General features: G+C 38.5%; 1 protein-coding gene across 3 annotated transcripts; it reads right to left on the bottom strand.

Moving 5' to 3' along the window:
- Positions 1-37,269: 37,269 nt before the first annotated feature.
- Positions 37,270-133,618, bottom strand: LOC124158508 (proton-coupled amino acid transporter 1). 3 transcript variants are annotated; one of them, XM_046533630.1, is made up of 9 exons: positions 131,840-133,618; positions 76,762-77,028; positions 66,763-66,913; positions 58,805-58,929; positions 56,705-56,789; positions 55,653-55,928; positions 45,753-45,928; positions 41,412-41,584; positions 37,270-37,801 (listed from the first exon to the last, which is right to left on the bottom strand). In XM_046533630.1, exons 2-9 carry the CDS (start codon positions 76,941-76,943, stop codon positions 37,407-37,409), a joined length of 1,563 nt encoding a protein of 520 aa, XP_046389586.1. In that variant the 5' UTR covers positions 76,944-77,028; positions 131,840-133,618; the 3' UTR covers positions 37,270-37,406. The 3 variants fall into 3 exon arrangements, with proteins under 3 accessions (XP_046389586.1, XP_046389587.1, XP_046389585.1); XM_046533631.1 differs by lacking the exon at positions 131,840-133,618 and adding an exon at positions 104,021-104,039; XM_046533629.1 differs by lacking the exon at positions 131,840-133,618 and adding an exon at positions 90,743-90,925.
- Between the last annotated feature and the right edge of the window lie 10,561 nt (positions 133,619-144,179).

Here is a 144,179-nt window from a genome sequence, read left to right as displayed (position 1 = left end):
CGCAATAAATATTGTATTCTTTGTATGTATTCTTCCGTACGATGTATTCGTAGTTGATTAGATGTATTCTCTGTCTTTTTCTACGATGATTTCTTAGTTGAAATAGTTTTGATAATCCTAGAGCAGAAGATATAGTATATATCTATAATTACAACGCAAAGTATATAGTAGTAGTTATACATAAACGGTGAGTACAAATACTATCTAACGAAAGGAAAATCTAAAGAGAGGAAATTATTCGCCACGGAGCCCGAAAGAAAAAAAACGCTCCCAAGGCCCTTCCTCAGTGCATTCCTTTTGAAGACATCAATTCCGATTTTTCACCGACCCGGCTCTATCAGTAAAATGGGGCCCCAACACAAAAATCGACCGGATCAACTTTGCCGAAGAAAGGCGGAAACTAGAGGCCTTTCTGTGGGGAAATGAATTCGACGAAAGAATTATCTCACGAGCACTGAATAAGGTCATGAAAAAGAATGATGAGGACAAAGGAGACACCGCAGAAGCAGCGAACTCCTCAACAAATAACCTCAGCGACCGAAAGAAAGTCAACTGCACATAAAGGGGACGACGGACAGATTTGGAAATGTTCTAAGGACATGTCAGATGAGGACAATCTTCTCTCCTCACCTGCAGATAAAAAATCTCTTTAAACCCTCAAGAACATTCTCCACTACAAGTCGAAGGGGTCTACCGGATCCTATCTCAAACATGTGGGAAGAACTACATTGACCGATCAGTTAGAACACGAGAGAGCAATTCAACTGGGGTAGTCAACGAAGTCCACGGCTTCCGAACACGCAGCGCTGGGCCACGCAATCGACCTTAAAGGAACAGAAATTGTCGCCTACGTGAAAGGCTTTAAGTGAAGACTCATCAGAGAAGCCATTGAAATAAGAAATGAGGAGAAGAACAGTCTTAACAGAGACATCGGCCTTAAAATAATTCGTACTTGTCAAACCGTAATTCGGAAAAAAAACACTCAACAACCTACTCCTACAACCTCCAACTACCATTCCCCCCTGAAACGAATACCAATAAATATATATGAATAAAAATTCCTACGTCATCTGATTTACTGGAAAAGGCGACAATCATTCGTCGGGAAACGTTAGGGCCACACGAAAATTGACGCAGCGGCATAGCCTTGAAAGTTTTTTCATTGGCCTAGTGATTACCGCTATCACTTTTTTAGTGGGGCTGTAAAGTATTATTTGGTTGAACTTCGCTACACTCTAACGGAAGAAATGATAGAAAGCATTTTTAACGAGAGCATTATAAAAAGATCAATACTTTTCTCACTACAGGCGCCGTAATATCAATTAACAGGCTAAAATACTGTGACGTAGAAGGCTAGGGTCGACCATCACAACTATCCCCTTATGTCATAGCTACGAATCGGCGAAGTACAGTTTCCCGAAGTGGGAGACTTGTGGAATGTAAGCTACAGACTAATACATGAAGGATCGCTAAATATTAATGTTGGAATAGGTATAATGCTTATCAAAAGCGCCAATTAAAAAGCCACCAAATGTATGATGAAAGGTACGTAATGGTTAAGGTATAAAGAAAAACCCATAACTACTGCATCTCCGAATGATTGTAAACATTTTGATTAAAGTTGATTAAATTCTGCAAAGATAAAACGAATCAGCGACCATAAAATGGATGGTAAAAGTTACCCTAAGACTTAAAACGACCAAAACTATATCTCAATAGAGATGTTACGTCATCTAAAATAATAAAATAAAAACTTAAGAAATCTTCGAAAAGAATTTGGTAAGCAGAAAGTTAAGAAAAATCGGTATCAAGTGTAATTTCAGGAGGTAGAGGAGAAAAAATAACATCGGATATGACCGAGAAATCAGAGGAAGAGAGTCAGAAACATTATCAACATAAAATATTACAGTGTACTAAAAACATGGAGTCAAGAATAGCATACAACCAGGGAAACAAACATTGGAATAGGTTGACCAGCTTATACATTACGGAGGCAGAATAACCAGGTGTAGAAACAAGAGAGAAACAATCAGTAGAACAGCCCAGACGAAGCGATTATAAGAAATAAAAACGATTCAAGGATGATACGATAGCGAAAATAAAACAATTGAAGAACTAGAAAATTGACGGTAAAAGTTACTCTAAGGCTCTCATCAGCGACAATGCTATTTCACTCAAAGTAAAAAAATAAAACCTGAAGAAAGAGGTGAAAAGCATTTGGCAAGCAGAAAATTAAGAAAATTCGGTATCAAGTGTAATTTCAAGACGCAGAGTAGACCAAAGTAGCATCGGATGTGACCGAGAAATCAGAAGAAGAGTGTCGGAAACACTTGAGCAGTGGGCAGAAGCAGATGAAGAAGATCTTGGGAGAAGGAAAAACATCTGAATATGACCACGCAAAAAGTCTCGTATCTAGTATAAGGAGAATAAGGAACGATATTTGACATAAAGGCAGGGAGGCCAGAGAAACGCGGACAAGGAATATGCAAACATCGTGCGCAAGGAAAGTAGAGGCTCGCTACGAGAACCTCTTCAAATTAATTAGCGTATAATGTATACGGTAAGTGACAAACCGGAGAACCTTTGACTGATGAATAATAAAAAAGAGATGGATTGAATATCTGAATGAGACGTGTATAGGAGTGCGACTAGGGACGAAATCAATGTAAATAGGTATCGATAATTAGATATTAGAGTGTAGAAAAAGAATAGCATTAAACTAGGGAAACAAACATTGGAAGAGGTCGACCAGTTTCTCGCCAAATTCCTTTATTCTTTTTCTTCCTTGAATAATTTGATGAAGCAGTATTGTGGATTGGCAATCCATGCTTAGAATTTTGAATGAAGTTAATTAACAATGCTGAACAGTGATATGTGAATGATCCACAATTCATTTAAAAAAACAAGTAGGTGTGATACTTTATAGGGCCCAGCTATGAGGAATCAAGAATTAGGAACAAAGTCTAGTGATCTGAGGCTGTGTTATTTCTCCCGTAATTCTCATAGTTTACAACTATAAAGGCTCCGATTACATCAAAGAAAAAACTGGGAGTTTACATGGATGAATATCCACGAGGAGAAATCAGCACACCCTTATAATATTTTTAAAACAGCAAAACATTCTAGTAAAGATGGGCAGAACAACGATCAATGCCATCTGAGCATCACCATCAAATACTAGAATGTAGCAAACGACAGGAAGTTAAGAATAGTATAAAACTTGGGAAGCAAACAATGGAAGAGGTCGACCAGTTTAAATATTTCGGAGGCAGAATAAGCAAGTGTAGAAACAAAAGAGAAATAATCAGTAGAACAGCCCAGGGCAAAAATACTATTCAGAAAAAATAAATCATCCATTGGCTTATAAAAGCAGGAAATTTTATAATGAAGTTTGGAAATATTTTATCAGAACTTCCAATTCGAGTATGCTTCTATATATGGCAATGAATCATGGGCAATGACAGCAGTGAAGAAACTGATGGGTATTCGGCTGTATGAAAATTAAATTGATCGTTCGAGTGAGGACTGCGGGATTCCTCATAAGAGTGGGAGAGAATAGAAAGCATAATCAATACTCATAGTAAAATACACACCATTGCAATCGAACATATCTTGAAAAACTGATCTTGATGGTCTAATGAAGACAATCCTCGAATGACAAGTGGTTGTTAAGAGCGGAAAAGTAAGACGTCTGATTTCGTATTTAAGAAACCGAAAATGTAGGATATGAAAGAGCATTTGAGAGACCGTGACATGATTAAATCCTAAAATGAAACTCTCAAAATTCACCTGAACTACAAAAGTTATAACAGCTTTAAATCCTCTTCGCTTTCATATTCATACCAGTAGAAAGCTAGAAGTCGTAGCATAAAACGGTATATAATAGCAAATGATGAAATATCGCCATAAACATTATCACAGAATTAGTTAATTTCTTCGCACCGCACAGGATTCAGTTCTTATTAACCTACTAATAGATACAAAGACAAGCAGGAGATCTGTGTATGGGAATATTCAAATGAAGTGATTGATGTTGACTCACCATATTTCTTCAGTCTTCCTCTTCCTTGAAACCTCATCGGAATGTCCCATTCAACCCCAACCGTTTCACGGAACTAATCCGCAACCCCTAATTCAATCGAGGACCTGAAAAGAAAAAGTTCGCGTTAAAGGCTGGCAATATTCACGCAATAAAAATATACACTTTACATGGAGCATAACTTAAAGATTATGTTGATATTAAAGGCTACAACAATTTATAATTCTAACGACCACAAAGTAAGTGGAAAAAATAAATTGCCGAGTGGAGTGCTGTAAATCCAATTATCTATCACTTTCTATTTCTATCTATTACTCCAATATTCTATTACTTTTCCTCATCATCAAAACTATATGACCAATTATTGCGGAGCGGTTTCGGAGTAGCAGGTGCGTGTATTAACGAAATAAGTTAATTGCAATTTCCTAGGTTCAAATATCAAGGACTTTTTAAAATGCCTCGTTAAAACTTTAATTATGTGGAATAACTCACTATTCACGTACCAATTATGGTAAAAAGATTAAAGGATGAATAAGGGATCCTAATGGCTAACAACTAAAGAAATCGCGGATAGAAACTTTATTTTGAAATTCAATGTTCTCCCAAAATCAACAACGAAGCAGCGTGGCTGGATAAAAAACACTGTTCCACGTCTAATGTTAATACTTTATACCTACAGTCACTGCGATAAAATTCATCATCCTGACTTTCGTCAAAATAGTAACTAACCTGCTGAAGTACTAGAAGTAAGCTATCGGACTGCCATACGGATCATAATTGCTGCAATCAAATCGATATATTTGATGTTCTAAAAACCTCGATAAATGTAAAGATAAAACTAATCTCACGTTACTTACTCATTTCAAAAGCCGGCACTTCATAATGGAATGCAATTTTCACAATTTACACTTATTACACCAGGAAACAATTATTACGTACTCAGTCAAGAGTGAAACGAGTTGATTGATCGAATATTCGCACTGGCAAAAAGCTAAGTACGGGATTTAGTCCATTGCCGATATACTTTTCACAAAATTTCGAAAAATTTAATTTCTTAGATCACAAGATAAAGAGATCAACGGGACGGTTTTAATCGGTGAGGATATTTCCCCATCACTATCGTTCTTTTAAAAAACTACTCCGACACTAACATTAACTTCGAGGCACATTTCACACGTAAGTTAATAAAAGTTGGAATGTGAACACAGTCGGCGTAATAGTAACACTCTAAATATATGCCACTCTGAATTCGATTACTGAATGAAGTTGAACAAAGCGTATTTGCGAAGTATCCTACAATTCAGAGAATAAATTGAAAGTGCATTCAATATAATATGAAAAGGATTCACGAAAGAAGTAGTTATGGTACTCACCTCTTAACCCCAAGAGAACTTGCCGCGAACTGAAGTCCAGAAAGAGGGGGAGGGGATGTTCCGAAACTCCGTCAGCCATGTCACGTGTGCCCGTGACGTCACGATAATTTGGAACCGATTTATATTTTTAAGGAATGAAAAGCCGAAAAAAAAACGCTGAATATCTTAGATTTTAGGTGATTTAAATTTTACTCAATAAAATACATCAATAAATACGGTCATATTCTATGTTGTAAATAAAAAATATATCGCGCGGAAAATCAATAAAACGATGAGCCAATAAGATTCTTTCTTATGATGCCGCTCTTATACAAAAATAGCGCCAATTTCTCAAGCGGCCAACGGTCGAAACACACGTGATCAATGTTCCAGAATGTTCTAGTTATCTGCGAAGGTCATTAGGTACGTTTGCAAAACACGTCATCGCATTACGAAAAACAGTACATCAACGGTCTGCATTCAACTGTGGTCCCAAATCCAGTACCTCCCCTTTCCACTACTTACGAAGAAAGCACACCCCATTCCCTCGCCAACTGTCCTTTCGACATATTCACACTTCTGAATGTTTTAAATTTGTTAAATTAATTTCCTGGACTGTTTTAGCCTTATCTTCGTTCGTTGAAATCACCGTCTCATTATGCAGAAACGAGGATGGAGAGCGATTACTACAAGCTACATATCAACGGATATAATGAGACTAAATACTAAATATTGACTAAGGTAAGTGAGCACAAGTAATTTTCATTAAATGGCGAACAGAGAAAGTAATTCTAATCACGAATGTCCTCAAGCATTAACATGTCACTAATGTAGCTCATCATGTAAACTTATTGCATACGACAGTTAATAGCGGAGATATGTAGTGCGTTCGCGCGATAAGAACATTGCTAATCACGCTATGCGGTTAGTACATGAGGGATAAGTATATAGTGCATAAACACTCTCTCCTTTACGATCCATTTTTTGTCATAGATGTATCCAATTTATCGAATATATAAATATGAAAATCACGATGAGCATTAGTAGCTTCAATTCAATCAAGGTCGCATGCATTGCTTAAATTAATAATCCTTCGAATGTACGTATTATTTCGGTGGTAAAGATTCTATGAAAAGGAAATATTCTACTTATTCGCCAGCTGTACGCCAGCTTCGAATGTGTTATTCGATATACTCATAATTGGTGCTTTGTGTTTAATCGCAGAAAAACTTTCAAATGACCTCCAAAAATTATTTCTCATCTTGTTAATTAAACGTAATCGAGCGTAAACAATGAACCCTACACAGTGCCAAATAAAGAGCTTTCAATTACTTCGAATATCATCAATCTTCGATATGAACTATGGTATTCAATTAAGTCCGCAATGTGATCAAGTTCTTTCACTATGCCACAGATATCGATAAAGCATGCTAATTTATCATGATCGCTTTAACATTTGTTCACTTATAATGGCGTTAGTTAGTAGCTAACACACATTTCTTGGCCTAAAAATATTGTCGTTAAGCCTGAATAATTGTTTCATGATTTTTTCATGTTTACTCAGATGAAATTAATTGCTCTTGATTGAAATATAAAAATAACATAGTAGTATTTATTTTTTCAGGTCATTCGCAGATTCGTTTCCCTGATAGCCAAGCTCAACTTGAGCCATGTCCGGGTGGAGTAACCAGATGCCGTCATCTTTATACAAAGAGATTGCTAAATGGTTCATTACGAACCAACTGAAGATATAATTCACTTCGAAAGTTTCTACTTCAAGGAAAGAATAAGGACGGACAGATGAAATTGATTTCTTTCCGTGAAGACAGACCACATTCTTGGTCTTCATCGTGGAATCTTACTCGAGGTAAGTCTTATCGTTAGCCTTTCATCAAATGAATTAATCAGTTTCTAATGACTCGAATCAATATTATTAAATATTCGAAACGGTAATTTTATTCTTCATTGGAGCTATAAAACTGGCATCTTGAGTAGGTATAAACATAATTAAATCAATACAAATTTTGGTTTGATTTCCCCGAAATAAAACCGTTTTCACTAAGAAGTAATTGTGGAATTCAGGCGCCACTAATAGTAAGCTCATGAGAGGTTATGTGTTCAGATAGATTAAGTGAAGGAAATTTCAAAACAGATCAATGAAACCTCGTATTCGATAACAACATTCTTGTAAATTTCAAGAAAAAGATTCAGGTCTTAAACGGTTTCGATTTTTCCGCAGACAAGGTGACGAAGAATAATATGGGGAGGGGTTTATCTTGGATAAACAAACGAACGAAGTATATGGGGCAGAAATAATGAGTACGCTTGTGTCGCGTTAGAGATTTAGACAGTATGCAAGGGATCAATTGATGGTATATACCCTGAAAAACGTCAAAGAATAGCTTTAGGATATAGCAAGTTATATGTCGATAAAAAGATAGAGCAAGGAATATGACCATAATTTAGAAGATGTATTCGGTCTAGCGATAGTGGTGCGTCCTTTTAAGTCATGCCATAATGGTTAGAGATGGAAAAAAACAATCTTAAAACTGATACAAGTATCCAGATACCACCATTAAGGGTGACATTGGATAAAGATGCGGTCAAATCCACATTCCTTGCCTTTCGCGGTAACTGCTTCAGGCAGGTTTCCACGGTCCTGCGTTAACAGCGCAGTGGGAAGTGGAAAAGAAGCTTATCTACTTCTTCCACCCAAACACCTATTTCACTTTAACATGCTTGACCATGTTTAAACTGAGCAAATACTTTTTTGAGAACTTTGTGTACACGACATTGCTTGAGCTTTCAGACACTTAAATAGATATAAAAATTTTAGGAATGGCATATCAGCGACTACGATTATAGGGTGCAAAATTAAAGCATACGAGCATTACGAAGTAATTATTCATTCCAGGGTATCCTACATTAACCTGTTCACGCCGGTGAAAACTGGTGGCCAAGTCACGCGATGGCGAAATAGCAATAATAGCAATTCATACTTTGATTGAACTAAATTGAAAATCCTTTTTTTTTTTAATACCGCTATACTACAAAAAACGAATGCTCCGACATTCAAAGAGTATTTTTTATTTACAAAGAGACTCCACGAATTGTTCCAAAGAATTTTCCATCCCAGCAGAAGAAAATGGAACTAAATCAATTTTGTTTTAAAGAATTTTCTGCAAACACTATTTAACCTCCATGTTGAATAAAAGTGCAAGAGGAGAAGACTCCCTACCTTTTACTTGCTGCCGGGTCCATTAGCGACAGAGCTCAGCTTAGCAACAGCGACTCCTCAAAATACTTATATTCACCTGCACTACACAGTGAACACAACACCGACAATGAATTATTTGGTGAACCCTAGACACATTCACTTCACTCTTTAGCTGAGTGAACACTCGCTCAATGGGATGAGTAACACATTCAAGTAATTTCACATAATTCCATGAGACATGCACACTGCTTCCATAATAATGAAAAACCAATGATAATTATCCAAGCGTTGAGGCAAAGGCTTGAAGAGATCGCTGACACCATGATGTAAGGATTGAGGTGTCATTCAATGAATTAATGGAATCGTTCACTCCAGCTCTTGTAAACTGTAAAAAACAAAAAGTGGATTTAGGCTATAACACTAAAAATTCGGTACTGATTAAGGGAGGAGTTCTTAATCATTATACTCGAAAGTAATATGAAGTCTAAGCCAAGAATGTGGGTACAACAACTCCAATAATTGTTACCGAATCATATTGCCAAAGAATATTACCTTCTTGAACAAAATTATCAACTAGTACGATTTAATTAGTAGATTATCATGTATTAATAGGTTTTATACTAGAATAGGCCTTACTTTAACACTTCAGCGACGGAGGCTTCACCTCCTTACCCTAACCAAACTGCTAAAAGACTGAAACATACCGAGGTATGATGGAATGAGGAATACAGGGAAAACCCAAAATGACGCAGAGCTTATTACTAGCAGTCCTGAGAGGTAATGGAGGGTATGTAATCACTAAGGATGTGAGGTGATATTGCCGTGAACAAAAAGCTCAAGTCAGAGTCAAAATTGTTGGCCCAATTTTGTGCCGCAGTGCATCGCGAAGGCGTTCGTGAGAGGTTCGGTTGGCGCGTCGTAGGGTGGAGAGCTGGTTGTTAAGGGGAGGTATTTAAGGAGAAGAAGAGGGGATGGGGGAAGGGTAGTCAGGGCACAGCAAAAGAGACCCTCTACATTCCTCTCGTGACATCACATACTTTGGTCACAAGGTTCGCTTTACGGCGAATTGTCGCAGAGTGAGCTAATATGTTCATTTTACTGTGTTAAACCAATGAATTTACAAGTAGGAGTTAAAACGTGAATTTGTCTTTCAAATCACATGAATATGGACGTATATTTTGCTATTATGCATAGGACTACTATAACCGTGCGTTGTGCACGTGGTGGTCCTCTTGCATGCTGCAAGTTGGTGATTAATCACTCCCTGCCTAACACCATAAGGGTTGATGTAGAAGAATTACAAAATGCTCTTTTTTCTATTTCTATTCTTTCAATCGCCTGCGCAATTGGGTTGGTTAAACGGTGCATCCTTAAGTTAATGCATTTACACATTTTCTTTCACGTTTATATGCATCCTATTACCAAACATTAGCACCAAGAAGTTCTTAATCATTATGCACAAAGGAAACATGTGTTAAATGTTTTTCATGGTAAGTACTAATCGATTATAATAGTAAGCTTTATAGGTTCAACTAAACCATAAGTTATCACGGGATTAACTTAATTCCGAATGTCAATTCATTTTCGTAGCAGGAACTGCGGGATCAAGTACTGCAATAAATTACTTACTCATTTTTATCACCGCTGAATATTTAATATTATAGCATAATTTTTATACCTGGGGGAGGTCGTGGCGTTGGCGGTAGGTGACGAGGTTTGTAGTCTTCTTAACTATCGGGAAATCTCCAATGGGTCATGAATAAAAGACGACGTGATTGATTAAAAATCCTTTGATTGCTAAATATAATACTAAGTACACTGTCGCTTAATTTACGACGCAATCGCCTCGGCGATTGACTATCTTCATAGATCGTTGCTGCGAATGCATTTCTATGAATTTTACCGGTATCCTGAATCTAATCGTCCTCTTTTAAATGCTTTTCCTGGCCATATTTTCTCTCCGGCGAAATAAGCAAGTATAAAATCGCAAGTTCATTATTGCACGGAGGGTAATCGTACACGAGAACAGTTGGGTTGCACAGGCACTTAGAGGACGGGCGTTGTCATGTATCAAAACACTTCCAGAATTCAGAACGTCTCTTATATGGCTCCGCGCTTGATTATGCTTGTTTTTGCAATTTGCAATGAGCTTGTTTTTTTTACACGATGCAATTAAATTTATTGTTAAACCCGGCAGAATCAAATCTAAAAGTAACACGCTTTATTGGCCCCAAAACAGAGTAGCATAATATTTCGATTGTTTAAGAATCACTTGAATTTTCTTGTTGACTTTTAATGCCTCCATTGCTTTGACTGTAACTTTGTTTCAGGTATGTATTATGGAATCCGTCTCATCTTTAGTCACAGTTGATATTTTAAAACGTTCTATTTAGCAGCATAAAGGACAAGACATGTCAATGCTTAACCCATTCGTCAAGTTTCGTCGTTGTCACTCCACGGTTCTCACTAAGCGATAGAATTAATGGCTGTTATATTACATCTACATAATACCCCGCGAGCCCCCTCTAGGGTGTTTGGCAGGGGGTGACAAATCACCAACATGCAGCATGCAAGAGGACCGCCACATGCACACCGCACGGTCATAGGAATATTACGCATACTAGCAAAATATACATGCTTATTCATAAAAATCTTGCTAATGGTTAGTAATTCCTTGGGCAAATACATGCAAGGTTAGAAATATGAAAAAGAACATGCAATAAGTGATCATAGCAAGCGACATCATTAATCCTATCCATTGAGACAACGTTGCTATCCCTAATGTACTATCACTTTCAAAAGTCGGTCCACATGACGGGCGCAGCCGTCACCGGGCTTTCCCAAAATCGACCTTCGCGTATTGCTTTTGTGTTTCATGCCTGCTGCGAGTCAATTTAACTTAATCGCTTATGTGCCTGGTGAAACTTAACTTTTTTACTCTCGCCAACCGACCCAAGCAATATTTACTGACTAGGAAGTCTTCGAGAACCGACATACCCCCCCCCCCAATCCCATAACTCCAGAACTCGAGAACACCTGAACCTCCCGTACCCAAAAATGTTCACCCTCTAAGGAAGCCGAGAGGGAATTACGGTTTAGTTGGACTTTTGCATTATGACATATTAGAGAAAATCTTTCGGAGTTCCCTTCGGGTCGCCGCAAGGCTGAGTCCAACGAAAATGTGAGAAAACCATTTTTGATGCATTATGAAAATAGTATTTCTACTTCTTGAACTCAATACACCTTGATGTGATTTGATTACCTTCTGTATCCGGCTTCACCCGTTTCGGTGACCAAAACTTGTTCTTATTTTCCAATTATAGTGCTTGAAATTTAAGCTATCCCGTCATTAATACTTTCGTCAAGCTACAAGTTGCCCCTATACCTTGAAAATCCCCTCTTACTACCGTCGTGGGTATTGTACGACAAGATGAATTGCTGAAGGGACATAAGTTTGATTTTAATCATATGGCAAACAATTCAGTTAGGTATGGCTATTATCCTATTAAGGACACGCCTCTTCTAAAATTCTATTGGAAAAATTGTCTTTCAGATTGTTGTAATTCTTCAGAAAAAAATGCACATTAGTAGCAGTTTTGTGATAGCCAAGACCAGCTTAAGAGGAAAGGTTTCTGAGTTACATAAAACGGCTGAGTGGAATTTGGCATAGGACCAGATACGAGAGCAAAAATTGCGTCTAGCGTGTCCTTTAGAGGCATTTCTTTTCTTAGGAGTAGATTGAATGCCTAGTATTTTTATTCTCGTGAAATAGAAACACCAGTTTATTTTTACTCCATCCGATGGTATTTACCGCATTCTATGCTGGCAGATAATCACTTCAAATTGTTGAGATAATATAATATCGTATTTACCGAGAAAAATTCTTGCGTTGGATGTGCCCCTCAATATTCTTAGATGTATTAGATTATTTTGAAATTTTAACCCTCGACAACTCAAGGTGTTTGCTGTTAACAGACTTTTGAAAATATTTTATATACGTTATATACTGGAACACTTAAAAATACATACATTATACTCCAAGAAATACATCAGATGAATTTGTTCACAGGCTACTGCGGTACTTCGTGTTACGAAAAGGCAAATTGCGGACCTGTTATTGAAGCTGAGTACTATTTGAGCGTCACAGAGGGTGAGAAATACCAAGATCTTCAGGGAAGAATGGGTAAAGTAGAAAATAGCGGCATATGAAATATCCCCGGCAACCACCTGCTATGAGAAAGTATGGCCAACGGAATGTCAACCAAGCTGGTTTATAAATTACGAATTAGACCAACAGATAAGTATTAACCATTAAAATGGATACAGATTTTTAATGTAACTTTGCTTGAAATAAGTATTTACATAAATATACGGCTATTTTAGCAAAGAGGCAAAGATTATTGCAATATGAATTTGTAAAAATGTAGTATTGACATTATCTTGTCAATAATTTTTTAAACTTAGGAACCCTTTGCCAGCTAAATTTTCCAGTGAGTGTTGAATATTTTTATGTCGCAGGAAAGGTTGAGAATATGATTAGGAGTTGTTTAGTTTGAATGAAATATAATGATGTTATGCCGGTGACGTTTGTTCTCCAACTATGTGATTTAGTATTATCATTTTCACAGATTCATCAAAATTCAGTTTGGATCATGCATAAATTTTTGGCAATATAAAGTTGAATGAAAATGTGGACACTCGGTCATTGACTCAGTGTTTCAACCCAGAGGTTGGTTTGGCTAGGTAAGGTTAAAGCTCCCCCTAGACAAAGTTACATGCGTACAAAATTCACATGTTCAGGGTAGTGGGCCAGTTCCTTTCCCTAGGCCACCTCGCAATCCGAGGATTTTTTTAGGGGTGTCCAAAGGCCTCACCCAGGACTTTGTAAAGTTTTAAAATTTGTAATTATGTGAACAAATGAAAAATATCCCGGTTCAATTCTACAGACTAATCATACAAAATTATACCCTTACAATGTTTAAATAGCACCTAATGTAATGAAAATATTTTCAGACAGTAAAAATTTCCCCCTGCAAATCGCGAATGGAAAATTACCATATTTTTCGAAATTTTTATAAAAACTGTATACTTTACACTAAATTTGTCAACTGACTGAAAGTAGAATAAGCTGATTCTTTTCAAAAATATGGTTTATGTGTGTAACATGTGAAAAGTTGCAGGTTAAGAAAATTTATAATTACCGATATTCAAAAGATCGAACTTCACTGTAAAAAAATATATCTCGCTCTTTGATGCGGTGAAACTTCGCCATTATCATGTGTGACGTTGATGATGATGTGTCGTTTTTTCACTTGGATATCAATATTCCACAAATGTTTCTTAGCTTTATGTTATTATTTGAATAATATAGTGGATAACTTAAAGAAGGCAGCGCTGGAAGGAAAGGTAGACTATCAGATCACTTCTTGAATACTCCATGGAAACCGACCTCAATCGGTAAAATACTATAATAATAATAACAGTGGATAACACAGGTCCTCTTTTTCTAAAGTCTTGGTATTCAAAATTACATGACTGTGGAAAATAGATTTAGAATTCATTACTATTAAAATGCAAAATGGCCACTTCATGTATTTATCACGTATTGTGATTTTTTCTGGCTGCAAATTTTTTTGCCATATTGATCCTAAATTTCTACGAGTAAATATTAAGAGGAGATCAAGAGGAGATTTTACTAATAGCTTAAGGATAAGTTAAAGTGGATGATATGCTTTAATCTAAATTCTTCCAGATGTAACGCCTCTGGAAGAATCATAGTCATGTCGATGAAGGCTGTCAGAAAAATCTCATTTGTTAGCTAAACCTTCTTTTTGGAAAATGAAAATTCACCAGTAAAAGCAGACACTTATGATTGCTGAAAAGGAATCAAGATTTCATGATGTGAGGAATGAACAAAACATTTCGTTTTGCGTTGATATATTAGAAATAAAATGCGCATACTTCAAGAAACATCTTTAATATTATCACCAGGTAATATTACCATTTTTTCTATTACAATCCGTAACCGTGATTGCATGGAATGAATTATATTTTCTAATAATCTGGGACGTCTGCCTATAGAATTCCATGTATCCTGTAAAGGGGCCTGTAACGCCTCTGAGCTCTTCTCTCCGTGGTAATCCCATTCCTTCGTAATTATTCCCCAGACGTTTTCGATGGGGTTAAGATCCGGTGAGTTAAAAGGCCAAGGTAAAACATTGAGACGTGGATTTTCTTATAAAAAAATGCTTGGTTAAAATAGCTTTATGAATCGGACAATTGTCTTACACAAAAACCACCTCCTCATCCTCAGGAACGACTTCTTCTATGTAGGGCAATAAGTAAGTTCTTAAAATCTCGACATAATCCTCGGCGTTCATTCTGGCTGGGGTTTTAACTAGCGGTCCTGGTTCAGCCGCAGATAATGAATGCTCCCCAGAAACTTAGACGACGGTCTCAATGTCCTATTCAATCATGTCCCACTATATTCCATTGTTGACCTTCACTCCCACTAACTTTCGCGGTATATTTCCTCCCCCACCCTATATTAACGATCTTTTTTAGCCTTCGACAGACTATGACTCATTCTCACGTGCCATTTCAAACTATTTCCGCACTCTTATCGAAACAGTGTCCACTCCGACAGACCACCGTCAGTTACTCCATTTACATCGATGTGACGCCATACGGATACACGTATGCAGCGACGTGACTGTTTATTGCATACATACCACGCTGGAGAAATTAAAAAGGAGTGGAAAATGTGTGCAAGTGAAACTTCAGTTAGAAGATATGACGACGCAAAGAGCGGCTTATTTGGACGTAATTCACGTAATCAATCGTGATTAAGCGAGTGAGAACAATATTGTTGTGCAGTTTTATTGCCATTATAATTTTCATTCCATCACTTAGTGCGCCGGTTTTCGACAAATTACCACCAAAATACAAAGATAAGGTCGATTTTCGGAATTAAATGATACTATTACAATATTAAGCAAACCTCTAAATAGCTGAACGATTTAAGTTTTTCCTGGTGAATACTTCTGACAAATATTTCTCGGGTTTGCATCCAGGCTTACATAAAAGCTTTAACCTGGATGCAAACCCGAGAAATATTTGTCTCTAAATAGCTCCTTAAGAGGTGATAGAGGATAAGAACTGATATTCCTTCGAACTTTGGTATTCTCCGATACATTCTCAGGAACTCAATAAAAACTTCTTTGTGTCTGTATTTTACGTGCGTTTTTCAGCAACCTTCTTCATTAGCGTGTGTTTTGACATTGATCCTATGGTCTAGCATTGTATCTGCTATACTATTTACAGGGAATGTGATTTACTGATTGTTACGGAGTGAAGGGGAAGATTTGGTACGGACGTGCGCACGGAGTCAAAGTCCAATGGAGTGATCGTGATTATTACGTGAGTGCTGAAGTACAAGTCCTATCTATTAAGTGCCGTCATCATTGATCGGAAATTCGGAAAACCGTTTCACGCAGCTCTCAATACTGCTCTCCTTTCAGCTATCATTACCATATTTGCGTCTATACAAACCATCACTTGGATTGAGGAATTGAGTGAGCGATGACATTGGTTATATTTTTTGTGAGCCCACTCAATTAAACTTCTACGCCCCAACCCAAATTTTCAGTCGTGCACTTAGTACCGTCACTTCAATTGGCACCCATGATTAATATTCCTTGAACTTATCGCGTGGATTTTAATGTATTATCGGCACTGTTTTTCAATTTTCAGTCCAATTAAAGTTAAATGTTTTCAATTCCTCAAGTTACATTCCTGTTTCTCAGCATTATTTAATTAGCGTAAAAAACTGTGGTTAATTATTTACATTTTCTGGCGCCATTTTTTCATTTAATCATTTTATCTCTTCATTCCCAAGAAGTGCTGCAGATAAAGATAATACTTAGCATTTATTTAAAGCATTCATTTATGATGATTATCAACTGTCCCGACTTCCAGTAATATTTCTAGCGTCGTTCTCTTTTGAGCAATTTTGCAGTTCCTAAACTACGAGTTGACCTACCAATTGATCCTGGTGTTCGTCGGGACTGCTGTCACGCCTATGACCATGAACTGAGAAGAAAATCTGGTGTGGGCACCTGTTACGTGCATGTTAGCGGAGCAGAAATACACCGGAATAATCGTAAGTGAAAAAATCAATTTTCATGTACATTCAAGTGATATTGCAATCTATACAGGGGTGCCAACTCCCTCCACGGCTCACCATCACAAACCTGACGATTAAATATTCCAAAACAGATGACTCGCCTCCTACCCCCGTAACCTTTAATTTGTATTTCAATAAGCCTACTTTTTATCACAAGCGCCCCTCATCGCCATCCTAAGTGATATATCCTCATAGTAGGGTGATAATCCTAAAATTAGTCTGGACCGATGGATAGATCAGTGGATGTAAGGACGGGGTAAAAGAGTAATTTTATACGAACATGCATTCAGAGAGTTCCCTCTTGGGGAGGGATTTATCTTCGAAAAAATTCTACTTGTGACTACGAGTATTTTCCTTGCTAACCTTCGCCATTTATCATATTAATACTAAGGTTGGGATCTCAATATTGGTCTCAGATTATGACAATTGCGCGTCTCTTGTTTACAATGGCAGAAATAGACCGAAATTTAAATTAAATTCAGTGGAGGCAACAAGCGACTATCGGACCGATTTGCTTCCTCCCACGAACTTCAGTTTTACGCACATGTTGAGCCCCCACCTCCAAACTCCTTCCTCAAACTTACCCTACCCACTTCGAATAGTACCTAATTTATTATTTCTTGGAGTGCGGGTCTGACCTTTACTTAGGTTACTGTAAGGGTGTTTACGGATGTCAGCTACTCTATACACGAAATGTCCTTGCGCGCGTACAAAATAGGCATCAATTTCCATAAATTTATCACGAAGGGTTTCAAACAGACATAACATAATGTTGATGTAAGTAAATTATATTCACCTCGACTTGTTTTGCGCTAAATATGAATCCGAATTTTCGACGCCCGTAACTGTACAGTAATGCGAAAGCCTTGTTCACAAATAAATTTTCATCACTTGATTAATGGTGGATCAGAACAATAAACTACTTAATCTTTCAATCATAGAAAAAATCGCGCATCAATCCTGAAATTAATATCGGAAGATTTAAGTTCATTACGATTGTTTTTCTTTGGTAGATACAACTATCTGACTTGATACCGGATAATATCTAGAGAAATTTTAGCCAGTATCAACTAATGATCATCCTTGGCAGAGTTATAGAAATTTTGAGTGGTGTGATCCAAAACACCCTCTTGAAGAATTTCATTCAATAGTTTGTTCAATTTGGGAAGGGGAATACGCCGGGATGATACACAAAATATTCCATGTGAAACTATTTTAGCCGGTAGAGTAGCTCTACGCATAATGTATCTGGGAAAAGAGTTTTTTAACTTCCGGACGTCTTATGAACACTTTATATGCGTGGATGTCGTAGTGATGACTGCTTATTCCATGTATTAATTAGAAAAATTCCGATACATACCAATAGAGCTCATAGTAATGATTAGTTGAGGGTGGGTGACGTCACTACTTTGGTCCCAACATGCCTCAGAGCGTCAATGGTAATGTGGTATTGCATCACGTGACATATGTACGTACGATTAGCGAATTGGTGCGCGTTTGGGTGACAAGAAAAATCATTCGAGGGAAGCCTAGTGTCCTTATATTGGTTATTCAGTTTTAAAGTATTTTAATATATTGTATTTCATTTTGATATGTGCCTAATTTTCCTCAATCCCCGGGTTCATTAATGTCTGAATTTCCCACGTCACGTGATACATATGATGGACATACGTGTTCACCGAATAGGACGTTAGGCAGTTTATTTAAATCGGCATTGCACCAATAACAAAACTCCAGAATTGTAGGATCTATGAAACAGACTCGAGTTAGTAATTGAAAAACTCTTTCCTCACACTTACCCTAACCACTTCGAATATTACCCAATTTATTATTTCTTGGAGGCATTGGAATTGGGGCATGGATCAACATCAAGAAGTTGCGTCAATAGATTTTACATTAATTGTGTAGATATTTGTCGCTATAAATTAAAATGTTATTATATGTTTATTATAATGCGATTTAATTTGTACAATTATCCTTCATAAGTACCAACTTATATTACTCAGATACCTACATTTTAATAAGAACGATATTTAGGAATATTTTCCCAAAGGAAAAGATTAGACTCCTGCTTTAAAAGTTGAAAATTCTCAGCTGAGTCTTTAACACGCATTCATTACCTCACAATAAGTCGTATCTGCCAAAATTTAATGCTGTGAAAGGCGGCACGTAGCAGTCAGACATCCCACATAACCACGATCAAGTTGGCATTTCCATTTATTAAATGCCACATATTTAATGGATAAGACATGTTGCATTTTCAATTGTATTCTCACACATCCCTCCCAGCAAAGCGCACTAAAATTATTGAAATTATAGCCGCGGAGGAAATGAGAGCTTCTGTCTACTTCGTAAGTCAACGCGGCGAGGAATTCACACTAGGTGGGAGACCATGAGATGAACAACGCCTCCTCGTGGGAGCACAACAAACCCTCTTGAGTTGGGAGGGAGTGACTTTTCTTCGGCGAGGTCGAAATGGAGTGATTAGTTATCGAGTAATGGATTTTGACCAACGGAGTGATTTTTGTGATTGGGTACGCTCGAGTCGGAACAATTGACCCTCCCTTCAAACTCACGAGGGTTTGTTGTTCTGCGATATGGGAAGGTTGGTTTAGCGTCATCGCCAATTCGGCGTTCATTCTCGAGAAAAATTTCGGCTCCTGGGTGGTAAGGTTTTTGTCTCAGAGACTATACTAATGCTGCGCCTTTAAGGTAAAGAATTCTAACTATACTAAGAGTGATAAATCATTTCAAATTTAATAACTAATAAATTTCCGACGTAATAATTTGCTCACATACGTGGAGTTGAATTTACGTGGAAATTTTGGAGACGGTATAGTTTTATCGAATCTCCAATTTTCGTCGGATCTTCACCAAAATTAGTATACATAACTTATTTCACATTCTAAACAATCCTAGGGGTGGGCGAATGCGGTTCAAGTACAAATAAAAATTTACTTATTCATTACTTATCTTGGTGTCGGATGGGTAACTTATGCATTGCAGGAGCCATCATAGATTAAACTGTTGCTCAGGTGAACAAATTATTTTGTATCAGAGAGTTTTGATGTAATTTTGAGGGACGAATTAATGTTTTTCATTCAAAAACCATGCCTCGACCCACCCTGGCATAATCGGACCTGCCCATATAATCTCGCTTATGCCGTCATAAGTCGGTCTGTCGAAGTCAGTCGACACATAAATGAGAAAGAAGCCGCCTTAAGGCCTGTTTATACGGTACATCAACACGTACGGGTTAATGTCTAAATGTATGAACGCGAGAATGAACGCCAAAATGCACCGTGTAACCACCAAACTTGTGTGAATGCATGCACAGAAAATAGAACCTGTTCTAATTTGGTTCATGCATTCGTACATGTTCCGTTCCGGTCCACAAAAATCATTCCGGTCACAAAAATCAAACAGGCCTTTGGGCACAGCTTCCGCCGTGAGCTACTCAACCCACCCCTCCGGTCCTACGACCGTACACTAGGAATAAGCCGTTCATTCGCTAGGATTTTACAAAATGTAGAGAGGAAAACTTGCATCCTTTACAAGACACCTCATGCCCCGTCTTTTCCCAAAGCTTAGCAACAGTTTGTTTTCGATCGTCTTTTTTCATCTATGATGGCTCCTGCAACGTATAAGTTACCCATCCGACACGAAGATAAGTAATGAATTAGTAAATTTTTATTTTTACTCGAAGCACTTTCGCCCACCCCTAGGATTGTTTAGAATGTGAAATAAGTTGTGTATACTAATTTTGGTGAAGATCCGATGATTGATTGTAGATTCGATAAAACTATACCGTAGCCGAAATTTTACGTGTCATTGGAAAATTTGGAATAATTACTTCACAAGGCGGAATAGGCACACCACTGAGAAATAAAATCAACACTCATCACACGGTCACCCTACAATTTAACCATATTCTGAGTGACAATTTCAAATGAAGGAGACAATAATATTATCAAATATAGGATTCTCCATTCAGCAGCAACTCACCACGCATTTTAACTGGTTTACAAAAGAGAGCGATCAGAATTTCATGGGGATATTATTAGATAAAATTAATAATTAGTTTAAAAAAGTTAAAATCATTGTTACTTGTTTGTTTTTTGGATTTGTAGCTTCGACTCTTTCAACAGGAATGAAGTTTAATCCAATGGTCCGAGTACCGTTTGATGTGTTATTCCTCCTCTGTAACCCTCATTGTATCACAAAATGCTAATCACAATGTAATACCATCACCACATGTGATTCCACACACACACACACCACCCAACACAATTATCACTATGCCATGGGCTGACCCAGTGATTTCCAAATTCTGACTTTTTCCCACTTCACATAGTCCGATGCACTTCATCTACATCTACATAATACCCCGCAAGCCGCCTAAAAGGCGAGTGGCAGGGGGTGTTAGGATACCAGCCGTTTACAGCTAAAAAAAAAAATTAAGTGCTCAAACGAAGTTGGGACTAGCGTTTATTAAAGTCCTTTATGGTTCGGGGGAAAAACGAATTCGCATATCTATCCGTTCGGCAAAACATCTCTCTTAATTTATCACTGCTATCGGACCTGGAAATATAGTGTGGCTCTAATATTATGTTCTCTGTGTCGCTCTTAAAGATATCCATTCTCAATTGTTCAAGCAATCTAAGCCTAGCGCGCAGCCTCCGAGACTCCAACGGCTCCCAGCCTAACTCGCTTAACATCTGGGTAACACTGTCTGTACGCCCGTAGCAGTTTTTGACGAAACGCGCAGCCTTCCTTTGAATTTTATTCAGTTCGCGGATTAAGTCTTTCTGCACCGGATCCCATATGCACGCTGCATATTCAAGGTGCGGTCGGACGAGAGCGAAATAGCACCTTTCCTTTACTTTCTCATCCGAAAATCTTCCCACAATACACTTGACGAATCCTAATGTCTTCAGGGCTGTGCCGCAAATATTCTTTATATGAGTTCCCCACGTGAGGTTCGAGGTTATCGTAACTCCCAGGTACTTCACTTCGTCTGTTGCCTTTACATTAATGCCATCCACTGCATAAACATGGTTAGAGTTGGACGAATTCCGCAAGAAATGTACCGCCATGTATTTGCTCAGATTAAGTTTGAGGCCCCACTCTTGGCTCCACAAATGAACGTTGTTTAAGTCAGATGATAGAATTTCATAGTCAGAGTGATCACTAATTTCGCGATAGATGACAGCGTCGTCAGCAAATAAACGTATTTTACTGCTAATGCGGGAGCAGAGATCATTAATGTATATAATAAACAACAGGGGGCCGATTACGCTTCCTTGTGGAACACCTGATGTAACGTTTACAACATCGGAGCTAATTCCGTCAAGAACAACTTTTTGTTTACGATCTCTGAGAAAGTCGCGTATCCTGTTTAAAACTGTCTCGTTTAATCCGCATGACTGTAATTTGTATAAAAGTTTGTTGTGAGGTACAGTGTCGAAAGCTTTCTTAAAATCTAGAAATAGTGCGTCAACTTGTCTTTTCGATTCACCAGATTTTATAATGTCGTGAAGAAAGAGCGCGAGCTGTGTTTCGCATGATCTACCTTTTCGGAATACGTGCTGACAGTCATGGAGGAAGTTACGTCTGTCCAAGAAAGTCATGATATTGCTAACGACGATATGCTCAAGTATCTTGCCTATAATCGATGTTAATGAAGTCGGACGGTAGTTGCCTGGGTCATGTCTGTTTCCCTTTTTGAATATGGGTGTAACGCTTGCAATTTTCCAGTCTGGCGGTAACTTCCCTTCGGAGAGTGACTTCTTGAATATGATCTCTAAATAAGGTGCGATCTGTGGAGCTAACTCCCTGAGGACACGCGCGGGTATTCCCTCCGGACCCGGAGATTTACTATTCTTAATCGATTGTAGTTGTTTAGTTATCCCATCACGTTGTATAGATATTTCTTCCATCGATTCCTCAGTATATGGGATATCTAAATTGAACTGAGTATCGTCAGTAGTGTATACACTTTCGAAGTGGGAATTTAAAGTGTTAGCTTTGTCAATATTTTCGGTGACAAGTTTACCATCTGTATCAAATAAAGAATCTACGGTTGAATGTTTTCCCTGAAGCTCTCTCGCGTACGACCAAAAGGATTTCGGATTTTCTTCGATTAATTCACCGAGTACTTTTTTCTTAAACTTTCGCATTGCCGTTCGCATTGATTTCTTGGTCATTGAGCGTTGTGCAGCGTAAGGCAATGCGCAACGAACAGTGAACGTTTTTTTAGATGCATAAATCACTTCCTTCAATTTATTTAAAAATGCAATAATTACTTCACAAGACGTAAAAGGCACGCCATTCGGAAAAAATTCGACATTCTCATCACACGGCTATCCAGAAACTGAACTATGGTCTGAGTGGCTTCGCACCGACCGGAAATTTTCTCCACCCTCAAATCAAAATTGAGTCATGCCGAATGCCTAAAGCCACGATCACCTCAACCAGTCAGTACATGACCCCACAAATTTTAGTCCCTAAAAAAATTGCAAAAGTACGACCGGTTTAACGGTAGTGATGCTTTTTGTCTACCGCACGTGCAAATTCTAGTTATTACTCACGGTGGATTCGTATGGGCATTCTTCGCTTCGAGGGAAATGCCTGACTCATTATGAAGCGAGGGATAAAAGACCAACTCTCACCGTGCCATAAGATAGATTCGACTGAATATTAAAATCGTAAGGTGAGGTGGGGAATCATAAATCCATAAGTATAAAATTATAACGATCGCCATATTTCTCCATCAGCTGGAGCATAGTGTCCCCCACGAGACGTATCACGGGGACTCTGCACTACACTTGGGCAGGACCTCGGCACATTTATTTTAAACAGGAAAGATTCGGCAAATGCTAATTCAAGAGACAGAAATGTTACAAAATAGAGAATTTTACAATCAGCGAATTTTACTCACCGCGAATTTAAACGGCTTTGCAAAAGAGCCATCCGAATACGGTGGTTCCCTTTTATTTTTTTTTGCCTAAATCGAAAGATTATTACTCCTGGAGTACGTATTTCACGCCTTTAGATTTTTAAATGGCGATATCTATTTTTCGCGATTTAAGTAAAAGTGAAAAATTTCAAGCGCGCGAAAACGCGACGGCTAAGTATGAATGCTGGGTAAACTCCGTGTGACGTCGCTCTGGTTCCCGCTGCCGCAAGTGAGGTGACCTTGGGGCGAGACTTTGAGCGCTGATACGATAAAAATTATCTCCATAACTTTGAATTATTTTGCATATTTAATTGAAGTGCGCATTATAACTATATATCAAGCTGTACACACCTCCATCTGCTGAAAAATTAAGAATATGAATTAATTCACGCATCAAAAACCTCACCATACTGTAATTATGTACTAATAATCACGCACTTAAGTTAATTAGCTCAGATGGTGGACTCAGTAAATTATATTTATTAATCTGTTACCTCTATGAACTGTAAATATTTAAAAAAGTTGTATTATTATGAAATTTTTAAATGAAAAATATTATTATTTTCAATTTTATTCTTCTCTTGACCTCTACTTTTAATGCCGATTCAGTGTCTTGGAGTATCTAATAGGTCTTCAAGTATTATTCAATACCTCCAAAACACTGAATCAACATAACAATTTTCCACATTTCATTGGTGAGCGTGCAGTACCTCTGATGTTATTCACACATTAATCTCTTGCAAATTTAACATATTTTTGCTCACGCACCACAAATGCTACAACTCATGTGTCAAAAAATTGTTTCACAACTGATACTCTGGATATTATATCCGGAGCTAAAACTCTATGAGTTACATTAATTTTCCACAAAGATTCTTTCAGAAAGAGACTTTCTTTCCTGGAAAACGATTCGGATGAATGCTTCCCGCAAAATTCAAAAAAATCTGTTCACAATGCCTCCCGCAAAGTGATCAACAAGCGATCTGAATAGGGCGGTTTCCTTTTATTTTTTAATTAACTAAATCGAAAGGTTATTACTCCTGGAGTTCGTATTTCACACGCTTTTAGATTTTTAAATGGCGATATCTATTTTTCGCGATTAAATGTAAAGTGAAAATAATAATCGCGCGAAAACTCTTGTAAAAGATCCAACGTAGATATAAATTCTCTTTCGTATGATTTCTGTTGCACTGAAATTAATTGATTATTTGAGACGATAGAGCTCCTCGAAGTCGGGTGTCTTGCTTTTCTTTGCAGACCGTAGATATGATGCTTGACGGCAAACACTTGGTATGAAAACTATCCAGAAATGTTTTGCAATACATCAGTGCAACGATCAAAAATGCATTTTGTTCCCACAAGCTGTTTCCATGCGTTTCGCCCTCCAGTTGCCCCAGCTAGACTGACCTTGCGTTTGACGCAGGACGCTTAACTATGGTCGGACGACTGATTCCATAGGCTAGCGTTCCGCGTAGACGAACGCCATTCAACTCCTGGATGCGATACTATACCCAGATATAAGTAGTGGAATCTTTGAGCCCCGCGTTTGAACGATTGTTATCGCAGCACAGTCCCTGAGAAAGTTCACCTGCACCTCGATTATGTAAATGTGACAGCGACGACGGCGATAGATGACCATCACGTTCTCCCATCACGTTACGCTTTATCGTGCGATCATGTAAGCCACCGTCATCACGCGTATCATAAAGGTACGAGCGCGCGATGTTGGTATCATTGAGAAATATGAAGAGCCAATGAAATCCTTCGACACACATTCGTCCGAGAATGCGTCGTTCGCGGAGTCTTTGAAATAACAATAGCAAACAACGAAAACATAAAATGGAGGCAGATCAAGGCAAAATACTTCGCTTCGCCAATAGGTAATATTATGATAAAGTACTCGTATTATGGTGAAGTTATGGGGAAAGTTTATCATTACTTTTCGATGTGTGATAACGTAATCTATTATGCTAATGCTCGCCGGGAGATGCTGCAGTCATTATATTTGCTATATCGTAGATAATGGTCGAAAAGTGGTGACCTTGGATTTAAACTAATTAATGTTGAAATCATAATGGAAGTGCAATCGCGCAAGCGATTTGAATGTAAGTAGTTAATAGTTGATTTATGATGATTGAAAAATCGCAAATGGAGAACACAGATAATAATTTAATTAAATCAAAAATTAAATTAAAATTTAATTTTAATTTAAAACTTAATTTAAATAAAAAGTAATAACATTAAATAATTTATTTAAATATTTCAATTAATTAAATGCTCTCTAATATCTTCAACGACTATAGTTATAGACAGAAAGATCGCGTGCATAGCCTTGCCTTGTATTTATTCAACAACGGGAGGAGGGGATGGTGAAGCCGGATTAAGAGAAAGGTCAAAGGGAGGTGAAGGGGAGGGGGGGGGGGGCAAAGCATAAAAGTGTAAGAGGGAGTAGGGGAGCAGAGGGAAGGGAAGGCAGTGAGGAGGTTACGGTGGGAGAGGGAGGATTAGCCAGGAAAAAGACAGATTTAAACACAGTCGACAAGAATTAGGAATATTTAAATTCAGTCATGCCATTTAAAAATGCAAAGATAAGTGAATAAATAAGAAAGTAAAAATAAGAAAGCAGTCAGTAATTTCAAAAATTTCTAAAACAACAAGAGTCTCACTTTTGTCAAATTTATGTAAAAATTTAATGTTAAAATTATATTTCGATGAAAAGTACAGAAAAATGTGATTTGAAGTCTCAATATTGCCACTAAATATTCAAATGCACCTACCATTAATATTTCAATTGGCTTCTTTAAAAGTTTCCGATTCTTGTTCACTGTTTAAAATCTGACTTTTCCTTGCTAATCCTCTCTGCTCCCCCCCTTAGCCTCATCACTACCTGACCGTATCTCTGTTCCCCTTTACCCGTTGTCACTAATATAGTGCCCTGTAATGTATGTGATCTGTCTGTTTATCTTGACAATGACGCTAAGCCGTTGAAACTAGTGGACAGCGTTAAATTATTTGTGGAACAGGGTTTTTTTTTGCTTTGCTGTACCATGAACATAACTATGTTCCACCAGGTAAGGCGGAAATCAGTTGATTTGATTCGTATGGTATGGTATTTGGAGGAGGCGACCGACGGCTGAGGTCATTTGCGCCATGAGGGAAGGATATGGAAGGAAGGGTGGAGAGAAACCCGGCGTCGGCGTTAGCCTGCTCTTAACGAAAGGCGCCAAGGAGACAACGGCTTAACGTCCCATCCGACGGACGGAGTGTTGCGCTTGAAATGTCTTCCACACAACACTCAAGCAGGAATCGGGCAGTCTCTGAAAATTCTCTGCCACTGCCGGGATTTGAACCTGAGCCCGCCGGGTGGGAAGCCAACAGTCTAGCCACCTCACCAACCCGATCCCCCATTTGATTCGTATCGTCGTGTCATGGAGAGGAATCAGCTGATTAGGCTGCCGCTCCGTCACAATGCGGGGCTTGAGGGAAAGAGGTTCCCACAGTCCGTTTTAAAAGGTGTTCCACATACACGTAAAAAGCGGCTTCTGCCGTGGCTCCAATTCGGCCTTAAGGAATGTCTGTGCAGAAGTGGAAGCAGGGGGGGGCAATGGAATGATTAACTCCTGACGTCATGTGCTCCTTCTAAAAGTCTGCAGTCCTTATATTGTGCCTCTCTATCGGTTTCGGTGAATAAGAATAAGCAATTCTGTCAATAGAAAAGTCGAATGTCACGGATTGTTACCACTCGCTTCTCCAACTTTCAAATTCCTATAGCTAGAGGTAAAAATTAGAGACTCCATGTTTAGCCTAACAATAAATTTAACATGAATATTTAATCAACACTAAAAACTTTTCCCTACACGAAGGATTAAGGATTATTATTTTTAAAGGGAGAAGAAAATGATATTTTAATGTGACATAATTATCGGAGGCGAAAGGGGAAATTACGCCACAGCACATGCGGTACAAGATTGCTTCGACTCAGCTTCTGCTCCGCATTTGGAGGCTCGGGGCTGCACCTGCTCCGTGGTACACAGGAAGCTTCCTAGAACTTGGGCAAACTCTTCTCGGGATTCCCACCGGGTTAAATTCTCCTTATTAGCAAACGTTTCGAGTCCCGAGTCGGAGCTCTAAACTTTGTCTCATATGGATTAATCAACCCGGTGGGAATCCCGAGAAGATTTTACCCATATTATTCGCCGGGAACGAATCAAATCTTATTCCCATAAGTTGATGATTCTGTATAACTTTTGTTTTATTTCTTCCGGTTTTTTAAATTAGAGGTAAAAATTAGAGATTCCATGTATAGCATTACTATAACTTTAACATGAATATTTAATCAGCATTAAACACGTGTATAACTCTCTGTACACGAAGTATTAAGGATTATTATTATTATTATTATGTAAGGGGCGAATAAAATGATATTTTTAATTGACATAATTATCGGAGGCGAAAGGGGAAATTACGGCACAGCACATGCGGTACAAGATTGCTTCGACTCGGCTTCTGCTCCGCATTTGGAGGCTCGGAGCTGCACTGGCTCCGTGGTACACAGGAACCTTCTTATAACTTGGGTGAATTCTTATCGGGATTCCCACCGGGTTAAATTCTCCATGTCCCGAGTCGGAGCTCTAGACGTTGTCTCATATGGATTAATCAACCCGGTGGGAATCCCGAGAAGAGTTAACCCACATTATCCGCAGGGGAAAACATCAAATCATATTCCCATAACTTGATGATTCTGTATCACTTTTGTTTTTTTTTCTCCCGAGTTTTTTCTTACTGAAGAAAACTTACTTTAGAGAGTATTCTTTGTTCTTCAACACTTTCAGTGCGGGTGTAAATTTTGAGCTCATATTCAACGGCGTATCTAATATTTCGCTAATTTCATTTTAAAAAGACTGATTATCGTACCATTATGTCATATAATCATGTTTCTGTGAAAAAAAAAACATTAAAATTTTTTTACAGTCATGCGCCATAGCTTTTATTATATTATTTATATTTTTTATCGCCAAAAACGACTGCTAACTTAGCGACGCTAGTGAATTCAATGATGAGGACGGGCCGAAAAGAGAACCCTACTCAGCGGTGACAGGCACGACTGCTTAAGAAACCATCCGCATGGAGAGTGTTAATAAAATTGATGTTCGATATGATTCCACATACTGGAGACCCCAGTGTGGCTCTTAGACGTTACGTTCATAGTGTTACTTGGGTTGCATGGAAAACAGATTTCAAAAATTGTATCCTAGAGATGAGGTCAGAGTGATCAATTTATTCCCATTATATGTATGTATTTGCAATAGACAATCTTTCATCACGAGGAATAGCGCGGAAATGGAATGATTTTGATAGATCATTCGAACAGAATCGTTTTTCAGATCATCTCGAATATGAATTTCGGTTAACACCATTAATACTATCTTACCTATTTCCCCGTGAAATAGGGTAGTTTCCTTCAGCAAAGAAAACGAAAGGCATTGATTGCGATTCGCTACCCACCATTAGTGTATTCATAATATACAAATTATTTAGTTTTAGAAATACCGGTTTAGACGAATGACAATGGTCAATTATATCCTCATTTGAAAAAGGCCAGATTGGCGCCCATGCGATGCCACTCCACGTGACGTCACAGGGACCTAGTTTCTATACGAGTAGATAGAAGTTTTACATCGTCTGAGATTACCAAAGCATGCTTGAGGCAAAGAGCTCAGGAAAACATGTCTTAATAATCACCTATTAAAACTGGCCAAGGTCGGAAAGTTTTCTTCGTTTGATAAGGTATTAATAATCCTTATTTAAGCCAAGCGCTACCAGCTAGCAGAGTACTCTGCTACCTGCTAGCATTCTGAGACACCGGCTTTCATCTTAGCAATACATGGAGACCCTTAATCAGCTGTATGAAAAACATAAGGGTGGAACGTGAAGAATTTCAAAAGACCTGCAGCCAATCGGACGACACCTGAGCAGCATTGTTGCCTTCGGTAAACGGTCGATCCTGTTCAGTGTGAAATTGGACTTCCATAAAGTAACACAGCCTTGAGGATGGGAGACAAGTCGTCGCCGAAAACAACGGATTGTATTAACCCATTTATGCCGAAGGTTTGAAAAATGCGAAGTTCACCCTGATTTTTACATATTGTCGATAGAAGTACGTATGAAAACAATATCCGAAAGTAAAAACAATGTATCTCTTGCCAATCATTAATTACGATGTGTTCCAAAAATGGAACACTAGGCAAATCCACTACTATGACGTACTCATTGATAGTATGCAAAAATTTGATTCAGACTTTTATTAACTCACTATTAAGAATGATATCCAGGTGAACATTTAACACACAAGGATACATTGCCGTTTTTACATTGAAAAGTGGTATTTTTATGGTATTTGACAAAGCGAGTTTGCTTTCCCTGCTTTACATTCTAATGATTCATGCCGTCATGACGTGAGTCAAGTTTACGATTCATAGATTTCATGGTCTCCCTATCCCACCAGGCTCAGCAGAATTACCGTATGTCTCTATATAGTGACAGGTCACACGGCGACGAAATTCAAGAAGATCCATTGGCTTCACATCGTTTATTTTATGCAATTGCCAAGCATTTTGTAAAGCCAGCTCAAAGCAGAATAACCGGAGGGCTCGAGTACCATTTCTTTCCATGGTTTGATGCTTGATACTTGTCAATATTTTAATCAGCTCGGAAAACTCCTCCCATATACTGATTATATACCTTGATTGAATTTGGCAGAGTAACTTGTATCTTTTTTTCTACTTTTGAGAATAACGACTGACTGTTCCGAAGGATTGACACCGGCACCAGAAGATGCAACAGTTACAACACTTTTATCATTTCATCTACAAACAATATTGCCTTTTCCATCAATTCGGTAATCGAATGTGCCCCAATCTTTTTTATTTAGGGTAGCATCAGATAGTAAATGAGGTTTGTCTACGCGATCTTTTCTCGCTATGCCAGTTGCTTGGTGGCCCATTGAATGAAGTTTATCAAGGAGTGCAATGCTTGTAAACAAGTTGTCGAACACAAAATGGTATTTACCGGGATGCTGCGTTGTGAGTGCCTCAGTGAATTGAAAAAAAATTGAAGCACCTACACCATATTATTGGTATTGAGTGTTCGGATTTTTTCCTTGATAAGGTTGAAACCAGCAAATGTAGCCTATACGCACCAGAATTTATATCTAAACCGAATAGGCTTACCCCGAATGAACTGTTTGCACCTGTGACGACCAAAATAGGGAATCATGGCCTAATCAAAGCTGGAGTACATTTCATGTGGTACAAATTGCGTACATCTATCATTCAGTTGCTCAATGAGAGGTCGCAGCTTGGAAAACTTGTCCGTGTGGTTCAAGTTAGAATTGTCAGCAAAATGCAAATTTGAAAATATTGTTTCAAATCGGTCACGTCTCATTGCACCACTAACTAGAGAATAATGCCTATCTGGTCTTTGCTCCCAAAACATATGTCGTCTCGGAACAGAGACGTAGCCACTCAGGAAAATTATTCCCAATAAACACTAACAGTCAGTTCAAGGCTCACTTCAATATCCAGCAAGAGTTCTAAATATCCTGTAGGGATTTTTCATTTTCGTGATTTGTTCTTCTGAAACTCTACCTCCTACTGGCTGGGCAGTCAGATCGGCTTTCTTCCATTTGCGCACAACTTTGGTTACCTTTTTTCTTTGAGCAAGAAGAGGTTGCGGCGAAGCAGAAGCCGATGCACTGCCATTTTCAGTAGTATCACCATCCGGTATCAGAAAAAGGTAAAAGTTCTCGTCAGAAGAGCCATGAATGAGATGAGCAGAAGTGTACAGCAATTAACTGGGAAGATTATTAATTGTTCCACATCTAATTACTTACTTGATTTAAAATTAAAGTGAATATTTCAGTGCGCCTGAATGCACGTATAATAGTAGTGGATTTGCCTAGTGTTCCAAAAATGGAACACTGTTAAATAAAAGCTTTTAACTAAAACAAAATAAGTTGTTTCAAAACTTTCTTCACTTAGCACTGTAGGTTAACTATTACTGAACATGCAGGGAAAAATTTACAACATTTGGGGGTAATGGCAAATAGTTATTAATATAACATTAAAGATGGTCCCAGAAAAAATGCCTTGAAAAAAAAGACCGATATTTCTCAACACACTGGCTGCGATGGGTTGGTAAAATTGACCAAATCTTTGCGCCTTATAATACAATACCTATATCTTTTTAAAGAGGTACAGAAAGAAAAACCGTGGCATATTTGTATATAATGAGTCGTAGTCATTAAATTAGAAAGTCACATCAGGTGTTCCAAAAATGGAACACTAGGCATAAACGGGTTAAAGCATTAACCTGGCTGAGAACCCGAGAAATATTCGTCATCAGAAATTTAGATTTATAAAAGTTAAAAATAATGGAGAGGCTCGAGCCTTTATTGGAAACGTAAAATTTTCTTCATTTTGAAAAAGTAAATTTTATTTCTAGTTCAAGGCAGATAAAATCTTCTTTCTCTGATAAAACCATTGAAAATTTACTCCACTGTTGGTGGAAATAATTTGGAAGACTCATTACTTTATTTATAAACTTATTTCACTCACATGATTAGATGAATTTTCAATTGGAGCATTGAGAAATTGGAGTAATGAGTCTGTCGGAGAAAATTTCAAATAGTCTTCAAAATCACCTAAAATCTATTCCACTAAAGGAAAAAAGTTAGGTATCTATAATTGCCATTATCTAAATCTGATATTATGCTTACTCGAATTTATAAAAGTCGATTATTAGCTCAGCATAAGTCATTCACCAAAAAAATTCCATAATCTATTCAAAACCACTAAAAATCAGTTCCACTTGAAAAGTAAACAAGTATCGGGAATTGATTTTAAGCTATTCGGATATTCATTTTGCTTGATTGAAAAAGTCAATTCTGTGACACTCGCAGGGAAATCTGCAAATCTTCTGTAATGCTGTGGAAAATCATTGAAGATGAAATAATCAGGAAATATTTTCATTCTAATATGTTATTCTGTTTGCTTTTATGAAAAAATACATTCATACACACAAAAATACACGACAGACGATATCACAGAGGATATTCTCATAAATACCACTGAGATTCAATTTTGTTGACAGTAAATGGTAATATCTTGAATCCTTATATTTTGTTATCACTCATTTAGCATATAAACTAATCAAGCACTAAAATTACAAATGGGTTTATCATTCAATTATACTTAAAATAACAAGAAAAATATTAAAATTGTGAGTGAAATTGACAAATAATCTACAACAGCCAGTTTTCACAACAAGTATTACAAATTCTCTGTAATGTTGTAAAGTCATTGAAGATTAAATAATCAGGAAATATTTTCATTCCACTGCGTACTTCTGTTTGCTATTGTGAAAAAATACATTTCAGACGTTATCACAGAGGATATCTTAACAAATTCTAACTGCTAAGAACAAAAAATTAGGCGATTTCACTTTTTAAAAACAAAAACAATTTGTATACACTCTGATATTTACAGTCACCAACTGAGTTAGCAACTGGAAAGTCATGCGTATAAAGTAGTTCACTAGTTTTGCATTTTGAAAAGATTTATACGACTTGCATTATAAAGTACAACAACAACATCTCAAAGTACACCTATTGCTTTGAGGAAAATTAGAAAGAAAAATCCCCAAACAAAATTTGGAGCTAGGTTTGGAATATTTCCTTCACAATCTTGGGGAAACATGTTACACCCACTAAGAATGCAGTTAGATTTGATGGGAATATGTATGCACATGGTTCTTTAGGAAAAAATCAAACTACATATTATTATTTGTTACCACCCTGATAGCTCTAGATTCCCATTCATAACTCACGCCTTGCTTAATGCATGAAGTTAAACCTCTCATAATGAACCTTGATGAATGTGGAACGTGTGAAATCTTTTAATTTCTTAATATCCACAGCAAGAGAGTGTGAATAACTTCGAAGGTAATGTGCGTACAAAAATTAAATTTGGTAAATGCGAATAGCGAAATGTGAATGGAAATATAAATGAGAATAATTCTAACTTCTTACACAATTTCATGATTATCCAGTAGAAGGTTCTGTGATAAGTGAAATTTTGAGGCTTGAGATCATTAACGTTCTAAATTTCTATGGGAAGTGAGTATGAATAACAGTCAAGGTTTTTTGTGTTAATGAATGAAAGGGCCTAGCAGGTTAAGATGGTGAAAAGTGCCCCGAGAGCTTTTGAAAATAAAAAATATAACCTTATAAGGTACATCAAGTATATATAACATAAGTACATCAAAAATTATGTGATTTCCCAAAGTTTCAGGCCTAACCAACGGAAATTAACCCCAAAAAAATTGAAACACGATTTTTAGTTTTTTAGCCATATCTCCAGTTTTTAATTTTGCGTGATCGTTTTTTTTTTTGTTTTAAAATGTATATAACAGTACATTATACCATCATGATTTTTTTCTAATTTTTTTACCAAAAACTGAACTGCTTTTGTTTGTAATTTCCGAAATTAAATTAAAAATTTTAGAAAGCAATGAACATGCCAAAAAAAATATATGTTGTTACCCATACATCAAAGTATAATTATAATTTTTTTCAGATTTCTAAATTTGGTGAAACACAGTCAAAAACAAGAATAACTGCTTTGCGCAATTTTCGTCTATGTATTCCAAGAGGATATTCGATTTGATTGTCAAGAGCAACGATTGTGGATCAGTTTGTAATATTATTTATTAAGAATAAATGTTCACATAAACAATACCTATCACATTAATATTAATTGCAATTAATCTTTATAGCCATACTGTTAAGCTTCAAGTTAGTCTTCAAGCCTCTAGAAATACAATATCTGCCAAAAATCATTTTTTTCACATCTCCTGACTCTAAATAACTATGAAGTTATTGCCAGCATTTTAGTCAATTTCCTAACCTGTTAGATATGCAGGCGTTAGTTTTTTGTGACAGCATAATTGTCCTCTTTAAATTTGAAGTTATTGTGTGGATCATCCATTTTTCAACAGTCACAAGGGAATTGATACTTGAGGTTAGATATTATAAAAGTGAGAGACCAATTAGCCACAAATATTTGCTAAAAGACTTTGGTTTTATTGGCTTTATTTTTTCTAATCCCAAGCAGATGTTGTTTTACCAAGTAATTATCATAAAATTTCATGATAAGTAAGATAAATCAAAACTGTATTACCCTATATTTGAACTAAATTTTTGCCCATAATTTTCTGTGTTTTCTTTATGTTCTTTTCTGGAAAACATTATGTCTTACATCACCAAAATTGACAGTAATCTCGTGGCCATGAAAAAAAATTTGACGCTTATTTGCAATGGTTTTCAATATGAGCTGCAGCATATTGCACATTGTCGTGGGAGCTTTCTAAAAGATTGTGATTATTTCCCGAGCATTCCACAAGATTTAATAATGATGCAGCTGTAGACAATTTGCTGCTGGTGCAGAAGATGAGCAATGTGCTGCCCCTGTTCCTCCCCATGTTGAACAGTGAGGAAATAGTGAGGAAAGTCACCGACTCATTGGCAAAATATTCAGTCCATATGCCCCTCATTCCTGCCACAGAATCACCCTGGCATTGAACCGTTACGTAGTGGAGACCATTTTCCCCTTGCCAGCCATTCATGTGACATGGTAACCTTAAGAAGATTGCACAATGAGTTTGAGTGCAAGAAGTATGCAATTTACATAACATGTGAATGCAAAAAAACCTATGAGTTCAGGAGAATCTATGCAAATTCTTGCTTTCTGTAAACTCACCAGCACTGCATGTTGCATACTGCCCATCTTCTGGAAAGGAATTTGGAGGGCTTGACACATGTCCCCATCAGCACAGATAAACCACTCTGAAATATAAAAATATATCCCACCAAGAGTCATCTGTAGCTGCTACACTGATGACTCAAGTCTCCAATCTGCACGAACTCTACCCTGGACAACACAACGCAGATAGCATCACCATACAGTGGATAAGAAACCCTAGGGCGGGCTCGCTGGTTACACTTCTGGGGGCAGGGTCTGGAAGCGTTAGCTTATCACCTCTGCGCCTCAGAAGGGGGAGGACTGGAAGGAAATAAGGAAGGAGGCGCCGCCGCAATAGGAGCCCAACGACGCCTCCTGGGAGGGGATGTGGAAGGAAGGGAAGGGACGGGGAATCCCGCACCGTTACAAAGGCGGGCGTGTCCTACCATCAGCAAAACCAGGCAAAGCCATTAATGTGCCAGCGATTTTAGTGGATTTTCCTATGAGGAAGAAAAATCCATCGATCAAATCACTAGATAGTCTCCACATAGTGTGATCATTAAGAGATCGAGGTAGCAAAGTCAGTAGAACCATCAGTCTGTCAACTGTAGCTGCTACAATGATGATTCAAGTCTCCAATCTACACGATCTCTACACTGGACAACGCAATGCAGATAGCATCACCATACAATGAGCCCTCTTACAATGATTTCCCATTTTTCCTGGTAACATCAAATTCAATACATGGAGGTTTTATTGACCTTAACCCTTTCGCGCCGGACGACGGGTGGAGCCGACGGGAATTTTCATACACAGAACACCTGACATCGGTTATAGCTGTCATGGATTTTTCAACGCAGACAACCGGACGTCGTCTCTGGCCGTCAAGAGAGAAGGGAAGTGACCGCTGAGGTAGCAATTGTCAGATGCATTCAGGCCCGGCCTGAGACGCAGCTTAGCGAGTCCTTAAGGCCACTCTTAGGCAAAAAAGCCTGACCCTCCCACTCATTTGTGACCATCCTCATGGCAGGAATCCGTTGCATAGTAGTTTCGTTTTCAATAGTTTTTCAGTAGTATGTTTTATTGCATACTACTATGTTTTTATACTTTGAAATGAATACTTCGTTTTGTTCTGTGCCCAAGCAATTTTTCAACGGAATTTTAGTGTTAAAAATAACGGGCTTCCTGACTTATAGTCTTATTACCTTATGTTTACTAACTTTGTTGTTATTAACGCTAGAAACCCGTTTAAAATTTCACTATGCTCAAAAATGTTAGTAATTCTTTTAGAAGAGTAAATCATTTAAAATCAACTGCAATGTTTGGTTGAAAAAAACAGTGGTAACGCAATGAGATGTCCGTGGTTTTGTGCTATGATAGGGCTAGAGGGTGGCCAGGGTAAGGGACGGGCACCCCTTTGAGCTGGGCCCCAAATCCGGGGGACGAAAATACCCAGGCAACTCACCCCCAAAAAAGAGCTCCGTACAGAGAGGTTTCAAATACATATTCTTATGCTACTCGTAGTACGAAAACGTTTTTCTACTGTAGGCACCGGCAGGAAAAGGTTAAAGATGATGGAATAAGACTTTGTTACTCCATGAATAACTCAACAACCTGTTCAGGTTAATAAAGTTTGAAGCCCTCTAAATTTTCCAATACAGGCACATAAATACATTGAAAAAAAGGTGAATAACACATTTAAATAATGAAGAATCAGACATAGAAATGTTAAATTTATTTTTAATACTTTCCTAAAATTATAAAGGAATGATATAAATAAAGTAACAACCTTTGAGAATCTACCACAGTAACACGGCATGGCACTCTGGTGACAATTCAAACGTTTCAACACACACGTCAATCGATGCCTTCCTCAAAAGCATGAACAATTTCAACAATACTGGCATATGTTCCAGACACAAAACCAAAAGCACCGACCAATATCAAAAAGATGTCCTTTGCCATCACAATCCAAAAATGAGATCTTGAGAGAGCAACATACTTGTGTCCACCTGAATCACTTTTTAAGTAGGAGCTTGGGTAGGCATTCCTTATCTCGGTGCCACCACGCCCATCTAAATCAGCCACAACTTCCATCTCCAGTGGGACTTTATGTTCAGACGCTTGAGGTCGGCTCATGATGCACGCAATTTCAGCCAACGGCGGGAACATGAGCGCCAGGGCAGTACTGCTGATGGCACCCACCAGGGAGATGAAAAGGCCGAGTTTGGGAATGGCTTCCGCCAATATGACTGCGAAAACAAAACAATGAAATGCTTGATACAAAAGCCAATCACAACAAAAGAAAATACATGAAAACTGATGTCAATTAAAAATGAGGGCCCATAACTGTGAAACCTCTCATAGAGGTGGGTCCATTAACCCGCCAACGCCCACGGGTGCCATATAGCACCCAGTGCAGTGCTGAGCCAATACTTTAGCAATGCATATAATAATGTGAATTTTAGCGTACATTTCGGTGCACATACTTAGTTGAAGGTTTCCTCTATTAGTTATTCTGCCAGTTTGAAATGTGTCCATTGTGTTGAGCTCATATGTATCATATTTTATAAAAATGAACTATGAGACATTTAAAAAAAACCTTGGTCGCTGACGCGTTCAGGAGCCCAGTCAGCATAAGATGTGAGATATCCAAAAATCCCAGAATACATACGAATATGGAACACATGGACAGCAACCCGCAATATGGGGTCATTATCCTAGGAGAAAGGATCTAGTGGGAATCTACCTTGAAAACCATGGGGATAGCAGCAAGATGAATAATGAAAAGTAAAGAAAACTTTGTAATTCCACATAAATATTTGAACTAGGATCTAGGTTTTGATGTGAACCATCATCATCTGGTACAAATTCATAGAAGGCACCTCACTTGACACCTTAGCGCAATTTGAAATTTTAAGAATTGTCAAAAATTAGGAACATTTTGCGAACAAAATTTCTATTCCTTCCCACTCCCCCCTCCTGGACCTTCCTTTCTCACATACCTGAAAGAAAACAAACCCTTTTCCGACCTTGCCTCCCCTTCTACCTCAGATGTTCTCACGCATGCACTGGTAGTAAGTATTCCCCTCTTCCCTTTCACCCGACCCACGTGCCACTACCTACCCCCATTTAATGAAGACATTGTAAGTACGGAAATCCCTAATCCTTTCCTTACTCTTACACCCATTTCCATCCTCTTTGGCCAAACTCCATCCCTGGGCATTCCACCCCTTAACCCTCTCCTCAGACCATTGTGTCTTTGAAATACAAAAAAAAAATTGTGTGTGACTTTTGATTCTCTGCTTTGTATGCCTTTTACCAGACGACCCTCCACGTTGATAGGTAGGTCATGTATTAAATAATTATGTGGAATTCCAAATTTTTCCTTACTTTTTATTATGCTAAGTTTTAAAAATGCTGTTTGGCTTATCTCCACTGCAATTACCAAATCAATAGGAATTCCAATTCCAGCGGAAGCAGAACCATGTTGAGCTGATGTTCAATATGGTTGCTTCATGTGATGGCTTCTTCTCTGGCTAGTAGAACGATGTTATTTTGAACGCATTGGCATTACTAATACTGCTGCACTTTTTACCCCAGCATAAACCCACATATTTTCTTTATGGATCATTCTCCCACAATCGTACAAAATTATGGAGTGCCATAAAAAATCCAAAACTGGTACATCAAAAATAAGGTCGCATATTTATGTACCCTCTTACTGCTTTTATTGACAAGTTAGCAAAGAAATTTAATTTTAACCAAATTTAATGTCCACAGACTATGATTCGTCATGACTGTGGACAGTCCCACATAGATTTTTGAAGAGGTGTTTATTGTATTAACAACCTTTACTAAATAATTTACTATAAAATCTATGATTAAACAAGTTACAACAATATAAACATTCCAAAATAGTCTTTTTGGGTTTCTTTTTTTTTTCATAATATCTATTATTAAAAAAATTGTCCTACCGAAAAAAGCAATTTCCGTGGACACAGGAAAAAGAGAGTAATATTATATAAGAGGGTATAAAAAGGATATGGTGCAGCCCTGAACAATCATTGTGCAGACAAAGATATTGCATGCTATATTGGGTTGTTTGAGTTTATACTTGCTTCAGTGAATGTTTTAAAGCTGGAAGAAAAATATTGGTTCAGTTTTTTGAAAGAGCCAAGATCATCAGTCATGTCCGTGGACAGGTGAAAATTAGTATAAGTAAAATCTCGTACTAATTACAATTGAGATATCTTTTGCACCTATAAAATGCAAGTTCAATGTAGTGAGGACAGTGCCCTAACTTATTTTAAGTCCCAACTTTAACTTAATTTAGTGGAAATCATCATGTCCGTGGACGTCATGCTCATGAAATCTGCAGCCCATGGACATGACAGATAGTAACGGACATGATGATACCTACACTATGACTACTTACAGAATGTCCAATGCCAATTTTTAAAAAAATTCTCATGGGTAAACACAATACCTCTTCTGCTATGTTTGTGGACATACGTATCATGTTCGTAGACAGAACAAAAGTAAAAATAAAAAAGTGTGAATATTACTAACGATCTCCGTCACTTAGATTTTATGACTGACGAACTGTAATTACACAATTTTGGTTCTCAATAAACAAAATTTTTTTTAAATTTTCCCTTAAGAAAATGTACGTTTTTTGGAGATTGACCCTAATAAATAATACACAATATGAGCGCAAAAAAATCCCTGTCATTGAATATTTTTTTTGAAAATGTCAACACAATCCAAAAAAAAGGTTAAGAAGCATCAGCAATGATGGAAAAAAGCGAACCTAATTTAATCATTTATCTTCCGCAGAAAATTGTTCCCGATGATCAGGGGGATATTTTTCTATTTAAGATGACCGTAGGGAGAGTCAGGATTTTAGTTCTTAGTACCAACTATCATTTTACATTTATTTGTACCATGATTTTATTCCTCAGTATTTTTCCAAGATTTTTTACGAATGAAATGTTAAAGGAGGTGAACTGCATGCAGTTAGGCATTTTTATGATATTTTTATAGATTAGAGATTTCAACCAATGGAGTAAGATTTCAGCCTGTTTGGTGCTCGCTTTGGTCCACAGGTGGGCAGCACCTACGATCTTTACAGACTGCCTCACATGCAGAGGGCCTCCTTTTGATGGGAGAAACTACGTTAAGAGGGCATAGGTATGTGAACGGCATATTCTTGTGGTTGTGCTGGCTGGGAGAACATGATTACATAAAATTATTGGATTTAATTCAAACGTAAGGGCGTAGTCTGCTAAAACTAATTCTTGTTGAAGACTGTTGGCTTGAAAATAATGCTGATACTATTCATTGCGGGTCAACTTAATGGTATGTGCAACATTTCTGTCAGCAGGTCAGTGGTTTCGTTCAACTAAGATTGATTTACACGTATGTAATTAGACTAGCATAATTAGGCTTTTAGATCATACAACTGGAAAAATCGTGCTACATCTGAGTGTGTCTTCCCATAGAAATGCAAGCATTTACACTGGGAAACCAAATTTTATCATACAAGTACGAGAGTACAACTGACAGTCATTCTACTGAGGTGTCACTGTATTCTGGAGTAACAAATTTATTACGTAAAAGAAATCAGGAGTGACATGCATGAATGAAGGCTTTCATGGACCTTGAATGCTGACTCCATGTAAAAAATGAGGTTTTTCATTGCTTTCAAAACTTTCCGTATCCTGGAGGTAACTTGGAAATATATGTCTTGGTCAACTTATCACATTACTGAGCATTATGATTTTTTATTCTATAAGTTAGAAACAATTATGAATTCATACATACTATGTTAAATATTAATAAAATAATGTCATTACTTACAAGTCAACAGAACGAATCCTGTCCTGAAGAGTATTTCATACAAAATCTTGTGCTTAAAAGGGCCATATTTCTTCATCACCGGAGGCCATAAAATATCTATAGGTACATAAAACTGCAGGGCGTAAGAGCACAACACTCCAAAAGATAGAGCCATTTTCACACACTGGGCCAAGCTGCAGATGAAACAAAGGAAAAATTACAAATATGTATGAATAAGTCAATCCTTATGTAATGCATGTGCGACAAACTAAAAATGGCTTTTTTGACTGCCTGAAAAATAAATTACTATTATTGCGCACCGGAATTTTGGTCAGTCAAGCTATTAAATCTATGTGGATTTGGACATGAATACAATGAACGAATTCCTCTCAGTTAAGCCTGATATGCTCATTTACACTAGAAGGACTGGGGCCTAAAAGGACCGTTATCAATCATTTTGATGGGTAGTCAGGGGTGCCGACATATAAAAAATACTGAGGGTCTTGCACCAGGAAATTTTTAAAATATGTAGTGAGTTTTAAAGTTTTTTTTTTTAATTTGAGAAGAGTCATATGGTGAACATTGGAACCCTGAAAACTTGTCTCTTGATAACCTGACACTCCGGGCAAAAACTGACAAGCCTGGCACATCTTTTGCTCCCCCAATATCAAATTTTTGAGGGGGCTCAGGCCCCCTCAGGACCCATGGAGTTGGAGCCATTGCAGGTAGTATGTAATTATTGTAAATATTTCTTTGGTAATGATAAAATTAATTGATAGCTCCATTATCAATACAGTTCCTTTTTCCTTATTTATCAATACAATTGACTAGTTTTTTTACAAATCATTTTGCAATAAATAAAATTAAAATGAACAGAGGTAATGCCGATCCCACTTCCCCTGCCCTGGCCAACCACATGCCATTCGGTATGGCAGATATGATGCATATTTCCATTCAAAATGTAATAAAGAATGTTAAATGCATAAATGTATTAAAACATCAAAATGGCCGGACATAATATAAAGTAGTGATTTCCTGAATAAAACATGTGTTACCGCTGCAAATGAATAAGAAATGACTAACCCACCATTTTGTCAGGTGTTGGTCTTTTAAGGTGGACAGGTTATGTAATGTCATTTCTGCGTCAAAAAATTAAATTACATTTTTATAGGATATGTCTCAGATATCACTATGAGCAAGAGATTTTTCTTATGGAAAAAATTGATAAGCAGCTTATTGTAAGCTGAGGGACTTATATTTCAAGGCGAGGATAATATTTTAGGGAAGAATAGGTAAGGAGTGCGATCAAATATCCTCAGATTAACATAAGTCGCTTCTGTTGGAGCACCAAAATGACACATGCTATGCTGCTCAGCCAGGCATGAATTTAAAGCCTACTGGAGAAATTCAGCAAGTCTTAAAAAGAGCTGAACAACTAATAACAGATTTGCCCATAAATAGAAAAAATTAACAATTGCAAGCGACTGGCTGGTGAAGATACAAAGCATAATACACTTTCCTTGTGGCGGAAAGAAAAGAAAAAAACATTTGAGAGAGTTAAACGTGTAACCTACAGATCAGCATCTTTGTATGCTAACCATTACACCGTGGCACCAGTTAAAAATGAGAGGCATATGTACAACTTTAAAACCCAATTTCATTGAAAAATTTAGCTGCTGCGTACATGAAACAAACTGAAATTATTCAAGGTCTACACAATCTAACATTTATGAATTTTAATTTATGGTCTGATAACCCGATGAATAAAATATATATATACATATTTGAGATTCCTTTCCGGCATTTTTATGTGAAATTGGTTATTCATGTGAAATTATGTGTTTTTCATATGACTGTGGTTTTGCCCTCATTTCTTAAATGTGAATAATTTTCAAATCATGACCAAATGATGTTATTTCTCCTAATGATATAGAATAACCAAGAATAAAAACATTATTCTTATGCATAAATTCCGTCATGAATTCTCTAAAACAATGGAATAATAACAATATCAACGGAAGTTCTAAAGTTTGCCCTCCATTTTGTCATTACCCTGGATGTTTCTCGGCCTGGCCATGAGAAACCCATAAGAAAAGGCAGACAAGCTTATTTATAAGCGCCTTCCTTTTAAATCATCTCAATGACTCATAATGTGCTGGCTGGGGGACCACAAAAATTTAATAAAAGTCAGGAAAAATTATGATAACAGAAATAAAAAATTGTAGGCAGTATGATTAACTCATGAACAGCTAGCGTGCCCATATGGGCACAGCTGCAATGGTTTTTAGAATTGCGTATAAATTCCGACGCAAACATTATAGAGCATTCTGTCTTCGCCAAAAATGATTACAATGTATCACTTTATTCGGTTCGTGCTTACGGCCAGCATTTATACCAGGTGTTGACTGTGGCATGATAGGTATTCTTACTCACTCGGTTCTAGGCGGAAAAAGAGGAAAAATGGCGATGTGTCTTCAGTAAATGCGATTTTTTTCCTTTTTATTTTTGATTCTCGGCTAACAATTTATTCTTGTTCTTATAATGAATGTTGTCAACTTCGGTTTCTTTTGCCAGCATTGTGATATATTTCGTATGAGACAAGGCATTTGAATTTATTTTTGGGTGATCCCATATGGGCACGCTAGCCGGTAGCCGGGGGTGTCTTTTTTGGCGGGTGTCCTTCGTTACAAACGTTGTTATTGGGGCTGTTATTAAATAATTTCGATATAAAACGCTAAGTTTTTGTCACCCTTACATTATTTTCTTATGTCATCCGATTTTAACGTCTTCAATATTTTTTTCTGTATTTTTTGTAATATTTCCATTAATTTTAGTACAAAAAATACACTTTATACTATTCAACACTTTTATTCATTGTGCTTGTGTTTTACTTTGCTCAACTATCTAGTATGAAGAATGGAAGGTTATTTTCTACCACCGGTATATATACCCAACAATCAAGGGCATGGTGGAAGGGGAAAGGATAGTTGATAAATACAATGATGAAGCTCATTATGAAGCGCTTTGCACCGCGTATAAAACTTTGAAACAATAAAAAGTAGATTGAATCTTGATCAAATCGACCAGATTGAACGTGGCCAAATTTTCCAACTAAGCCCAATTCCTGGTCGTTAGTCACAGGGATACAATCAAGGCGAAAGTTAACAAGCAACCTTTACAAGCTCAATCAGTTTTGTCCCGAACAGGATGGAGGAAACATAAAAATGACCAATAGACCAAAAATGACCATAGGCACGAGATGACTTGTCATCCGCTAAGATTATATTCCTCGAAATGAATTTCGCTGCATTTCCCGGTAAATCCCTTGTTGAGGTTTCCGAAATGTTCATCACGGAAGAAATTTTTTTTCTCTGTTCTATTCTATTCTGACAATGAGTGGTATTTACTGTCTGCAAGAAGAGTATTTTTGGCTGAGTGGCGATGACGTCCGAAACACTGGTGTATAATACCATTCGCAATGTTGCAAAATATAATGACGGTTATCACTTTATAATATATTGAGGGAGGAAAATTCTGGTTCAAATATACCGCAGTAAGCCTTTAGGTGGGAGATTGCGCAAGTGTTTTTGTAACGAAGATGTACCTTTCCGAGACCTGTTGGCCGTGTTAAGCATTCCCTATCAAGTGCAACCAATCGTAGAAAGTCTGATTTCATAAGCTATGATGGCAGTGACAACAAATTTGTCCCGTTTGATAGACGCTGATGTTCTTATGAAGAATATTCTTCCCGCACGAGCTCAAAATGTGCTAAGTGCGACGTGGGTCTTTGCCTCAATAAAATTCTGACTACCATACTCGGCTATTGAAAACCCAATTTATAGTATTAAAGGACTCTACCAGCAATATAGTACTAATTTTGTTAATAAATCCATTGATAACAAGTGTTTTCATTCAATAACTCTTTTCAAAACTGATTTTTATACTGTTAAGTTCTTTGGACGGCTAAAAAAAATTTTAACCGGAAAATAAAGTAAAGTGATTTGAAATTACTTCAAATTGCCAAATGAAATAAGTTTTATATGTAAATGCAAAAATATATAGCGTAATACGCAATAAAAATGAGAATTATGATGGTACGAGCGATTTTTCTGCAGAATGCAGACCGGTGGCCAGAACGGCAAGAACGAATCATCAGAATTTTAAAACTAAGTGTTTATCGGAATGCTAGGGCAGTGATTAAGCAGTTTTTAACGGAAAAACAAAATTAAACTACGAAAAAAAACTCCGCTGTTAAAGGGTTAAGTAAGCAATGGTCACCCGTAAAAATGACAGGTCTGGTCCTTCTAGTGTTGAAACCAATTTTCACTAATATTTGTATGCCCTCATACAAAGTACACTCACACAGTATCAGGAAGATTAAGACTTATGCTGCCCTTTATTCCATCTCCATATTGTAAGTAGCCCAAGCTTCCCATTGTTATCAACAACAATGTGACGATTGTCATGCCGCCATTTAGTACTCCAAGTGGTGATGAGAACTTCTTTGGCTCCCTCATTTCATTTTGCAACGGGAGGACCTACAAAAAAAATATATATCACATAAGCTGATAGCAAAGTACAGACAATAGCATTTTTGGTTGAAATGCAGTGAAATAGAAGCCCCATTTCTCTTGTCCACCGAAATGATGACTAAGGGTAGACTGTGGATACCTATTGTTAAAATATTAAAATCAAATACACATATTGGGGCCAAAAGCAATGGAATATTACATGGAGTTATGTAAGAGTTCATTTCTAGTTCTGCAGTAGCACTAATGCCTGGATTACATTGAGAAATTTCTAAGACTCAGCTAATCAAAAGTGATTAATCTTAAAGTTCAACAACAACATAAAGATTCCTAGATGATTTATACCCAGTGAGAAATGGGTGGTGGAATCCACGTGGAACCCACGTGGAGAATTAACGTGGATACCACGTGTTTTTGGTCGTGGAATCAACGTGGAACCCACGTGGAAATTTGGTGGAAAAATTAAAACAGCAGTTGGTGCTGTCCTAAAACCATTAAAACCTCAACCACTCTATATCTAAACCTTCTATATATGTGTCTACGATTTTTCATGTGCTCTCATGGCTGCCTTTCCACAAATTATATAAAAATATAATGTGCGATACATTTTCACATAACTAGCGTGGTTTCAGGATGATAAATGACGCAATGTCACCAGAGAGTTAAGTTCCACAAATTAGAAATTCTGTTTAACATTTTATGATAATCACCACAAATCCACTTGAAATCAACGTGGATTCCACGTGGGTCCAACCACTCAATATCCACCACCACCAAATATCCACCTCTCAACGTGGATTCCACGTGGGTTCCACGTGGATTCCACCACCCATTTCTCACTGGGTAATGATAAATTTGATTTTATTTCATTGATGATGATAAATATTTTACGTTGTGAATAGATATACCCAATACTATTAAATTATAAGCTCATTCACATTTTTTTTCAATTTCCCATTGAAATACAATTTGAAAAATTAAGAGACTCATATTTTTCCCTTTCTCCACCTGTCGTCTACTTCCCGCACTATTAACAACAAAAAATTGATGTCCTCAGTTCTTTAGCAGAGATAGAATTGCAGAGTAGTTCATGCTGAGCACATCATCACTTATCCACACTTCCTGAGCAGTGATAAGTGGTATATCGCTTACTGTGATTGGATCATATACACTGACTGAAAATTACTAATCACAACCTCCGTATTGGAAAAAATCAGCCAATGCAATTGAAAATTCCAATTGAATTCAATTTAATTTTCCAATATTCAATTGAAAATCTGAATATCCAATTGAATATTAGGAGATTCAATTGAATTCAAAGAAAATATGTAATTGAATTGAATTCCCAAATATTCAGGATATTCAATAGGAATTTCAATTGAATTCACCCGCAAAGTCTCCGCTGGAATTCATTATGACGATTATCACAAATCACCAATGAGAGCTAATGAAGTGATCACGCAAATTAAAACTACTATCACAACTATTATGCAAGTAAAATCCTTACTTCTCAATTATGAATATAGTGGGCATAGTGCTTGCACCTGCCTAGCAAAGATAGCTAAAGACAACAATGCCGACGTCATTTTTCCATTTTTCATGATTACATGCACGTGGCTGACTGAATTGTGGTCAAGCTTTTGCTTGTGGGGAAAAAATTTATTTATATCAGTATTATTTAGCCCGAGGTAAATCCCCACAGCATTTATTTAAGTCATTTGTGTGTTTCTTCAGTAAAATAGTAAAAGCATTTTACTATTTTACTGAAAATTACTAATATGTATTTGTATTTAACATGTACGCATATTTACGTAACATATTTATGAGAACGTGTGTTACGCTGCAGACAAGAAACTACAAGCATTGTCGGAGTACAGTGTATCTTGCTGGTTTGTTTGTGTGAAGTGTTCTTATATAAACATGAATGACATTTCTGTTGTGTAACACACATATTATGTTGGCTTAATGCACAGCCAGAATTATATTGATTAATAATTTATAGAAGTCTTCCTTAGATAACGACCAGTGAGATATTTGTTGGTGTAGTGGTTATCGTTAATCAAGGCAGAAGAACATTTTGATGAAAGTTGTGGTTCTGTTCATTATGGCAAAGATTTTTGCTTCACAATGACTACCTATTTGTTAGAACTGATGGAAGATGTGGGAAAGCAGATTTCAGATTTTTATGACACTGCTTCAAAAGGTATTTCAACTGTGATTTCTGTTGACATAAATTATTTATTCAGAATTTGGAATCCATGAAATTAATATTTTAAGTATGTATATCCTACCTTATAAATTTACCGTATTGGATGAATTTCTATTTTCAACTGAAAAAATTTCAATTGAACAGTACAGTTGAATATTTTTCAATTGAAAATTTCCAACAGGGCCGTGCCGGATAGTTTGAAATCACTGTAATTTTCTTATAACTACATATGTACTACCAAAATGCTGTGACTAACCCAGTGGCGGATACAGAAAAAACCCAAGGGGGGGGCGCAACATATCTTGAGTTGTCTTTACTTTTATCGTAATTAAAGATGATCAAGTCACAGGCAACGTATATGAACATTTTATTTAAAATGATTATAAACATGTAAAAGACAATGCCATCTTATGATACAAATAAGTTACATTGTGGTTTTGCAATGGTCGGCAATACAAGCGGACCCGCAAGGGGGGGGCGCCCGCCCCCTGCGCCCCCCATCTGTATCCACCACTGACTATACCATTGCTACCAACTGCTACTCACTCATATCTCACTGCTGTCACAGGAATTCCTGCTCTCTTACAGAGGTTTGGTGTGATAGGGTGTGACTCATGTACCTGTGTGTGCTGTGTTGTCTGTATGAGAAATGAGCGTGATACATGTGGTGGTTGCAATGGTGCCAATATGTAGACTTCTGGTTTTTGCCTTATAAATCTCAAAGGTGACCATAATTCAAACCTGTGCTCAATACCCTGCCTAAATGTTTGTTTATAATATTTTGAGTTAGTTTCACCATCATACATTGAGATTACAAGTGTTTATCACTCATTCCTTGCATACATAAAATTGTATTTCTTCCACAGTATTTTATGATCTATATACACAAAAAAAAAAGTCTCTAAAAGTACTGGAGAACCAAGGTAATGCCTTTTGGTCCTTGGTTCAATGAAAGGAAAATCCTGATGATCACCTCCTCGTGGTAGAGAGGGGGCAACGTTATTAAAAACGGCTAACGACACAGGGACCGAGTATCTCCCGGGATAAGGAGACCCCCCCTGTCAAAGCCAACAACCTCTGTAGAGGATGGATGAGCGGACAGGGGTTAGGGCACCCTCTTGCCCTTGGAATGGGAAATCATTCCAAAAGGCGGATGAACCCACAAGGTCAACGGCATAGGATGCGGAAGGCAAGGGGAAACCACCGCATTAAAGACCCTTACGGTATCCCTAGTCCCACTGGACTACAATGAAAGCATGGTGATTCCTGAGAATAAGAAATATTCCGGAGTAATATGCCCACATTCGGATCTCCGGGTGGGCACTATCCCAGGAGAACTGTGTGGTTTGAAAGAGAAGAGAAAGAAGAAGGGAAAGGTAACATCAGCATTGAGAATAGGAACATGGAATGTCAGAACAATGAATAGGAAAGGGAAGTTGGAAAATGTGAAGAAAGAAATGGTGAGACACAACATCAGTATTCTAGGATTAAGTGAAGTAAGATGGGAAGGAGAAGGAGAATTTGATTCAGGAGATTATAAGATTATTTATAAGGGAGGGGATTCTAAGGAAAATGGAGTCGGGTTGATATACAGAAAGAATTTGGAGAGGAATATAACTAAAGTTATGCCAGTAAGCGATAGAGTAGTGGCTATCAAGATACTGAGTGAGCCAGTAGATACATTAATTATCCAAGTGTACTTGCCAACATCAGATGCAGAAGAAGAAGAGATTGAACGGATATATGAGCAAATAGAGGAAATATATGAAGAAAATGGAAAAGGCAAAGTAAGAACTATAATGATGGGAGATTGGAACAGTGTAGTGGGGAATGGAAGAAGGACGAATGTAGTTGGAGATTATGGACTTGGAAGTAGAAATGAAAGAGGAGAAAAATTGATAAATTTTTGTGAGCGCTTGGAGTTATGGATTGCAAATACTTGGTTTAAAAATCATAAAAGAAGGTTGTACACGTGGAAAGCACCTGGAGATATTTCAAGATATCAGATAGATTTTATTATTGTCAATCAAAGGTTTAAGAATAGTGTTAAAATGGCAAAAACCTACCCAGGAGCAGATGCTGACTCTGACCACAATCTTCTAGTTACTGATATAAGAACACGATTGAAGCTTGTTAAGAAAGGGAGGTTGATAAGGAAATGGGATGTAATAAAGCTGAAAAATGAGAAGAATGAAGCATATAATAAAAATGTTGAGAAAAAATTGGAAGATGTAAGACAAAGTAATGAGGTATCAGAGGAATGGAATAACATTAGGGATGTAATATGGGAAGTCTTAGAAGAGGAAGTTGGTGTTGTACAAAAGGAAAGAAATAGGAAGGAATGGATCACTCAGAGCATGATAGATAAAATGGAGGAAAGGAGAAAGTGGAAAAATGTTCACACTGAAGAAGGAAAAGGGCAATATAGGAAACTTAACAATGAACTACGAAGATTAACTGATAAGGCAAGAGAGGAGTGGATGGAGAGAGAATGCGAAAAGATGGAAGTCCTAGAAGAACAAGGGAGATTGGAAGAAATGTATAAAACAGCTAAAAAGTTCACAAAAAGAGAGCCAAAGAAAATAAGTAAACAAGGAATGTTAAATAAATACGGAAAGATAACAACAGGTGTTGAGGAAAACAAAAACATATGGAAAGAATATGTAAAAGAACTATATGATAGTAAAGACGATCATTCTGAGATGGAGCTGGAAGAGGAATGGGAATTTGAAGAGGTGAATAGAGGACCAAACATACTGAGAAGAGAAGTGGAAAAGGCAATCAAGGATCTCAAGGAAAGGAAAGCAATGGGATGCGATAGAATACCATCAGAAGCATTAAAGAACCTAGGTAACAATGCAATGAGTCGATTAACAAATTTAATCAATAGGATATATGATACCGGGAGCTGGCCTGATGATCTACTTAAAACTATTCTAATACCAATACCAAAGAAATGTAATGCCAAAGAATGTAAAGACTATAGGACAATTAGTCTTATATGCCATGTTACCAAAGTAATTACAAGGATTATATTAAAAAGAATCGAAGGAAGAATTAAAGAAAATATGGGAGAAGATCAATTTGGATTTAGAAAGGGTAAAGGGACTCGTGATGCAATAGGATGCTTGAGGATGATAGGAGAAAGAATGATGGAAGTGAATAGAGATTTGTACATTTGCTTTATTGATTGGGAAAAGGCATTTGATAAGGTTAATTGGAATGTGTTATTGAAAATTTTGAAAGACATTGGCATTGATTGGAAAGATAGGAGATTAATAAAGGAGATGTATTGTAGGCAGGTAGTAGTTATAAAAATTGGAGATGATGAAACAGAAGAAATTGGCATAGGAAGAGGAGTGAGGCAAGGGTGCTGCCTTTCTCCAGAGCTCTTCAATGTTTATGCAGAAAAAATGATGGAGAAAGCTTTAGAAAAAGCTAGAGGAGTTGTAATAGGAGGAGAAAGAATAAAAACAATTAAATATGCAGATGATCAGGCAGTGCTGGCAGAAAGTGAAGAAGATTTACAACAAGTGATGGATGATATAATGGATGTGGGGAGGGAATTTGGAATGAACTTAAACATAAATAAAACCAAGGTGATGAGAATCAGCAGAAAAGAAGGTTGTGTTTGTATATCCTTAGAAGGAAATATCATACAGCAAGTACAGACTTTCCAATATTTGGGAAGTCTGGTAAGATGGAATGGAAGTTGTACTGAGGAAATAAGAAGAAGGATATCAATAGGTAAAGGAGCGTATGGAAAGGTAAAAGCATTGTTAACAGCAAAAAGAATTCCAATAGAGATGAGGAAGAGGTTTATGAAATGTTTTGTGTGGAGTGTAGTGTTGTACGGATGTGAATCATGGACTGTTAAAAAGAAGGAGGAGAGATATTTAGAAAGTTTTGAAATGTGGGTATGGAGACGAATGTTGAAAGTGAAGTGGACTGACAGAGTGAAGAATGAGGAAGTTCTAAGAAGAATAGGCGAGGAAAGAAAATTAATACATATGATTAGGGACATGCAAAAGGTGGGGTTATTTTATAGCCAAAAGTGGTGTTATTTTTCTACAAAAGCGATGTTATTTTTCCCTGAAATCGGTGTTATTTTAACGGCAAAATAATTGATGTTGATTGAGAGCCATCCTTCCAGTGGCCCACCCATTGCCCTAAATTTAGGATATTATTGACCGGGAATAATTTAGGCAATAATATTCATGGAGTATTGACTGAATTCACCTATTATACATATTTTATCCTTTGCTTATCCATATATCTAGCTTACGTAGAGAGAAATTACTTTTAAATGTTTGTAATTTCAAATAAAATATTGCATTTGTGATCAAGTTGTCATCTTTTACATTTGTTCTCTTATCTGTTAACACAGTGCTATAGCAGGAAAGAAATCTTTCTCAGTCGATGTTTGCAGAAGGGATCCAAATTGCTTAAAGGCACTTAGATGCAAACGATATCTCAGACATTTAATTACATCCACTGAACCCCGGGAATTTTGCTTTTGTAGTAATTTCTGTATTCTCCCAACCCCAGCATCAACTTCTCTGTCTCCATTGATTCCAGGCCATGAATGTTTTGTTTTTAAGTCAGGGTTCATGTCTGTAGAGGGAACTTCTTGGGGATCAAATACTGAGATCTTTTCAAATACCTATTTTTCTGCTTAGGTCTTCTACCATAAGAGAACTAAGTTTGGTTGATGCCTTTTCAGCCATCTGCATAGGTATTGACTTTACAGCAGCTACTTTAGAGGTTGTCATGCTTTGCAGATGTAATAAGTGGTTTTATCTAAAAAAGTACTCTTATGAATATTCTCGAGGCTCATTTTTAACTTCCTTAACCCCTTCAAAATGGCGAATTTCTCTCCTTAGCATGAATGTAGGACTGAGCTCCATGAGGTTCTTCGGTTCCCTCTGTATGGAGCATTTATGCTGGACATCTCTCAAGAAAGGTCTTGCGGATAATCACACACTCTCAACACCAACCTTTACTGATCCTTCCTAGTGGGCATTTCGCATTATCTTGGGCTCCAAGGGTAGTTGGTCTCCCTCCTTTCCCACTTTATAACCCTACCAGCGGCATTGGTTCGCTATCAACTCATGCTTTGTTTATGTGAATTAGCAATATGGATGATTGTTACTTGCACGTAAATTGCAGTCTTCCAATTGAATTCCTCGATTTATTCTGAGAATTTTAAAATTTTGAATGAAGCTCTACCATCAGCATTAACCAATTTAATTCATTAACCAATTAAATTGATGATTTTATACTGAAATCGAGGTTTAAGTTAATATTTATGGTAGAATTTCTTTTAAAAATTGCAAACGCTGCCAAAAGGCAAAGAATTCAATTCTTAGTTTATATTTTTTGAGAAAGAACCATATACATTTATTTCGCAAACTAACTGAATTAACAATTGTATGACTGCGGTCCCTTGCCACAAAGAGATGAGGGTCTAGGTTCCTTAACCCTTTCAAAACGGCGAATTTCTCTCCTTAGCATGAATGTAGGACTGAGCTCCATGAGGTTCTTCGGTTCCCTCTGTATGGAGCATTTATGCTGGACATCTCTTAAGAAAGGTCTTGCGGATAATCACACACTCTCAACACCAACCTTTACTGATCAAGAAGGAATAAGAGATGAGGGTCTAGGTTCATGCTTCCGGATTTCGGAGGTTACAGATTTTGCCAGTTTTATGGTGCTGGCCTGTGTTGGGTTCCGAAACTAAGACTTAGCGAACCCACGAATGTCATATTAGGAGGAGAGCAAGGAAACGTATTTTCGGCATTAGGCCTGCGTAGGAAAATCTCAGACAAAAAATTTCGCCTTTCGTCTCCCGGGCCAAGAAACGTCCTCCCACATATTTTCGTCATTAGCAGCGAAAGGGTTAACTCTCTATCGAATGTGAGCATTTAGATAGCTTGAACCCTCCAGTAATTTTATTTAGTCAACCATCAGTTTCCATGGCATTTTGGCTTTGTAAACATCGTGAATGCGGTTTAGACATCCTCCGGACAAACAAGTCGCCTTTTTTCCTCGAGTGTGTTTCTTTGTGGAAATCATGAATTTTCTCCTATTCATGGGCGATTTTCACCAACTCACACGCGATTTTCTTAATTTTTTTCCTTCTGCTCTGCATGAAATTGTTTTTCGAGGCGTATATTTAAGCCGTAATTATTTCACGGCGTTGGCCGCTCACCGACGCGACTAATTTCCGCGGGCCGCCGTTCCCGCCACAGCGCCGTGAAATCCAGAGAGTCGTCTTGTCGGAAAGTGGCCTGAATTTTACGGCGCTGTACCGGGAACGGCAGCCGGCGATAAGTCGTTTCGGCTGAAAGCTGCCACAATGTAGCTCCGTGTATATTTCACGGAATAGACGGCGCACAGCCACTTTTTGCCGCTTTCAGACTTTTGCTTTGCTCCGGCCGTCGTCAACGGCACGGCACTGTGCTTTCATTTAACCATTGGTCTCAATGCAAGTCTTCAAGCGAGTCGAATTGCGCAGTTGACGGCACGGCGTTGTTGACGATCAGCAAGGCAAGGTTCAATCCGGCCCAGCGGTGCGCCGTTTATGGCGTGAAATACACACCGTGCTACCTTGAGGCTACTTTCAAACGCGACGACTTTTCGACAGCCGCCGTTCACGGCACGGTTCCGTGAAATTCAGGCCACTTTCAAACGAGACATCTCTCTCACTTTCAAACGAGACATCTCTCGGCGCTGTGCCGTGAACGGCGGCCCATGGAAATTCTTCGCATCGGAAATCGGCCAATGCAATGAAAAAATTACGGCTTAAATGTACGCCTCGAAAATCAATTTCGTGGGAGAAGCATGAGCAGAAGAAAAATATGGTGAAAATCGCGTCTGAGTTAGTGAAAATCGCCCATGAATTGGAGAAAATCGCAATTAACACGAAATTCGCGTATTCGCGGGAAAACCCCGGAAATCGCGTATTTCGCGGGAAAACCCCGGAATTCGCGTTAAAATTCGCGTTATCGCATTTGCGACTTTTGCATGTCCCTACATATGATTCATAAGAGGAAGGCAAGTTGGTTAGGGCATATATTAAGAAGGAATTGTTTGGAACGGAGAATAATAGAAGGGAAGATAGAAGGAAAGAGAGGAAGAGGAAGAAGGAGGATGGGAATGTTGGATGATATAAGAAGAGGAAGAAAATACAAAGACCTAAAGGAGGATGCTCAGGATAGAGAAAGATGGAGAGAAGTCCAGTGGAAACCTGTCTAAGGACAGTAATCACTGATGATGATGATGATACACAAAAAAAATTAATGCACGTAATATTTGTTTATATAATTTCTGACATGTTCTTGAATAGGGCTTGAGCTTTCTGCAGGTGACAACAAAATTGCCATGACAGCAAAATGGTTTAAAAATTAGCCATGCCCTTGGGTACATCCTTCAATTCCCCCCGTAGCTGAGTAAAAGCAGGAAAGTAAGATGGCTCAAGTAAGAATCAGATTGATATCCCTCTGTAAAAAAATTATAACTCACCAATCCAATGCCTTCAAAAGCAAATATAGTTGTCCCCAAGAAGAGAGGCAATTTCAGCATTGACTCTGGGCCAAGTCTCCTGGCTGATATGTTAGGAAGGTCTAGCGAAGCATAGTAAATAGTGATGGCAATTCCGGCTGCCATGGATATATTAGCTGCCATGGAAAGAGGGGCTATGAACTTGAGATTTCGAATCCACGCTGACAGCATTATCGGGATGAGTATGATCAGCATGAGCCAATGCAAATCTATTGGAGGGAAGTACACCTTCAGGACCTGGCAGAAAAATAAGAGCAATGATTAACATCCTTTCATAGATAACTCCCTACGTTTAGATTTTAAACATGTACGATAATTTCCAAAAGGCTGAGTATATTTACTGTCTGTAAAAAAAAGCAATATATCAGAGTTTGAAGAGCTCTAGCGTCTAAACAAAGCTATCAATTTCAGTGCAACAAAAAGCATACAAAAGAGAATTTATTTCTACAGTGTATCATGTACTTTAAAAAATCTTCGGCTCAATAGTATTTCCTGTACTGAATTTTTCCTCAAAAAAGTACCTGCTTTTTGCACGTAAAATCAAGTTGCTCAACTTTGAGCACTGACCTAGTTTGGGGTGAGCTCTACTCTCATATAATTCAAACCAACTTGCAGGTTGCATCACGAAGTCAGTGAATGAGTGAGCAAATTTTCTTTCCTTGGGAAACTTTAATTTTAAGAAATATTCACACCTTTAAGGGTTTATTATTTGAATTTATTGTACATTATAATTATTTGAATTCATAAACTCAAAATAATCAGGAAACAAGTTTTGAAGAGGTGCTTAAGATTTCTTAGGTATGTTTTGTCTTATACCAAAAAAATGCACTAAATTAAGAAAATAAAGAACCGAGAACAATATAATAGGGCAAATTAGAGGCATAGCATGTCAATATTTAAAAAAACTGGTGAAGTAAACATATGTACTGTACTAGCTCATTACAATGAGGGTTTTTTGGTTGCATCAATTAATAAATACATATATCAAATAATTAGAATGTGGATGAACTTACTTCTTGCAAATTTGACGACACAAACACGAAGTAAACACAACAGAATCCGAACTGTGTGACACAGAGGAAGAAATTAACAATTTTCCTGCAAAGAAATGAAAATTATGGCATCAATTACAACACCTGAATCCTAATTCATAGAAATAAAATTCACCCTATCGCAACCTAATCAGCCAATTATAAATGCACCAGGACAGTTAATTTTTTTTAACCGATGAAATAATCTTAAAATATCACTACATTAATGCACGCCTAAAAATGTGCATTCTAGAGGGTTGCAAACTTCTTTTCACATTTGAATGTGTCAAAGTATATTAAATTATGTATAACTATAAGAAACCATTCAAGCACAACACGAGCACAATTTTGGCAATTTTTGACCCTTTCCCCTATAGTGTAAGTAATTTGCCAAACCTTACTTGATTACATAAGAATTTTTAATTTTTTACAGTTTCTATATGCTAAGAAAACCAAATAATTTACATTATTATGAAGTGTTCATTAAGCAATTCCACATGATGACTACAATAAAGTGTACTGTTAATTACTTCAGTCGCATCCATTGTGTTCTGTTCGTAGACTTTGTTTGTTTTATCTTTGCAGGTGAGCTGGTGTGGCTAGTGGAGGGAAAGTTCCTCGACACTTGACTTTCCCTTTGCCAATCAGAAGACAGCAGGAGTTGCCTAGCGCTTAGGAAATTCAGCTCTTCTCTCTCACACCTCCATTGTGCTAACTTCAGAAATCTCTCCGTGGAGCAGTAATGCCAAACCTCACGCACAGGATGCCGCATGATATACCAGATTTTGCCCCGATGTTACATGACCAGCTGCTGGTCACTTCTTCAAGGGAATGGTGGTGGTGTTTGGCACTCCCGACTTTTTATTTCAAGTAGGAAAGGCGGGTGGTGGGGGGGGGGAAGTAGAGGGGGAAGATCCTCTCAACAGATTATCAGTGTCTCTGTTGAAATTATATTACTTTTTTTAAATTCTCCATTAAATGTTTCCCATTTGCAATAACTCTAGATTTTTCAAAATCGATCATGTGTCCGGTGGTTTTGTGTTCTGCTATGGCCGACTTCTTTGAATGCCTCAGTGGACTGGTGCATACACATATTTAATTAATAAAACTTAACTAATAAGAAACTGAAATTTGTAAAATATGCTAAATGAAAATGCTTTGTGAAAAATTATATAATTATAATAATAATAATTAATAAAAAATCCTACTGCTGCTACTCCAAGCTACAATCACTTTCAAAAGTCTGTTCCTATAGTCAGTACGAGTAACTACATCTTCCTCTGAACTCAAACTTAAGGTTTTCCTGTGCCTTCCATGCCTCCTAAGGGCCACATTGAATTACTCTCACCATCCACAAAAGTCTTGCTGAGGCATTATTCACTATCCCTAAACTCTTCATTATTCCCTCTCATTCCCGAGGTAAGAACACACAGCAGTGCTTAAGTTCTCTGAAAGGCATTTCTAACTCTGATAATAATATTTTCATTCATCAGCAAGATGCTATGGACAACGTAATATTGGAGTACTAACTTCAAAGGGTGCTGAAATTTATAAGTTTTGCAGTATTAGGTCTCCCATCCACCTTAGGACAACTCGGATATTGCTCTCCCCCTTCTTCCTGAAGTGGATACCTTGCAGGGAAACCTTAGATTCCCCTCGGCTTTTTTTGAACATGGAATTTTTTGGCAGTGGGAGGGGTTTCATGGAGCCTTTCTATCTCTCGTATCACGCTTGGGACTCCTGGCGAGAGCAAGTTGCACCATTCTCTTACGATGATGGGATAACTAAACAGCCACAAGCAATGTGCAAAAGTGGACTTCAGAAAATTTCGGAGAAGGCTGTGTTGGTCTTATGGAACAACTTTTGAAAGTGATTGTACATCTCCAACATGTGGACTGTGAAGACAGCATGATTAAATAGAAAATGATTGGCTTCAATGAAATGATCAAAACGGGGTATAGTGAAAGTCCTAGTAACATAGTCGGTTGATTTAAGGCAAAGGAGTAAAAATTTACTTCAAGAGAAGAGCATTCACAACTTGTCTCTTCTGTCTCCTTGTTGGCTCTCTCATTTAAATCATACCTAAACATTTTGGAATGCCTCCTCAAACAATCTGGCCCAGTACTGAATGAAGCTTCCATGGCATCAGCAAAATCAGGTGGAAGTGGGGCTCCCGTTCGGTACTTCATTTCGTCTGAGACATTAACCTTTGGAATGTCATTGACAGAAAATCAATATTAAATGAAAGACTAAAAACACAAAAAGATAAAGCTGTGGCTAATTATAAACCAAAATTACAAAAAATGATAAAATAATCAAATATTAATCATAATATATTTAAATAAAAACTCTGTACGTACAAAGCAAAATTTGTAAAATTTGTGCAGGACAATATGCAGATTTGTAAATGATTCAAAAAGCTTCATTAAAGATTTTTTTCTGATGTGCTTTAATAGTGAATACAGTTGAATTAAAATAATTAATGCTAGCTTTTATCAATGGCATATTGCCTAAATGAAGATGCAGTGAAATAATGTTTCCAAATATACTATTGGCTGCAGAACTTTAAGTCTTCAGAAATTTTTTCAATAAATATTGAGGAAACAAATTTGAGAGATTTTAAATTATTTTGTGTCAAATGACTGCATTGAAACAGGACCAATATATGATTAGTCCCAGTGAGAAATGGGTGGTGGAATCCACGTGGAAATGTAACGTGGATACCACGTGTTTTTGGTCGTGGAATCAACGTGGAACCCACGTGGAAATTTGGTGGAAAAATTAAAACAGCAGTAGGTGCTGTCCTAAAACCATTAAAACCTCAACCACTCTATATCTAAACCTTCTATGTATGTGTCTACGATTTTTCATGTGCTCTCATGGCTGCCTTTCCACGAATTATATAAAAATAGAATGTGCGATACATTTTCACATAACTAGCGTGGTTTCAGGATGATAAATGACGCAATGTCACCAGAGTGTTCAGCTCCACAGATTAGAAATTCTGTTTAACATTTTATGCTAATCACCACAAATCCACTTGAAATCAACGTGGATTCCACGTGGGTCCAACCACTCGATATCCACCACCACCATATATCCACGAGTCAACGTGGATTCCATGTGGGTTCCACGTGGATTCCACCACCCATTTCTCACTGGGCGTATGTCAATCCTATTAAGCCCCAACATCGTACATTAAATAAAAGCATTTGGATGTACTGTAAAGTCAGAATTAAGACCACCACTTGCTTCAAAAAACTCTGAATGAAAAGTAGAAGGACCTATGGCTTAAGTAAGTGGTACTGAATGCTAGTGAACCAAAGACAAAGCATCCAGCTCAGTTCAACTATAATTATTTCCATAATTATGCCCCCTACCCTGAATGCAAATCACAAACTTGTGAAGGAGACACATCAAGCAGTCATCACCAAGTAAAACAAAAAGAGCATTGAATTTTCCATAGTTGCCAACTGTAGTACAAAAGTCATTAATGCAGTGATGACAGCTAGATACCTTCCCTCTAGGAGGTGGTTCATCAAATTGTTACATCAGATCGTTGACACTCGTCATCAAGTCAACTTAAAATCAAGTAAACATGATAATCAGTGCTTTCAAATATGTCCTTAGCTTGAGGTGAGCTCTATACTAACATATCCAAATTAACATCTGTGATGTATTACGTTTGTCACTTGATCCTGCCGCTTCACGGCAGGCAATTGTTCCTGGAATAAAAACGTGGTGTTGCCGCCATCTTGGCAGTTGCACGCTGGCACTGGAATGGTCGTTTTGATTTGCCCCGATATACCACATTGGCGACGAGGATGCCGGCATTAATGGAGAAGTTTATCGCGGAGGAAGAAGGGTGGGACTCCTACGAAGAGCGGATGGAGCAGTATTTTATCGTGAACGACCTGGTCGGGGATACTCACGAAGAAAAAAAGAAGGCCGTGTTACTTTCTTCGGTAGGAAAAGCTGCATACGCCGTCCTGAGGAACTTGTGCGAGCCAAAGAGGCCGGCAGACATAACATACCGGGGGCTTTGCGATCTACTCAGGCAGCATTTCTGCCCCAAAGCCTCGGTGATCGCCCAAAGCCATCAGTTCCACAAAACCGTGCAGGGGAAGACAGATTCCGTAAGAGACTTCGCCACAGAACTGAGAAGGGTTTCCCGAGGCTGCAATTATGGCGCTTTTTTAGATCGCGCACTCAGGGACCAGTTCATATTAGGGCTTCGGGACAGAGAGATCGTACGGGCCCTGTATCTTGAAAGTGAGGACCTAGCATTTGAGAGGGCGGTGGAAATCGCTTCATCGCGGGAAGGAGCCTCCAGGAACGCCGAGGCTTGCAACTTGTTCGCACCGTCGGAGGAAGTGGCTGCGGTTGGGGTCTATTTTGTAGACCGGGACAACTCGACTGGGGTTGGAGAGGAGCATGAAGAAGACATTTTTCGGGTCACGACCCAAGGAAAGGGGAGAAGACCGGCCGGACCTCCCCGAAGTGCGGCATCATCAGGGGGAAACGCAGCGATGGTGTGTTTCTGCTGCGGAAGGAGGGGCCACTCAAGAATGGAGTGTCGATTTCGGCGTGCTAGGTGTGATCGATGTCAACGGGTGGGCCATTTAAAGGCAATGTGCAAACAGGGTCACTTGGGTGAGTACGAAAAAAGGGTATTTCATAGTGAGATTTCTGAAGGGTGTATGGAGGAGCGGGAAGAAAAGGGTGTTGGAATTTTTGATTTAGAGGTTTCTTCTGTTAGGGGTGAGAGTTATGGCGAAGAGTTCCCCTCACTTTTCAATATTAATTCTGCACTCGGGGATGCGCCATTTAAAGTGGCAATCTTAGTAGAGGGGGTCAAGCTGGATATGGAAATTGATACGGGTTCGGCCATTTCAGCAATATCGGAGGGCTGTTACCAGAAATATTTCTCAGAGTTGCCCCTGCAAAGAACAGCCATACGGCTTAAATCTTACTCCAACAACCTTATAAAACCAGGGGGCACCATTGGGGTAAAGGTCCGCCACAAGAGTAGAGTATATGAATTGTCACTCTTTGTCGTCAAAAATGGAGGGCCGCCAATCATGGGGAGGGATTGGCTAAAAATTTTAAGAGTGACCATACCAGTAATGCATTTGGGTGTCAGAGATCCCAAGTTGGAGAGGGTGCCAGAGAAATTTACCACATTATGGGAAGGTGAACTGGGCACGTTTAATAAGGGTGAAGTGGCTTTAATTCTAAAACCTGAGGCCAAACCGGTTTATTGCCCTCCGAGAGCATTAGCATTTGCGCTCCGAAACAAGGTGGATGAAGAGTTAGACAGGCTTGTTAGGGTGGGAATCCTGCACCCTGTAGACTTCAGTGCGTGGGCCACACCAATAGTACCGGTGGCTAAGAATGATGGCAGTGTTAGGATCTGTGGGGATTTTAAAATTACTCTCAATCCAAATTTACAAATTGAGCGATATCCCTTGCCAAGGGTTGATGAAATATTTGCTAAATTAGAAGGGGGAGAAAAATTCTCAACAATCGACCTTGCCCAGGCTTTTCAGCAACTCACTCTAGATGCAGGGTCGCAGGAGCTTTGTACAATCAACACCCACAGGGGCTTATTTAGATATTGTAGACTTCCCTTTGGAGTTGCTTCTGCTCCAGCAATATTTCAAAGAATAATGGGCCAAGTCATGCAGGGATTAAAGGGAGCAGCTTCTTTCCAAGATGACATTATTGTAACAGGTAGGAATGACAAGGAACATTTGGAAAACTTGGACCGGGTGCTGAACAAGCTTTGCGGGTTAGGGTTTAAAGTCAATAGAGGTAAATGTCGGTTCATGGAAATGTCGGTGGAATATCTGGGTCACAAAATTGACAGGGAAGGCCTGCACCCAACTATTTCCAAAGTAGAGGCAATAACTAAATGTCCACCACCTAGAAATGTATCTCAGCTGAGGGCATTCTTGGGGCTAATTGAATATTATTCCAAGTTTCTGCCAAACTTAGCAACCAGGTTGGCCCCCCTTCATGAGCTGCTACGTAAGGAATCCAAGTGGGATTGGTCTGAGAAGTGTGAGGAGGCTTTTCAGTCAGTTAAAACCTCTATTGCTTCAGCTGGAGTCCTTGCACATTACAACCCCTCCTTGCCTATCATTTTAGAATGCGATGCATCTTCGTATGGACTAGGGGAAGTGTTGATTCAGAGATATACAAATGGACTAGAGTGCCCCATTGCTTTTGCTTCAAGATCACTGAGCAAAGCGGAAACTAATTATGCACAAATTGACCGCGAAGCTCTAGCAATCATCTTTGGGGTTAAGAAATTTACCCAATACCTATATGGGTGGAAATTTACTTTGAGAACAGATCACAAGCCCCTGCTTTACATTTTAGGAGAAAAGAAAGGTATTCCCCAAATGGCAGCCAACAGGTTACAGCGCTGGGCAATAATCTTGCAAGGGTATGATTTCCAAATCAAGTACATAAAGGCCACGGAAAATAGGGTTGCGGATGGACTTTCAAGGTTGCCACTTAGAGAAGAGGAGGTAGAAATGAAAGAATTCTCATATATTGAGTTGGGAGAAAGAGAATTTCTGCCGGTTACTGTAAAGAGAGTGCGACAGGAATCTCAAAGGGACCCCCTATTAGCCAAGGTCCTGGACTATTGCATGTTCGGGTGGCCGGTAAAGGGGGAAGAGAATGTAAAGCCCTATTTTAACAGAAAAATGGAACTAAGTGTGGAACAGGGATGCCTGATGTGGGGTAATAGGGTTGTTATCCCTGAAAAGTTGAGGCCCATTATCTTGAACGAATTGCATGCCAGTCATCAGGGCATTGTAAAGATGAAGTCTGTTGCGAGGTCATATGTTTGGTGGCCTAAGCTGGATGAGGACTTAGAAGCGTTAGCTCGGGCATGCACCGCATGTGCAGAAAATAAACCCCTCCCAAATAAAGCCCCTTTGAAATGCTGGGAAAGGCCAGATAAACCATGGGTACGCTTACACATAGATTTAGCTGGTCCGTTTATGAGTAAAGTCTTTCTTGTGGTAGTTGACAGTTCCACAAAATGGCCAGAGGTTTTTCAGCTGAGTAATAGCAGCTCAGAGGAAATTTTGGGTCACTTAAGAGCTCTGTTTGCAACCTTTGGGCTACCTGAGGAAATTGTGAGTGATAATGGCACACCATTTACCTCTTGGGAATTTCAGAACTTTTGCTCTATGAACGGGATTAGGCACAGGTTTTCCCCTCCATACCATCCTGCTACAAATGGGGCTGCAGAGAACCTGGTAAAGTGTTTCAAAAGCAAGATAAAGACCCTAGTAAACTCAAATGTACCCTTGCACATTGCCTTACAACGGTTCCTGTTTGATTGCAGAATAAGCCCTCATTCCACTACAGGGGAGCCACCCAGTCTGTTGATGTTTGGGCGGGTTCTTAGGTCACGCCTATCACTTCTCAAACCCAGCATTAATCAGACCGTCACCACGAAGCAGGAGCACCAAAAGAGGTCCCATGGCACCTCTACCCAACTGAGGACCTTCAATGTGGGTGACAAAGTGTGGGCTACAGCCTACACCAGAGGAGGAGCAAGACAGTGGAAAGAAACTACTGTTGTGTCAGTGCTGGGATCAAGAAATTACAGGGTGGAGACAAAAGATGGAAGTGTGTGGCATCGCCACATTGATCAGCTCAGGGAAGTGGGGACTGGGGTGATAGGTAGGGCTGAGGAAACTCAGGTTTCGAGTGAAATGAAAAGTGAGTTAATCGTTCCAGGGAAGGCAACTGCTATGAGCTGCAGCAGAAGTGGTAGTTCAGAGCCTGTGGGGTACTGGCAGACAGGGTTGGGAAAGGGTTGTGACAATGTGGGGAGTGTGCAAAATGACTCAATAAAAAAAACAGGGGGGGATAGTGAACCAAGAGTTGAGGAAATGCAAACACGGTACCCTAAAAGGGCAAGAAAAGTAAAAGAAATGTGGAACGTGTGAGCATTGGTGGGGGGGAGTGATGTCAATCATTGAGATTTTTTTTTCTCTTTCTTTCTTTTTTTTTGCTAATGTCAGCTGTTCCTCTGTGTATGTAATTAATTCCTTTGTATTATATAATTAGTCTCTTGTTTGTCGGGTTGGGATGTTCCCTCTCTTTTTGGGAAGGGAGGAGTGTGATGTATTACGTTTGTCACTTGATCCTGCCGCTTCACGGCAGGCAATTGTTCCTGGAATAAAAACGTGGTGTTGCCGCCATCTTGGCAGCTGCACGCTGGCACTGGAATGGTCGTTTTGATTTGCCCCGATATACCACAACATCCAATTAAATCACTTGGTGAGTGAGTATCTGAGTCTACACCTGTAGGGATCACTAGGCCCGATGCATGGATCAACAATGGATCACTGCCTAATACTCTCATCATTTGTTCCTCCATTATTATTTGCAAACTCAAGCAAAGTATCAAAAACCTGGTGGCCAAAAATCGAAGCTTTGGAGAGGTGATTGGGTGAATAAAGCTGTTTAAGGGCAGGGAGTTATATTGATATTTTGACCGTGTCCCAGAAGATTGCCATTACTGTAATCAATGAATAGATTCTGGCACAGCTTTGTGTAGTTTCATTCTTAGTGATTGTATAAAATTAACGGAGACAGCTAATTGAAAATAACCATGTGAGTGACTTCATCTATGATGCACTCCATGCATAAATGAAAGGAAGGAAACTAGGCTTCCTTGAGCAATTTGAGATCAAGAATGCCCAAAATGACTCAAATTCAAGGCTTTTAAACGAATATTCATTTCCATATTTCTCTCTGCTCTCATAGATAGCCCACCCTTCTGCCAATGCATCTCATCCAATGCCTTAAAAAAATATGCTACCCTAAACACTCCACCCCCATCGTACTCCCCTCCCTCTCCCCTTCACAAGCATTTTGAGAGTTCGGAGGCCCAAGCCCCAAGATTGCCCACTGCGGGGCAACACGATCTTTTGCAACAGATACACTGGAGTGCAATATCACAAGAGGATGTATTTTTAGGTGAGACATATCATATATACATCATATATTTCACAGTGGTGTAAACTAGTGTGAATATGCATAGGGGGGATGGGATAGCCTGGGGTGGCAAACCCCCCCTCAAGCTATGCGGGATCCGGGAAAATTTTTGAATAATGACATGCCTAGAAATACATTTTACATAATTTGGGCACTAAAATTTTGACCAAAAACAGACGAACAGCTATCGCAGGCACTACAGATGGATCCCGAATTAACACTAGAAAAAGCAATGAGAAAAGCATAGATTGCGGAGGAAATATGACAACAACACCAGACGGTTCGGAGAGGGACAAACGGCAGGAGTCCACAAGAATTGTCCAGAGTTGAGGCAAAGGTGGTGGTGCATCAACATAAGCAATCCATGAATAAGAAAATGGGTCAAGGAACTAAGCAAGCACCAAAAGCGTGTGGCAGATGCGGTAGAGTGCCTCAACATGTATTTTCGATGTGTCCAGCGTGAAATTCTGAGTGCAACGTTTGCAATAAAAAGGGTCACTGGGCGAGGGCATGTCGTTAAAAGAAAAGGGTAGAAACAGTCAAAAAGGGATCGGGATGGGTTCCTTGACACTCCCTGTGCCTACCCTAACAATTTAACTTTAAGCAGGTGTAATTATTATGTTTGTAAACTAGACAATAGTTTTTAATAAATATTTTATTCTGAGGCCTTGGGGGGGGGGGGATCTATCCCCTCATCCTTCCCGTAGTTACACCACTGTCATTTCATAAATGTGAGATGCTGGTAATCTTGGAATTTGGTGACTCAATTTGAGTTTGGACACTCTAATGAGTCCTCATAATATCAATGTGGTAACTAAGTGAAGTTTGACTTGGAATCAAGACTTGAGTGACGTTCCGGAATACAACTCAACTTTACAAATGCAATGAAATATTACACTAAAAAGGGATTTGTCAGTAGTTCTTGTGCACCGTCAGGAAATGCTTTTAATTTACACTGGAAGTGGTGAATTAAAAATTTGCATTAAGACTCTTTTGAACACACAACTTACCAATATATGCTGGCTGTGGACACAAACAATTGCCAGAAACAGTGTGAGGGTAGATGCAACCAACAGACCAGCATGCCGAAAAGCATCACCCATTGCCATCATGCCAGATCCAATATTTCCTCTCAATAGATGAATCAGGGTTTCTACTGTGCTAAAATAAAAATGAAATACATAAATTGAAGTAGGCCATTTGTACGTATTTATTCAAATGGCTCAGAGTAAAGAACAAAAATTAGTACAGTGGAACCTCGATAAAACGAGACCCCAAGGGGCTGAAATACATCACTCGCTATAGCGAATTGTCATTTCACTGCAGGTAGAGCAAGTAATAGCCAATAAACCCATTATCAAGACTTATTTAGGAACAGGATTGGTGTGTCGACGAAGATATTTCTATCAAATCTAAATTTAAGAATAAATCCTGAAGAAAGGCGATTTTTCCATCACTGAATTCCTTACCTTAATAACAAACTAGCCATTAAATGTAAAAGCGCCGTACCTAATCAAAATCATGCCAGGCATTGCTTTGTCAATCATTATCCCAATGCACAGCAGACCAAGCCACTTTTCTATGAACTATGTGCATTAGCATGATCATTCCGTTATTTTGGTATTTACCGCTTAAAATTCATACTTTTAGACTGTATCACGATTACATTACGCTTCAATTGCCTCCATTGGTGTCTGTATGTTGTTCCTCCGCGTTTCACGGTAGGGATGGGCAAAAATAACCGGTTTTTTCAGAAGGTTAACCGAGTAAAAACCGGTTATTTTTCGACGCCGGTTAACCTGAGTACTCGTTTTTTTTTTTGGCATAACGGAAAAATAACCTAAGAAAAATAATTTGACTCCTGATTCCCGCACTCTCTCGCGAACCGTTGGAACTACCAGCACTTTTGCCGCTGCCACTGGATAAGGTTTTCCTGCGCCTCTACCGGCCACAGAGAACATTAAAACCGGTATTTTTTGATGCAATAGAAAAACCTAGTGGCCGGTTAAAACCTAGGCCACGATAGTACTCGTTGGCATAACCGATGGCAGGCGGGAGAGAAAAAACCGGATGAGGGAGTACTCGTTGGGGAAACCTATCGCTGTGGGAAGGTTTTTATCAATGGAAAAACCTAGTGACCGGTTAAAACCTAGGCCACGAGTACTCGTTGGCATAACCGATGGCAGGCGGGAGAGAAAAAACCGGATGAGGGAGTACTCGTTGGGGAAACCTATCGCTGTGGGAAGGTTTTTATCAATGGAAAAACCTAGTGACCGGTTAAAACCTAGGCCACGAGTACTCGTTGGCATAACCGATGGCAGGCGGGAGAGAAAAAACCGGATGAGGGAGTACTCGTTGGGGAAACCTATCGCTGTGGGAAGGTTTTTATCAATGGAAAAATCTAGTGGCCGGTTAAAACCTATGCGACGAGTACTCGTTGGCATAACCGATGGCAGGCGGTTATGGCAGGTCACAGGTATAGGTTTTTTCAAAGCATATCAACTAGTAAAAACTGTAACGAGTACTTGGTTATTCTACGGTTATTGCAAAATAACCTGAGGAAAATAACCAAGGCGTTGGAGTAGCTATTGCGGAAGTTAAATGGATATGAAGTAAATGAAATATTATATTGGTTCGCGAAAGCATGCCTGCCATGTGACCAAATTCAATAGTACAAATATGAATATTAAAAATTCGGGGGGGAGCCGGTACCCTCTTAGCTGTTTATACAATCAGGATCGAAAGTGTCGTAGTTCCCCATAAAATTTCGGGGGGGGGGGTTGTTATGGACCCCCTAGCTTTTAATAAACTTATTTATATTCAAGCACAGTCATGGTTAGGGGGTTCTGTCCCCCCCGGGAGGACCGTAGTCTCGTTAGAAAATCTGGGGGGTTAGACCCCCTTAGAGCTCTGTTATAATTTTAGTTATGTTAAAGAATGTCTGCGACATCGGAGTGGCTAGGGAGTCTCAGGGGACCCGGCCGCCTGTGAAAATTCTGGGGGGTATGGTGACCCCCCTATTTTTTTATGTTGATTTTGTTACTTTCAAGCACGGCTGTATCTGGAGGCGTCCTGGCCCCACAGAAGGGGTCGTAGTCCCCCTTAAAATTTCGGGGGGGGGGGGTTATGGCCCCCCTAACTTTTTCGTTTTAGACTCCGCTACATTCAAGCACTGTCATATTTAGGAGGCCCGGCCCCCCCTGGAGTACCGTAGTACCGATAGAAAATCTGGGGGGCGGGACCCCCTTAGCTCTCTGTTATAAATTTAGTTATGCTATATATCTATGCTATACATAAAGCATGTCTGCGACATCGGAGTAGCTAGGGAGTCTCAGGGGACCCGGCCGCCTATAAAAATTCTGGGGGGGGGGTCCCGCCACCCATATTTTATAGCGGGATTACGGTCTTCCAGGGGGGGCCGGACCTCCTAAATATGACAGTGCTTGAATGTAACTGAGTCAAAAACGAAAAAGTTAGGGGGGCCATAACCCCCCCCTCCCCCCGAAAATTTATGGGGGACTACGACCCCTTCTGTGGGGCCAGGACGCCCCCAGATACAGCCGTGCTTGAAAGTAACAAAATCTACATAAAAAACTAGGGGGGTCATCATACCCCCCCCCAGAATTTTTATAGGCGGCCGGGCCCTTTGATGACCGAACTAACTTACCAATTGATTTTTATTATTTTTTTGCAAATCCTATTTATTTGACGATAAATCAAGAGATATTATGAAAGAAATCCCGAGCGAAAATTTTAAATGCTTTTTCAAACATGTTCCCAAATAGAAACCACACCACAAGAACACCACAAAATTTTGCTATTGCTTTCAGAATAGATATACACTTGACCAGAAAAATAAGTTTAACATATTGATCTTTTGAATAAATGAACATTTATTACTGGAGAGCGATGGTAGGGAAATATATCGAATAAACCGCATACTCACAACAAGGGTGATGAAAATAACCAATTTTGAAAAGGTATAATTAACGACCAATGTATATATACAAGTCATGCGATTCACTAAAAAAAATACTGCTTCTTTACATTTACATTCTTCATTTAAATAACAAAAGGTGTAAGGGTAATCACAGATACGAAACATAATTTTCATGAATTTTTATAAATATGTTCCCAGAACTGCAAACGGTTAATCGGACATGTTGGTCTGATAAAGACAGTATACTGCCGATTAAAGTCGAGGGACATGGAAAGAACGGAAAAGGAAGACCTCGAACTAAATTTAAATCGAACGTGTAATGAAGGACGTGAAAGAGAAGAAATCCGCAGATGTGAAAAAGATTAGCTGATAAGAGAATTGATTAGAGACCTGCGTCAGACTAATCTTAGGATTATTAAATTGACATTCCACCTCAATTCAACAAACTCCTGTCCCTCAGGGTCCCTTCGGCCTGTTATGATCACTATGTGAGGTCCTACACTTTTTGTCTGCCGTTTGTTATTTAAGGATAGTTACTTTTCAATTGCCTAGTTTAGGTATAAGTAGTATCTCCAGTTTCATGTAAAACGAGCGCATGGTAAGTACTTAGATTACCACGCGAAAATAATTTTTTTATTGGAGAGCAACACTTTGATGAAAATTTCTGTATAGGTATACATCCACCACAAACTGATTACACCTGAAGATCGTTTTGTAATTTTTTTTAGTCGTATATGCCCATTAACTTTTTTTTAGCGATTTTGCAAAAGAAACGTGCCTTGTATCACATAATACCTTCTATTTCGCCACCAAAATGTCTGATAGCCATAAATAACGGCTTATTTTGAAGCTAAGCATTTTTTAAAGATTCTGAACGAGCAAAAATTGATTAAATTTTATTTCCTTTTTTATTATATTTAAATGTTTTTAAAAATGTTACTTATTTTGCCTCAAATACTCCGTCCCATAATTGACCCAAACTTTTATTTTGTAATATAAATACACCCATCTTACTTTTACAAAAATAAAATTTAGTGGTGACTCATAATTTAATTTTTAGAAAATATTTAAAAAATTACGTTTTTGTCCCGCGTAGCATTCCGGCTTCTCTACTGAAAATACATACCTTAGACCTATAATACAAGCATGTAGGTACGATACGTGCTAAAGGCAATAGTAATGTAGTACCTTGCAGGAGGGGCGTAGCTAGGAATGTAAGCTAGGGGGGGGGGGGTTTAAGGCGAGACTAATGCTGGGATCTGGGGGGTATGGACCACCCGCCAGGTAAGCAGGAGGTGCGTAGGCCCTCCCCCAGAAATATTTTAAGATTAATGGTTCAAAATGGTGAGTTTTACGGCTTTCTGAGAGATATTTGATTAACCCTAACACTATTCTATAATTAATATTATTCCAATTAAGTAAAATGGATTAAACTTATAAATTTCTCTGAGGTCTAGGAGGGGGGGTTATCCCCGAAACCCCACCCCCAATCGCTGCACAGCGCTGCAGCTAAATGCTAAGCGGAACTTTAAATGCGCATTTCCTTTTCATTTGTTTGGTGTCCCAATACCCACGCCACACGCCTATTGTGGCCAGTGGCGCAGCGAGGGGGGGTTTTGGGGGATAAACCCCCCCAGAGCTCAGAGAAATTTTTAAGTTGAATCCATTTTACTTAATTCGATTGATATTCCTAGACGAATATTGTAAGGATGGATAAAGCATCCTTCAAAAAGCCATAAAACTAACCATTTTGAACCATTTGACTTTAAATTCCGCAATTTATTAATCTCGCACCTACCGCTTATCCTGGTGGGCATACCAGACCCCACACACCCTGGTGTTAGTGTTGCACCTAAACACCCCCCAGCCTTAATTTCTAGCTGCGCCCCTGATTGTGGCGGCTAGCGGGGAAGTATGCAGATGCATCAAATTCGATCGCGTGTCCTGTAGCTTTGCGTTCCACTACAGCCGCAGGAACTTCGTCTTTTACTCGAGTTGAATGGCCGGCTGTTGCTCTTCCGATCGAGTTTTGACAGTGCCTCCAGTCTCCCCGATGTATTCTTTGCTGCAGGGACTTTCGCAAACTCCTTCGATTTGAAACGGTGCCCTGTCCTTTACGCTTCCCAAGATGTGTACAAATTACCCGTGGGGTTTAAAAATCGCTTAAAACTTCCGAAGGATGTGAAGGTGTGTCAGTTTCATCGGTCGTCCAGACGGCAACGAAAAGCTCGTGTTTTTTTTGTGGAAAGAGGGCGTGAAAATAATAGTCGGTCATTATTAGTGTCATTATGTATAACCTAACCGCGCCGCGCATTTTGCCACAATTTTGGATAAAAATCTATCCCTGCCAGTATATTAACATGTTTTTCAAATTGCATGAGTACTTACACGTATAAAAACGTAAAATATAAATAACATATTTATTTACGCTTTTCGGGGGCTTCATTAGAAGACTGAATATGTCCGTTGAGAAATTTCTTGGTAAGTGAATATTTTTTCACATAGCTGAGCGTTTCCATATGATACAAGATTTAACCTGAATTAGCAGTGTTTTCTCTACGACCACAATAGTGTACACATAGTTTGCGAAATGGGATAAATGTGACGTAAGGAATGAAGGCCTTTTTTGACTACCCTAGTTTCGGATGTTTTCCTGTTGACCTTGTACCCAATCTCTTTTTCTGGATAGCGCTCCGTTGTCGCCACAGTTACAACGAATAAAAGATTTCTTTGTTTCTGAAGGGTAGATTCTTTTTGTAATTCAGAAACGCAATGTAAGAAACATAATCTTAGAATTGTTTAGTAGTGAAGATGATGAGGTTCTACCTCGTTTGAGCCAATCAGGAATGCGGATTTCCTTCAGTTGGTTCGGGCAAGTCGCCAAGGGAGCTCAAGACCCGTCATTGTCTCTCACAACTCAAAGGTTGCCGCAAGAGCCTTTTCTCACTCAGCTTGCGTAGTACATGTGTTGTTTGCTCCGCTTCTCGACGACATTCATTCCTATCCATGAATCACTTTGCTCATTTCAAGAAAATCTATGCCAAGAGGAATCCAGTGAGCGAGTTAATTCACCCCGTCGCGTCGACATGTAAACAATTGAGCAACGTGGAAGCGCTTCGAAACGAAAAGGAACCGGAGGCGACAATTGCAGTCCTCGGAAATAACATGTGCTCGCCGTGACATTGACCTCATAGTTCTCTTTGAAGATTCAAGGATTCGACAAAGTTACAAATACAGACAAATTCCCACACCAATATCAGTTTTCGTCGTGTTAAATCTCTCAGACAGAAAATACGCCGGACTGAAGACGGAAATCAATGCTAGAAGGTGGGCGTAATTTATAAAATTAGAGCATAAAAGAGTGTAATGAAAATTATAGTGGAGTTTCCGAATGGTACTTTTCTGCCTTTGAAATTTATAGTGCTTTACGTTGCGGAGAAAAGGGCGATGAGGAAGGGGAACGAGAAAAGACCGAAGATGAGGTTGAGGAGGATAATGAAGAAGGTGAAAGGACGGAGAGGAGGAAAGAAGGAGAAAAAGAGGAATGATGAAGAGCTAGACATGATGAGTGGGGAGAGAAAACTGGTAGAGGGAATAGGGAGACGAGAGAGAGTTTGGACCACCGAGTGACTAAGAAATCATGACCCGATCGGCGTGCGCTCGTGACGTCATCAATTTATCTGCGCAAGGGATGATACCGTTAATAAATGATCGTAGTTTTTCCCGGCGAATCGAATGAATAAAATCTTCTCGGGTTAAGCACCGGGTCAGGCTTTTTGAGGCCAACGTTTCAATGAGTACCCCCTGGCTGGAGATGAGTGAGGTACTCATTGAAACGTTGGCCTCAAAAAGCCTGACCCGGTGCTTAACCCGAGAAGATTTTATTCATTCGATGATACCGTTGATTGCCGTTTATGCGAATAGTCCGAGGAGCAGGTAATAGATCGAAAAACGCATAAATACGGATCTCACTCTGTTTTCCAGGCACTATCGATATAGATAGTTTAGAAAATCGGTGAACGAGCTCTTTATACGATCCATAAAAAAATGTGGAAAAGCAGAAGTTGTAGAATCCACGAATGTTTAGGACATAGATGTATAGGTGTAATCCTATGGTTGATCTGATTGCTAGAGTGTTTGATTCCTACCCGCAGGGTACCGGTTCAAATCCGGCGGTGGAGGAGATATTTCAGAAACCGTTCGATCCTTGATTGAGGCTTTGTGAAGGCACTTCAAGTGCAGCACTCCGTCAGTCGGATAGGACGTTAAGCCGTGGTCCCCTTGGCGTCTTTCGCTAAGAGCAGGCTAATGCCGACACCGGGTTTCTCTGCTCCCTTCCTTCCATGCCCTTCTCTCATCGTGTAAATGATCTTAGCTGTCGGTCGCCTCCTCCATTACATACGTACATCATAACTGACAAGGGGAGACCACGAAAGTTGCTCCGCCTTTTTCGATGCCGTATTTTTTATGGCCTTCGGAATGGTGAACACATCCCTGAACTAGTAGTGGTTCCGTTGAATGGGCCTTAGTTTGGCTGTAATTAATTAATTTTCATGCGGTACTTTTCACAATACGGATATAGTCCCATGATATCACTCTTATCTCAAGCGGGTCGGGTGGGGTAGTGGTTAGCGTTTACGGCTGCCACCCGGGGGACCAGGGTTCTCCGTGATGGCTTTTTATTTTCTTGCCTCCATTGTGAACATACGGTGTCAACTTTTTTATTAATTTTAATTGCGACAAGCAATTAAAATTAATAAAAAAGTTGAGACTATGAAAACATGAGACTATTTTTTTATCACCATAATGGCGCTAGGTATTTAAGCAGTGTCATTTCAAACACGGAGATACGACGACTACACTAGCATGGGGTTGGTGTGCGCCAAATTGTTAATTTTTTCATTGCTTATACTGATCAACTTCCACATTAAAAATGGAAACCACTCTTGCTAGAGCACATGCCTTTAAAGGCTCGCGGCGACCAACAACATCCGTACAGACATAATTAATAAGAACAAAAAACGATTATAAAATGCCATATTTCTCGAACACTTGTAATTCACTTTACTCCAAAGGGCGTTTACTTACACAGTACCTATGTGCTAAAATAACCATTCCGAAATATAATTTCCATTAATAAATAGGATGAAATAAAAGTTTATGACCCTGGACCGGACGTGGTAGCGTATAAAATACGTCAATCTTCGAAAGCCAAGGATTTCAACATCGTACGTACATTCTGGGCTAGAATGGTCTCGTGTATTCCTACAATGTACTTTGACTGTCTATATTGCGAGTTTTCAAAGTTCGAGGTATTGTAGCTAATTTTTTTTAGATCAGCAAGAGGAACCCGTCACACGTGGAGTATAAATTACGCCGGGAGACCGGCCGTATACCACCTCTGTACCACCTATAAATGTACAAGATTTTACTAATTTCTACAAGTAAAGATTAATTTTAACAAAAATCGAGTATTATCATATATGCACATAACATAGGCAAAGTACGCCATTCGCCCGGTTGTGAAGCAATAACAATCGCGCCCGCTAGAGGGTTAAAAGCAACAATTACACCAAATGTGTCTTGTGCTCGCCGCTTCCCAAAATCTTCCGTAGCCCTTCCAATATAATAACAAGATATGCACCAACAAATGTCATTTCTACCAAAAAAAAGCCACTGTTTTAGCCACCCGTTAATCTTTCGTTATGTTTTTGAGTAGAAAGTGGAGCCTTCACTTCTCCGCGTTGAAAATGACACTGCTTAAATACCTAAACGTCACTATGGTGATAAAAAAAATAGTCTCATGTCTATGCTTGTCGCAATTAAAATTAGTAAAAAAGTTGACACCGTATGATCACAATGGAGGCAAGAAAATAAAAAGCCATCACGGAGCCTTAAACCCTGGTCCCCCGGGTGGCAGCCGTAAATGCTTACCACTACCCCACCCGACCCGCTTGAGATAAGAGTGATATCATGGGACTATATCCGGATTGTGAAAAGTACAGCATGAAAATTAATTAATTACAGCCAAACTAAGGCCCATTCAACGGAACCACTACTAGTTCAGGGATGTGTTCACCATTCCGAAGGCCATAAAAAATACGACATCGAAAAAGGCGGAGCAACTTTCGTGGTCTCCCCTTGTGAGATGTACGTTTAATATAGTTAACGGTTAAAATTAATCGCTAAAATTGTATTTAACAGTTGAATTTGACCGTTATTTTTAATAAAAATTTATCTTTCATTCGCTAAAATTTTACCCCAACTCGTTCAAAGCTAGCTTCAGTTAATTTTCGTCAAATTTTGGTGAATGTCAATCAATTCGAAACTTTTCCACAGGACAAAGGGAGAAATAAAACGGTACATTAGAATGCAATATACAAGGATAGTGGTGCTAGAATGCAAGGAATAGGCACAGATGAACGCATTCAAACGGAAGCGGGACTGAGTGGATTAGACCCCCAAGTTTCAAATCGCACCTTAAGGCGAGAATACACGAAACCACTCAAAGACAATGTCCGCGACTGACATTTCAGCGCTATCATGTTATCCATATCAGTGTTGAACGTAAGAAAGTGGGTTACCAAAAACCTATGGCTTTGGTACGATTATTTGTTACCTTTAACCTTTAACTTTAATCAGTTACTTTTTCAGAAAAGTAACTTCTAACTTAAATAGTTACATTTCAGGAACGATGAGATAATGGACAAGGTGGGCGAGGAAAGGCAGCTTCTAGATAATATACGGATAAGGATAAAGGTCTGAGGAGTACTGAGCGGGTAGGGAATGATGAAAACTGTTAGAGGGTATAATGTTAGGTAAACGAGGGAGAGGAAGGAAGAGATTGGATATTTAGATAGAATGAAAGGGATTAGGCCATTTAGTAAATTGAAGAAGGAGGGGAGACTTCTTAAATACTCCATAAAAACTTTACTTACTTTAATAATAAATTAAAAAGAATACTTTAATAATAAAGTTGCATTTCACTTCCAGAGGTTTTACTTTAGCTTTAGTCAGTTATTTTTTTTTTGGCAACTTTCCCAACTTGCACTGAGGTGGGTATACTCACGAGGTTGGGTGCTTCACGTGGGTCTTATGTCCGACGTGGTTGCCCACTGGATCCTCCTGATCCGGCTTCGAATCGGGTCCATCCTCTGCGACGTTACCGGCGTTGACCATCACGGGGGTGATGGCGCTACCTTCGGTGGGCACCAGCCACCCCTGGCGGCCATTCTCCACGTGGTCATCCATTGGCGCTCGTATTTCCACCAACAGCCTTTGCGAATTCACCCATGCACCCAAACGGTGACCGGTTCACCTCCACCACTGCTCCCTCCTGAATAGGGAGAAAGAAAGGAAGAAGAACTCAACCTCACGTCTTACAAAAGTTCCTATCTGTTCACGGGACCTAAATTATGAAATAATATACCAAACAAAATTAAATACTTCAGCAGACAGATTTTCGGGGTTACTACCGCGTAGATTCATATCTGCAGACGACAGTATCGCCGGCATTGCAGCAGGCTTCTTCAGGTCAATGAAGTGGAGATCCGTGGAATCGCCCGTCTCTTAGACACCCCGTCGGAGGCTTCTCATTGGCTGGTTCAGAAGGCCCCGCAATGGGAGGACACCGACCTCCGACGGGGTGTTAAGAGACGGGCGATACCGTTCTCTGTTATGTCTGTACGCATGTTGTTGATCGCCGCGAGCCTTTAATGGCATGTGCTCTCGCAAGAGTGGTTTTCATTTTTAATGTGGAAGTTGATTAGTATAAGCAATGAAAAAATTTACATTTTGGCGCACACCAACCCTTGCTAGTGTAGTCGTCGTATCTCCGTGTTTGAAATGACACTGCAATACCTAAACGCCATTTTGATGATAAAAAAATAGTCTCGTGTCTATGCTTGTCGCAATTAAAATTAATGAAAAAGTTGACGCCGTATGATCACAGTGAAGACAACAAAATATACAGCCATCACGAAGCCCCCTGGGTAGTAGCCGAAAACGCTACCACTACCCCACCTGAACCGCCCGCTGAGTGGAGCGATATTATAAAACTATACGCGGCTTGTGAAAAGTACCGCATGAAAATTAATTAATTACAGCCAAACTAAGGCCCATTCAACGGAACCACTACTAGTTCAGGGATGTGTTCACCATTCCGAAGGCCATAAAAAATACGGCATTGAAAAAGGCGGAGCAAGTTTCGTGATCTCCCCTTGTTAGTTGAATTTTGAGATCTGTTTGAGGAAAAAAAAACAGAATAGTTACGCCGTGCGCACGCATCTTCCCACTCAAGAACCGCTTCCTTCCGTACTTCCCGTCCGCGGCACTGACAACGAGTTCCACGGTGCAAAATATCCTTTCGACAAAAAATCAGACAAGAGAGATGTGTAATGGCACCCATACATTGTAATCTGATATTTTTTCTCGGGAAGCCTAATTGAGGTCTCAACTACTCAGAAACACAGCTGCGTGGATATCGGGTTTCGCTAGGAAACTGGAGACTTGAGCGGAGGAGGGGAAAAAATGGTTGGTCGATGTAAGCTTGGGACGGGAGAAGGAGAGATTACAAACGACCGGAGACCAAGCGCATGCCTGAAGCTTCACGATATATAGGCGAGCTTTGTGGGGGTGAGCGCGGGTCCCCTGGGCGATTGTCGACCAGCCGACCTGGCCAGACCGCAACTGCGTGAAACCAACATACAAAAGACACTGATTCAGTAAAATCAGTGGCGTAACTATGGGGGGATGAGAGGGATAGATACATAGCCTAAGATAAATACAAATATAATATTCAAAACTATTGTCTAGTTATGACATATAGTAAATTTTATCCTAACCTTTAAATGAAAAAAACTTTTAAGTACAAAAATTATGTAAAATTTATTTGCAGGCATTTCATTTTTCCAAAATTTTCCCAAAAGAAGGGGTGGGGGGTATGTGGTCGCCCATCCTCTCCCAACCCCTCCCCTCCCATTCCAAAGGATATTCTTGTTAACGCCATTGAGTAAAATGCATCTAAATTTTTAATTGACTAAGGATGAATCGATAAACGGTCGAGTATTCATTGCTGTGCACATTTTTTGCACTTCGGATATTTATATTCATTGGTGTGAGCGTATTGAGCATGAAAAAACAAAATTTGAAACGTCCATTAGATACCCTTTCATACTTTAAACGCAGTAATAATATACAATTACATTAATTTCGGAGAAGAAACGAAAAATTATAACACTTTTACAATGCAAAAAAGAATCGTAAAAAATAATGCTAAGTTTAATGAGTGAATGAACCACATTTATTACGTTACAAATACCTGCGAGCGAGAAATGAGGAACATGTTTTTTTCTACTTACTATAAGTTATTGCAAAGGAAACACCACAATCCGTCTCGCACATTTAAATTTTTGAAATTTTGACTGCGTAGAAGTTCAGAAATATAGGTAATATGCTAGAGCTGGTTAATATAAAAAAATCACTAAATTTTTGCACTTTTTTATAGCTGGCTATATCACAAATAGCACTGCAACGCACTCAACATTTCGCGAGCTGTCTTTTTGATATTAAAACTTTTATATTTTTAATCAACTGCTTCAATGAAAAACTTGGCTCACTATTAATGTAAAACCCTAAAACGTAACCCAAATAGAACATGATAATCAGTTTCCCATTCATTGTGCGCACAATCAAGAATTTGCACTCGTTGTAATTCGAAAGGATTCTTCAAACTCAGCTATCTGTTAATGTCATTTCACATTACCTTTACGTGTAAAATGAAATGAAATGAATAGGCCAGCGGCGTAACTATGGGGGGATGAGGGTATAGATCCCCCTCAAAGCCTCAGGGAAATAAAAAAATATTGTCCAGTTTTGACATTCAATAGCTGGATCTGATTAAAGTTAAAACTTTTGTAATCCAAAATGACGTAAAATATATTTCCAGGAATGTCATTTTTCAAAATATTTTCCGAAAATATTGGCGGTCTCCTGAGGTGGGAAGTCGCCATCCCAGACCTTCCCCACCCCGCCAAAGTATATTCATAGTTACGCCACTGCAATAGGCTGAAACAAACTGCTAAGCCAGTTATTGTAACATCAACAAACAATCAACGTCTTCAAAGTTTGCTCGAATCTCATCTCACTCACGCAGTACCTAACCCAAAGAAAAACAACAGCACAACGAAATGCATTTAATATAAACACTGACGAAAGACCCCAGTGAGGTGACCAAACATAGGCAATAAAATAAACAGCACTTAAAAGCATACAAGCGAATGGAAATTAATACACGCCCTAGGTATCCCTAAAGAACAACTTCGAATGTCGACCTATGTGGAATGCATGCAAAACAAGATAGTTTTTTCCTTCACCGAGGTCAACTAGATGGAGAATTGTACTCGATTGACGTGGCTTCTGATAACAAGTTTTTCTCTAGCACAAAAACTTTAGTCTGTATACCGTAGGGTGGCGCACGGGCCCGCCAGCTACCTGAGTCGGTCCCACAGTTTTTTCGATCGGTCCTTTCCTCTTGTCTTTACGTCTCCAGTTTTTGCGCAAGGGAAAAACTTCTACCCGCCGGCAAAATCGGGGTTCGAAAGCTTCAAGCTCTTCCCTCGAAGAAAAATTAAAAATGATATCACTCATCCCAAGGTATCCCTTGAGAATAAAATGAATAAATAACATTTAATTTCGGGTTATTTTTCGTTATATTTTTTTTGGGGGGAAAAAAATCAAATTCCAAGGAAAAGTGTGGTAAGCATTTTTGCAAGATCGCATTTCCGGTTTAATTATCTTCTCTCGGATATTTCTTTCGTGATTATGGAGAGGTCACTGAACTGATATCAAGGCGTTCCTGTTTTCAGATGGGGTTGGTTGCCCCAGGGGTGGCCCATGCTGCTTCCGCGAAAACTTCACGACAAGGGGCTGTCGTTGTTCAGCACTGCCTTGAGGCCGACACCATTAATCGCGCTTCTTCCAGATGCTTGTCTCACAGCCGCTGCATCTCTCCGCGGCACATAATTTTCCACCCGCTAAACTCTGACCTTACATCACATTCTCAGCCCATCGTCAGATATTCCTCAAGTTTTCAAGTTTCAAATTTAAGCTTTCAAGCCTCAGCGCAGCTTCTGCTAAAAGTTGATTGATGTTGGAGTACTCAAACTGGCAAATTTTAAAAAATCACCCCGACTAAGTGATAAATGGATCGAAGTTGAGGATGTATGACTCGATTCCTAGCCCCTGTAACTTTTCCCCAGGACAATTAATACTCATTTAATCACCGTTTAGATATAATCAGCATATACTTCACGATGTTAGAATGATTAATATCCTCATTCAAGGGTAGCTTTCGGATGGATTTTGTGACTTGCTTGGCTAATCAACTTTCATATTTGCGTAGATTATTATAAAATTTTAATATATATTTATCACCCGTCATACACCTCTATTTCTATTTCCTAACCATCGATTAATTGGTTTTAATATCAATTGTCCCTCATTAAAATTGGGTAACCTTTAGCGCTTAAATATAAACAAAAAAATTGGTTATAAATTTTGCTATTTTATATAGGGAAATTACTGATAATTTCATCGCAGATTTGACGTAATCAACATGTAATTTGACGATGTTAAGGTGCTGATTTCAATGTTACATGATATAAGGTTCGATTCCATTTAGATCAGTGAACTGAAAAAATATCTGATGCTTTCACGGCGAATTATGTGGGTTAACTTTTATCGGGATTACCTTCGGGTTAAAAACTCCGTTTTTTGCCATCGTTTCAAGCCCTGATTAAGAGTGAACAGACAATTTTATGTACTTGAGTACAGGATGAGAGGTTTTTTTATCTTTACTTTGTTTTAGCTTCGATTTTTAATATAGTTCTGCTTTTAGCATTTCAATTCTTTAACTATTCCATCATTTATACCGTATTATTAGTAGGCATAATTTTTAAATGAAATAAATGAATAATGAAATACTCGTGTGGTGATACGCAAAATTATTTTTACTTGCCAAAAAGCTATCATAATAAGCGACAAAGAATACAAGCTTCCTCGGAAGCCAATTAAACCCCTTCCCTTTTCAATTTATTTTCTGAATATCGTGCTCCTATCCTCTATTCATTTTCTCTGTGGTTCTTTTTACATAATGTGGTAGGTATGGAAATGATATTTTATTATTTTCAATCAACGTGAAACAAAGTGATTATTATTTAATATTGGAAAGTATCTGGTTAAATACATAAATAAAACAGCTATCGCTACTCGTAAAAAATAATTTTTTTTTACCTCCAATACATCAAATTTGATGAAATATGAGTTCTTTGTCTACATTATGGATGCTTTAAAATTGTTTAACTATCCAAATATTTATATTTTTCCCCATAATAGTACTAAAATTCTGAAAATCCGATAAAAAAAGCTACACTCGCCATTATAGTGGAAGCGGTTAATATACATCGCAGGGCCAATAAGGCGATTATAAGTGTACAGGATCGTTATAGTCAACTAATCTCGCAACACGGAGGTCGACCAGGATGACTTTGCACTCAACGAGCGATACGATAAACGACGGAAGTGGTGACTACAAAGCAGAATGATGAACTAGACCCACGAGGAATGTCCTCCGCCGCATTTAACGATCGGCAATAATGCACCCGCATTTTGCTCGTAAATTATCACTCACCTCCACTGATAGACGAACATCATAAATTTCATCCTCCGATATCGTCCAAGATTCAAAGTTCTCCTAGGAAGCGCACTATGTTCTAGATAGCGTGGATTTCGCGTTATCGGCATTGGCCTCAAATGGCATCTCTTGACTATGCGTGGGTATGTTTTCTTCCAATTAAAAACGCTAGTATTTCCCAAGGATCAATGCTAACAACAAATTAAATTATCATATAAAGTCCTTAAAATTACAGAATGAATACCATTTTATTATTTTAAATCAGAGTCTAAAATTAATCTCAACCTTATTTTCTTAAGTGCCGGTTTCCATGCATTACTCAGTGAATATCCTGTGTCACGGTTGAGGGTGTTAGTTGCTTTTTCCAGCCTTTATATCAACTCACCAACCTGTCTGTTTGTTTGTCTGTTTGTCTGGTACAAATCTTGTAACTCAAATTTGACTCACTTCCTGTGAAGCAAAAACGCTGAAATTTTGCACACTTCTTCATTTCCGATGACAATACATGAAAATATAACTTTTTCTCTCCAACCCCCCTTCAACCACCCCCCAGTCAACCTATAGCCCCCCAAAACATGTTTTTGATCCAAGAAGTTCCAAATGGTCGATTTTCGTGTTTTGCGACCACAGTAAAAGTTATCCACTTTAGGCATATCCACATAGTAGGCATTTAAAAGCATAGGGGTGGCATTTTGAAACATAGGGGGCTTACCATTCACTGAAAATTTAATAAATATAGTGACGTTTTTAATACGTCACTTTTGGTTTTTCGGGGTCACTGAGTTTTTTTGCTTTGTGTCATATATAAACGTTGCTCATCCCCTGTAATCTAAATATAAAGGCTGGTTTTTAAAAAAAAATTTTTATAAGAGCTTATTAGTTACTTTACCCTATGATCGGATTCAATGGCGTGTTCTACAACCGCGGATTTTTCCGGTTGGCAGAGCCTAAGGTGTCTCTTATGTTCTTTTATCCTTGTATTGATAGTTCTTCCCGTTTCCTCCACGTACACCTGCCCACACTCACAAGGAATTTGGTAGGCCCCTGGAGTTTCAAAACCACAAGGATCCTTCGCTTTAAGATTTAGATCTCTTAGTTTGGAGCATGGTTGGAAAACGGTGTTAATACTTTGTTTTTTTTGAGGATCCTTGAAATTTTCCCGGACACCGTAGACACATAGGGAATTTTGGCTATAGCGATGGGCTTTGGTCTTTCTTCCTCCTTTAAAGAGCCTAGATTTTTAATGCTCCTTTTTAGGGCCGAGTGTATCTCCTCATTACTGTAGCCATTTTGCTTGAAGGTGGTTTTCAGATGTCTTATCTCTTTTGGCAGGCTTTCTTGGTCCGCTATGGCTTTGGCTCGATAGAAAAGGGTGGACAAAACTGCTCTCCGTTGGGCGGGGTGGTGATGACTTCGCCCATTTAAATAGAGGTCCGTGTTGGTCGGCTTGCGGTAGACGCTGTGACCGAGCGTGCCGTCGTTCTTTCTATGGATAAGGATATCCAGAAACGGGATTCGGTTGTCTTTCTCGATTTCCATCGTGAATTGTATGTTTGCATGTCGACTGTTCATATGGCTCAGGAAATGTTGTAAACTCTCCCTCCCATGAGGCCAAATGATGAAGGTATCGTCGACATAGCGATAGAAGCCTCTGGGCTTGAGGGTTGCAGATGAAAGTGCTTCTTCTTCGAAAGATTCCATGAAAAAGTTGGCTATTACGGGAGATAAAGGAGAACCCATAGCAACTCCATCTGTTTGTTCGTAGAAGGTGTCGTTGTACTTGAAGTAAGTCGTCGTAAGGGCGTGATGAAAGAGAAGCACTGTGTCATGGTCAAATTTTCCCTTCAATAGCTCCATCGTATCCATGATTGGCACACGAGTAAAAAGAGATACGACATCAAAGCTGACCATTATGTCCGTGCTCTTCAATCGCATATCAGCAATTGTTTTCACAAACTTAGATGAGTTTTGGATGTGATGGTCGCCATGGCCAATGTGCTCGGATAGGATACCCGCGAGGTATTTGGCTAGTTGGTAGGTGGGCGCCCCAATGGAACTAACGATAGGCTTTAATGGTACGTTGGCCTTATGGATTTTTGGAACGCCGTAGAGCTTCGGTGGAGCCGGCGCCGGTGGATAAAGTCTCTTGGCAGCCTCAATAGGAAGCCCTGATTTCTTAATTAGTGCTATCGTCTTCCTGGTGATAGAATCAGTGGGATCCCGTGATAGCCTTCGGTAAGCTGGGTCTTGTAGGATATCAAGGACCTTCCGATGGTAATCGTCCGTATTCAATAAGACGGTGGCATTCCCCTTGTCTGCTGGCAATACCTTAATCGTGTTGTCGTTGCGAAGGGCACGAATGGCGAACCTCTCTTCTCTGGTTGCATTGGGTTTCGGAGGAATGGCCTTCAGAAGGACCGGGTGAACCGGAGTTTAAGCCCCTTGTCGCATTGGCGGCGGTTTCTATTAGAACTATTTAGGAAAAATAAAATATATAAATATAATAATATATATATATATTTAATATAAAATATCTATCCACGTAAGATCGCCTGGGCGGGTTGGGTAGGACGGGTTGCACTAAAAGGAACGGGAAATCGTTTTATCAATGGTTTCGATAATGTTTTTTCGCAATAAATAGTTCCAGAAACCGCCGCCAATGCGACAAGGGGCTTAAACTCCGGTCGCGCCGAAGGACCAAAGAAACCTCAGAACGAACTTCCTCCGCTAAATCATTCGGCAGTTTTCGGACGGCTGGTTCGATGCCCCCAATGACATCTCGGTATGGAATGATGCTTGGAGCTGGAGCAAAGTTAAGTCCCTTAGACAAGACTGATATAGTCGGCTTGTCAAGAACCTTATTAGACAAATTTATTACCAACCGTTTAGGATCCATACATGCTGCGGCAGGACGTGAAGGAACAAGTTTGTCAAACTTCTTCTTCTGCCGCTCCTTTTCCTTATTCAAAAGTAATTCACCGCTGGCTGCAGTGGCTCGATCAATATATTCCCAGTCACAGGGCCGAATGGTGGCCGTTAGATAGAGATGAAGTTTGAATAATTTGTTTGCATTGTTGTCATGGCGTCGTCTTTTATCGTGTATACGTTCGCGAACTAAAGCATGGGTCGTACGTTTGAGAATGCGTTGAACAGATGGTGAATCGAAAGATGCTTTTACAAGGGCAAATGATGGTACTGCTTCCTCCTCTCGACATCTCAAGAGAAAAGCCAAGGAACTAAGAAGTCTTGATCTTTCCTTCCGCAGCTTCTCTAGTTGTCGGATGCTGCGATGAACTTTCTACCCGTAGAGGTCTGTAGAGAAAAATCTGATGCTTTCCCGGCGAATATGTTCAAAAAAGGCTATTCGGGCTTCCAGCCGGGTGGTTAGCTATTTCGAGTCTTCGTTCGGAAAGCCGACGTAAATCTATGGAAACAACCAGTCTCTATCATGAGCCTGAGCATCTAGGATAGTTAAGACTAGTAACCGGTTAGGAATAATTTAAATTTTTTTAATTTTAATTAATTTAATAATAAGAGGGAGAGTTTACAACATTTCCTGAGCCATATGAACAGTCGACATGCAAACATACAATTCACGATGGAAATCGAGAAAGACAACCGAATCCCGTTTCTGGATATCCTTATCCATAGAAAGAACGACGGCACGCTCGGTCACAGCGTCTACCGCAAGCCGACCAACACGGACCTCTATTTAAATGGGCGAAGTCATCACCCTTTTCTATCGAGCCAAAGCCATAGCGGACCAAGAAAGCCTGCCAAAAGAGATAAGACATCTGAAAACCACCTTCAAGCAAAATGGCTACAGTAATGAGGAGATACACTCGGCCCTAAAAAGGAGCATTAAAAATCTAGGCTCTTTAAAGGAGGAAGAAAGACCAAAGCCCATCGCTATAGCCAAAATTCCCTATGTGTCTACGGTGTCCGGGAAAATTTCAAGGATCCTCAAAAAACAAAGTATTAACACCGTTTTCCAACCATGCTCCAAACTAAGAGATCTACTTCTTAAAGCGAAGGATCCTTGTGGTTTTGAAACTCCAGGGGTCTACCAAATTCCTTGTGAGTGTGGGCAGGTGTACGTGGGGGAAACGGGAAGAACTATCAATACAAGGATAAAAGAACATAAGAGACACCTTAGGCTCTGCCAACCGGAAAAATCCGCGGTTGTAGAACACGCCATTGAATCCGATCATAGGGGAAAGTGGGATCACGTGAAAATTCTATGCCACGAGACTGATTTCTGGAAAAGACTGGTAAAGGAATCCATCGAGATCCGGCTGACAACTAACACCCTCAACCGTGACACAGGATATTCACTGAGTAATGCATGGAAACCGGCACTTTAGAAAATAAGATTGGCTGCCTCCCAGCCAATCACGTTAGACCTCACAACCAACTGAAGAGTAAACAAGCTGGCAAACTTCATCCACTAACAATTAGCCCTGAGGATGGAACCCGACTCGTGTTCCGAAACGTCGGCAGAATGGAGGGAGACCACCCGGCTGGAAGCCCGAATAGCCTTTTTTGAATTTATAGAAGTTCTTTACTTTTTGGGGAAAAAACGATTCCCGTTCGGAAAAATATGTATCTCTTATAATTTATCGTTTCTGTCGGAACTGGAAATATGGCGGGGTCCTGTTCTCTGTGTCGCTCTCTAAGATTTCCATTCTCAATTGCTCAAGCAATCTCATTGTTAGGCTAGCGCGCCGCCACCGAGTCTCCAGCGGCTCCCAACCTAACTCGCTTAATGTCTGTGTAACGCCTCCAGTACTCCCGTAGCAGTTTTTGACGAATCGCGCATATTTCCTTTGTATTTTAAAACATTCAGGGATAAAATCACATCTGCAGGGATGAGTCGAATAGTAGCTAAGGTTATCCTCGCGTTATATTATAACAAACAAAATATACGCTGTTATACTGTCAAATATATCAACGCCATCGGCGTTACAAGCGTCAAACGTCAAATGGGGGCCGTACTTCGTCAATTGGGGGCTATTGGCCGATCGACAATTTTTTTACGTATCAGTTATTAAGACAACAGATTTTTTACGATTTAGGCATATACGTAATTGACCAGCAGGAAATTAATCCTGCATATTCAGACTAGATGGCAAGGAATCTGAACTTTGCGCAGTAGACGAGCTAATGGGATATTTTCTCTTGTGAAGTGAGTACAATACTAAAAAATACATACATTGCCACCGCCGAAATTTAAGAAAATTTATGAGTGGGCGTTGAATAAAATTAACTGCCTGACGTTTCGACGATTTCGAGGCCTCAAACCTTGGAACCAAATTATTTTCTTATTATCACTCCCAAATGGTGTGGTGACAATTTACAAATGGAGGCACAATTTCAAATTACGTGTCCCCACGAAATTTCACTTCCTAACAGAAGGGATTAACGAGTAAAAAATTAGTTGTTGATAATTTATCTTTAAAATGTAATTTAGTACTTAATTCAATCGTTATTATTTTTACCAAAGTTGAATTTCGTTCAAATTTTATGTTAAATATTCAAAACTAAGTTAATTTGTTTAATTAATTTTGGGAAATGTTGATTTGCTCGAGTTTGGGTAGGAAGCATGGCCACTGCGATTTCCAGCACATCCACATACACAGGGAAAAATGAAACGGTGCCTAAGATTGCAATATAGTAAGGGTAGTTGTGCAAGAATGCAAATAATAAGCCCAGACGAATCCGTCTAAATTAATACGGGGTCGAGTGGATTGGCCGCCAAAGCTTCGGAGACACCCTCAGACGAGAATGCTCGTTGGGAAAAATATTTCGACGATACAGCACAGTAGCACTTAATAAAATATAGTACTGTTGATGAAATATTTAGGTAATATAATTTTTTTATCCAATATAATACTAGAATTTCATGATCAACACAATATTTTTAGAGCCGCAGGGCTTTTTCTTTCGGACATAAGATGATGGATGCCCGATACCAATTGAATGAAATGTGAATGATATTTAAGTATTATTAATGTTTAATCTAAAATGCAATACATAATCCTTAAAATTGAACTTTCACTTATTTCATCATAACTGTAAAAAATAGATTTTAAACGACGATTTATGATTATTTTTTGAAATAACTAAAATTTAGTTATTACCGTACAACTTACTTAAGTATTTTCTTTTCAACTGAATTAGTTAATTTTTCAGAAAAGAAACTTCTAAGCTAAAAGTTACTTATTTTAATTTTAAATTTAATCAGTATAAACTAAAGAAAATAAACTTTTAACTTTGGTTAGTTACTTTTAACAGATATTTACTTTAACTTGTCCTTGTGGCTCGAAGACGCACTTCAAACCTGCAATAAGCTACATGAGAGACGCGAAGAAATGCGATTCTTTCCTCTCCACGAAGTTAAAAAATGTTGATTTTTAAAACTCATAAACTGATTTTTAGGGGGGATATGGCGAATTCTCAATGTTCCTGGTTCATGTTTAACCCTAAGTTTTCGACCGCAGGTGAGTAACAACCAAAAGAAGGGAACGAGTAAGAGAATCTGGCTTCTCATTCACTGATAAATAAAATACCCCTTAAATCCCAACATTTACGTTACAATAATCGTCAATCGTTTAAAATTTGATATGAAAAAATGAATCAAGGAAATAATTTTACAACACGAACGAATAGTTAAAATAATTTATTTTCATAAAATGCGGACAGACTTTAATAATTTAATCTACCGAACATACACTGCACTACTGCCTTTTTTCGCCCGGTTACATTAAAAATAGAGGATTCCGAAGTGCAAGCTCGGTGCGATGGGCTATTTGACGAACTTCCTGGTTCGAATGCGGATAATACCGGCTGCGAGATATAATTGCCTCACGATCGCAGACTTCACGGATGAAATGATTGGGGGCTCAACGCGGAGATGAGCGGCTTTCTAGGCTGGTATCTACAGCTGATACATCAGCGAGGGTTACCGTCCAGGTTTAACCAATTTAGATGAGGAAACAGTCGTTATATTAGGTAAAGACCTTAAAATAAGTATTGCTCCTATACGCACTTCCTCTACCTAAAGATCCATAAATCAGCCTGTCAATTATTAACACATACTTTAGTATTACTCCACGAATGGTGTCAATATATTTTGCATCATCACGCTCGATCATATGGGTGCTCGCGAGACTCCCTCACGGTCAGCTGATTGGCCCTACGTACCCCTATTACCCTACACCCCCTCGCAATCTTCGTCGCAATGGCCAAGGAAGCAATGTCTCGTAGGTAACAGAGGCGGAATGTCAATTACTCGGCAACCATTGAATACCTCAACCGCTCCAAATTACTTATGCACATCTCAAAGTCATGTGTTATTATAAAGACGGAAATCGATGGTATTGTCGTAAGTAATAGTAGCGGGCGTAACTTGGAGTAAATTCTCTATCGTAGGGGTTGATGGAATAAAAACTATGGTGATTTATTTTATCCGAACATAGTTTCGTTACATCGTAATATTCTCATGGTCTTCAGACGTCCTGGTCCTGAAATTGTTACGCTGTAACGAAACCATGGTCAGACAAAATAAATAACCTCGTGGAAAAAGCAAAGTTTTTATTCCTTCAACTCCTACAATAGCAATTTCTTTCATAACCGCAGCAACATCACACCTTCAACCATCACTTGGTTACATACAACCGAACAACCTTCACACACACACTCCTCATTGGATAAATTTATGCAGTAAGGGGAGCATAATGAAACCTGTAAAATCGATTTCAATCGCTACTCTTCACGCTTTTCGGCAACATAAAGCAAAGGGGAAAACGCGATTTAGGTATCCCATTTACGAGGCTGATATTCGCGCGCTACCATCATAAATGGTAAACCCGGTGTTTCTCTATAAATTTTAAACGAATTCTACGTGAGCATGCATGCAACATAGAGGGAAAGTTACTGACCCTTTATCTATTACAGATATTTTTGATTGATTATGGGGCCAAGTTACATCACAAGCCTGCCTGATAGGGTGCATAAGGTCCCATAAGGTCCCCAGGGTGCAAAATGGTCCCTTTATTCCCGCAGGAAAAAGCTGTAGTCAAACGATGAATACCTATGAAATGCAATTGGTATCTGTAACAGCCCCAACAGAGTTGTCGTAAAATAAAATGAACTACCTAAATAGGCGACGCTCTCGAGGCCTCAAAATCTTGGAGCCAAATCGTTTTTTATCATCACTTTGCAATGACGTGTTGAGAATTTAAAATTGGATGCACAATCTGAATTAGAGCATCTTTCAGGTAGGTAAGGCAATAAAGAACAGTGGAGATGAGGGTGTAGGGAGGGTTTTGTATAAAAAAACCGTAAATGTCAAATTTACCTACGACTGATGGAACATCGACGAGACGAAACAGAAGACAATCTCCACGAAGCACGGGACCTTCCGGCCGGGATCCTCAGCACAGAGTCGTGAAGGTAAGACCAGCGTGACGAGGAGGAACTCAGGCGAAGAGGACGGGTTGGAGAGTGCGGAGGAGGCAGGGAAGGAGCGGGTACATCTATCACACACGAGACGAAAAAACCGCAAATCTATTTATGAGGATGGAAGCGACCCCCTCCCACCTCACTCAAAACCCAATCTGCGATGTTCCGTGCGAAACTCTGCAGATTTACGACACCGCCCCTTTTTCCAGGGGCAGCGAGTTGATGGGGACCTGCTTATTGTGTTGAGGCGAAATCTGAGACGTCAATGAGACACAAAGCCCCACCCCCTCCCACTCTCCTCTTCCTTCTTCCCCACCTCCCTTTTTATACGCCCGGAGAAATCCATTAGGACAAGAAAATTATTGCTTTTGATTACTCACGGGTACATCGATAATATGAGCAAAGAAAAACGTATTTAAATTATCAGCATAAAAGGCCATTTCATAACATATTTAATGAGTTATCATAAAAAAGTGAATGGAATATTACACCAACACATAAATAATTGCATAGACAAGTATTACTAAAAATGATGAAATTAGTGATACGGGTAACAAAATGAAATGAAATCAAATTTGAGAAATACAAAAGTAATTTATAAACAATCCCTCAAAAGTATATCATAATCGTCATACTACTTTTCTGTTGTTTTCGAGCTTTTGGTGAAAACTAATACAGAAAATGGAGATGAATAGAGAACTGGTTGTCAAGCCAAAAACAAAAAAAAACAATGACAGAATTTATTTTTTAAATGTTATCGTACGAGTACACTTTTGAATTTAAGTCACGTCATTCCTCAGTGTACAAGTTCTAACAAGGAATCATTTATTGTACTCAACAGTATGATGTTCTGTGAAATATATTGGATATTAGACCATTCCTAATCATGTTATTGCCATTATTGAGAACTCCCTTCTATCTCACATAAAACCCAATTGAGTAATCTTTGCGAGTATGTTATACTCGACAGATTCCCGACGCCACCCATTTTACAGGGGCTGGGGACCAGCTGATTGTGCTGAGGTGAGATTCGAGGCTTCAATGAGATACTATGAGCTCCATTCCCTCTCGGAATTCGCAGCATCGCGACGCACGCTCAAAGTGGTGCTGGAGATGTGGAAGGAAGGCTAATTGCCGCCTTAGAAGGAGGGCAATAAAATCCGAGTGTGGTACGGCAAGAGTGGTGTCGTTATACAGGAGAGAAACGTTTTATGACTCTGAGGCATCAAACAGAGAATCACTCATTATTCCCAGATTATCCGTCTAGCATTTATGCCTCCTCAATGCCAATATAAGATCGCAGGATTGGCCGCATCTTCATTGTATTTCCCACGACATTACATATACTTTCTAGTAACACATTGTCAAATGTAGAATAGAATACGCTATCTGATACTAAAATTTACATGCCTACCAAAAAAATTGACATCATATGCTAAAATTTATTGAGACCGTAAGTGTCTGTTTACAGACTTACACCTCTAGAAAAATATCTACCAATGTATTGACAAAGAGGTCAAGAAGGCTTAATAGTCAGTATAATTAATTAATTTTCCAGGAATATTCATTTCTCCCAATTTCTCTGATTTATTCGCGTGTTGCTTTGTTTCCATGATTGCTGATTTATTTCACAATTTTTTTAAGGAAATGAATGAAAAATAAATGCGTTTCAGTGTTGACATTTTACCCAAGTTACTCGTTAGTGACAAACATGAAGTGCATGAATCTTTCATGCTGATAAAATAAAAAATAAGTTTTTTCTTTCTTTGCCTGTTACCGGATCATTCATAACAAAGTTTTGCCTCCTCAATACCAATAAGGCCATCAGGATCGTCTTTAATTTATTTCCCGGAAAATCGTACTGCTGCGTATAAAAAATCATATCTTGTAAGAGATTGTCAGTTATGTAAAAACATGCCTGCTGATTGAAAACTTGTTCACCTTCGAAAACATTTTAAAATAACATACTCTAATTATTTACTGTCTTAATTTTATCAACTACTTCTTTTTCTACCCTCCTTTTTCGCATCTAATTTTGACCGACATCTCAAAAAATCCAGAAAAGAAAGCCATAGTTCCCAAGCCATGCGGGAATTAATTACTCATATTTTCCGCAAATTTATTTGTGTGTTTCCCTTTTCCTGATTGCAGTTTTATTATACTATTTTTATGAAGTAATAAACACATGTGAACGTGTGCTGGTGCTAAATTCCATTTGCTTTTCATGATGACTCATTCGTAACTTTTACGATTTTTTGCACAGATATTCCAAAAAAATAAGGTTTTTCTTCGATTTCATGTTCGATGTACTGATTTATTTTAAGCTACCGCGGATCATTGATATTATTTTGCGTAACTGTTACTTGCATAAGAGTAATTGTTATATATATGTGTTATTGCAGCAACGCTATGAGGAATGCCTCCAGCACTCCAGAAGAAACGTAAGTGGAAGTGATACAAAAATACGTGGAAAACCACCAAAAAAAGTTAAATTGGTATTAATGAGCCCGTAAAACATCAAAATTATTCATTCTCCCCTTCTTTTGGATTCATCCCGAACAATACATTCTACCTATCCATCATCTCTATCTATTGGGATCATCCATCAAGATGTTTTGCCTCCACAATGCCAATAAGACCATTAGGAACGGTCTGGCCCTCATTGTATTTTCCATACATAGGACTTCTCGGTAGCTACAGTAAATCATTTATTTCAAGAGCTTGTCAAATATGGAATATTATGCTAGCTTAAACTAAAAGTTGTGCATCTACAAAAACAGTAGGTACCGATTCTTCCGGGTTTCCTTCCGCGTTTATCTATTATACTGGACAGTATTTCGTCAACGTTCCGGTTGGCTTCCTCAGGACACCTGAAGAGTCGATCCAGAAAGATCGTCTTTATATAAACCTTGTATGGCGCCTATTCGACCAATCAGGGCACACATCCACAAAATATCGAAATATCGTCCAATAAAACGGATAAACGCGGAAGAAAACCCGGAAGAATCACTGCCGACCGTCATAATCTCCGCGGAAACTTACTTGGAAATCCACCAAAACATTATAAATCATGAAATATAATTATTAACTTTCCTGGGAATTTTCAGAAAGAAATCATTTACTTCCCAAATATATATTTATATTATTTTGTTTCCTTAATTACTCTTTTTTGTTATTATTTTTAAAATATTGAATAAATGTATTTATTTTTAGTGTTTTACTCCACTATCTTATTTGTGATACATTTTTTATAATGCTATGAAATAAGAGAAATTTTATGCTGGCAGTATTTAAATATAAGTTTTTATTTGTTGCCGTTATCGATGTGCATGCTAGAACTAATTTTCTTTTCTTGAGATATTCTACGGAACAGTGACTATTTTTTTATCTTTCATCTTCCTCCTACAACATGCGAATAAAAAATCTAAGTGATTTGTTCATATCGAATTGAAAAGCTTTCACGAAATAATTGCAATACACAAGAGAATCTCTGATAATCTCCTCAGTATTCATACGAAAGTTGAATAAAATAAAGTCCTTCACAATCGATTCCAGCAGATATTATGAATTAGAAATACACAGTAGCGTATTTTATGATATGTGATTCCAGCATAATGCAAGGCGGAGATGTTCCCCTAGGCCTCGGTAAGGAAATACAAACAGGTAATAAGGAGAGATAAGATTGTAATATTTACGATAGGAAAGGATTAATTTAAAGTAACGATTATGCTGCCCCGAATTGCAGTCAACGTCATATTTTTTATATGGATGACTGATGTGGGATATTTAACGGGAAGATGTCATCATCGGGAGAGCACATATGGAAATCGAAAAAGGTACATGAACAGACATCATTATTTCTCTCAAATTTTGATGAGAGTTCCTTCAAACTTGAAGGAAAAACCATTAGGAGAATCTGCGGCCCGATTAGAGAGGAGAATGATGGAAATTTAGTATGAACGTGGAGATAAATGAAATACTAGAAGTGGAATACAGTAAGATTTTCCAAATTACTTCGGCTGGCATGATTGGGGCATGCAGAAAGGATAGCAAAAGATAGAATGCCCAAGGAAACACTTAAGAGGAAGATGAAAGGAGTCCGAAGAAGAGGTAGACCACGGAAGGGTGGGCTATAGGATGAGAAGGGTAATTTGAAGGCAATGAGACTTACACGATGTAGGGAGAAAGTAAGAAGGTTGGAGAAGTGAATGGAGACATATAATAAAGGATTCCAAGGACAAACAGGGTTATAGAGCTGTGGATGATGATGACATACCACGTTCAGGGTGGATAAATCTATTGGAGTAGGGACTTCATTTGCCATATTTTTGAAAGAAATGCTGGAATTGTGGAAACACAACTGTAGCACGAAATAACGAGGGCGGAAACAAAAGGTCCGATTGGTATTTCCCAAGATGGCCAAATTAGAAACTGAGCAAAGCAAAGGAAACAATTTGTTCTTTCATGAACTCTGGAGGGAGCTTAAGTGATTTTTTTTAAGGGAATAAGAGTAGATTCTAATTCTTCCCGAGACATCAGCGGGATTTGGCCATCCGCGCCAATTTTCACATCAGTACGTTCCCGCAATCGGGAGATTAAGCTGCTGGAATCAATGAAAAGTTGTTTTGAAGATTAAATGGAGATACCAGCTACGATTTCAACGTCTTCGAAAAGGCAGGGCCATGATAAAATCAGCGTTTAAAATACAATGAGATTAGGTCAATGACGTTTTAAGATCATGAGCTGATTGCTGAGAGAATAACCATTCAGAAATCGCATTACAGATTCGCACACTATCTAAGTTGGTTTATTAACTTTTTCCCCTTTACATCGCAAAGCAATCTCCCCCAGTCAATTTTTTTCTCATCGCCGATCTTATGTAAGAATTGAAAAAAAAGCTAGTGAAGATTCTGATCTGGATTTTAGGGATTTACGGTGCGGAAATATAGACACACATAAGGGGTGAGAGAAGACCGGAGGCGTTCGAGATGTGGGTGTGGAGAAGAATGGAGAAGGTGAACAGGACGGAGAGGAGGAGAAACGACGAAGTGCTGGATATGATGGGTGAGGAGAGGCAGTTTTTAGATGAGATGCGCATTCACGCTTCACTTTGTCCGTGGCAGCCGCAAAGGTTAGGCGTGTTTTTGTGAGCTCGGCGATTTTTTGCTCACATTTCATTGTTTGTTCGTGAATATTTGGCCAATAACAATGCTGTAACGATTCCCTAGCCTCCATATTCGCCAGACATGGCTCTGCGTGACTTTTTCTATATGTGATCTTTACAGGGCCGTCGTTTCACAAGTATATCGATGGCTAAATTCTAACAACACGTATCTCAAAATTCGGCCGGTTTGACACAGGTATCAAAGTTAATAACATTAAATAATAAAATTCAAGCAAAACCAACTCTTTGTTGGCAAGCGTATGCTTCTTTTTCAGTTTTATGAATTTTTTGTTCTTAATTTTAGCGTGGCGTAGCCACCTTCGACCTGAAGACGCTGGCAGGATAGCCAGCGAAACTGTTGTCAACCAACAATCTGACGCGGAAGAAAACCCTGGAGAAATGCAGAGATCAAACCATCGCCGCGGAAACCTACGCTCTAACATTAGAACAATTAATCGTTTTTTTGTTTTCCTGAAAAGTTGCTATTTTTCGAGGTACTTACGTATTGTTAGAACCTAGCCATCGATATAGGGCATTAAAAGGAATCGCTGACAGATCTAAAGGCTATCCCAAATATCGAGTTTAAAATGTGTTTCAAAGATTTGAGGAAGCACTGGCATAATTGCATAATATCAAGTATGGGACTATTTTGAAAGTGAAAACATTAATGTAGACGAATATTTTTTTAAATCCAAAATTCGCGTTATTTTCTGAACACGCCTCGTATAATTGGGACGAGTTTGCGACTTGGAAGATAAACTACTTGAATCCCATGCGTTAGTTTTAGCATATCAAAATTCACTATCCTAACATTCGAATTTTGCATATTTTTACTTTCCATGATAGTCGAGCGCGTTCGGAAGTCTGAAAGCTGAAATCCAACTTTCACATGAATACTGAGGTGATTACCAGTGATTCTCTTGTGTATTGCAATTATTTCGTGAAAGCTTTTCAATTCGATAAAAAAACAAATCCGTTACATTTTTTATTCGCATGTTGTAGGAGGACGATTAAGGGATAAAAAAATAGTATCTTTTCCGTAGAGTATCGCAAGAAAAGAAAATTAGTTCTAGCATGCACATCGATAACGGCAACAAATAAAAACTTATATCTAAATACTGTTAGCATAATATAATCAACAGCATAACATTTCCTCTTATTTCATAGCATTATAAAAGATGTATCATAAATAAGAAAGTGGAGTTAAACACAAAAAAATAAATACATTTATTCAATATTTTAAAAATAATAACAAAAAAGAGCAAATAAGGCAACAAAATTACATAAATATCAATTTGGGAAGTAAATGCTTTCTTTCTGAAAATTCCCAGGAAAGTGAATAATTGTATTTCATGATTTATAATGTTTTGGTGGAATCAACAATGGAATGCTGGTCGCTATGCAATGGGTATGGGAGCACTTGAATTCAGAGTGAAGGCAGTGCATTCCATTGTTACTAATCCAGTGATTAAGGAGCATTTTTGGCCAATTTTTCACGGAAGTCTTTAGGAATTCCGAAGCAACTTAGAAGCAGATAAAAAAAACCGTCTTCAACGCTGCTGTCCCAACTGACACAATACGGAGCGTCATCAATGGGAAAGCAGAGCACGAGACGAGGTCTCAAAGCAGAAGTAATCTCGACCACTCTGTGATGATTATCGCAAAACATTACATGATTTCTATTCATACCAATGTTTCTAAAAATGAAAAAAAAAAGTTCCGTTCAAAGTCCTCCTCGACGCTTCTGATACGTCAATATCGCCTCACGATTGATAAAACATACCCTCCGCTAGCCTTATCTCCGAGAGGTCAACAACGCCGACCAGGTCACAGAACCTAAAGCGCGCCGAGCCTTGCAAGCCAAAACAACGGAGTCAAAATCCCTTGGCTCCGAGGTTATAGCAGAGGAGTTGCTGTAAGAAACACGCCGAGGTTAACATACTTTACCGCCTCAGCGGAAAGCTTGACGTTCGAGAAATAATAGCTACGATTGATCCTCTATTTTTGTGTGAAAAAACTATTCATTATAATAAAAGAGTACCCTACCGGAAAAAGAACAACGAATGTTTTCAGTCCTGTCGATAACTGCATGCAAACATTAAGTCGAATACCCGTTAGCATTATGAACACTGCAGTTCTTTGTTAAGTACCTAGCCTAAGAGCCCCTTTTATTCTCAACTGTTGCCAAAAAAGGCATGATATAGTTATCGCATAATACGAATCGCAAATTACATTTTCATATGGCCCTTTTTTATGTTTTGGCAATTGACGCCACAAGTGCAAAGCCTCGTCGAAACCCAAATCGGCACTGCTTGAATACTGCCGGCCAAAGAAAAACATTTTTTTATAGCACTTACAATAAAGAAGTTGTGATAAACAAACTTATGCAAACTTTGAAACAAATGGTTCATTTGAAAATGGGTCAACACTATATTCGGTAGTGTGCTGTACATGGGCGTACCCAGCGAGGGGCATGAGGGGGCAGCTGTCTCCCCCCCCCCCTAGAAGCAAAAATCGCAAATTTCTTTGAGGAAAATAATATTTTTTCAAGCAAATAATTTTAAAAACTAATAAAGAGCTGTTACTGTTTCCTTAAAATTTTGATTTCATTCACCTTTTCCGTGCATAAATCTTACCTACAACTTGAAAAACCATGGTTTGCCCCATCTTAGTTTTGATCCTGGGTACAAGGAAGTGGTGCGAAAGGGAACTTAAATGCAAACAATATATTATTACTTTTAGAGAGTATATTATCTCATGCCTGTCAGATAACTTTAAATTATAGATGATACTGTTGTATTATTATATATGAATATTTTTTATTTATTTTCGTTAATTAAATTAGATTTTATTTTTAAATAACTTGTGTTACGCACTCAGATGCGATGCTCTCCGAAGGTATCCAAACCAATCCAAATCAATGTCTGCTAGTTTATATATTTTCAAAATTGATTTAAATAACCATACAAATTCTTAGAGTGGAAAATGGGGCAGTTTTCTCTAAAGTCCCCGAATAAAAATACGTTTCCATTCGGTTGCTACGTGGACGTTCGCTCTCGTTGCCCTGCTCAATCAGTTTTTACGGCGCGTCGTAAAACGAGCGAAGCCTTCGCGAGTAGAATGGGAGAACTAATTCTACTAAATTATTTTGGCGAAGAGACAGCTCCCCTGGCGTTAGACGCAAGTGATGTACCTTACAATAGAGAACGCAAGAGGTAACCAGCAATATAAACGTCATGGGGTACGGGCCATAAAGCAAATTCTCCTAAATTATTTTGATAAGAGCCCAACCACAACGGGAAACAGGTGACAGGCGTAAAGAGCCGTTTTTATCCGCGAACCGTACAGGCGTGAGGCAATCGCAGGAAGTGTTTACATGGTGGTGTGCATTCGTGAAGTGTTTGTGGAGGAGGGGATGGGGGTGTTTGACATGGGGAAGGGCCTGAGGGCGCAAGGGGCCATTACGGACCAAAACCCGGCAGCAATTAGTACAGTCCGTAATGCTTCTCCGGTGATGAAGGTAACTGATGTCGGAAACCACTCCTGTCAAAAGCGAAGCTCTAATCTGACCAGATCGCAACAGGTGAGTCTCAAAAATCAAATGAGGAAATAATGAAAGAAACGATTGCAATTTTCCGTGATTATTTCCACGACTATTTTGTAAAAAAAATCGTGGAAAATTGCATATTTTCATCATGCAAAAATTCAACTCCATCGCGCTTTAATATTCGGATTTTGAACAAATAAGAATTTTTTTAATCTTCTTAAAGTTATATCATTGAAATTTCTTTAGCTGTAACTCCCCGGCCTTCCAGACTAACAATCTTCCGCAAAGTAAATAACATACGTAATTTACCGATTGAGCATCTTATCAATAGATCAATATGTGAGTAAATTCAGTAATTATATATAAACCACAAACCAAATTAATCAAATATTAGATACAGAAATTAATTTTTAACAGTTATGGAGCACCATCACAATGGAATGTTAGGAATAGTGTGTTCAAATATGGAAAATATACCAATCTCTAGCGAAAGAGGAAAAATAATCATGTTAACTTTGTGTTAATCCATTTTTTCTAGATCTATTTGCCAATTCCCATGGCATTCCCTGACTGTTCTGGTTGATGGTCACATTGATTCCCCAACTATTACATCCCAATGCTAACAAAAAGGACGGTGTCAAAAAATTATTCCCTTCTCAAATCGCGTTTTTCACATTAATTGCTGCTTTCTGCAAGAAAATAATGAAGGTATCGTCTGATAATCTGACGATTTATATAAATATAATTCAATTTCCATAACTGTCCAATTTGTCTATGCATAGCCTCGTATTAAAGACTGCGATTCACACGTGTCATTTTCGATCTTCAATTTAATGGTACAAATTCATAAGAAGCCAAATTGAAAAAATCTCAAAAAGGCAAGGAAAACGTCAACACTTTTTTTTTCAGACAAGCAAAATTTCGGGTAGCTGACCCAGAAGAGAAGTTCAAATCCAAAATTCCAAATCATGAACTAGCAGGGAGGATTTAAGGGCTGATAAAGTTTCGCAACACATTTTCTGATAAAATCTACTGGACGCAGTTTATTAATTGATGTGTTTTTAGAAACTTAAACAGAAAAATCTTTAATAAAAATCTGGGACCTCAGGACAAAGGTCAAAATCAAGGTCAATGGGCAAAAAAAAAACATCACGGCAGAAATCGCATCCAACATATTTTATAAAGTTCCCAATGACACCAAGAACGAATAAAAATCCTTTTTTCTAACGATTTACGAACGTTTCACGCTTCGTCTTCTTACCCTAACATTTACATTCAGCTCTTAGGATATTGTCTGAGGTCGGTAGCAATATGCCACCTCCCAAGACAAAAATGTTCGTGCTTGATGGGAAAACAAAACAGAAAAAATATTTCATACATCCCATGATAAAACACACGAGGAATTGGTGCAATTGGCTTTTTTTTATTTCGTTTTCATTACAAACATATTATATTATTATACATATTATTTTACTACGGACAATTTTCCTTACGGCTTCGTCTGTGATTTGAACCTAGGATTTCTCGATTAACATTTCGATATTGCTTTCCCCAGTAGGATAACACGCTCCGTAACTATTGAATACCCAACAGTTGAAAATTAAACCTTAGAAGTATGGAAATAATTCATCAGATACGACTTATGGAACATGTTTCTCTATGGGAGTGCGGTTTGGACTTTGACAGTTGCAGAGAAGTCAAGAGTGAAATCGTTCGAAATGCACTGCTACCAAAAAATTATGTGAATGATAAAGATAAAATGGATCAACGGAGTAAGTAGTGGCGAAGTGCTAAGTAGAGTTGGAGAAAAGAGAAGTCTTTTAAACACCTTAAGAGGACGGAACAAATAAATTGGTAACATTATGACGCATGATGGTCTGAAGAAAATAATCGCAGAAGCACAGGCGGATAGGAAGAAGGGTTGTGGGTGACAAAATGTTACACAAACATTTTATTCCTCTATTCAGCCTATTCATTCTTAAATATTTAAGGCAATATTTACTTGAAAAAATCATTATTTTCAAAAATTTCTTCAATATAATTATTTTTCAAATCCTTTCTCAAGTAAGTGTCATAAATTTACTTCATAATTCCAATACTTCATAAAAATTCCACTACCGGCAGTAAAACCATCACAACTGATCCTTTACACTTTCATTCATTGCCTTTTTTTTCAATATCTGCATTAATTTAGCTACGCTTGGCTCGCACTATGGGGAAAACACAACAGAATGTGTCGGAAAAATACCTAATCATACCTTACTTCACATACAAAATATAAATGGAGATAGCGCCATTTTATGAAGACAAAACGAGGGCAATTCCTGTATTAAAAATACATATTTTGACGATTGGGAATTATAACTGATACAACTAATACGAAATACGTCAGCAAATACTCAACGATGCATTATTAGGAATAAGATATTATGTAATATGAAGAAAACCTACGTATCAGAAAGCCACAATTGAGTATAATAAAAAATTGAATGCATCACAACAAAGTAATAAAGAATTACTGCCACAGAGGATGATAAGGGAAGGCCCATTTGCCTCAAATAAAAAAAATTAATAATGAGATTGATGGTAGTTTGAATCCCATGGAGACAGAAGAGGGCCACAATGCATTGTTGGACGACGACCCTGCCCCCAAGTGCATCGGTGGGGGGGGGGGGGGGGACGAGACGTTCGATGCACCAGCGGCAATGACTCGATAACAGTCGCGTGGAGCGAGAATTTCAAAGACAGGTGCTCGCCTATCACACGGCCATTCGAGCCCGCTTAGCACACAGAGCTTTCATCCGGTAGTGATAAGCTCTTTAATCGGTAAACTTCACCTAGATACTAATATCTGATATTAAGGACTCTCAATTGTGTCAGGGACACGTGTGAGCTACCGTCGATGCTAGGAGAATTACTTTTCTTCGGGGAACAATTGAAGGACGAAAAAATGGATAAAAATAAATATAAAAAAGGGTAATGAATATAAATAGTAAAAAACGGGTTTTCCATGGTCGGGAGACATGATGTACCAACAACACTTGGCTGATGAGTTTAGGCAAGGAAACAGTTCTCTTCTTAGTAATATATATTTTCTTACCCATCAATTAAAGCAGCAAATGTATTTTTTTTTTGGCAAAAATTATGGCAAATTATCATTTTTACATACGTCACCACTACTCAGGCATTAAAAAAATCAGTGATTGAATCGATATTTTTGCATATAAAATTTTTCATTCATGGAAAGCTTTGCTCTTGACTTTTTCTACAAAAACATTCTGGCAAGTGCTTTTGAATTCACCTAAACGACAACATTGGGTACGGAAATAATAACAAATTTATTTCCTGTGCGTGGCACACACTCACAGCCATAATTTTGAGCACCAAAAATATTAAGCTATAAATGATAAATAAAACAAATCAATGCTGCATATACGACGGTGTATTGATGGTCCATCTATCAGCAAAATTTTTCAAGCGACATACTTGATAAAAGTTAATTTCCGTGGATTCACGAAAAAGTTCCGGAAAACAAAGTCGGAAATCAATGGCCCACAAAGAAAATAGGGATTCATAACTCCAAGAACTATATCTATGGCTGAATTTTAACGTCAATATACATAAGATACATGGTATTTGACATTTGCTAAACTGACCGCCGTTTATGGATGAATTAAGCATTTTTTATGCGCATGTTGCTAAGAAGCTGTAAGATTCACACATACGCGGATGGAGCCAGAAAATGATGACTTCATCTATTCAAAGCTGTAGAAACCTGCGAATAAACAAATCGCTGTTGATGTTCGCAACCATGATAAGGAATGTTAATGTGGCGAAGTAAAGCAATCAAAATCGATCGCATACGAAGAATTATAGCGAAAACTTTAAAGAGGTATACCTCAAAAGGGCTAGTGCCCTAACACCCCCTGCCACACACCTTTCGGGCGGCTTGCGGGGTATTATATAGATGTAGATGTAGTAAATATAACATTCAGGGGTCGCTGATTATTACTATTATTACACATTGCTGCAAGTAGACTATTGCCTGGTGGCAGCATTAGATGCTTACACATGAATAACAAATGTACCCATCTAATACAAAGTTTAGAAACAGAAAAGACACCCATGGTAAAAAATAATACATCCATTCTAATCTCATAATGCTAAGAATTTAACATTTTCCCAATAAACCAATTTCAAACAATCCATTGAATACATTAATTCTAATATAATACAACTAACAAATGAACATTGACGCAATTAACACAATTTCACACTCTCCCTTTTAAACCACCACGTAATTAAACAATAAGTGATGAGCACTTCATCCTAAAAAATTTCGCATTTGCAGGGAAGATCTTAAAAATAACTTCAGGTAGGTCGTTCCACTCCTTTATTCCTCTTTGTCGGAAGGATTTTTCAAAATGTCTGATTAGAAGTAAAAGAAACTGATACGAACTTACAGACTCCGTAGTTGAGAAACTGGCGAGGATATCCACTCGAGAAGCTTCCGAAATCAATTATTCCGACCGAAAGATGAAAACATCCACTTGAATCCAAAGTTTGTCTTGAGGGAAGATAGGTAAAGGGAAAAGATCTTCACGCCCACGGCAGTGGTTCCATGCGGAGTGACGGACCAAGTTCAACGGTCGACACACGAACGAAAACTGACCACGAGCCCCCAACTTCACGCGGGTGGAGGAGAGGGGGCGAGGGAAAGGTCAGTAAAAAAAAGTCGCCAATGAGCGAAGACCTTGAGTGGTGGGCACTAATGTGAGAGGAGATTTTACAGCTTTTGGAAACCAACCCACCCCCAAAAGGCCTCTCTCATTCACGGTTCTCTCTCTCGTCCAGCCCAACAACCAAGGTGCGTATAATAGGTTATTTTTAGCCAAAATGATAGTTGTGATACATATTTACATTGCATGTAAATGTTTATCTTGAATTTGATTTGCAATTCCATTTGCAAAAAAATTCCATTTGAAAAAGAATTCCATTTGCAATTTTGAAGTGGCTACAAATCTGCAGTCGTGGTTTTCAGTTTAAATTTTAAAGCTGGAAATACTTAAGTAATATAAACGTGTTTACCTATTTTTTACGGTAGCTTATTTCCCTTGTGAGTTTAGAATTTCAAATAGCATGATCATTACGATATTTTACGGGTGAAACTATAGGATGGAGAATACGATAATTCTGCTTACTTTGCTAGTTTTACGATGCGATTGAAAAGGATAGGAAAAGGTCATTCCGGAAGAGTACTCAACATAATCTGATGGCAAATAACGATATTTTTGTTGTAACTCATAAGAATTTGATGTGGAAAGGCGATATCACGACCCGGTTCCTGCTTGTTATTCCCTGGCATACGTCTACCTTTGGAACTCCGTGACGTCAAGCCCGGACGGCAGTTTAAGCTGAGACCACCTCCTATTATACGCACCTTGCCCTACAACGGCGACCACCCCACGGAGACAACTGTTTCTACAAGCTGGTTAATAGAAAAAATGTACATACATAAGAGATTAGCACTAGGTTACCCGCTGGAATATTCCAGTACCTTTACACTAGTGATGGGCAAAGTGATCATTTTAGTGATTCAATCATTTTGACTCGAGTCACATAAATGATTCAATCAATTGATTCAATCATTATGATCGAAAAGACTCAAATGAATCAAGATCGAAAAGACTCAAAGGAATCAAGATCGAAAAGACTCAAAGGAGTCATGATTGAAAAGACTCAAAAGGAATCATGATCGAAAAGACTCAAAAGGAATCAAGATCGAAAAGACTCAATCGATGGATGTAATAAATCACTTTGAATAATCGAATAAATACTGCCTCATCTGCGAAGAGCATTGGTAACGCTGATTGCTATCCATATTATCATTTCATATACTATTTTAATTGTGAATTCCTAGATGAGTAAATTAGATTGCAAAAATGTAGGAAGCAGTGTCATGAAAATATTTGGGAAGGCGAAACTGCCACAGTTTCTTAACACTAATAAAATAATTTCTAACTATAGTTGATCAAAATATAACACAAAATACACCACACACGTACCATGCATGAATCTGATCTGCAGGATAATTTTATGAACGGCACAATAAAATATAACCAGCTTTAACTTCTACTTCTTAACGTTCTCCTACAGGAGTCATCTTAATATTTTCCTTTTACGTGTATTGTTGTTATTAATACTGATAACTGCTGGAAAACATTTAAGAAAAATATTACACAAGTATTCAGTTCTTCATAATATAGTATTTAATTTTCTCACAACTATTTCTGCCCTGACGAAAAGAGATTAAGCATCGGTCGTTCCAAATTTTGAATCAAACCGGAAACCGAGATGATTGATATGAAACCGGAAGTCGGAGTGATTGATGATCGACTTGTTTAACGAAATGAATCATGAGTCATTTGATTCACCTAGTGATTCAATCTTTTTGATCGAATCGTTCATGATCGACCCATCACTACTTTACACCACTGGCGGCGTTCATAGAAAAAAATTATATCCTGGCGCGGATATATATCCTGGTGAATAGCGTATCCAGCGTGGAGGGGTTTGGTCGATTTTGAGTCAACGGGAAAATTAGAGTGAATGGGTTCGGTACGTTACACGGCGATTCGCTCTCAAAGCCATACTGTTCAGCACAAAAAATACTTAGCTATAAATGGTAACAATCACATATCAATGATGAATATAATATGAATATTTGACAATTTTTGGAAACCTGCAAACAAAGAGAGCCGCTGCTAATCTTCATAATCATAGTAAGAAACGCAAATATGGTGAATCAAATAAAATAAATTGAGTGCATGCAAAGAAATACGTGTATGATTGGTTTGGAAACTATGTATCTCAAACAATCTGTACCAGCGGTTCCAGGCAGACACGGTGACCCACTGACGTGAAAATGCCTTAGCCGGTATTTTTCCACTGACTTCTGAAGCTTCTAGATGTTTTGGGTTCTGGGACAGGTAGCCAGGATAAAAATGTTTTATTGCCTACCCCTGCCCTACCCCAAACACGGGGGTAGGTAGAATGTTTTGGCCGGAAAATGAACACAAGAATGGGTAGGGATAAGAATGGATACCTCTACACACTGGTCATTGTTAAAACTTCGTTGAGAGCATCACAAGTTGGACTATCTTCTTCCATTATATGCTTCCAGGCGCACTCTTTCACTACTTGAAACATGCTATGCGTCTTAGTTATTGGGAGAAATTTCCCTTTCCCAGCCGAGAGAGTAAATATTTTCTCGCTTATAATTTGTTAACAAGTAAGTCATAACTAGGAATTTACTCTACATCGTGCGTATAATGTGAGGGTGATTAATAATTTATCATTTGTTTTAAGTGAAAATAACTGAAACCCAAATAATTATCATGATGGTCTGAGTTGCTAAGAAAAAATTGCTAGGGAGTTCGTTCACTAATTTTGCCGACATAGTATACTTATCATTACGAACACATACCATCTATCACCTAAAAATTTGTATATTTCCATTGTGATTACAACTAATTATCCTGCATCATAGACATTGATTGCAATTGGATGGTTAATTTTTTTATAAATAGCATATAAAAATACGTCACCTCTACATTTTAAGATCAGTGTTCGGGCTATGTAAGGGTTGCATTCCATTTTAACTTCCAATTTTATGATAAATGTAATCGTTTAGAACTGGCATTTAAGACTTTCGTTCTAATTCATATTCTAGGCCTAAATTTTGAAGATGGGTTATGCGGAATAAAATAGCCCAGTAGGCGGGGAAAGTTACTGACTTGGGCTAACTGGTTATCATTTTAAGAGACTCTTGTTAATGCAAGAACACGTGGGATAGGAATTGCTCAGTATGGCGGTGTCCTCTTTGTTTTTAATATCATAACATTTTATAAAATATACAAAAATGAAAAACCGAAATACGCGCAATTGAGCCCCAGTACCCCATGCCGTCTCCGTGAGTAACCGGAGGCAATTCTGTCCACTGGGAATTTCTAGAGATTTTTAGCGGTGGAGTGGAGACCATTAGGTTCTTTATCAGCTGTATCACTTTAGCATTTAAAGTTGTACGTAGTGCTTAATGGTTTTCTTTCGGGCTTACAGGCTTTGGATGGAAGTGATAAGAAGAATAAATTGCTTTCTCCGGATGCTTAATCTAGGGTCTTTAAAAGTGTCATTTTTCCGACCGTTTACCACACATGGAGATCAACGAAACAGCTCAAGTCATACGATTTAACTAGTATGATTTAAAGCACAAGTGATTTAATATTTGTTGAATGTATCTCAGTAAATACAGAAGCTTCGGAGTACATACCGTCATTATAATTGCCTATTTATGGGAGTAATTATTTTTTTGTCATTAGTAGGAGTTTCAAAATATAAAAGTCCATTTTTTCATGGAAATATTACTCGCTATTAATAAATAAAAATTTCGTAATATTTTAATTCATCCGTTCGGAATACAGACAGTCATTAGCTAGCTCATAAAACTTCCTTGAACCTATTCCTATTTTCCAATACCTTCACACCTCAATTCTCCTTATATTTGTCACCAGCATTCATGAATTATCATTAGCTAATTCCATAAAATGCATAGTTGTTTCACATTCCCGCCGAAATACTATTAGCCCTATAGCTTACCGCTACAGCATTTTTGGCAGTGCGAAATATGCAGCTGCTTCCAAGTAATATTTTTGAGTTATGTTATTAATGTGTAGTTTTTAGGGACCATGATTAGCGAAAAATGGTGACGCCGTTCTCTCAAAATTATTGATGAATTGAGATGTGAAGGAAGTAGGCTAAATATACGATGAATCATAAAGGGATAAGAGATACTTTGGCTACAGTGAGCTAAAATTCTAGTGGAAATGTTAGCGGCCACGGGGGCAACGGAGTCTATCAGCTAATGCAGAGGATCAACGAGCGGAAATTTCGGGATTCCAAATCTGGCTGACGCATTCGGACGTCTCCTCTATATAATACAAGATGTACTGACTGATTGATTCACTCACTAATCAACGTAAATCCCAAATTATTGAGGACGCTGCTACGGAATTTACGGGATATGTTCCTCGTGACAAGCACGGCGCACTAAGAAAGAAATTTGCGTGAAACAAATTTTGTGGTCGTTTTCGTAGGCTACTTCCATGAGAATACCATAGCATTTCGTCCAGACATTTTTCTTTTGCATTTTTAAATTATTTACTTTCGAAATATTGAGTGAAAATTCTGGGTAGGGGAAAAGTAATGTAGTATTATATTATTTTACACAGATTTGCCATACTCCTCTTTACATTCTAGTGATCCTGTTATTGTATCCAGATTTAATCATTTTCATTTTTTTTTCAATAACAGAAATATTTTGCAGCAATCAGGAGTAGATACACATGCTTTCGACATAAATTAAAAGCAATTTTATAAATATGGAATGGTTTATATGACAACGGAAGTCTAAATTTCATAGTTATTTTAATCGCGTATGGGTCAGAAGTGTAGACACTAACGAAACACTGGCAGACAAGTTCGGAAATAAAATATTAATAATGATTTATAGATCAACTTTTGAAAGAGTGACGTGGAGATTTAAAAGAAAAATAGAACGTAGAATTATTCAGAAGGCCTGATATAGTAGCTGTGGTTATAAGCAGGAGGATCAGATAGCTTGTTTATGCCAGAGGATGACAAGAGTGTGGAGAATTATAAAAAGAATACATACATTCGGGAAGTTCCCGCGAGGGAGACCAAGATGGGATGGCCGAGCAAATGACGTGAGAAAATTGTGACGTGACATTGAGATGGCCGAGAACTGGAGACGTTGGAGGTGGCTGGTTTACCAAATTCCGCTAGGGGTTTGAGCAGGGGCGGTCTCGTGTGATTGGGGGCCCTCGGCTGGGGCTCATAAAAGCCCTCCCTCCCTTACCGGGAGGATCGGGGGGATCTCACCCATTAAATATTAGGAAATTTCATGCACGGAAATGGATTATGACGCTATTTTAGCTCTTAAAAAAACTAGATAAAAGTTAATTTAAAAAATATCAATTTCGTAAGAAAAAATACCAAGAAAAGTGAGAATTTCACAGCTTTTACAATTTAATATTATGCTTATTATGGGTCTATTCTCCATTTAGTGAATTTGTTCCTTGAAACTGCACTGAAATCTAAAAAGCCTCTGAAATAACCTTCTCGAATAACCAACCCTTTCAAACAAGCATCAGGTTGTCTTTTATATTCTCATAACTGTTTTATTTTTATTTTTAATAATCTTTTTACGACTATTTTGTAAATAAAGCAACTATGGAAAGCCTAGAATTTTACAATAGGAAATAAACTGTTGTTCAAGCAGTTTTTTATTACACCTTTCATATAGACGCGAGCAGCGTTTTGGGGGGGCCCTGAGCCCGGGGCCCTCGGGGATTTCCGACCAGCCGACCTGGTGAGACCGCCCCTGGGTTTGAGGGGGCTACAAGAGAAAGGGTAAGTAAGGAAGCATTTTAACTTGAAGTTGAACGGCAAACCAGGAAGTTAGTATTAACTGAAATCCTCACGTTTTTTGTTTGCTCACGATTTATTGAATAATTCTAGGAAGCATGTAGAGACGAACTCGCCGCCGTATCTGCCAAATGCGTGTTATTTACGTGCTAATAGAATAGCTCAGGGAAAGATTAAAGGGCCCAATTTCCGTACTCACGCACTAATTATGAAGCGATTACAAATTTACGGTCTCTCATCAACAGTTGAAACTTTTGCGAAACGATCGAAATGATAATTCAGCCGAAATAAAAACACATTAAATTGCGATCTCAACTTTTGAAATGTAATTGAAATTTCTTGCGATAGTTTACTTAATGGGAGAAAAATGTATTTGAGTGTGTTTTTGAATGTGAATTTCGAAGAACTAGGGGTGCATTCGGCTATCTGACCGAGTATAGGGTAGGGACAAGCTACTATGAAGAGAATTAACAGATAAATCCAAAAAAAGAATTTTAAATGAATATTGAATTCGATATAAAAGTCTCGGCGAATTGAGGTAAATTATCAATTAAGCGATGCGATGGGGTTTATTGAGGTTCGGTCTTTAATACTTCTCGCCAATTTTTAACAAACATTTCGCTCCTTGTTCAAGCTACCTCAGTCATGGGTGAGTAAGACAACATTAATAAAAATCAGGAGAAATTTTACTATAAAATAACACTGATTTTGCTCCATTTTTTGTAACCAAGTAACGAAAAAGACATAATAATAAAATGGAAACTCTTATATTAAACTAGCTTGGCTTGTGGATGATAAAAATCAAGAAAATGAATAGGAAATTATTACTACAGTATTCTACCGATTAAGGTAGGTTTGCATGGAGTATTCAAGAAGTGATGTGGAAGCCTCCCTTTCCTTCCAGCACTGCCTTCTTTGATTCACTTAGTAAAAAATTGCAATAAAATTAACGAAAGTATTTTATTATATTCATACCTACACTCAAATTATGAAATATACCTATATGACATAAACGTTTTCTTAATTTTAGAAATTAGAAATAAATTGGCTCAAAAAATTACATTTGTAATATTGAATTTAATAAAAACGTCAACAATCCATTTCCACCAGTTGGAAAGAAGAAGGTGGTCAAAATACATTTGTAGTTATTCTTCATAAATAACGCCAAATTAACTTAATAAAACAGCGAACAATAAAAGGAATCCAAAGGAATTATTATACTTTGATCATTACCTTTACCGTGCATCTGTAATGAAGTCAACATCACAGTCTAAGATTTGAAGATTCATAAGCACTTATCTCTTTTTCCACCCGAAGAATATTAATCTCCACCTTGGTATTCCCTTCCTTTGATAATCGTAGTCTTACTTGTAATGAGAGGTCTTAAAAGCTGGATAAAAAATTACAAAGGCAACTAAGTTCATGTGTAAGATATGTATTTAATTTAAAAAGGGATAACGACACATTACAGAATCAGCCTAGGTTGGCTACATATTTATGACCGAAGGAAATATTCACTTGGAGCTCTTCTCTTTTAAGATTTTCACGATAGAATTCCTGTTTACGCCAGGGAAATTTTTTAAAAATGGGCCAAAAACCACAGATGTGGCACCTCGCACTATGGACTTCTCTTTGCGTTATCCAATTCCACGTACAACTGCCTACCAAAAATCATTTCTCATTACGGCTTCTAAATTCAGGAATTCTATTTCACTGTTTGCGACGGTTTCCAAGGGTGACGACCAACAATATAAATATACGAGAAAAATAATTATAAATAACAGTAATTAAATATAATTATAATTATAAATATACGATATATATAATCGTATATTTTATTGTATACTGTAACCGTATGTACTATCTATACCATACAATTCATCAGGGCCAAGGGTGATAATTTCCTCCCGAATCGAGGAACCAGTAATTCATTAATCATATGACTAATATACAGACGCAACGAGAGAATGGATTCCCTAATATTCTTTTGGAAATAGGAGCACGCTGAATCACAATCGTCTCGTCGACATGCCCAGCTGAGAACTTTTCCCACATTTACTCAGCGTAGAAGATATAATCACTAGGTCAACAGCCTAGTACAATAGCAAGACACCTTACACAACAGGAAGTTTCTTTCTTCATCGGTGAATCCCATTATCTTCTGTTCCGAAATAAGGCGACCACTCAAAATGCTAAACGATAAGAGGAGTCCCGCACTCAAACAAACCGGAATCTTTCCATTCACGCATGGGAATAGCCTAATCTCGAAGTCGGCCACTGATTAGCATTGGTAAGAAATGAATATTCGGTCCCTAATCCAGATTCTTAGCACCGCACGTTTGACTTTTATCCTCGAGGGTGGCCGTTTATGGCGGTGAAACATTTTACAAATAAACAGGGTCTGAATTGTAAGTAAGGAAAATAAACTCATTTTAAGGTTTTTACTTGAGATATCACTTCAAAACGGTAGTTGTATCTAAATATTGCTTCAAAAAACGCTTCAAAACAATCTAAAAGCTTCTGCTTACGACTTTTGCACCCTTCGCACGCTCCCTTGAATACACCAAACCGAAATATAACGATGCCTCCACTGCAAAAACGCTCAACAGTCGCCCACCGAATCAAATCCGCTCATCTAGCAGCCCAACAATACGATTCCGCTCACAATTGTTGAGCTACTGGATGAGCGGATTTGATTCGGTGGGCGATTGTTGAGCGTTTTTGCAGTGGAGTTATCGGTAATTACGAAAGCGACGCTTTGTTGCCTTTGAGTGCACCTGTGGGGGTTTCCATGGTGATGTTTTTCCTCCGAATACCCGTGTTGTCTCATTCGGTATCGGCCGATGTTGCTGACAGAGTTGATCAAGGGACGGATGACAGAGAAGTTAGCGATATATTATGAAGTGTTGCTGAAGATTAAAACACAGATGAGGGGTATGTCAGGTGGACGCCCTCCTCCTTTTCTTCTTTTTTGTTGGCGGTGCCTGGTGTCCTCACAACCCCATTGTTACATAATCAGTAATACATTGTTAGGGTGAAATTCGTGCATAAAGCGAAACAAAAGTACTTGTTCAAGTAAATCAAAGCTTTACGGAATAAAACCAGTGCTGCCTAGAAAGACAAAGATGAGGCAGTGAAACCACATTCACAAGAAAAAATGTCCATTCCTCACTTCACATTTGTAAATAGTGACTCACTCTATTTCTGTCCATGAAAGTGCGGGTAAAAAATGTATCAATAGCAATAAGGAAAAAAAAGAGATGAGGCTTATCAGCCTTTCTATCACAGCAATCGATATCTATATCAGATAGTGTACGCAAACAACTTTTTCTGTGATATATCTCAATGGCTTGGAAAATATAAGGAATAGCTCTTCAAAACAAAGATTCACTTTTTTGTGTTTTCTTGAGAGTGAGGTCACACAACATAAAAATAACCCTTCACAACGTTTCCATTAGTCTGAAAGTTATCATTAGAATTTTATTGTCAGCATCAACACATTAAACTTTGACTCAAGAGCCACGGTTACACTTTTTTTCAAAATTGGTCATGCTCATGCTTTTTATGTTTTTCTTTCCATCGTTTTATTTCAATATAGTGAATTACCCAATAAAATTTTCGGCGTGAAATTGTCATTTCAAACTATATATCCAGCTATAATAATGTATGGTGTGATCAAAAAACTAAAATAATGTTTTTAGTCAAACCTTCTAACTCAGTTCTTACGCCTCCCGTATTCCACCTCCAGGGGTGCCGACTTAAAAAAAATATTGGGGGGGGGGGGCCAAACCGGGGACCTTGCCCCGGTAAATTTTATAAGCAGCGAATTTTAAGTTTTTTAAGCATTTTAGAAGAGTCGTGTGATCAATATTAGAACCCTGATCACTCGAATCTCGATATCTGGACACTCCGGGGAAAATCGGCAAGCCTGACACATTTTTTCCTCACATCTGTAACGAATTTTTGGGGGGCTCGAGCCCCCTCAGGCCCCATGGAGTCGGCGCCACTGTCTACCATCCTCCTCGACTTACGGAATCATTATTTTCTTGTGTTCAGCCTCGTCCTCGTTCTGGGTCTCTTCGCCAGATCTAATACCGCGAATAATTACTGACCAAAAAAGTCGCGGAAGTGAATCCAATTCTGAGCCTAAATTATACATATAAAGCAGACTCATCATGTGAACGCAAAAAGAACAGGATGCGTGACACACTTTGTATTACTTCCAAGAATGATGAGGAGTGAAGTATCACGAATACATATTTTCTAAACCATTCGACGGCAATAAAGATTGACGCAACAAGAAATTAAACTCAATTTCCATCTTAAGTTCCACTTTTCTCTGAACATTTTTATTCAAGTTCAAAAAAGATTACGGGAAGTCATCAAAAGAAAAGAATTGAAAAAAAAGAGGCCGAGAAAAACTAGACGAGAAATCCAAGGACTCATGAGAACCAAACGGATGTCATTTGCTGAATAAATGTGTAGCTGCTCAATTACTGTTTCCGAAACCTGTGCGTGGGCATAAGAAGGTACCAAGAAGTGTCATTTGAGATGTCAAAATCAATTTTTCCGTGATTTCATGAAAGATCTTCCCAGAGGTTAATATTATTTTTTCCATGATAACTTTGGATATTGAGAATTGAAACGGTACCACAGCCTTGATGATTAACTAAACGCCACTACTTTAGTTCTTTACTTTTTAAAAACTACAGCAAGAAATACCGCTTTCTCAATACTGTACAACTTGAAAGAGTGCCAAAATTTAAGAACAATAAGCTTTCTTTAGCTTAATGCATGATTTTCATCATTGCAATCGTACGCAGGTTAAAAAATGGAGATGGACAAAAATCAGTTTTTGAACGAAAGCTGTTAGGAAGCGGGAAATGATTACATTTAAACATATTTCATTACAGTTTTCCATGACCAATTCTTACATGGGTTAAATAGATACAGTCTTTGATTAAAAATGCTGAAAGTGAGATTGGTAGATAACACCAAGGAAAATTTTTAAATAAATAAATAAAAGATCGTAGCACTTTTCCACAAAACTCCAAAAAAAAATTTGTGGAAAAGTTCTACGATCTTTTATATATTTACATATGCCGAACTTCCACCAATTGAAGCCTGAATCTGTTGAACTTACCAAGGCCAAAATTGGATTTTTATGACCAATAAATTATTCGATTATCATAATTAAGCGAGATTAACGTCAGGTGTTTGGTCTTTCCTATTTTTCTGCGGGTGTACTGTGGCATTTTTCTCTCTAGAAGGAAAGTGATGTGAAAATCAGTTCGCTTAGCTATCGTTTCATTTCCATACTAATGGCTCACTCAGTCAGATTTTCAGAGTGGACATGTCATTTCAAAATAAAGTTCTAGCGAAATGTGTGACTGAGAAGAATGTGAGGGCTTGATGCAAATGAGACACGTGTCACGCTATTCATCACGCAACGATACAATCAATTGTTCTTTTGTCCCGGCAAATTTGCAAGCATAAAGTGGGGAACAATCTTGAAGATGAAAGGGTGATAAAACTACCTCAGATGAAGAAATATAATTCTGAATTACATTCGTACGATTTAGCAAGTGCATGTGACCCAATGGAACTGCACAGCCCCAGGTGACAGATAGGATTGATGCTACTTGCACGCAAAGATAATGTAAACAAAGAGAAAGATCGAGATTAACATCAGCACATTCGCTTTCGACTTTCAATCTGATACCCACCATTTTTAACGGGATGAGATTTCTTCCAGATGCAAGTAAAAAGGCGTCGATGAGTTTCGCAACATCAGCAGAAGTGTGAAAGAACGCAGAAAATGTTCATCAAGATAACTCTTAACCCTTACGGTCGAGCGAGCTCGTATTTGCACATCACACGGAATAAATAAGTTAATCTCCTCATTTTAATGTTTGAAGAGGATCCTTCCAACCGTGTAAGTTTGAATTTTTACCCGTGAATCCAATGTTATTAGATAGGAGTTGACTTTTACTAATTTTTGAATGATATTGCAAGGTTCTAGGCAAAACCTTACGGCCTCAAAGGTGCAATATGAAATTAAAAATTCAATTGATCGTATAATGTCTCCCGACCCTCATCGAACGAGCAACAATAATTCGCATTTTTTGTGCGGGAAGGGAAATTTTCGCGATATGGACCAAACCGCATCCTCTGAACTGAAACAGCCTAACTCACGTACACAAGGATTCCAATATTCTTTCACTTGTATTAATGCGTGATTGTGTGTAAGTTTGGCTATTCCAGCTGAGATGCTGCGGTTTGGTCCATATTGTAAAACTTCCCTTCCCGTACAACAACACAGTGTTTTATTGTTGCTAGGTGGACGATATTTGAAAGATATACGACCAATTAAATTTTTCTTCTCAAATCACAGGCTCTATCAGTATTATTAGAAAAATAACAACTATGGATACCTAGATACATTTTGTCGGAGATGAAATGGATGTATCGCCAAAAAAATGTATGAATGAAGCGGAACACTAAAAAAACTTTAAAATAGAGGGACATCTGGCAGGTGTGTTGGCTTCCCAACCGGAGAATCCGGATTCGAATACCGGTGGTGATGTAGACTACCCGATCCCTTTGCGGAGGAGACTTCAAGTGAAGCTCTCCGTCCGTCTGATGGGACGTTAAGCCGTGGTCACCTTGGTGACTTTCGCTCAGAGTAGGCTAATGCCGACGCCGAGTTTCTTTCCAATCTTCTTATCCTTCCCTTATGGCGCAAATGACTTTGGCTATCGGCTGACGCCGCCTGCGAAAACCACACCACGCCAAATTGAAAAGACCGATGTACCGAGATGGACCGAATGTAGAGATGGTTTGGAACTAATAGCGCGACTGTCTCTAGGCCTGACACCATTAAATGCCAAATTAGTGTTTCCAACTTACCAATCCAATTTCGCTAGTAGTCTATGAAGCTGTTGGAGACAAACTTTTTGTAAGTATTAAAAGAAAATAGAGAGGGCACTTTTCCACAGGTTTATTTAAAGGACGCGTTTCAACCGTAAGGTCATTATCAAGTACATGCGCATGATCATTCACCGTGTATGACGGAACAATTCGCGGATGAGCGTTCATGCGCATGATCATTCAGTGAAAATTAGAACATGTTCTATTTTGCTCCCACGATCCTGTGAATGATAGCGTGATCATTCAGCATGATCATTCACCGCGTATAGCGGCCTTTAGCGGCCCTAGCCTCAGTTCAAAGTTACTGAGTGCTTCTCCAGATAAACACTTCATCCCTCCCTCAACCACGATGTGCAATTCCAGTGACTGGATTGCATTTTTGCGCACAAAACTGTTCACAGACACGTGAGCGACGTTAAAGTAAGACGATTTGTCACGGAATCACTATGGAAATAAGGTGGGGACGATTCTTTGCCCACGGAGACCTTGAAGTTAGAGTTCCACTCACTCCGCAATCGCGTATTTTTACTGAATTCCCTACAATGGAGAGAACAATCATAGAATCGTCGCAGCTACAGTCAGTTGGAGGGGGCGGGGGGACAGTGTCAGAGAGGAGGGGGGATTTCTTCAGAGCACGCGATTCCAACTGGATTTCCCAACCAGATTGAGATGAAGAGGCCTCAAGAGCTCTAATTTTCCTCAGCTAGTCTGTCGTCAAATCAGACACTGTGATTTTCCACGGCACCTCACATGTCGACAAATGATACGGATGAGAGAACCTCCTCACTCAGTACGTTTCCATTCCAAAGCATTATGTCGTAATCTAATGCACACCAAGCTGAGTGTTTTTTTTTCCTCCTATTCCTCCTTCCTTTCCTTCCGTGTTTATTTCGTCCTTGCTTCCATCCCGATAGAAACTATGACAACCAGTCACGAGGATTCTCTTCCAAATGGACCGAATTCGATTCCCGACTACGGTGAGAATTTGTTGGCCAAACGCCGTTCGTTATGACGCTTCGAGGGAAATGCGGTCGCTAGAATCAGACCCGAGAATGCAAATCAGTCAATTTTTATTTTATTAAAGTATAATACCGAGTAAGATAGGTTTACATGGAGTATATAATAAGTATTCTGGCTGTCTACCCTCCTACTCTCTTCAATTCACAACAATGCCTACTCCATTTCTATCTAAAATCCTATTCAATTCCTTCCTTACCCTCGTTTACCCAACAGTCTTCCCTTACTTAGATTTCATTATTTTTACTGCATCTAACTGAGTTTTCGATATCCCCTCCCCACTAAGTACATACCTTCTGTCTCCTCCGTATCTCATCTAGAAAATTCAGCGAAAAAGTTCGATAAGTGAAAAGTAAAAAAGCTGCGGCGAAAAAATCTTCCTCTCTCAGACCCTCTCTCTCTCTCTTTCTATAAAGTTTAAAATGAAAAAAAGACGCGAAAGTTACCGACCACTGTTCATCATCCGGTGACGCCATTCATGGTCTGGTTCCTTTACCCGTCCAGGGGTCACTGAGGGAAGAAATGTCTCGCTAGGGGATGAACATCAACAAACCACACGAAGGCACACAAGGCGGAGAGGTTTCCGAAAGGCGATAACCCTCTTTGCACTACTGTACGAGACGTCATCAACTTATCTATGCGAGGGTTAAGACAGTCAATTTTTCGGTGCGAATGGCTCGAGGAACAGGAGTAGGGAGGAGAAACGGAAAAATAGGGATAAATTCAGTTTTAAACTTTATAGGAAAGATAGTTAAGAAGAAAAAATTGTTTCAGGCATGACTTACTTGGTGGGATTTGTTATTCACATTGAAAATTAAAAGCCAGGAAATCGTATTTTCACGTACATCTACTAAAACTGACCTAGTTTTCTGAACGTAATTCCCGGAGTATTCCAGGTTTTCCCGCTTTTTCGGGTTATCGACCACCCTCAGAATATATTTTTGGGAACGGGGGCTGGGGGAGGGGGTTAAGAAATACCTTGAAGTTAAATATGTTATCTCTAGAATCAGCAAATAATAAATACTCAATTCAGCACTAGATCAACGTTTCACTGAATATATTCACATTCATCAATGGTTAATAACAAAAACAAAGGACAAAAGCACAGGCATATCATTGAAATATTTACGTTAGTGGGAGATAAGCATAAAGAAAATTAACACTCTAAGCAAACAATAGTAAAAAATACTCATAATTTACAAAAATCAAATAGCATATTTCCTTATTCCATGTTTTTGAGCAAAAACCATTAAATAACTACGAAAAATTGTTTGGGATATAGTTTTCACTTTGCTTTTTTTATATAGATATATACCGTCAAGGAAAAAATCGACTTATTACCTGTGATTTTGTACTGCGTATTTTATTAGAACTGATGAATGCGAATACATTTACCGAATTATATTGGCGTAATTGTGAATTAAATATTTATTGTCTAGAGAGAACGTGTCCAATTTCGATTTTATATTTCAAAGTGTCGCTTTAAAAGCCTGCACAGGTCAACTTTCTCCTTTATTTCAATTGCAAAAAAGGCAGCAAATGTCGGTAACATTGTTGGTGAATCGAAAAAATCAAATAGGTCGAAACAATTATTTTCATGAAAACAGTTGTGTACCTACTAATTTAACGTTAATACGGCAGTGTAGGCATTACATATACACGTGGTGAACGGTTTGATATCTGCATCAGGCAAATAATCAGACAGCTCTCTCCAAATGATGGCTGGCGGAGCAATAAATTCATTTCAGATCCAGAGAATCCATCAATGATTCCTCGAAGAATAGCCTTTTATTTTTCATCATTACAAAGCAACTGGAGACTTTAAATTCGTTCAAACACCCAACTTTCGTTGCGGACTTCCAAGAATAACTGTAGCGTTACGCACATAGCAATTCATGGTTGGAAATAGTATTTTGAGAGCGTTAAAACGGTTAAATAAATAAGATGAAATTAAATTTACGACGGTAACCTGTCAATCATGAAGAAAAGGAAAGAAGACACGATCACTGCAGGGTTATGCTATAAAAGTACTCTTTGTGAATAAATGCGAATGCTAATCGATAAAGGTAGGTTTTCATGAAGTTATTAAAAAGTATTCTGGGAGTCTCACCTCTCTTAATGGACTTCCTTCTTCAAATCACTATAAGGACTACTCCCTTGCCTTCACCGATGGAATGCAATTCCGAATTTTTTAAATCTCTTTTTTCAATATTTCTTTTTTAGCACTGAAAGCTTAGCTGTAAAATATTAGGCGAATCAATCGATATTTACCGGTGTAACAAGCCCTTTGAATATTTGCACAAGGTTAGTGAATCATAGAAGTTCAGCTCCGCTACTAAAAAAAAGTAGGTAATACTTCTTTCGCTATTCATAGGAAAATCATCCAAACGTACAAGATAACGCCGTTCACCCTGAGGGAGATAGTAACAGCGAGTAAACAAGGCTGACGTATCAATGAAGGTTAGAGTGACGGCGTCATTTGTTATTAGCGCAGAAAGCCAGCGTAAGTACACATTAAATTAGGAGTGAGTAAATATATCGATCCAAGGACGCCGCGTGACAGATCACGGCATTATTGACACTAATTAACGTCTCCAAGTGAAAAAATGATGTATCAGCAGCGACTCGAGTAATAGCAAAGAATATATGTAGGCGCGTTTCCAGCAGATAAAATATTCGAGATAGATTGTCACAAGTCGCAGGGAAACTTGAAAATGTAAATCATATAATATATGTAACACACTGAGACCAAGGCCAACGTATTTTTATCCCGTGAAATATGGGCAAGTAGAAATTAGCTGATAAAGAAATAAAGTGAAATTACATTTACGACGGTAACCTGATTCAATATGAAGAAAGGGAAAGAAGAGTCGACAATTGAAGGATGCACTTTAAAAAATGCAACTTTGGAATTTTTGATCGCAACCTTGTTAAAAAAAAACTTAACTGTTAAGAAAACTTAACTGTATCAATTATAGATAAATCGATAAATATTTACCTGTGTCAAAAATCCTTCGAATATGTGCACACAGGTTGTGAAAATGCAAAAACCATGGATACCTATGCAAATTAGCATTGTTGGATAACGATTTCAATAATTTTCATTAATTACTTATATTATGTATTACTGAATTCTTGACGATATTATGCTGGTTTCCATGTTTTTCAGTAGTTACTTTCTTAGGATGAAATGTGACCAAAAAATTCACACATTTTAAATTTTCTTAGAAAATGTTCCGATGGTGGAACGGGAAGAATGAACGAATGCATTTCTAAGGTTTCTCCGGAAAAAGAATCGCGCATCTACCAAGAAAATATGAAACTGGAAGTCCGCGAAAGCTGCTGAACTGAGGAGAGTGAAATGAACATCGTTTCATTTTTCCTTTAGTTTCATTACCACACGACGAAAGTAGAAGATTATTCGTCAGGCAACTTCCCCCAAATGGTGGACTTTGAATGAACCCTTCCTCTGGAATTATGGACATAGGCTTGTGGGTCCAAGAGAGACTCGAAAAGTTTGTGAAACACTTACTTAATTAAAGTAATATCTTCAACATCAATTGATAATATTGCGCCGTGATATCGTTCAGCATATCTGATTTAGCATGTTTATAATTTCACATTCAGAATATTATTTCTATAATATATCACAATCATCTACGTACAGCCCTAATTATTTAAATACAGCCATGACATTTCAAGAATATATTTTTATGTAGTAATGTGAAGACGCATTGTTAAAGGATTCTCGCGAGACAAATTTATTATTATTTTCACCCCATTACGTCAAATTTTAAACTCCCGACAGAAAACCTCAGAATATCGCAAGGACCTTTAATATATCGCTTTTTTAAGCTACTCATACTAGAGTTATTTGGTGGTATTATCATTAAGTAGAAAAAGGAATGCTGTATTCAATTATAATATTCAAAGTTGCTATTCGTTTCCATTTCTTCTGATATTGTATTTTAAAATCCAAATATATCAATTTATCTTCCATTTTAACAATAGGGTTATCATAGAGTAAATATCAACTTTATCGGCATAGAGTAAGTTAATATAAGTTAGTATTTACTTACTCTATACCAATCGAATCAACCATCCGTAAATATTCTATCAAAAAATTATCAACCGCTGAACTGCTTTTACCTAACCCTACTTACTGTAAATAATAAACCACTACTTAAATTATTGCGAAGTCGCATTTAAGGCTTCAATTACCGATGAAATAAAACGGATACCTATCGCAATTTCTTATCCATTGTATCACGAAATAGACGGAAGGTATGGACGAAGCGAGTACTGAGCGGTAAGGGGACACTGTTGGAGGGTGGAATGTTGGATAAACGAGGGAGAAGAAGGAAGAGGATAGGAATTTTAGATGGAACGAAATGGAGCATGCCTTTCTGCGAATCAAAGAGGGAAAATTCATGAAGGGAGTAGAATATTTTGTTAGTACTCCATGCAAACCTACCTTAAACGGTAGAATGCCTTAATAATAATAATATAATGAAACGTACTTGATAGACATTGCCGTACCTAATTCGCATAACATCACGACAGCCTACACCAACAAAATGGAAAAGTATGAAGAACTTAAAGATGAAATTAACCCTTTAAAGACCAAACTAGCTTACCAACTGATTTTTATTATTTTTTTTGCATATACTATTTATTTTACAGCTAATTAAGACATTGTATGAAAGAAATCCGGAACAAAAATTTTTAAATGCGTTTTCAAGCATGTTCCCAAATGGGAACATTGGACACTCCAGTGAATAAAATTTCGAAGTTCTACTTTTTTTTGAGCATGTATATTTTTCGAAAATATCAAACGTGCGGTAGAAAATACGTGTAATAATGACATCATTCTCATTATACAGTGTATAAATTGCATTTATGGATTACTCATTATACATTGAAAAACAGTGAAGATGCATTTTTTCCACATTCAGTGGATTAGAGGCGAGTGTTTTTTTTCGCAGATTACGCACCTTCCCCAAGAAGATGTATTTAGAATATGCCCCCAGTTTTTCTTCGTTTCACTTAAGAGTGCGTCTTAGGTCCAGGATGAGAGATAATTTTTGGGTGCAGTCACGTGAGACTTGTCGCTACGTCGCGGAGAAACTCCAAGTGCGTTTTCGACCCTTTTCCGCGGATTTTCCTATGCAAAAGCCATGCACTGGCGACACTCATATTCAAAGCATTTGTAAACAGATTTCACCTCCATTTCTTGCTTCGAAGTCTGGCCTGTAGCTACTCAAAAGTTTGTCCAATACATCAACTCCCCCCATTCCCAAATTGCGGTTGTGTAATTTCTATCCTTTTCCCTTCCTTCCTAGAAAATCTCTTTACAGAAGCCAATGACTCATTAGTGAAGCAGTTGGACCCCAATGTAACCAATGAATTATCATTCCATCGACAGAAAAATACCACTCCATCACATATGAAATCCCCTCGGTGAAATTTTTCCATCACTTTTGATGGTTTTAGCGGGTATTTGGCTATCCTACCTTCGCTAATTGTACTCGTTGCCTTTATGCTTCTATCTGCCAGTTCTTCTAGCAGTGAGTGGGATGAAAAGAAATTATTGAAGTATAACTCAATTTGCTTAGGGTGCTCTACAACAGCCAAAAGATTGCATAGTACCCTACGTCCCAGCGGTCCAGTAGAATTTTTTTCTTTCCCTGCGTATATTTGCATCGCATAAGGATATCCTGATGATAAACATAGCATCCAGATTTTGTACCCAAAACGAATTGATTTTCTTTTGATAAACATTTTGTTCGAGTGACGGTCGTAGTATGGAACCATAGATTCGTCAAGGCTTAGTTCCTTATGGAAGATTCCAAATTGCACAACGTTTTTCCCAACTCTCTATACAAAGGAGATATTTTTCCTAATTTGTCACCCTTTTGCAGCATGTTGTTACGAGACAAGTGAAAGTATCTTTTTATTTATTTGAAATGATTCCTGGGCATCACTGATGGAATGATATGAATCGACATATCCTCTGCAGAACACCAATACAACTTTTATCCACTACACAAAAGTATTCCGAAGAACTGACCAATCTCTTCCCACGTAGCATCAACAGAAGACCCTTTTTGTTGAGCATAAAGAGAGGACATGTTTGCAACATGACTCAAGTACTGCTGTGATAAACACTAGAAGAAGATTTCAATCGGCTCCAAGGCAACCAGTTCCTCCAGATGATTATCTAGCCCCCGCATTGGTTCTGACGGAATTTCTTTTTCATATTGATTCTGCTTTTTCCAAACATTGCCTGTGATTGATACAATCATTCAATTACGTCATGGCTTAGGAATATATAAATTGAAAAATTAAAAGTTTTGAATTCTTAAAAGATGCTGAATTGTAATTTTAAAAAGAACATAACTCCAAAACGAAGTAAGAGGACAATTTATTTTACTGACATTCTCCCAAAGTACTTACTTCTTTTCTGTTTTATTCCTTTCGTTCTAGTTAGACGATCTTTCTCTTTCTTTCCATCATCATCTCTGTTTGGTAGAGTAAGGCTGATTTTCCCTAATTTTTCAGCCGGAATTATTTCCCCTAGATCATTTTCATTGACATCTTCTTCATCCATATTGGTGGTGGTTCTCGGGTATTGCTGTGTAGAAAACATTTTAACTCGACGTTTCACTCCTCCTACTGGGAGCGTTATCAAGAGAATGGAAGGAATTTATTCTCGTCCCGAGATTATTTATGTTTTTTTCGCTACCCATTGTTGTGCCGGATTTGAATTTTAGGCGATAGCCATTGGTCATTATATTGTGCTATAAACCCTCTCCATACACGGCTGAGGTTATACCCATCCTCCCTATTAAAGTTATTAGGCCTTTTCGCTATCTCGATGGATTCACGTATAAGACGCGGATGATATTCTTCCGTCTTCGCCAATACCCGTGTAGCGTCAAACATTATTCTATGCCCAGGGCTGGAGGCAAAATATATATAATAGGGCTGAAGAATATCATCCGCGTCTTATACGTGAATCCATCGAGATAGCGAAAAGGCCTAATAACTTTAATAGGGAGGATGGGTATAACCTCAGCCGTGTATGGAGAGGGTTCATAGCACAATATAATGACCAACGGCTATCGCCTAAAGTTCAAATCCGGCACAACAATGGGTAGCGAAAAAAACATAAATAACCTCGGGACGAGAATAAATTCCTTCCATTCTCTTGATAACGCTCCCAGTAGGAGGAGTGAAACGTTGAGTGAAAATGTTTTCTACACAGCAATACCCGAGAACCACCAGCAACATAGAAAAAAGAAGCTGTGAAAATCTTCAGACGAAAATCTTCTTCATCCGTCAAACGGGGGTCTTCTTCAGGAGGAAGCTGGCACAACTCGTATTCCGACAGTTCATCGTCACTTAGAATGTCTAAATATTCGACTGCTTCCAAACTAAGAAACTCCTTAGAGCTCATTTTAACGAAGTTTATAAAGAAAGTATGTTCTTCAAAGATAGTGATCACAAAATCGACTCTCAGAATGACTAAATATAGATTCGCTAGAATGAGTTGACCGGGTATATTTCATACCACAATGTCCGACAAGAAACTACAATGTATTTATATAGCTGCAAGCAGTCTGAGGTGGCGAATTCAGATATAATTAGGCCAAAGAAGTGATAATGTTTCAAAATTCCTTTGTATTGGAAGAAAAAAATTGAACAACAAGAGTTTAGGGATAACTCATCGGAGGCAAAAAACAGCAACTGACTTAGATATGCCGACAGTCCAATGTTCCCAAATGGGAACACACCTCAAAATTTTGTTATTGCTTGAAAAATAAATACAAACTTGACCAAAAAACTGAGTTTAACAATGTAATGTATATTGATCTTTTGAATAAATGAGTATTTGTTACTTGAGAGGTAGTGTAGAGAAAAATATTGGATAAACCGCATACTCACCTCAGAGGTAATGAAAATGACCAACTTTAAAAATGTATAATTAACAACAAATGTATTTACAAGTAATGCGATTCATTTTAAAAAATACTTCCATACTTTATTTACATAATAAAAGCTATAAAATTAATCAGATATATAAAATATAATTTTTATGAATTTTTAAAAATCTGTTCCCAAATTGGAACATTGGACTGTAAACGGTTAAGAGATTATGGAAATCAGATAAAGTACACATAATACCAATAATTATCTCTGCCACAGGAGTAGTGCCTCATTCAATCCATCAAGGTCTTAAAAACAATTGGACTGCCGAAAAACTTGTTAATTACAATACAAAAAGCAACAACTTTAAATACATGACGGATTGTCAGAAAATTTTTTCAACACAGAGTAAAAAGACGGGAGTGCTTGGTGATAACCGTACCTCAACTAAAACCAGCAAAAATGCAGTGAAAAAATAATAATAAATAATAAATATCAATAAACCTATACCTCGGTATATTTTGTAGCGATGTAGCAATCGGCACCCATAAAAAATGGTGGAATTTGACGCAACGGTATATTTTAATTAGCTACCACACATTCATAATGCACATGGTGATTATACGGCGTAGCGGAGGAAAGAACGACATATGGGAGAGTGAATGGAATTCCGATCTTTTTTTTCCTCCTCGTTACATATGTAGTTATATCCGTGTGAATTCAATTAGAGGAAAAAAGTGACCCAATTTTGTAAACAGATACGTATGCGTCACCCTTTACTGACAAATTTTTTTTCGTGGGAAGCAACCTTTTTAAACGGGAAATCAAAGATGCATAAAATGGAAAATTCCCAGAAACCAAAAAAAAGGTTACGGAAAAAAGGACGAAAATTGATCAGAGGCTAATCCGATTGAAATGCATCTCTCCCTCATAAATCAAAAGCAATAAAAATACAATAGATTTTGAAACACAGGTGGCACTCATTAATCCCACGCATGATACACGTGTGTCACACTTCAAGCAGACGTGACCATATATATATTTTACAATGCGTGAGGAAAACAGAGAGGAGATATCGCGTATGACACGCTCAGTGCTTCCACCAAAATATTAGATTGAAAGTCAAAGGTATATTTAATTCTAAACAAAGCCTCAGTTGAATGGATTTCACACACTTAAGGTGCTGGTTTTACAATGCCGAGTTAGCGTAAACCAGGACATATGCTGTTGTAGTATCATATCGTTTATAGGTCCAACGCTGCCGCAACCTTAATTTGAGAAAATTTGAAAGTTAAAAGCAAAGCAAAGTATTTTCGGGAAAGGTTCTCGGGATTTCCACCTGTTTAAATTATATATCACTATTGAAAAATATCACCAAAATATTTCGATGGGTGACTCGTCCATTGTCATCTCAACGTTTTTTATTAATGAAACTAATGCACTCACCGTTTCCTTCGAAAGATATAAGTCGCATAGTCAGCACTACATTCAATAAAAATTATTCCCGCGATGAGAATTTAGCACTAGCACTAAAAACGGATGAAGGCATGAAAATATATTTTGCGCGAAGAGCAAAAATATTTATTTAATGTGTTTTTTTTCCGGCGAACAATTAATATATAATATATATATAATAATATAATATAACTTTATTCTATACACATTCAAATATACTACATTAGAACATACGTAAATAATTATGGAATATATAGGTACCCCTTATTGTATAGTTATGGGGCTACCATCTTAAACTTTTTACATAGGTCTGGTGCTAGCACACATGAGAAGTAAAATTTCTTTGCATTCAGTTATTTTTTCTGTTGCCGATTGCATTCATTATTACAACATGGTATTTCAAATATTTGCACAAGGATAACTATTTTTCTTATATAAACGCAAATTGAAGTAAAGATTTCTCGGGCTTCGCACTGGGTCAGGTCCTCAATGTCTCCTTTCAACGTTTCGATGAGCAACTCGCCCATCATATTCAGGGATTCAGGAATCCAATGATATGATGATAAAAAATATTTTCAAATTGGTATTCGACCATGTCTATTTTATAACTCATTTGTGTGTTAGGGGTTTATCTCTATTGAAATGATAATAATATTTTTTCTTTTACATAGTTTCGGCATAAAAAATACAGGAAAACAATTTTAAATCAAGCAATACAGACACTGATTATATAATTTGCATTGCCTTTGCCCTAATGAGGAAGTATAAATACGCCGAAATGTTGGCGAAGAGAAAATAATCTTACTATTTCTACGGTGACCAACACGTAGAAATTAGTAAAAACTGTTTTTCAGAATTCATTTGTGCTGCAATTATCTGTTGACAAGCACGCGAAGTCGCGGTAATAACTCCTAAAATATGCCCGAAAATGGAAGACTTTGAGAATTCTCGCTCACACGCTCTGACCTCCTATTTTCCTCCTGTTGCATAATGATTGAATTTGACCCATTTCCCGGCTTTGTTAACCTTGATAAGAAAATTAGATCAGTTCACCAAAAATTTCTGTGAAAATACATGATGAAACTAAAGACCCACATTGGATTAGTTCCCTCTATACACTCGCGCTGTGCTTGGGAAAATGCAATAATTACGGCACCGAGGAAACAAATTGTTTGCCAGGTTTTGGACTGGAAGCAGCGCAGGAAGCTTATAATCGCAGCGCGAAGGCACTCCTCTATTTAGGACGCTAGTGAAGGAAAGTGATCATTACAGTGAAGAATTTCCAAACCTTGGACCTAATGGATGCATTACACAAGAATTGCGAGGATTCACAAGGAGATCAAGGTTATGCGGTATTGTAAAGCATTGCAGGCTAGGATTGAGGGACACAAGATGAAGTAGTTGGGAAAAAACTTGAGCAGGGTCGAGCATAGCAATTAAACTATTTGGGCAGCACATTAGAGGAAAACGGACGCAGCAGTGAGGACATTGGGAAGAGAATGACGCCAGCAAAGGACGAGTTCGAGATTTAGCTCTGGAGAAGAATGGAGAAGGTGAAACAGACGGAGAGGAGGAGAAACGACGAAGTGCTGGACATGGTGGGTGAGGAGAGATAGCTTCTGGATGAGATACGGAGGAGAGAGAAGGTATGGATGGAGCGAGTACTGAGTTGAGAAAAGATGTTGAAAACAGCGTTAGACAGTGGCGGATACAGATGGGGGCGCATGGGGCGCGCCCCCCCCTTGTGGGGCCGTCCGTATTGCCAAACATTGCAGAACCACAATTGTAACTCTTCTATATCATAAGTTGCATTGTCGTGTATTTTTACATAATCACTTTAATTAAAAACTTCTTCCACTTTGCTTGTGACTTGATTACTTTTTATTACGATAAAAGTAAAGGTAACTCAAGGTATCTTTTGAGTTTTTTTCTGTACCCGCTACTGGCGTTAGATGGTAGAATGTTGGAGTAACGAGGGAGAGGAAAGAAAAGAATAGGTTTTTTAGATAGGATGAAAGGGAGTAGGCCTAATTGTGAATTGAAGAAGGATGTCTATGCTGGAATGGGAGACTGCCAGAATAATTCTTAGTAGTAATTATGTAGATTCCCTCTGTCAGTGATTCAACTCGAAGGTTGGTTTGAATGGGGTAGGAGTAAACCACAGTATAGGAATTTCTCACACTCAGGGTAGGGCTTTAACTTTCGCGGGACCACCCGATTTGGGGGTGTCTGTGGGGCTGCACGGACGATTTGCCACCTTTGATTAGCCGGATTCGAAAGCCAAGAAAGCTTGCCGAATGGATAGGTATAGGATATATTTTCCCACTCAATAAATAAAGGACTTCAAGATATGCAGGTCCGGATTTACCCAGAGTGACTCTATAAGCACCTCGCCATTGAGCGCCCCTCCTCACTTTAGCACCCCCCCCCCCAACTATTTTTATGATAAGGCATAGGTACTCGCATGAGGTAAGGTTCGGAAAAAAGGTATAAACAGGTGAATGTCTGACAGCATAAGTTAATGCTTGTATTTTTACGCAGGGACAATTCTATTTTTTTTAAACAGATTGAAGTAAAACTCTATGAAACGGTTTAAATTTTATGCAACTTAAGCAATTTATGAATACACTTTCCAAAAATAATGCTTAGCCTTAATTCTACAACAAAAAAAGAAGAGTAACTTCAAAAATACAAGCATTACGTATTGCTGTAACTGAATGAACTGCGGTAGTACGAAATATAATATAAATTAACTAATTTTAAAATGCATGAAGATCAGTGGTACGAACTACATTTTCAATTGAACAAATCCTCTAAAATACAAATACGGCCAACTGCATATCCTCCTGTAATATTTTCTAGAGAAATTAAAGTTCAGATTCAAGTTCTGCTATAATCCTAACTTAGCAGCCCTATCAAAGCCCTAGGAAAGAGGGCACCTGCCGGCAGACGGAACCCACATAATAAGCCAGCTGACGGCGGTGCCCTTCGAGGCGCCTCCAGTACAGATCATTGCCAGTTGCAAAACAGAAGTCGCCCCTTGCACTGCGACGCCCCTAGGCACGTGCCTATTTTGCGTTACGGTAAATCCGGCCCTGAAGATATGCGTCGAATTGCCAACTCACACCGCAATATTCAATTGACTGGTGTTCTAACGCCTCCCACCTTACTCATTCACATCGAGGCGACTCGAGAGGTAGCATGTAGATTTCGCTGTGCAGGGGAAACAATGAAAAGAGGCGTACACAAAATTTAAAAGCTCAATTCCAACGGTGGAAAAGAAGCAAATTTTAAATATTTCTCTTGAGCGCCCTACACGTAATATGATCCTAGAATCCCCGGGAATCATGTGCAGAAAACGGTATCCATTCGTCAAGCACTGCAACGCAACAGAGAGCGTTGTTTAAATTTCACATAGGTCAGGTTGTGAGCCGCTAGACACTGGATGGTTACGAGCTACGCTTTCACTGATTGAACAATTTTGAAAAGAAAAATCTTTCAAAGTGATTCATAGAACCACATATCATAACACCGTTCCATATCCTGATCCGACAAAAACGATGAAATAAGAGAGATATTTTCCGAACGATTAGGCACAGGAATTATTTTATCTCACGCTTAGCATAGGACTTTAATTAATACTATGCCCTACCAATTTACCAGTGAACACCATAATGTCTCAGTGAGTTAACTAGTAAATGATTGGTATGAAATGGTATCCAGCAATTCGCCAAGTGACTCGCGAGGAACCATGCGTATGTCGATGGATGTAGAGAAGTGAGGTCGCGATGTTAACGAAATATTGCAAAAATACAAATAAAATAAATACAATATCGCGAAGCCGTTGGCAATAAAATCTGCCCTTACTAGGAATATAGAGATAAATATTCAAGGGAAAAATAGCGGTTGAAACATAAACTTAAAAATTATAAAAAAAATGATTGAAATTTTCCCGCCAAACACCACCGAGGCGGATTCAACTGTATAATAGGCGAGATATGGTGGAGCAGCATGGTGAAATGAAGCAAATAAAAATGTTGGTAGTGTTTTCTTTTCAATGGCTAAAATTTCTAATCCACAGCATGTTTCTACGACATCAGGTCAATTAAAAAACCACCGGTAGAGATAAAGCGATTCACGTAATCTTGTCCAAATGTTCTTGACGGCACAAACCCGCGCGAATAATACGGACACAATATTGTTGAATTATTAATTTTTGACGAAAAAAAGCAAATAAACATTTTGGCAGTGTTTTCTTTTCAATGGCTAAAATTTCTAATCCACAGCATGTTTCTACGACATCAGGTCAATTAAATAACCACCGGTAGATTCGCGTAATCTTGTCCAAATGTTCTTGACGTCACAAACCCACGCGAATAATACGGACACAATTTTTTTGAATTATTAATTTTCGAGGATATTACGGAGGTAGGTAGTCCGATACTCACTCTGCCACCGAGGGAGACCACTGTCCACCGGGCGCGAAGACTCTTATCCCGGGGATCAGCGGGGACGTCGCGCACGCCAAGTGAAGACGCCCTGGAGTGTTGTCGTAGCCGGCGAGACGGTCGTCGTCTTGAGTCGACCTCGAGACGGAGGCCGCTTCTTCAGCCGCTGGTCCGGATGATCATGCAGCTAGTCGAGACCTCACTCTGCCCCACTTCCTTCCGACAATCTGCGCCCCGGATCCGAGCGACACACACTTTTTATCGCTCTTTCGACACAGTATCGCCACCGAGGTTATGACAGCATCCTCTCACCACAGTTCATTCAATCTATCTCTTTCCCTCCTCCACTCCGCCAGGGTTCGAACCTCTTCCAGATCTTCGCTTCTTCGGACAGCAGAAGGCGCACGCCGCACCAACACACAGACCTGAGACACCGCTACGGATTCGGCTACGGATACGGATTCGTGAGGGTTTTGGTTCGCGTCCAGGTCAGGGAAAGCGTTTGTCCATTGTAAAAATGTTCTCCTTTGTGGTTATTCCCGGGATGGTTTGTGGCTGGGAGTTAAGGGACTTCTTGTTAATAAAAAGTCAATTAAGAGTGCACTTGAAGGTAACTCTGAAGTGATTTGCAGTGGCAACTAACTGCGCTCAAGGAAAGTCCTGTGAAGACATGATAATCCCCAGTGTCACCATGAGATTAGAAGTGGGATATATGCTTCGCGCTAAAAATGAAGAAAGAGGCCACTTCAACGAGAGGGATTCCCCTTTTCAAGCTATTAATTCTGGGATGGTACGAGGATGGTGCCTTTACGCAAGAAAAGTACGAGAAACGACCGTACATTCAAGAAATTAGTTGGTTCTCTCCTCAAGGAGATACCATCTCTCTAATTATTTCACACGCGGATTTGAAGACTTCCTGAAGCACATCCGGGGGTCATCAAAATGAGAAATGTATCTGGAATTGGCAGACCTGCTTTCACAGAGATCCTTGCGATCACCATAAGCTCAGGAAGGGAATCCTTTTCGTCACAGAAGCCTTCAGAAATTAGTCGGCTCTTCTTTCGATGAAAAGGTTAGCGTATAATGTATTGTTGTTCAACCCAAAAGTGGATTCTATGAAGCAGAAAATTAAAAACAGATGAAGATGCTTTCTTGAAGTAATTCTTTGTTGATTCACCTCGAAAACGGTTGCACCTTTCTTCAAATTTCTCCACAAACTGAACTTTAGGGTTTCAGAAGATCAGGGGTTCCCAGTCTTCAAGCCGCACGTTCTATCAAAAGATTCTTTGAAACCAGAAAATAAAGATGGAAAAAATTGTTTTTTTTTTGAAGTTGATTGTTTCCCCTCCAAAAAGGTCGCGATTGTCTTCACATTAATCTACAACCGTAATATTACACTCGGTGGAGAAGAGTGATGGCTTTCAACGAAGAAAAAAATTGTTTTTTTCCTCCAAAAAAAAAAAACAAGATCGTGGTTTTCGTCAAATTGCTCCACAAACGGAAATTCACACACTCGCAGGAGAAGCGCGTGAGGATGAGATGGCTTCCACTACGACACGCGTGAGATGCCAACTGAATCGTGAAACTGAAGGGTTCCTCGGGGCAATGGCTTCAAAAGCACCGGTGCGCTCGTAAGACTCGTGCGGCAATGATTCAGCTGGTAAAGCACAAGCACAGAGAATTTCTCGGGCGAGAAAGAGGGAGGTAGATAGAGAGAGAGGCTTTGGCCACGCGGTCGTGTTTACACTCGTTGGGTGCGAACTTGGGAGTGACGGAGAGGCGGACGTCTTGAACGGATTTAAACGTCCGCGCTGCCCGCGGCGAGGGATACACTCTCCAAGCCCCCCTCCTCATTTGCTTCCGCACTTTTCCAAGCGGTCTTACCACACTCTCCGAGTGGTGATATGCCTTCTCGCCCCTCCCGAGGTGGTGGCATTATTGGAAATCGGTTGGCTGCGCAGGAGGTGGAAAAGATGGGGGGGGCAAAGGGAGAGGGGGTTTCCCTCGTGCCTATCACTCCTCGGAGGAGATAGAGGCACGCGAGGAAATCATGAAGTGGACGAGCACATATATATACGTACACGCGCCAAGTGGACAGCAGACCACTGTCCGCCCCGTTGAAGATTGTCGCTTTACGCGCTTTTTAAATGGTTTTCAAAAATAGTACGCACAGCGACAATGAGTGTAGATCCTGGAAATCTCATCTGCAATTTATCATGAATCTCATCTTCAAAAGCTTCATCTACTTAAAATTTCCGACGAGAGAATTTATCCCCCTGATCTCTGAATGGGCTTGCCACTGACTGATAGTAGCAGCAACAAACTTAAAAATATGAAAATAATTCGAATGGAAGATACTGGATTTCTTTATATCGTAATATTAATCTAACAGAATTAATGCGTAGTTCAAAGCATAGTTATAGCTTGATTGTTCAGCTACGGAACGAGGTAAAGCTCCTTTTCTGCGACAAAAAAAAACCTTTCCCTGGATAAAATGCTGTAGTGTACAGAGAAATCCGTTCCAGCAAAGATATAGATGAACTAACGAATGACCATGCTGTTATCCAAGCGTGGTGCGATGCATGGCAGTTAGAATTAAATTAAAAAAAAATGCGTCGTAATGAATTTCTGGAAGGAGAATAACTCTCTATGTAATACGGGGTACCCAATTAGAGACTGTTGAATCCGTGAAATATCTAGGAGTTAGACTCAATAATGGTCTATCGCGGAATAAACATATATTCGAGAAATAAACGGTCAAGCTAATCGTAAAATGGGTTTTGTTAAAAGAATATTAGGAAAGTGCGACGACAAAGTTAGCTACTTTTCAAGTGCGACGACAAAGTTAGCTACTTTTCCCTCGTTAGACCACATTTAGAATACGCTGCTAGTGTTTGGGACCCCCATGAAAAAGGCTTAATATCATAGTTAGAACGCGTGCAAAGAAGAGCTGCCAGGTATATGAAAGGTCGTTACGATAGTCTTGTCGGTGTAACTGACCTCTTATATAAAGTCGGATGGGAATTTCTATCGGACCGTAGATCGAAAAATAGAGCAAACCTTTTAGATAAATTCAAGAGCAGTGTCTTTTCTAACGAAGTTAGCCATATCGTACGGATGCCAACATACTACGGAAGATCAGATCACATAAATAAAATAAGATTGATAGACTGTAGAACAGACTTATTCAGAATGTCTTTTTTTCCACGATCAATAAGAGATTATAACGGCAGCGATAGAACTCATAAATAGATTGCATGACTTGTAGTGTAGCCTACTAACCTATGTAAAACTTAAAGCATGTTTCTTAATTTTATTATTATTTCTAACAGCATATGGTAGTATAATTTGTTAGTATACGTGACGTTTTATGGTGTGGCGTGCATGTGGGAGTCCAATTGCATGCTGATGATTTTTTACCCCCTGCCAAACACCCTAGAGGTGGCTCGCAGGGTATTATGTAGATGTAGAAAAGTAAGCAGAGCGACAATGAGTGTAGATCCGGGAAACCTCATCTGAAAATTATCATAAATCTCATATCAAAAAACTACATCTAAAATTTTCGACGAGAGGATCTATCTCCCTGTTCTCTGCCACTGACTGACAATAGCAGCAGCAAGCTTAAAATATGAAATAATTCGAATGGAGCGTACTGGATTTATTTAGATTGTAACATTAATCTAACAGAATTAATGCGTAGTTCAAAGCATAGGAATAGCTTGATTGTTGAAATACGGAATGAGGTAAAGCTCTCTTTCTGCGACAAAGAAAACCTTTCCCTAGGTAAAATGAAAAATAGAATGACGCAACTCAAACACTCAACCCGAAGTTTGGTTGGGGAGGTTAGGGTAGAGCTAACCCTGTACTAAGCCACAGGAGTGTGAATATTTGGGTAGGGGGTAGTTCCTGTACCTAGAGCCACCTCATTTTTCGAGGATTTTTATTCGGTATGTCCGACGACTTCACCCGGAATATGAACCTGGGACTCTTCCATCACCGCCCGAGTAGGTACCCTATTCTCTTCTACAAAAATCAATTGAAATTAGCAAGTAACGATAAAATACTAAAATAATAGAATTAAAACATGATGAACCTTTTGAATAACTATGTGTGGAATATTTTAAAAAATGTTCCAAATCATGTTGTTCCGTGTATATATTTCTTAAGCTTCTGCTATCATAAACAACACACTACACTCATGATACAGGCGTATGCGCTAAAAATGATTTTCAGATTCAATGGCTGCTATCACGCTCCCCAATAAAACAGATTTGGATAAATATATTTTTCACAAAGACACCTGAGGGATCTTTCACTCAAATAACGTATAACTTTGGGTCGGAGAATGGGTGGTGAGGTTGACGATTAATGAGTCAATTTCGTCCACAGGAGGGGTCATCTCTCAAACAAACAATGTATTATCTTCTACAAATTAAGTTCCGCTTCCAGCATTTGAAACCTGAAGCCTGGGTTATTATTTCGCCCGAAATTGCCAATTAGCCTCCTATCATGTCACCGCTTAGACTTTCTCCTTCCGTCCCAGCTTCATTAAATGCTTTCAACCCCAAAAAATAAACAAACACCGGCCATTTACACTTCCTCCCCCGTCATCGATTTATACAGGTGGAGAGAAATGTACCGCTCACATACAGGTAATAGATACACAAAACATGAAAAAACCATGGATCACGCAGGAAGTATTAGATCTCATTGAAGAAAGAAGAAAATACAAGGCTGCGAAAGCAGAGGAAGGACAGAATAGGGTGGTTTCCTATAATTTTTTTATTGCATAAATCGAAAGATTATTCTCCTGGAGTACGTATTTCACGCTTTTAGATTTTTAAATGACGATATCTATTTTTCGCGATTAAATGAAAAGTGAAAATTTTCAAGCGTGCGAAAACGCGACGCGTAAGTAGGAATGATGAGAAAAAGTCCGTGCGACGCATTTCTGGTTCCCCCTCCCGCCTTGTGAGGTGACCTTGATCGAGGCTCTGAGCGCTGATAGGACGCAGGATGCTAGCGGGTAGCTGAGTACCTTACTGGCTGGTAGCGCTTGGCTTAAAAAGGTTTATTAATACCTTATCAAACGAAGAAAACTTTCCGACCTTAGCCAGTTTTAATAGGTGATTATTAAGACATGTTTCCCTGAGCTCTGTGCCTCATGCATGCATTGGTAACCTCAGACGATGTATAACTCCTATCCTCTCGTGTAGAAACTAGGTCCCTGTGACGTCACGTGGAGTGGAATCGCATGGGCGCCAATCTGGCATTTTTCAAATGAGGATAAAATTTGACCCTTGCCATTCGTCTAAACCGGTATTTCAAAAACAAAATAATTTATGAATACATGAATACATAATGGTGGGTTACGAATCGCAATCAATGCATTTCGTTTTCTTTGATGTAGGAACCTACCCTATTGTTACAAGAGAATAAGGAACGAAATATGTCGTAAAGCGCGGAAGGCTAGAGAAACGTGGATGAAAAGTATTTGTGAGGACGTACAAAACAATCTTAAACATGGAAAAATAGAGGTCGCCTATAGGATAGTGACGAACCACTTTGAGGAAAGGGGCGGGGCGTAAGATGTAATACCCTTAGGGACAAAAACGGAGAACTAATGATTGAAAACGAAGAAAAAGGGAAGAGATGGAAGGAATATCTGGAAGATTTGTACAAAGGAAGTCGCCTCAGAACGAATGCTATCGCAAACGAGAGGGAAGTGGATGTCGATGACATGGGAGCCCCAATTTTAAGATCGGAATTTGATGCGGCTGTAAAAGTCCTCAGGATAAATAAAGCGTGTGGCATTGATGACATTCCGGAGAGAAGACGCTAAACCAGCTATACAAAATCATTAGCGAAATGTATTCGACAGGTGAGATACCAAAGGACTTCGAGAGGAGCATAATAATCCCTGTTCCTAAGAAGAAAAGAGCGGGGAACTGCGAAGATTTTAGGACCATAAGCCTTACTACACATGCGTCGAAGATACTGACAAGGATCATCTATAGAACAATAGAACGAAAAGCAGAAGAGTACTTGGATGAGGACCAATTTGGATTCAGAAAAAACAAAGGCACAAGGGAAGCAATATTGGCCCTTAGACTGCTCATAGAGAAGAGAATGGAAAAGAACAAGCCAACGTCCGCTGCGTTTGTGGACTTAGAGAAAGCATTTGACAACGTGGATTGTAGCACAATGCTTGGAATCCTAAAGAAATTGGGGTTCTTTATAATGACAGAAGAATCATTCGCAGTTTATACAAAAAACAAGTTGCGGTGATAAAATCAGGGCCCAGCTGTGAAGAAGCAAGAATTAGGAAAGGAGTGCGACAAGGCTGTACATTGTCACCCGACATTTTCAACGTTTACATTGAGAAAGCAATTAATGAAATCAAAGAAAAGGCATTGGGAGTGAATATCCATGGAGAAAAAATTAGCATGCTAAGATTTGCCGATGACATAGCCGTTATAGCAGAAATAGAGACGGATTTGAAAAATATTCTGGTTAATATGGGTAGGGTAATGGGTAGATATCAACTGAAAATAAGCACAAAGAAAACCAAGACCTTAGTATGCAGCAGAAGAGAAGAAGTCAAGACTAACATTAAAATAGGGAAGCAAAAACTGATGGAGGTGGATGAATTCGGTTCTTTCGGAAGCAAGATAACTATAACGGAACGGAGTTCGGAGATAGACTGCGGGCTCTTCCGCACTTTCTCCTGTCGCTCTTCTGTGATTGGCTAGAAGAGTGGGTGGGTTGCGAGCACGCTCAAGGTCAGCCGCCTTCAGTTCGGGAAAATGATATAGTGACGGGAGAAGTAAGAAAGAAATTATCAGCAGAATAGCCCAGGCGAAGAGAGCATTCCACCAAAAGAGAGACCTGCTTACAGCGGGAAACTTAAATATGGAAGTATAGAAACAATTTATAAGAACCTACATCTGGAGTATGCTCCTATACGGAAGTTAAGCATGGATAATGACCGCAGCGGAGAAAGCAAGGAAAGAAGCCTTTGAAATGTGGTGCTACAGAAGAATGATGAAAATCAAATGGATCGACCAAGTTAGTAACGAGGAAGTCCTAAGAAGGGTAGGAGAGAAGAGAAGCCTCATGAAAACCTTAATAAGAAGACGGAACAACCTTATAGGTCACATCTTGAGACATGATGGCCTGATGAATGCAATCGTCGAAGGACAAGTGGAAGGCAAGAACGGAAAAGGAAGACCTCGAACAAAATATATGGAACAAGTAAAGAGAGATGTGAAAGAGAAGAAATACGTAGGTGTGAAAAGATTAGCTGATAGGAGAATTGAGTGGAGAGCTGCGTCAAACCAATCCTAGGATTGTTTACCAGTGATGATGATGATGATGATGAATTGATACTATAACGCCGGAGGATTGCCTTTTTTTCAAAAACTTCTTTATTTTCTTCAAATAATAGTTTTCTTTTTTTGCCTCTCTCCTTCGAGCAATATTCCATTTTCATTTCTTCTTCAACAATCCCTCTCCCTCCATCAACAACTCCCTGGCAACATTAAAAAATAGCATAAATATCAAGCGTTACAATACGTATGAGATTCAGGTAGCATAAGGGATCAGATTGATTTTTGACGAGTTCACTTCGCGGAAATTCATCGATAGTAATGATACAAAATAACTGCAGTAATTTATGTGGAAAATTACGACAGCTGTTTTTATCATTACTAACATAAGGGGTGTTCCTACGAGAAGCTGCCATCCTGACATAAGTCCTAATTTTCACAAGTATGCGTAATAAAAAATCAATTGGGAATTCCACTGAAAAAGGATTATTATGCGATAAAAATGAACACTGAAAATTATAGCAATAGCAGTTCTTTTCTAACCTGTGTATTATTCGTAAAATTCCACTTTGAAAAGTTTATAGTAATCTTGCGCTCCAAACGACCCGTCGCCATGTTTGCTGATCGTGACGTCAGAGTCCAGTAAACCATACGTTTACGTGGTGCCAGTAGACCATTTCTCCCAGTTTTATAAAAACCTATGTATCTCTTAGTAACTTTTTCTCAGTATAATTTATTCTCTCAGCTATAGAATACTAGTGAACGAGATAGTTGACTTAATTTTCGTTACATTTCAATTTCGTGGCTTCTCAACTCCGCGCCGAGAAATCCTCATTGCCGGAGAAGAGACAAACGATCGTGAATTAATCTACCTTCAGAATGTTCCCAGAATACGCCTTTTCGAAGTAGGAGTCAGCCATTGTGCGACACGCATGTCGTAAAATCTTAATTTCTTTTAAAGCTTTAAAGAAACTATTCACAACTATTTTTCACACCTCCTTCAAGTTATGAATTGGTATTGTCGCGGCTATTTGTCATCGTCGTTACTGTTTGGTTATTGTCATGGAGCGAATCTGCTTACTCGCATTCTGACGTCACAGGGCGTTGTTGTAGCGCGAAAGAATTTAGTATTTTTCGCTACTTTTGAAGCTCTGTAACAACAAGAATGTTAAGAATTATGAAGTCATATTTTGCATACGTTAATAACCTTAACTTAATTATGTACACATGGAAAAAATTACTATTTTAATTTTATGAGAGCACTCCAATGAATAAAAATATCAATTCTTCTTAAGCTGGACATAAATACTGGATGAAAAGTGCGGAACATGACTTATAACCCACCAAACTCATATAATCTGTCCAACTTTGAGACAGTTTGACTAATATAGAACCGATGCATGAAAACGTGGTAGTCATAAGCGGATTTGGGGGGGGGGGGGGGCACGGGGGCACGTGCCACCCACAGACGCTTAAAAAATGGATAAAATTTTTAATACGGTTATCATTACGTTCGTTTTATATTGTGTATGACGGAGCCTCGATCATTTAGTTTAATATTAATAACTTTCATGTCAAAACAAAAAGAATATGTTCTACATTAATTGTTATATTTAAAAAAATCTCAAATATGAAAAGATCTGTGAGACCCTTGTGCCATCCCCCCCAGAAAACAATGCCTGGATCCGCCCCTGGTGGTAGTCATGGGAGATTTTAATATAAATATTTCAAAGAAGAGTGTAAGCAGTGGCCGGTTGTTTAATGTAATTCAAGGTAGTAACCTTAATATTTTTCCAACAGCACATAAATGCCACTCAAAGTCTACTAGTATTACATTAGATCTAATATGTGTCGACTAAACCAGAAAATGTTTGTCCTGTGGGTAGACGTCGGATCCCCCAATGACTTGCCATGATCAATTTTACATTGTCTATAAGGTCACAGCCCCTGCTTTCACACCAAAAACGGTCACCTACTGAGATTTTATTAATCCATTCCATCAATAGAGATTCACGAATGACCTTTGCAAAATAAACTGGTGTCTTAGCTTTGTACTTGACTCGATAGATGAAAAAGTTGAGATATTTAATTCTCTGCTTTTAGACACTCTCAATGTTCATGCTCCCTTTACGACTGTTCGTGTTACAAACCCATGAAAACCTTTGATTACAATTGAAATAAAGGTAAAAATTGAAGAGAGAAATGGAGATCGTGCTGTGTGTATTACACCAAGGCCACACATAGTGACCTTAGTGTAATACAGCCAAAACATATGGATATCATCAACATTAATCTATATATATTCAATAATTATTTTTCAATTAAGGAAGTTAACCACGAGTGCAATGTAACCAACGTCATAGGAAGTCATAAAAAAAACTAGTTACTCTGGAAACCAGTTTTATTTCTCTCACATTCCTTCCTTATCATTCACAAAACAATGCAAAGATATCACTACAAGTGACGAAATAAATATTGCCGTCATAAGGAGGGCTCTTCCCGTCATACTTCCTGCGCTTCTAAATATTTTTGATGTTTCCTTGTAAACAGCGCAATATTTAAGGCTCTTACTTAGCCTTGCTGTGGTTTTCATTGTACCTCTATCAATTGATTTTCCCTGAATTGATGTGAAGTTGTAAAATATCTCATGGGGCAGAAGGCCGACGACCATAAATGGATTGAAATTGAAATCGAACATTAAAAAAACTGGAAAGTACCTAATAATATGTTGATTGTAAATATTGATACAAATGATAAAAATTTAGTGTAAAAATCAATTCCATACTATCGAAAAAAAGCAGCCAATTTTCAACTTCATTTTGAGAAAAGACAGCTTTTTAAAAATAAACTCTAACTGCAGGTGGTTACATCAAACGAGGCTGAATTTTGCCCGATTCCTTAAAAGAATGTTCGCAAAACCTTGTATACGTCTCAATACCTCAATGGGAGCATATTTAGACTAACGTTCAAGGGCAAATTGCGACGAATTTTCCTATAGATAGTCATAATCATGCCGTTTTGAGCATAAATCACTGGCATTATTGAACTTCACCTACATCTACGTACTACACCGCAAGCCGCCTAAAAAGGCAGCCAGTAGGGGGTGTTAGAACACCAGTCGTGTACATATAAAAAGCAAATGGTCAAACAAAATTATTACTAGCATTTATTAAAGTCCTTAATGGTTCGAACGAAAAAGGACTTCCCATACCAATCCGTTCGGAAAAAATCCCTCTTAATTTATCGTTTCTGTGAGACCTGGAAATATGGGGGGCTTCTAATATTCTAATATGTTCTCCTTGTCGCCCTGAAAGATATCTATTAGCATCTGTGTAACGTAAAGTAGTACCTCATCGAATGACATAAATAGACCATTAGGACTATATGCAATGAGTATAAAAAATATGCATTTTTTCCAGGTTTATGTCGATACTCCTCCATGCATACGAAAAATGTTGAGAAATTCTAGAAAATACACTTTTTTTATAGAAACTGTTATAATATTTGTTATTATAATATTATTGAGAATAACATCGAAGTTACTGCAGTAATATTTTAAATTATTTTAAATTTTCCCGTCTACATTAGTAAAAAATTGCTGGGCAATATTTCATTGAGAATATAGGTTAAATATGAAGGAAATAATTGTTATAAAATACAATATTGCCTCGCTAATTATCTCTGTCATGCAGTGATTATATCACCCAAATCATATATAGATCGTCGTGATTTTAAAATATTTTGGTCCGTGAACGTATTTTATAATTCATTGACGGAAAAGTATACAAGTACTAAGAAGAGGCCCCACTACCAACGTGCCAAGTATAGTCTTACGTCATAAATAGGTAGCAACTGAGAAGTAAAAAAAATTACTTATTCGACGGATACTGGTAGCATTGCTATAAATTAAAAATAAGAAAAACGAGCGAGACCGAGTGTTACATGCACGAGATCTCTGAGCTGAAATATCTTATGTAACAGAGAGATCAGGACTCCTAGGTGGGTCCTCTGAGGGACACACACACAGGGGCCCACTGGGGCCGGGAACCAACTCCCAGTGTTAGGGTGCCTTCATAGCTCGGCGTTGCGTACTTGGGGGCGGAGCTAACTCATCGCAGCAAGTTGAAGCCCTTCACAGGTCTGCGTTGCGAAAACAAATGAAAGGCAAAAAGCGTCGTCTCCTAAAAATCGGCCTGTGAGCATATCATCTTATGATTTCGAACCAAACGCACAATGCATATGTTGTTTTCTGCATGTTTACCCAATTTCATTTCTTAAAATGTTCTTCTTGACTATAAATAGCATTTGAAGTTAATATGGCGACCATAAAGTGGATAATAATGCATGTAGTGATGGCCCTTGCCTATGCATTACTATGACCTTTAAATTTTATTTCCTAACTCGGAATATTCGAAAAATAGCTAATTACATACACTCAATGAACATGAGTAACGTGGAATGTTATCAGGAATATTTATTAATGATATCTGTTCTTCAAACAGATTTACCTAGTCATGTTATCTAAATAGCTCTAACTGAGTAGATCATGAGGGCACAATTATTGCATATAAAATGGAATTTAAATGACCTTAGCTACCAACAAGCACCTCTCACGCTGTTTTTAGCTTTTGATACCATTTACGGGTATGAGTTACGCTAATCTATGCTCCTCAGTGATTGTAATCTAATTTAGGGTTACCATTTGTCTTATGTTTAGGAAAGATACGAAATATCTAAGCTGAACACTTCAAAATAATAGTAAATAATGAAATAAATAGCATTTGCCACTCCAATTAGAGCTAATCTTGCATATTTGTATACCCAGAAACAAACACCAATTCGAAATCGTCGGCGTACTGCCGCCTTGACGCAGAGAAAATCCGACAGGTTCAGTTTTTCTGCGACGACGCAGCGAGCTGGAGACGTGACGTCATCAATTCTCAAAGACGGGCTCTGATTGGCTCGCTAGCCAGAGGGGTTTGAATGGGAATGAACAAAAAAAAAGAGGCGCC

This window comes from Ischnura elegans, chromosome 5, assembly GCF_921293095.1.
Source record: "Ischnura elegans chromosome 5, ioIscEleg1.1, whole genome shotgun sequence".
In the NCBI taxonomy this organism is placed as follows: domain Eukaryota; kingdom Metazoa; phylum Arthropoda; class Insecta; order Odonata; family Coenagrionidae; genus Ischnura; species Ischnura elegans.
Note: the sequence above shows the minus strand (reverse complement) of the source record. Positions and strands in the feature narration are given on the sequence as shown.

Bases quoted from the DNA above. Each gene is read 5' to 3' on its own strand.
- LOC124158508 (XM_046533630.1), bottom strand. From the start codon at position 76,943: ATGGATGACCACGTGGAGAATGGCCGCCAGGGGTGGCTGGTGCCCACC. The intron at 56,790-58,804 runs GTATGATTTAAA...ATTTCTTTGCAG, and splicing joins AGGCATTCCAAAATGTTTAG to GAAAATTGTTAATTTCTTCC. The intron at 37,802-41,411 runs GTAAGTAATGAC...TTGTTTTCGCAG, and splicing joins AGGATTCGTTCTGTTGACTT to TCATATTGGCGGAAGCCATT.